General features: G+C 35.1%; 5 protein-coding genes across 5 annotated transcripts in view; 1 reads left to right on the top strand and 4 right to left on the bottom strand.

Annotated features, from left to right (window-relative positions):
• Positions 1-26721: 26721 nt before the first annotated feature.
• Positions 26722-34998, bottom strand: LOC132552956 (endosome-associated-trafficking regulator 1-like). The gene is made up of 6 exons (XM_060217158.1): positions 34812-34998; positions 33143-33759; positions 32486-32671; positions 31411-31473; positions 29216-29352; positions 26722-27752 (listed from the first exon to the last, which is right to left on the bottom strand). The coding sequence occupies exons 1-6, from the start codon at positions 34996-34998 to the stop codon at positions 27485-27487; spliced, it is 1458 nt and encodes a 485-aa protein (XP_060073141.1). The 3' UTR covers positions 26722-27484.
• An 8208-nt stretch (positions 34999-43206) lies between these two features.
• On the bottom strand, positions 43207-74397 carry LOC132553006 (Y+L amino acid transporter 2-like). The gene is made up of 10 exons (XM_060217213.1): positions 73716-74397; positions 68217-68342; positions 66479-66578; positions 56675-56719; positions 52161-52284; positions 51439-51542; positions 49166-49262; positions 47665-47814; positions 45565-45742; positions 43207-44497 (listed from the first exon to the last, which is right to left on the bottom strand). The coding sequence occupies exons 1-10, from the start codon at positions 74170-74172 to the stop codon at positions 44433-44435; spliced, it is 1446 nt and encodes a 481-aa protein (XP_060073196.1). The 5' UTR covers positions 74173-74397; the 3' UTR covers positions 43207-44432.
• Positions 74398-82743: 8346 nt separating this feature from the next.
• On the top strand, positions 82744-122333 carry LOC132552964 (large neutral amino acids transporter small subunit 1-like). Its single transcript, XM_060217169.1, has 12 exons — positions 82744-82941; positions 104218-104376; positions 105720-105855; positions 111262-111387; positions 111627-111735; positions 113359-113403; positions 113826-113949; positions 114411-114514; positions 116584-116680; positions 117809-117958; positions 118466-118643; positions 119149-122333. The coding sequence occupies exons 1-12, from the start codon at positions 82744-82746 to the stop codon at positions 119202-119204; spliced, it is 1482 nt and encodes a 493-aa protein (XP_060073152.1). The 3' UTR covers positions 119205-122333.
• Positions 122334-126482: 4149 nt separating this feature from the next.
• On the bottom strand, positions 126483-140999 carry LOC132552975 (beta-lactamase domain-containing protein 2-like). Its single transcript, XM_060217181.1, has 8 exons — positions 140914-140999; positions 134048-134239; positions 133350-133449; positions 132833-132938; positions 132258-132380; positions 131220-131374; positions 127452-127703; positions 126483-126736 (listed from the first exon to the last, which is right to left on the bottom strand). The coding sequence occupies exons 1-8, from the start codon at positions 140997-140999 to the stop codon at positions 126500-126502; spliced, it is 1251 nt and encodes a 416-aa protein (XP_060073164.1). The 3' UTR covers positions 126483-126499.
• Positions 141000-143402: 2403 nt separating this feature from the next.
• Positions 143403-144179, bottom strand: part of LOC132553457 (beta-lactamase domain-containing protein 2-like) — a 6812-nt gene continuing 6035 nt past the window's right edge. Inside the window, exons 7-8 of the mRNA XM_060217708.1 lie at positions 143915-144166; positions 143403-143648 (exon numbers count right to left, since the gene is read on the bottom strand). Of these exons, the coding sequence (XP_060073691.1) occupies positions 143403-143648; positions 143915-144166 (498 nt within the window). The remainder of the gene's footprint in view (positions 143649-143914; positions 144167-144179) is intronic.

The raw sequence follows: 144179 nt of genomic DNA, 5'->3' as shown, positions 1-144179 counted from the left end.
ACAGCTGTTTCGTCTTTTTAGGACTCGTCAGTGATGCTACATCATCCAGTCGTTTCTTCCTTTTAGGACTCGTCAGAGATGCTACATCATACAGCTGTTTCGTCTTTTTAGGACTCGTCAGTGATGCTACATCATCCAGTCGTTTCTTCCTTTTAGGACTCGTCAGTAATGCTACAACATACAGCTGTTTCGTCTTTTTAGGACTCGTCATTTATACTACATCATATAGCTGTTTCGTCTTTTTAGGACTCGTCATTTATGCTACATCATACAGCTGTTTCTTCTATTTAGGACTCGTCATTTATGCTACATCATATAGCTGTTTCGTCCTTCTAGGACTCGTCAGTGATGCTACATCATACAGCTGTTTCGTCCTTCCAGGATTCGTCAGTGATACTACATAGTACAGTTGTTTCGTCCGTTTAGGACTCGTCAGTGATGCTACATCATACAGCAGTTTCTTCCTTTTAGGACTCATCAGTGATCCTACATCATACAGCTTTTTCGTCCTTTTAGGACTCGTCAGTGATGCCTAAATTGTGAAACCAAAGAGGCGCCTGAATGAAGTCAATATTGAAGAAATGTCAAAATCTAGATAGACAGGTTGAATACCTTAATAATTTACTTTTCGTAATTTTCTGATAATTTCAGAAGAACGTCAAGTACATGTGTACATTCTGAACTGTGCCACTATTCTAATGAAATCAAAAGGGGAATGCAGGTTACGGCAAACCCGCGAGACTAAAAGTCCACCAGCAGTGTCTACCACTTAATACAAAAGACTCATTTCTAAGGGGCTGCTTGATAAATACCACCAAACATGTCATAAAAAGGTGACATTGACTTTGGGGAAAGGGACATACCACCACCAAGCGGACTTAGACACTGATTGGTATCCCTTTGTCACGGACAAGTCCAGGCAAATTCTTAATTAAAAAGAAGAACAATTACAAAAAGGTCTTGTAGAATAGCTAACGGCTGCTAATAGAATGGCTTCGAGGTAATTATCAGCGACAATCTGCCATCTTCTGCTGTCAGATGGTTTTCGGAATTTCAATCATAAGTACTTCCGCATAAAGATTTGTAATGTTGTCATTGGAAATTGTATTTTTTCCTATTTTTTTTCAATCTGAATTGGGTTTGAGGGCTGATGTAGAATTTGATTTTCAGATCACGATTTTTTTGCAAACTAATTTAGCCATATTTCAATTTTCAATTTTTGATTCAAATTTGTCTAAAATAACTGGAGGTTATAAAATTTCAGAATTCGACGGCGATATTCCGTCTTTAGGCAAATATTTGGATTTTTGAATGATTTGCATCTCAAAAGCAATTACTCATTAAGACTTTCGAAGCAGGATGTGATATTAACCAAATCTTAAAGGTACTTCCCCCAAACTTAATGATTAAATGTTGTTTGATCAAGAAATTAAATTGACATTTCACATTTTTTGTGTATAAAGTGCTTGTGTGTGTCACATAATCAGCATTTTAATGAAAATCAGAAATTGAAACATGATTCATACCTCAGCCCCACGCGCTAACAGACGGTGTCAGTCATTCCGTGATCACGCGCTCGCGTGCAGCAACAAGTTCACAAATTGATAGTTAGGCACGGTGTTCCTTAGTCATCAGCTACTGACTACTTTGTTGCACACAGGTAAAACAAAATCATTATTTTTTTTCATTAACGCGAGACTTAACCTGTGAAAGCATACTCAGCTTAACTACACCGTTAAAACTCTATATCTAATCCAGAATCTTTAAAACAAATGATATTTACTCAAGATGTTTAAGACCATTATACAATTACTCAAAGACAAATATATTTATATATTTTTTTAAATCAATATCTTAATCTTATTAAGTTTAAACAATATTTATTCGATAATCAAACTATATTGACCATACACTTATACTTTCAATTGGGATGTAAATTTTCAAAATATTAATATTGAATTTGTCACGCACTTTGTGACTGCTTTAAAACGTGAATATATGCGACATTTACGATTTTTCATGGCAACTTCAGACAATTTTCTGTCAGTATAACAAGGTAATCTGATGAGGACACATGTTATTTATTGCAAGTACTTAAGTCACCCCCTTGTGGACGTCACAACGATATCAATTACATTTCTGTTACAGAGCTGTTTGTCGTTGTTATCGCTCCTAAGTAAGGACTTCTAGGAAACTGTACTGGACAGCAAGCGATCGATGGCCATAAAACACCGACATGTTGTATCATATCTGCTTATATGGTGCCGGAACAAAGGATGGATTCGAATTGTTCGCTTTTATCTAGACAGGAAATGACGTAGTAGGGCGTATAAAGTATATCGTAGCCATCTTTATGTTGTATTGAAAAGCAAGTGTACGGGTTCGTTAAATATTTATAGAAATATTGGAACTTGAGATGAATCAGTGTTATGACTAAACCATGTACGATAGTTTCATACGAGACAGAGTATTATTGTTATCCACATATGGTATGCTACCATATTTGGAATTCATAGTTAGCAAAAAGTTAAAGAGAGTGAAAGTCGGGCTATATTTGGTACCTAGATCAAAGACATGTCTGCGATGAAATCGAGAAAAAAAAATAAAAATTCAATTTATTACTTCAAAATGTATTTTGATTTTTTAGTAACTTTCAGTATTCAAGGGAAAAGTTGTCCATTGTGCGATGATCGGGTATCATATGACGTCATCGCTAGACAAAGGTAAATTGCGTGGATGTTTGCGTTTCGTATACGTCATTATTTCGTAAATTAGCCGGATATCAACTCTCGAAATGACAAACAACGGCTCTTAGATTTTTGAACTTTTATTTTAATCAAGGTTAATTCAAATAAGATTTAAAGATATGTCTGTTTCATTTAAAGTATATCCTGGAAAAAACATTTTTTAAAATGGATTTACCTAATGCTATATTGCAAGAACAACTTTTTTTAGTTGCTCTGAGGAGTTTTGGTGGTGGTGGTTGGCGGCGGTGAAAACATATAATAAGCTAATAAGATAACAAAAGGAATCTTAGAAATTTAATATTTAATATTCAAATGAAATTTAGATGGTTTCATTATTATATCATTTGTGACCGGGGTCAGTCCGGGGTCAGTTTTTCTAATATGTAGCACTAATAGTGTGTTCTGTTCTAGCTGGGATAACAAAAAGTAAAAGTGATTCATATACACTTGTTTCAAACATGTTTGGTCGGTTTATACTATTGCACGTCATCGTATCACAGTTTGTTAAAAACCGCACGTGTGGCGTTAGTCCCATCCCTCACGGATGGGCGGACATTGTAGAACCGTCCACATGTGTCCCCATTATAATAATTGTTCATCTATTTTTAGTTGCCGTTTCTTGGTCTTTAATGATCGAGGCTGTTTCCAGTCGTGTCTGTTTTATCATTCCCCAAGGATGTATGATATAATGTTTGGATAATGATACCATATTTCAGTGATAAATCTTTCCCCTTAATAATTAATGGTAACCGTTAAAGAAGAGTTCTTGTTCCCCTGGGACCCTCCACTACTGCATAAATGTGTGTTCATTTCACCGTTCTGTTACGGTTGATTTGTGTCATAGATAATTGTCAACCACATCAAACGGGTGGGATTGTCAAGGAGAGGGGGCGGGGCGAGCACATGTGTAGGAGAGCGGAGGGGAGGTTTGATACACGATATCTTCACGACTCTCATTAAACATACGGGTCTTAATTAATTATTTTAGTAAAGGAACTTTGTATTCAGCCCCTGTAACAGTATACAACTTCAGAGACAAGCGAGTACCAGAATCGGATTTCAAAACAAAACGCCTAATTTAAGGATATTATCATTAATATAGATATTTTTAGATTGCTGGGATGATTCTGGATATCAATTGGACGCATCCGGTTTATGAAAATAACAGGAAGCTTAATCTTGACATCGAAACCCGAATTATTGTTATGAGTACTTATAGAAGACATCTAAGTAGGAGACCATCTGGAGGAGTTTTGTGTTCCTACTGCAGTGTAAAGGACTCTCAGTGGACATTATTTTAGCGGTGTTGTATAAAGTCCTTTTGTCACTATCTGTAAGAATTTTAATCTGACGTTTCGATGACTTTCAGTGGGCATTATTTTAGCGGTGTTGTATAGAAGTTCTCATTTCACTATTAGTTAGATTTTTGTCCTATCACGTTTCGATGACTTTCAGTGGGCATTATTTCAGCGGTGTTGTATAGAAGTTCTCATTTCACTATCAGTAAGATTTTTTTCCTGATGTTTCGATGACTTTCAGTGGGCATTCATTTAGCGGTGTTGTATATAAGTTCTCATTTCACTATCAGTAAGAATTTTAATCTGACGTTTCGATGACTTTCAGTGGACATTATTTTAGCGATGTTGTATATAAGTTCTCATTTCACTATCAGTAAGATTTTTAATCTGACGTTTCGATGACTTTCAGTGGGCATTATTCTAGCGGTGCTGTGTATAAACTCTTATGTCACTCTCAGCAAGATTTTTTTTACTTACGTTTCGATGTCTACAAAATCACCTTCATCAGAAATCACTACTGGCATCGTCCATTGTCTGATAAATGTGACAGTGAAGTCATCGAAACATCACACATAATTTCTTACTGTTTCTGTATACAAAGTTACCAACCAGAAGAAAATGTTCAGTATTATATCAGCGGTATTAGTGTACTGGTAGAGATATAAATACATTTTTGTGATTTTTATCATGATTATTTCATTGTGTCTGAATATCTTCTCCGTGGATCTTGATAAAATCTTAATGTTTGAAAAATTGTGTAGTCTCCGTGATAATGAAAACAAGGATCCTACGAAAATTGAATGTTTATTGAAAGACGTACATGTATTTATGTTCGATATAAACGTTTGCTTGCTCTCTCTCTCTCTCTCTCTCTCTCTCTCTCTCTCTCTCTCTCTCTCTCTCTCTCTCTCTCTCTCTCTCTCTCTCTCTCTCTCTCTCTCTCTCTCTCTCTCTCTCTCTCTCTCTCTCTCTCTCTCTCTCTCTTTCTTTCAAAGAGACTGACTTGAAATCAAATTGGAAAAATTATTCAATGAATCATATTAAAGAGAAACCTTTATCTTGAGAATGACATTTCACTGGAATGTTTATTAAAAATCTGAATATTTTATAGAATTATCTTTCATTCATTAAAACTAAGTTGAATGCAAGAAATGACAGCTTTTTGGGGTCACGAAAGGACTTAAAGCAACATGTTTTCTCTGAGTAATAAATATGATTAAATTAAAACCATTAATTCAATTAACAACAGATTAAACATGTGAAAATCAGAAACTATGCAGATTTTTAAGTTAATCATGTATATCAACCGCCGAATTATACCATCTGTGACGAATCTACAAGTATTGTAGGAGAGTGCTATGTCTGAAATTATTTATTCAATTTATGAAAGCGATCGGGAGGGGTTTCATTCAATAACCAAATATCAGTGTAAGACGTTTAGTAGTTGGCTTGTTTGGGTTTCGATGTCCTCTCACTAAAGGTCATATGGTTGGAGACGGATTGTGGAGCCACTGTAACACGCTTTGAGAGTGTCATAACACTGATGTGCCATACCTATTTAGGATGGCACGGCACTTCACTAGGTCACATTATATAACAATATAATACCATATCAATATGATAAATGTTAATTTCCTTGTCGCACGTGAGAAACATAAGAGTACATACAAACATTTGACCGATATACGTTTACCTACAAAAGTACAGCAGGATTTCGTTTTTTTTTTTTTTTTCGAAATCGATGGGACAATTGGAAAACTTAAAGATATTCAAGCATTCGATCGAAGTGAAAATGTTTGGTGAAAAATTTGACCGAGACAAACGAAACACTTCGAAGTAAACAAGGTCTTCGAGTTAAACAAGTGCAATATAACGAGGTTCGACTCCACATGAAGGTTTCGTCACTGTTTAGCCCTTTTCACCCTTCTGGCCAATTTTTGTGTTTAATAACCAAAAGGTCCGGAGTACTGATATATCTTTAACATGCTGAAATAAAGAAATGTCAAGTTTGTTCAAATGAATGACCTTGACACATTTTCAAGGACACAGAGGTCAAATGTGTTGAAATCTTCAAAGGGCTTCTTCTCAGTAGCCAAAAGCGACATGGTACTCCTATTGGGTCTGTAGCATAAAGGGATGAAAGGCTAATAAGTGTTTTCAATTGAATGACCTTGACTAACTTTCAAGGTATCACGTGGGAAATTTCTTCAGAATTTTTTATAAAGACATATGCAAATTTCACAAATATAAAATAAAAATGAAATTAATTATAAGTAGAAAAAACAAATTCGTTAATAAAATTGTTAGACAAAACCTATGAATCAACGAATGATTCATTATTCTGTTGGTCCTGATCTGTGCGGATATGTCGAAGATGAAATTATAAACAACTGTCACCTAGTTAGTTACTCTTGTATTGCCGTTTTAGTGGTACGGGCGGCAGTTACAACTGATACAGATAGTATTTCATTGCACTTCCGTTGAATCACTGGACGATGTATTATCATACAACGATGGCCTGCAAGTCTGTTGACTGATGGCCAAATGAAAGATAGGTTTAATGGACAAGTAATGGTAGATTGTTTGTTAAGATTTTAGACAATTTATAGTCTAATTTACAAGGACTTTAACAATATTTCCGACGATTAGATAAATTATAAACAAATGCCTTATTTTGTTCGGAAGGAAATACTGAAATTTCAAACTTTGAATAATCGAATTCTCTGCATTGAAATATTGGTGTAATTTACTTTACAATCAATATTCTAATTATGCGCAAACAAACTAATAGAAATGATTTTATCGCGAAGCAAAACAACAACAAAGAGAATATTTCCAAAATCCCATTAGTCACCCTATTCAGCATATGGTTCCTTTAACTTTAATCTCACAATCACTGTAATAAAAAGTGGTCTGTGTTAAAACGATAGTGTTCCGTCTCAGTCATTTCAGAAAATATAGCAATGAACGAAAAACTGGTGATATCAAGAATCAACTTCAAACCAACAAACCTCAAACAAGGCTCAAAGACAAAGGAAACCGGAGCGAACCTTGCGGAAACGACTATTGGTGATTAGACAGTCATCAAACATTCAGATGACACTGATTGAGGATCCATCACATGCTTGAAAAACACCATTAAACGAAAGGGTAATGATGACGATAATGATAATCCGAGATATTTTGAAGCGTTTCACATGGGATATTATATAATCGACTGCAATCTGCGGCTAAGATTGGGTCAGATTCCAGAGCACAAACCAATTCTTCCCAAGAAAAATGCTCCACATCTCGGACACAGGTTCATTGAATCGCACGATGTATATATGCACTTATCAACGTCGGGTTATGTAATATGTCGTTCAGCGAAAAATGGCCGCTTTGATTCATCACAAGTATAGCCTACATGTGTATGTCTGTCATCTCTTTGTCTTCAGCCATCAGAAATGCTCTTTGGGGACAGATATATAACGGATTTCGAACTAATTTGAGAAATGAAGTCCTAACTATGGCTAACTCAGACATGAAGAGTACATGGTATCGATCTTTTCACAGGAAGTTCCGCAAACAAATGTCAGTTTTTGTATAAAATATGCCTTCTTTACGTCAGGTTTCAAGTGATTAAGATTATTCTGGCGTATTGCTGATAATGCATTTGAAACCCCACATAGTCATATGTCCATTATAACTCTTTAAAAATTATATTTTATATCTAAAAATATGCAACGTCGACGTTTATGACGCTGCAAAACCAAAGTGATTTTTAGTTCGTCTATCACGACAATTTCCACTTCCTTAAAGAGTGAGATCACGTGTCAGGGCGTTGTCACGTGGTTCGTAAATCCTTGACGTGGACACCATGACTTGGCAAGAATTTCCAGCCAACGGTCCATGTAAGTGACAAAAAGGTTGAAACTCTCGAGAAAGGAAAACTAAAATATCTTTTTTTTATTATTTATATTTATTTATTTGTATATCTTGGTGTCGCGCAATTATCTTTCCGACGACAGACTGAGTCAGTTTTGTTTCATAAAGATTTGGAAGACAAATACCGTTTGATATGTTTGTATGTGGGATTGGAATACTACACCCTCGGTGCTGGCTGATTGATGTAGTTGGTTGGTGTAGTTGGTTGGTTGGTGTAGTTGGTTGGTTGGTGTAGGTTGTTGGTTGGTGTAGTTGGTTGGTTGGTGTAGTTGGTTGGTTGGTGTAGTTGGTTGGTTGGTGTAGTTGGTTGGTTGGTTAGTGTATTTCCTTGGGATGGAGTAGTAGGTTAATTGATGAATTGGTGTTTGGTTAATAAATGTACTTGATAAGATTAGTTTATTTTTGTAGTTTAATTAGTTAATTAGTTGTGAGTCAGTTGGTAGGTGAAGTTTATTACTGTGGTTTGGGTGATTGGTTTAGTTAGCTGCCTAGTTAATGTAGTATTTCAGTTGGTTGATTATATGTTTAATTTGTATACTGCTTAGTTGGTTGGTTGATAGTGTAGTTACGTGGTTGATTTTTCTAGATTGTTGGGCAGGTTGGTAGATTGGTGGAGTTGTGATAATTGGAGGAGTTGGTTAGTTGGTTGGGTTAGGTGGTTGATTGTATGGTTGAATGGTTGGTAGATTAATGGTCAGTTGGTTGATTATATGTTTAATTTGTATGGTTGGTTGGTTGGCTGTATTGCTGGTTGTAAGGTTGTGTCAGGTTGGTAGATTGGTGGAGTTGTGTTGATTGGTTGGTTGGTCGGTCGGTCGGTCGGTCGGTCGTAGGGTGGGTCAGTTGGTCGGTTAGTCGGTCGGTTGATTGGTTGGTTTATTTGCTGGTTGTTTGGTTGGTTTGTTTGTTTGTTGGTTGGTTGGTTTGTTTGTTGGGTTGATAGGTTGTTGGTTCGGTTGGTAGGTTGGTTGTTTGTTTGTTTGTTGGTTGGTTGGTTGGTTGGTTGGTTGGTTGGTTGGTTGGTTGGTTGGTTTGTTGGATTTTGTTGAAATAGTTTATTAAGTTAGATTGGTTATTTAGTATATATAGTTGATTTACCAGTTTTAATCCAACTTACTTATTCTACACGAAGATTGATATTAACTGTGGGTAGTGCTCGGTTTACTAGGGGTCAGTGGCAAATATATATCCTATGAAGCTGTTTCCTTCTGCTCCCCTATATAAAGCCTAACAAGCAGTTTCAGACACACTTGTGTGTGGCAACTTTGGTTCATAGACCACGTAAACGTAATAGAAAAATTTGTAAAGTGATACTGTATACCAAAGTAATTGTCATGTAATATTTGTTCTTCACGAACTGTCGCTTCCCAAACGTGTGAACGTAACCTTTAGTACGAGCACATACAATAACCCACAACACAGTTGTTGCCGCAAACTACTTTATGTGACATTTGTGAAATTTGACACACCAGATGAAATGCATTTCGACTTTTTCTAACAAAAGGAATCAATTTGTCGTCAATGATTTATCTTCAAATAGAATTTCGTTTTTTATGATGAAACAATTCACAATAATTTTTTTTCTTCACTTTTTTTCTGAACAGCGCATGACAGATTCCAGTAATAACTGGTATTTTTCTGTATTATGGAGTGGGCGGGGCGGACAGGACACGTGACGTTACGACATTTTGATTAAGCTCAGAATCTAGCCTCATCCAGAAGGCTTAGTCAGACCCGTAATGTACTGTCTATTGAAACAATAAGGGGCCTCTCAAGCTGGTTTAAACATGCTCCGGTAATTAAATTCATACCAAAGATCCACGGGTTTTGAAACATTTTGAGGAAAACTAGCAAATTAGACAATGCCCTCGTGCAGAGTGCTTGTGATTCTGGTAAAATGGAGGTGTCGCTAAGGGAATGACACAGACTGGAACAGGAAGAAAAAGATGGGTTCTGTGATAGCTGATTAAAAACATTTTAAAAAATTTTTGTAACAAAAGTAGTAGAGAAGTGACTGTTCATTCACATCAAATCAAAATAAGGAATATATACGTAGCTTGTTTAAAATTTATACATTAATAAATATTTCTTTAAGTCATTTTCCTATCCTTTTGGAACCTGTCGACTCTGGCACTCGGTTGTGTCTTTAATTCCATCTAATTTTGTTTAGGCGTCATACAGCGAGAGCATGTTCATAATAGAAAACACTGTTGTCAGATTAGCATGCTTTTAAGGCTGTCATACGGATTTAAATTAAAATTGTTTTGGTTATTTTATCAATTTTTATGACAGTATTGTCCAATATCGTAAAAGATTTCCTTAATGAAAAACGTTTCGCACTTAATTAGATAAAAACAATGTCATATCGACATGACACACTATCTTACTAACATACATTCAGGTGGGACTACCGAAATACCATTGTATGATGGACATGACAGTCTAGCCTTTATTCACTAACAACTACGTAACCTTTTACATACATAGTGTATATGAATACCTCAAAATGGCACAGAAATATTATTAGAAGGTCATAATAGCGTGGCGTGTGTCCGAAACAGGTTGGAAAATCCTGACGAAATTTTGAAAAAAAAAATTGAAGTATAATGTCCATCCCTACATTCCGTGATAATAAATCGGTTTCAAGATTATGTACTGAAATAGCATATTAAAGAGCCACAGAGCACAAACACCTGTATCTGGAACGTAAAATCTCTGCCAAAATTCCAGTCCACTATATATAGGTATATGTATAGTGCATAGTGGACCTTTTTCTACTTTTTTTTACACCTGTTCATTGATTAAAAACTTGTTCAGTTCAAGAAACGAGAACGGCCAAGAGCATTCTAGGGACAGATGTTGACCTTCACAAGTAATGATAAAACATCATATCAATATATTTTTGAAAATTATCAAGAAAACCCGACTCTACGCTTTATATCCTCAAAAATACCATGTATCCATCATGTATATGAAAACAAATACAGAACTTGTGTGTACTTGGCTTTAAATATGCGAAACGTCTTACGAATGATTGCCATATGCAATCATTACGCAAACCTAAGGCTTAAAATTTGGTCATGGTGTTACATTGAATTGTTGGATATGTCACAAAGCGCCTTTCCAAATTAGATTTAAACCTTAGCCTAAGAAACATGCTGGTTCATACATGTGTATGACAATACCACGATATAACTCATCATAAAGAACTGTAATTTAAGGTAAGATAAATGCCATCCAGCACGAAAACTGAATGTCGTCGCCATAGTGGTCACTAGAACGGCGACGGCTTCCGGTCAAATGGCTGTTCCTTTTGACGGATCACACAGTCGATAATGAATGATGTGTTTTACTTGTCGGCATAGGCCACAACAACATAGGGGAACCTGCAAGTAGACATCAAACTGTCTTTTGTGACATCCATTCATGTGGAGAAAAAGGCTCGCTTATCTTGAGATAATGACGTATAAATATTTGTGACGTCATCAAAATATGAGATGCGACTAACATGAAAACAGAGGGTAGGAGGAGGGTACAAATAGATTTTTCTTTATTTTCTTACCCCGTATTCAATATTAGACGTGGAGACAAAACAAAACTTAATTTCTTTTTAATTGTAAAATAATATCTATGCAGTTTAATGCACGAGCATGTAAATTTATGTTATTTAATCGACGATTGTTCAGTAGTATTCAAAATAAATTCGTCTGTCATATTTACATTTAAACTGTGTTAGACTTTCTATAACTTCACAAACGCTCATTTTGATGGCCTCTTATACATTAGCGATCAAATTATTATTAAGAAAAACGTTTGTACGGTGACACCGGGTTCAGAATATCTATTAATGATTTTTTTTCATCACACCGTTCCTGCAAATTATAAGTCTGTTTACCCCGTTGCTGGCCCCTTCAAGTTTCGAGCACAAAAGCGATATTAACCATTTCAAATGTCGTAGGAACCTTCAAATCTGCTTCTTCTTTTCGGTATTGTTTCCGGAAACTGAAAATATCGAATCGGTTCTGTATATTACATACGGCGAAACTTGCCGTTCTCGAAGAATACGACCCAGTAATGTCATTCATAGTAATCGAAAACGGTGATACCTTGCCATTTTGTAACATGACGACAAAGATTGTATACCACTTACCGCTCCAGTTGTGTGATTCTCGTGGGAACCGCGAAAAAAATAATATAATTATTATTTCTTTTATATCAATGAATACGAAACGGTGTCAGGTATAATAATTGCCCGGTCCCTTTAATTTAATTTCAAGAAGGCACTAGTTCTCTGTTCTCCTCCAACCCTTTATAGTTAAAAAAAATCAAGATGACGAATATGCAAATTAGGTGTGCGAGCTTAATAAAATGATGATAGTATTCGGAAGACAGATATGAAGCGATCTGTCTGTATGTTATATTTATTTTGTGGTTGACTTATTTAGTGGCATTTGAGTGATCGATGCAACAGTAGATCTTGATCAATGGCAAGTCTATCGATCAATCATCATATTTTGGTTTCGCGGGGAAGTGATTTCGTAAAGGGAGATAATCAATTATCACTGCTACGCGTACGTGTTTGAACACACAAACGCTTTGTGAGCACTTAAAAACCCATCACCAAACGATTTCAGAGTAATTTGAACAGGAAATAATTAAGATGTAGGTCCTTGAGACGACTTGAAAGTTGTTCTTGAGAGTGCTACAAACATTGATGTATATCTCGCCTATAACAGATAAATACTTAAATCCAAATTGACATATTGTGTCAATATCATTAGTGATGTAATTAATTTTGACAAATTGTGAAGAGAGTGTTAATAACTTAAATATTCCCACATTGGCTACACATTTAGCTATCTTAAGATTTTTAGGTCAAAAATACGAACAGAACATTAGCTACATTAAAACAAAATTAAGGTACCGTCTTCATACAGCACATTTTTTGAGACGAAGATTACTCTTTATGGATAGGCGAGACAGCTGATAAGTTTTCACCAGTCAGATGTTAGTAAAAGAAAAATGTGAAGTTTTTATTATTACATTGATTTTTTTGTTATATTCCATGTTTGAGGTGAAGCATGTCAAACAAACCCAATAAAATTTTGAATTCATTTGATTAGCCACACCAATTCTAAATACGACGGCATAATCCAAGAGGAATGCCGGTAACAAGATAGCGATCCAGCGTCTGTCGAGTCAGGCCAATCGGTGCATCACATCTTACGAGGAATCAGACATGGATTTCTGACAAATTCAACAGAAAATAAATAATTCAACCCATCAGCGTACAAACGTCTCGTGCTCCCGAACATTCTCCCCTCACGATCGCCCGGGGACTCACGCGACATTCCGACACGTCACCGCGCGTATTTGCACATCCGTACGACTTCATTCTAAATCTTCTGACACAACATAGATTACACCATTACAATTCAGATTTTTTCCCCATTCTTCATTACACTTGTTAGTTCCACCACACTACGAGGAAATTTATGAAACCATTTTTCCTCTTTGTAAATTACGAAATACGCAGATTGAAAAAAAAAAAAAAAAAAAACTGAGATGATAACGACATGGAGATTTATGCAAATGATAGAAGATCTGTTTCATTATGGTCAAGGGGCCCTGTTACGTGGGATTCTAGCAAAAGAATGTCGCGGGTATTCCACATCCCTGCTGCAATCAATCAATACATTTTCACGAATAATGGTATTTACGATTTTAAACCATTTGTTTAAATTACTTGACCAAGGAAATATATTTTTTACAATGGTCTGGCAAAGTTGGACTAATAACAGGCATCATCAATTAAATGATAAACAGGTGTCATAATCGACAATCAAGTAATTCGGAAAATATCTGGAAAATGTTTACTCTGTGTATTTTTTTCAATTTTTAATAAAAAAAAAAGAATAATAAAATAAAACTGAGAGAATTAAAAAAAAAAAAAAAAAACAGAAACGATAGTGTAACTTCCTGTGTAAGGTCGAGCTGACTTTTCCCCTCTTCTTTCTTGTCCTCGTTTTCATATCAGGTTCAATTAACCGAAGAGCTCATCGGACCGAGACACAAGGTCCTTGCCAAGTCCTGCTATTTCCCTTTTTTGATATATTAATGACGTCTTGTTTTTAATCAGAAAACATTCATTGACAACGTCCATTGTTTTTTTCTCACCTGAATTAGAAATCAAGGACATGGCAGACTGCTTCCTACCACAACGAAACCAACTGTTTCCTACCACAACGAAACCAACTGTTCCCTACCATGACGAAACCAACTGTTTCCTACCACAACGAAACCAACTGTTTCCTACCACAACGAAACCAACTATTCTCTACCATGACGAAACCAACTGTTTCCTACCACAACAAAACCAACTGTTTCCTACCGCAATGAAACCAACTGTTTCCTACCACAACGAAACCAACTCTGCCCTACCACAACGAAACCAACTGTTTCCTACTACAACGAAACCAACTGTTCCCTACCACAACGAAACCAACTGTTTCCTACTACAACGAAACCAACTGTTTCCTACCACAACGAAACCAACTGTTCCCTACCACAACGAAACCAACTGTTTTCTACTTCAACGAAACCAACTGTTCCCTACCATCACGAAACCAACTGTTTCCTACCACAACGAAACCAACTCTTCCCTACCACAAAGAAACCAACTGTTCCCTACCAAAACAAAACCAACTGTTCCCTACCACAACGAAACCAACTGTTTCCTACCACAATGAAACCAACTGTTTCCTACCACAACGAAACCAACTGTTCCCTACCACAACGAAACCAACTGTTTTCTAACTCAACGAAACCAACTGTTTCCTACCACAACGAAACCAACCGTTCCCTACCAAAAAGAAACCAACTGTTCCCTACCACAACGAAACCAACTGTTTCTTACCACAACGAAACCAACTGTTCCCTACCACAACGAAACCAACTGTTCCCTACCATGACGAAACCAACTGTTCCCTACCACAATGAAACCAACTGTTCCCTACCTCAACGAAACCAACTGTTCCCTACCACAACGAAACCAACTGTTCCCTACCACAACGAAACCAACTGTTTCCTACCACAACGAAACCAACTGTTTCCTACCACAACGAAACCATCTCTTCCCTACCACAACAAAACCAACTCTTCCCTACCACAGCAAAACCAACTGTTTCCTACCGCAATGAAACCAACTGTTTCCTACCACAACGAACCAACTGTTTCTTACCACAACAAAACCAACTGTTCCCTACCATGACGAAACCAACTGTTTCCTACCACAACGAAACCAACTGTTTCCTACCGCAATGAAACCAACTGTTTCCTACCACAATCAAACCAACTCTTCCCTACCACAACAAAACCAACTGTTTCCTACCACAACAAAACCAACTCTTCCCTACTACAACGAAACCAACTCTTCCCTACCACAACGAAACCAACTGTTCCCTACCACAACAAAACCAACTGTTTCCTACCACAACGAAACCAACCGTTCCCTACCATGACGAAACCAACTGTTTCCTACCACAACGAAACCAACCGTTCCCTACCATGACGAAACCAACTGTTCCCTACCAGGACGAAACAAACTGTTGCCTACCACAACGAAACCAACCGTTCCCTACCACGACGAAACCAACCGTTCCCTACCATGACGAAACCAACTGTTCCCTACCACAACAAAACCAACTGTTTCCTACCACAACGAAACCAACTCTTCCCTACCACAACGAAACCAACCGTTCCCTACCATGACGAAACCAACTGTTCCCTACCACAACAAAACCATCTGTTTCCTACCACAACGAAACCAACTCTTCCCTACCACAACGAAACCAACTGTTTCCTTGAAGACTTGAAGACAATACCTGCTTTCCCCATCTATGGTGTTTACATGTCGCAGCCAGTCCGTTAGATATTTAAAGACTTGTTTCATTTATCACGATTCCCGCGCAAGATATCGACAATTGGCAGATAAACTCAACAATAATGGGTTTCGAGGGGCACAAGTCGATGGAGACCATGGAAAATTTTTGCGGGTGTCAAAGTGATTTCATAGAAAAATATTCTCGAGATAGGAAGTAGAACACGTTTGTTGCTCTAAAGTATGGCTGATGGTTCCGTTTCTTACCTTCTTGGGAACGTGATATTATGTTACTTGAATAGACAAAGATGCATTATCGGTCCCCAACGGCTATCAAGCTTATCGCTTTACAGAGTGAAACAAAGGGCGGTAACTCTGGGAGACTAGAATGCGCTGAAGCAGAAGAGTTTTTCCAGAAACACTTTCTATAAGAAATGGTTGTTTTGGTTGAATTAAGATGCTTTTGACATTTTCAATCTCTGGCAAAGTTGCCGTGCCGCATAACCAAAATACACTAAGTAGGGCCAAACGTAGACCTATCGCAGTGAAATCTAACAGAGATCGGGAAATTCTGGAACAAATCAGTAGTAAAGATCAAAAAAACTGAGGCGATTTCTACATAAGGAGTAAAGGTTCTACTTATACACCTATCAGAAATAACGCAATATGATACCCCCCCCCCCCAGAAAATTTAAGTTTAGTTTAAACATATTTTATTGCCAAAATATTGCAAGAGGATTGGGCACAAGTTCCAAGAACTTATAATCTCCCGCTCCTAATTATTAAACACATACATATGTATGTACATAAGATGGCAGATAAAATCAGAGGATAACATGATAATTTATATTGAGAGAGAGAGAGAGAGAGAGAGAGAGAGAGAGAGAGAGAGAGAGAGAGAGAGAGAGAGAGAGAGAGAGAGAGAGAGAGAGAGAGAGAGAGAGAGAGAGAGAGAGAGAGCCTGAGAGAGCTAGCTTCATCTCTTTGAATAATAATAATGATAATAAAATAGTTGAAATGATTTGCATACACACATACACACACTAACATCACTAGATCTATATACATGTATGTGACTAGTTGCATACAGTACAGTCAGCACAGTGATACACTGTACGCTATTCATTTCCCTCAGCTGTTCAAATGTCCATCACATCCCATGCTAAAGTGGCGTTCTCCTTTTGTTTTCTTGCATTCTTAGAATTTCCGTTTCCACCGTGCCGACTGAGACTGTATGCAACACATAATTTAATAACTATTTACGAAGGGATCATACATACAAATTCGCTCACATACAAAAACCATTCCAGCAGACGACACTCTACTCAGACTCACTCTACTAAAACATTAAGTAAGAATATAACAAAAACATAATGGTGAAATTTAACAGCTTTGGCAGAAGGGACCAGACTTACTGATGAAGATGAGACACAAGGGCTTTGACTAGTTAAACCTGTGAGAGCTCGAAATAAACTGTTGAGCTTTAAAAAAAACTGAGGCGATTTCTACATAAGGAGTAAAGGTTCGACTTATACGCCTATCAGAAATAACGCAATATGATTACCCCCCCCCCCCCCAGAATAAAATCGGTTCGTGCCATAGATAATTGACTTAACGAGATGACTGTTTAGATGGCAAATGTTGTCGTATACGTCGCAAACGTGTCATTTCCTCCGTAGAGATCTGTCGAACGTGTATATTTTGTACGTCAAGAGTAACTTAACAAATAAATACACCAATCTTAAAGCGAACAAATGACCTGTTCCCTGTGTGTTTAGGAGCGCAGTGACTGAGCTAAAGGCCCCTGTGCTAATAGTGTTGTATTGATTTCGTCTATAGCATGAACTTTTTACACTGAAGGCTTTCATATAGATAATAAAAAAAACTCTTATACAGCTCTTGCCTATTCTGGGAGTAGGACTAGACATTCTCGTCGCTGCACGTGCGAGTCATTTGAATAACGTCATTTGTATGTACACATCTGAATATTTATGAGAGATCTGTGTCTTATTGTGGATCAATGTCTCCCTTAATAGTTCTTATACTTTCAGACAAATGTACGTGTGGTTTCCCCGTCAAAAATGTCCATTTTCCCTTGATTTGTGAAGCTAAGACCTCTATTTATACCGGGTTTTACTATCTAATGCTACATCTGGTGTATTCCGTTCATCATTACCATACCGTAATTCTCCACATAAATAACAGCACCAGCGGGTACACGTGACTGTAATTGCTGCCCGTCCGATATCAATATCTATTTATAGCCTCATTAGAATTCAAAAGTATAAATTAGAATATAACCCAGGGGATCTGCGGGTAGCCGGACGAATTGAGATTAATAATTAATCAACGGGTCATATTACATTCTTGTCAAATTGAACTTTCAGAAATTAAAATAACTTGAAATGGTTTTGATATTTTAAGCGTATTTCATTATTCATAAATTTCGGTCTCACATATACATGTATACAAAGGCTTCATTAATTTCTAAAAATGTTGATTATGAGAGAGAAAATTTGTTTTAAATGTGTACTTAAAATCATTCCGTCTTAGACCATTCTTTGGTCCCTTTGGAATTCCAGGATTTGAAAATATTCACCAAAGCGGGTATTTGTTTGCCATAGTCTTTTGAAAGGGTTCTTCATTGGATGATATTTTATACCAGGGTCGGTAGTGACTGTGTAATACGAAAACGTGACGGTATTACAAAGCAAGCATACTCCCTAGCGTGTCTTTTCTTTATAACGAACACTGTGAAATATGATAATAATAAAGACAGTTTCAAATTATCGACAGTTAATAAATCCGGACGGATTAGGGAACGTTACATGATTAGGGTATTTGATACTCGACGATAGAATGAAAATAAATAAATTATTACAAATTAAAAGAAACAAAAGAAAATAACAAAATGAAATGTTTGTCGTTGCAAAATTTAAAACTACTTTGTGTATGACGAAAATCCAGTGACTGGCTATGTTTCAAAGAGAATAGGTTTTAATTAGCAAACATTTCTCGGAAGAAATAGAGAAATTTATATAAAATGAACGATGTAGTATGCAATAAATTAAAAAAAGAATAATAAAACAGAAGAATATGAAAAGTGAAAGTTGATATGCTTAATTTAATTGTTTTTAACAATTACCAAACTCTACATCATAAAGGCTTGGAATTTCTGTGTGAATGAAGCTAAACATTGTTTGAAGTGCCAATAAAACTTGTGAAACTAATCTCTCTATCTGTTTCTGGATGTTTCAAACATATGTAGACTATTCGTGAGGATGTTACCAAATATTATGTTGAAGTATTATTTTAAATGCACATAATAACCATTTCTGGCAGTTGTGTCTGTCTCTATACTATCTAAAACGCCCGTCTTCCAACTGCACACATAAAACACCATCAGTCAAATTAAAGCGAACTGCCCTGCTCCACCAATTATATTTCCTACTGACTCAGACACGATTGAATTAGAAGAAGTATAAACAGTGGTGTCTGGAGGACATGCTTTGAAATTTAAACACAAATTGACGATAACTTTGTAGAGCGATGAAGTGTCGCGAGTCACACGTCCATGCTCCGTAACGTAATTCACGAAAACCACACAATGAACTCGAGCGACTTTCAATTCACAATATCTCAATTAGTCTCGCTTTCCAATCGTCCAGTCACAATCAGCATCAAATGTTGCACGAATTATTTCCCAAAGTTGATCGCAGTATCCAGAAATTGGATGAACGCGCGTGCTATATATGTTTATTAGCAAGATAATTACTTTTCGTGTGAATGGTGTTTGTGTTACATTGTTAATTGGCATCGTCTTGCAAAGCACTTAAAATCATTAGGTACTGAAACATATTTTGTTAACGTGTTTGATTAAATTATTATATCATTGATAATACAACCATTTATGAAAGATCAGAACCTTAAATGGTACAACTGTCTGTATACCAACAGAGACTATTAGGACGATAGTCCGTGTCTTATTCATCAAGGATACAAATTCTCATTTTCATTAGTTCTGAATAAATTTGTATATGAAGTTAACACTAACTTAAACGTTTCCAGATATATCCACACAAGGTTACACATGGTGTGTCACTGATCCATCCACACAAGGTTATACTTGGTTTATCACTGATCAATCCACACAAGGTTACACTTGATGGTGTATCACTGATCCATTCACACAAGGTTAGACATGATGGTGTATCACTGATCCATCAACACAAGTTTACATTTGGTGGTGTATCACTGATCCATCCACACAAGGCTACACTTAACGGTGTATCACTGATCCATCCACACAAGGTTGCACTTTGTTTATCATTGATCCATCCACACCAGGTTATACTTGCTGGTTTATCACTGATCCATCCACAAAAGGTTACACATGATGGTGTATCACTGATCCATCCACACAAGGTTACACTTGATGGTGTATCACTGATCCATCCACACAAGGTTACATCTGGTTTATCACTGATCCATCCACACAAGGTTAAACATGATGGTGTATCACTGATTCATCCACACAAGGTTACACTTGGTTAATCACTGATCCATCCACACAAGGTTACACTTGATGGTTTATCACTGAGCCATCCACACAAGGTTACACTTAATGGTTTATCACTGATCCATCCACACAAGGTTACATTTGATAGTTTATCACTGATCCATCCACAAAAGGTTACACTTGATGGTTTATCACTTATCCATCCACACAAGGTTACATTTGGTTTATCATTGATCCATCCACACAAGGTTACACTTGGTGTATCATTGATCCATCCACACAAGGTTACACTTTGTTTATCACTGATCCATCCACACAAGGTTATACTAGGTTTATCACTGATCCATCCACACAAGGTTATACTTGATGATTTATCATTGATCCATCCACACAAGGTTACACTTGATGGTTTATCACTGATCCATCCACACAAGGTTACACTTGATGGTTTATCACTGATCCATCCACACAAGGTTACACTTGGTTTATCACTGATCCATCCACACAAGGTTACATTTGGTGGTGTATCACTGATCCATCCACACAAGGTTACACTTGATGGTGTATCACTGATCCATTCACACAAGGTTACACTTGGTTTATCACTGATCCATCCACACAAGGTTATACTTGCTGGTTTATCACTGATCCATCCATACAAGGTTACACTTGATGGTGTATCACTGATCCATCCACACAAGGTTATACTTGCTGGTTTATCACTGTTCCATCCACACAAGGTTACACATGGTTTATCACTGATCCATCCACACAAGGTTACACTTGGTTTATCACTGATCCATCCACACAAGGTTAGATTTGCTGGTTTATCACTGAGCCATCCACACAAGGTTACACTTGGTTTATCACTGATCCATCCACACAAGGTTACACTTGATGGTTTATCACTGATCCATCCACACAAGGTTACACTTGGTTTATCACTGATCCATCCACACAAGGTTACACTTGAAAGTTTATCACTGATCCATCCCCACAAGGTTACACTTGATGGTGTATCACTGATCCATCCACACAAGGTTACACTTGATGGTGTATCACTGATCCATCCACACAAGGTTACACTTGATGGTTCATCACTGATCCATCCACACAAGGTTACACTTGATGGTTTATCACTGATCCATCCACACAAGGTTACACTTGATGGTGTATCACTGATCCATCCACACAAGGTTACACTTGGTGTATCATTGATCCATTCACACAAGGTTAGACTTGGTGTATCCCTGATCCATCCACACCAGGTTATACTAGGTTTATCACTGATCCATCCACACAAGGTTACATTTGGTGGTGTATCACTGATCCATCCACACAAGGTTACACTTGATGGTGGTTTATCACTGATCCATCCACACAAGGTTACACTACACTTGATGGTGTATCACTGATCCATCCACACAAGGTTAGACATGATGGTGTATCACTGAATCATCCACACAAGGTTACATTTGATGGTTTATCACTGATCCATCCACACAAGGTTACACTTGGTTTATCACTGATCCATCCACACAAGGTTACACTTGGTGGTGTATCACTGATCCATCCACACAAGGTTAGACATGGTGGTTTATCACTGATCCATTCACACAAGGTTAGACATGATGGTTTATCACTGATCCATCCACACAAGGTTACACTTGGTTTATCACTGATCCATCCACACAAAGTTACACTTGGTGTATCACTGATCCATCCACACAAGGTTACACTTGATGGTTTATCACTGATCCATCCACACAAGGTTACATTTGGTTTATCACTTATCCATCCACACAAGGTTATACTTGATGGTTTATCACTGATCCATCCACACAAGGTTATACTTGGTTTATCGCTGATCCATCCACACAAGGCTACATTTGGTGGTGTATCACTGATCCATCCACACAAGGTTACACTTGATGGTGTATCACTGATCCATCCACACAAGGTTACATTTGGTTTATCACTGATCCATCCACACAAGGTTACATTTGGTTTATCACTGATCCATCCACACAAGGTTACATTTGGTTTATCACTGATCCATCCACACAAGGTTACACTTTGTTTATCACTGATCCATCCACACAAGGTTATACTTGCTGGTTTATCACTGTTCCATCCACACAAGGTTACACTTGGTTTATCACTGATCCATCCACACAAGGTTACACTTAATGGTGTATCACTGATCCATCCACACAAGGTTACACTTGATGGTTTATCACTGATCCATCCACACAAGGTTACACTTGGTTTATCACTGATCCATCCACACCAGGTTATACTTGGTTTATCACTGATCCATCCACACAAGGTTACACTTGATAGTTTATCACTGATCCATCCACACAAGGTTACACTTGATGGTTTATCACTGATCCATCCACACAAGGTTACACTTGATGGTGTATCACTGATCCATCCACACAAGGTTACACTTAATGGTGTATCACTGATCCATCCACACAAGGTTACACTTGATGGTTTATCACTGATCCATCCACACAAGGTTATACTTGCTGGTTTATCACTGTTCCATCCACACAAGGTTACACTTGGTTTATCACTGATCCATCCACACCAGGTTATACTTGGTTTATCACTGATCCATCCACACAAGGTTACACTTGGTTTATCACTGATCCATCCACACAAGGTTACACTTGGTTTATCACTGATCCATCCACACAAGGTTACACTTGATGGTTTATCACTGATCCATCCACACAAGGTTACACTTGATGGTTTATCACTGAGCCATCCACACAAGGTTACACTTGATGGTTTATCACTGATCCATCCACACAAGGTTACACTTGGTTTATCACTGATCCATCCACACAAGGTTACACTTGATGGTTTATCACTGAGCCATCCACACAAGGTTAGACATGATGGTGTATCACTGATCTATCCACACAAGGTTACACTTGGTTTATCACTGATCCATCCACACAAGGTTACACTTGATAGTTTACCACTGATCCATCCACACAAGGTTACACTTGGTTTATCACTGATCCATCCACACAAGGTTACACTTGGTTTATCACTGATCCATCCACACAAGGTTAGACATGATGGTTTATCACTGATCCATCCACACAAGGCTACACTTGGTTTATCACTGATCCATCAACACATGGTTATACTTGATGGTGTATCTCTGAGCCATCCACACAAGGTTACACTTGGTTTATCACTGGTCCATCCACACAAGCATACACTTGGTTTATCACTGATCCATCCACACAAGGTTATACTTGGTTTATCACTGATCCATCCACACAAGGTTACACGTGGTGGTGTATCACTGATCCATCCACACAAGGTCACACTTGATGGTTCATCAATCCAATGAATACAGTCCCTGTAGGTTCCTGGCGAGTGGGTTCACATAATTCAGAACATTGTTTCATTTTTCACCAAATAAGATTTCTGCAAAATTTCATGAAGATTTGTGGATATTTGTGAAGGTAATGAAAATATGTATGGTTTAGGGACAATAAAAAAAGCCAGTCACTTTAAGCAGCGCTGGTTTTTTTTTTATCTAAAACCTCAAGCAGGGATGAAAAAATCTGAAAACAACAAAATTAATCTTTTGACAACTTTAATTAGAACCAGATCAAGCAAATATCTGTTTTCATATTAAACCAACACTCTCACACCAGTATCTCTCAAAACACTCACCAAATCATTTTTAAAATCAGTCACTCCTATTCATGATAATTGCACAATAATATAAACTGTTTATCATACATGGGCAACTTGAGGGGTAAGCTTCTTAAACCAATGAAATAATCTTATAATGCATACAAAAATAATGTTATCCAGGGGGTCTGTATCGGTATAAACTCAGTAGAATCGGTGGTATTCTTAGCATTTCTTCACAACACTTGGACATTCACTTAACAGTTTCTAGTCATCATTGTCTGTACAGTGTATCACATGGAAGTCTTTCGCTTACGTAAGACTTTGAAGTAAGTTACGTTAAAACAGAATATTTCATTTATTTTTTTAAATCACATTTTTTGGAAAAAATGTTCAGTCAAAGAAACTTCTTTTATCAAACCATAAACGACGTAAACATTTTTTCTTTCTTTTTTTTGAAAATTGATTGAAATATCTATTAGTTTGTGTTCATTTAGAAGTTCATATAAAATGTAGTATTATTTTTTAATTGTTTTACACGTAACAATATGACATGATAATAAACGACAATTTATCTTAATCAATAAATGGTCACAAAGTTCGGATTTAGATATCAAATAACTGGGCAGTATTCAAAAACTATAACTGACTTTTGACAGTGGTCTACAATATATATCAGTTGTCACCATTTCAGCTTTTGATGGTGCTTTGTTTACAAAATGTAGCTTTTAATCATAACACTGTTCAGACCAATTTCAAACTAAAAATCTTCAAATGTAAAGGGAGATTACTGGACATGGGTTTATAGCAAAGGCTATTCTATGAAACAATTCTTGAAACTGACTTCTTGAAAATTTCTAAAAAAAAAATTGAAATATTGAATAAGAGAATTACATTTAACTTACATCTATCACTACAGGATTTTTCCTTCTTTTTTATTTTTTTAAAAAAAAATTCAGGATTATTGATGCCTCTCATAATCTATCAAAGATGGCAGAGTTACTTCCCTGGTAAGGATTCATTCTCTATTTAATGTTGCTGGTCTGACAGTCTGTAAATTTTAGCACTTATATCTGACTTTTCCAGGTCAAGGGGAAACAAACTGAATTGACGATTTTAGGTAAAATTAAAAAAATATATTTCATCAGTAAACTTTCAACTTTGTCAAATGTCCTGGAGAGTTGATTTAAATGTATTTTTTGTTTTCTTTCAGAGGTTTTCTTAAATTAATGTGAGAAAATATCAATAACCATTGTTCTCTAATACTGGTGGGGCTAAAATGGGGCCCTGTACATGGCTAAATTTTTACAGGATACAATCACAGTGTTATACAAACACCATCTTCAGATTTGCAAAACGATACATTTGCCCTTCAATTACTTCCTTTACTTCAAACCATGGTAAGCCTGACAGTGATTGATAAAGACTACACTCAATTTCTATACACCATTGTAAACCAGAAATACAGTTATTAGGTGACACGACTTGTACATCAAATGATCACTATTGTCATGGTAACCAACAGAATATAATGTACATCATGATGAAATACTTTGTCGTATCAACCTGACAAAATCATTACATAACCAGACAAAAAATAATGTATTAACGATAGAATATATCTTAAACAAGTTAAAATTTCCTCCATTACATCAATATATTGATATTCTGAATACACAGGGAATTTACTAAAAATAAAAACAAGTGATAATTTTGGATCAACAATGTAAAGAAAGTTGTACAAATTACTATTTTTTCTATAATAATTTCAGCGTTATTTATACCTTTCATCTGTAAATAATGTCTTGAAAATCTATGCTAATTCCTTTCATACTCATTTACGATATTGTTGAATGACAAATTGATAATGAATTGGTGACCCAACACTTTTTACGTCAAACTCTGCAATAAAGACAGAATAAAAGAATATCAACAATTTACTTTGCCACAAATCTACTTAGTGAGTTGGGTTTTATTAATTTATTCTATTTTCGGGAATGATAAATTATAAAATTCTGTATGATGAATTAAATAACTAGTGTAGATGAAGGTAGCAGAGTTGACCTATAAATTACTATAATAAATTTTACAACTAGAGCCAATCATTAGTCGAGTTGAATTAAAATTCAGGATTACAGAGTTTGCTTTAAGTCAAATGAGGTTTGCTGGGACCAATTGATTTGGTCAGATAGGGCAAAATTCCATATCTGCATGAGGACAGTGAGAGAGAAGAGAGATTTCCCTGTAGTTTTACCTAGAAAAATATAATTCTGATGGTCCGCTATGTATTGCGACCATGGTACTTTGATAAATATTCACTTGAAGATCAGTTTCTTCTTCTGAAATAATTTTTGAGCATTAATACTAACAAACTGATCGTCCAAAACTTATCTACTTCCTGAACAGGAAGCGTTATCTGTGAGAGTGACTAACACTGCCGATAGAATCTATTTATAATCTATAAATACTATGAACAAATATCTGTATCACTAATATGTTCCATCACATAGTTAATTTAAAGTCTAAATTCAGTAGGTTGACTGTATAGCACTTTTTAATATCACAGATTTGAAGAAAAAAAAAATATCATCCGAACTCCCCCAAAAATGAGTTCCCATTGCTCTTTCTATAAATAATGTGCAATATTTACTCCGTCAAAAAAATTAAAAAATTAAACCACATAGTATTTCACAACATAGTACATGTTTGATTTCAAACACGATTTTTTTAAAGGTAATTTGACTTCACTATGCAAATTTAATAGCTTTCAAAATCCCTCAATTTTACCATGTGTTTTCAAGAGGAATTAAAGTTTCATAGATCTAAACTGCATTAATTAGACTTTGTAATTAACAGAGAGATCATTAGATTTTCGATGACTACTTACATAAACTTATTTATCCCCAATAAGTAAATAAACGAATATACAATGATGATGATCAGAAAATTCTGATTAACAAATCTCATATTGGCTTGACAACGGACTTTAATTTGTTACGTATAATTTTGTTCCTTTTGAAACAGTTTTGATGTTACACAATTACATTGAACTGGTAAAACTCCAAAGCTATATTGGTTTGGTGAACATAAGTTGCAGACACGCAACCAATGTTTACTCTACAAGACCAGTTGTCTCCCTTAGTTAATTTTAACAAAAGTTTAATGCAGCACAGTTAATAATCCACAATTTTTCAAAAAAAGCACAGCTTGTATAATCACAGTCACCACTAGGCTCAGCAAATACCTCCTCAAACAGTCCACTTTTCCAATGCTTTTGAAATTGAACTAAATGTTGAATAAGATGACCAAAGATTTCTGACCACAACATCTTGGACTCATCTTGTAAAATAACATCAAATACATGGTTAAATCAACTATTCCAGTAGGTTTTTATGATATAAAAATACACCACCTACACACTGGTAACAAACTGCCATCACAGCCAGAGTCACGTAACTTCTCCATCTCTGTCTTTTTCATGTGTAGATGAATCTTTATGCTGGATGTCATCGTCGTCCGGAGACTTTGCTTTTCTGTGCTGTGATTGGCCACTTTTATTTTTTTCTGATTTGTTGCTTTTGTTTGTTTGACTGTGGCTAGTTTCACTTGGCTGGCTTCCTGGCTCTTGCTGTTCGACTGGTTCTTCGGTGATCTTCTCAACTGATGATAATATTTGTGAGAACTGCCGAAGACTATCCACTCCCTGTAATAGTTGCCTGTCGAAAAGTTAAAAAGAACCACATTAAGTGAAGCAGGTGTAATAAAAAAAAAATTGCTGTACTTTTTCCTTAATTATTTTTCATACCATATCTCAAAGAGCTGCCTTAAGGAATTAAATCTGAAAAAAAGACAATAACTTGTCAGTATATGTAATATACTGTTTAAGTTTTCAAAAATATTTAAAATGTCTTCTAATTCATACAAATTATTCCAAAAATACAGTTTACAAAACAGTCATTCAGTAAACATATTAAATCTTAAAGCTTATCTTTACAATGATAATTTCTAGCTATCAGAGCAGTGCTGGCTAGGTCTTTTGAGGTGTATATTACGGTAAACCTTCTGTCAGTCAGAAAAGAAAAGAAAAGCTATTGTTTAACCTGTTCGAATTATGCAAAATTATGGTTGAGAAAATAAATTAAAGTTCAAACTATCAAAGTCCATATTGCCCAAAATCGTGACGAAGTGTTTGAAAACTTCTTAGCAGGACAGGAAACCAATAATCAATATTGGCATTTCTGAAAATTTTATGTTGATATATAATGAGTTCCTGTCCATGTTAATTGACTGTTCAGAAATCACAGAATTTATTTTGTTCTTCATCACAGTGGATATCACAACGAAGACACTGTGTTAGTTGAAGCCTGAAAAAAATGTCTGTTTGTGTATTGGCAGAAGTCAGTGTTGAGACACATCAGTTCAACGAGGAGTGTGAAATAAGACTTATGACTATGAATTGTTAAAACATCTGTGATTCCGACAATTATTCATTTGACGTAATAAAACGGGATTGTCTTGATGTGATTAACTTATTGAAGTGTGAAGTGAAACACTATTTGCACTTTGACAATACACTTGCCAACATCCCGTGGTCTGTATTCACTGATCGCTTGTAATACAGAGTTAGGGCCTCAAATTGTGTCAGATAGCACAAGCATGGTATGACGGCAAGATGTGAAAGAAATCACACTGACTCAATACTAATTTTGCGACATGTATGAGTATAATTTGGCAGTATCATTTGCTTACGATGGACATTTACAGTCGGATACTCACTGTGTTTACGTTGATGACCATATGGGGTTATTATTGTGATGCCGATATCATTATAAATAGTTATTTGTGCAGTCTAATGATACGTTCGAACAATTTGAAATGTACAAGTAACAAGACGAGAAAGGGTGCCAATTATCATTTGACTGACAACGAAATTTTTATTGAAAAAATCATGTGTTTAAAATACCATTCTATTCGAACTGACGGAAGATTTACCATAGTCTGAAATGTTACATTTAAAATTATGAAAAACTTATTTTTTTCACATGAACAAAAGTGATTCAGATTTACCAAAGTGTTACCAACGCATTCAATTGCTTCCACAATATCTTTTCTGACTTCTCAATCCTGAAAAGGGGATGAGATTACGATATTCAATTATATCGTGTACACTTTCACCAACCTAATGTTTTGTTCAGCAGCTGAGGCTGCTGTAGATAACTGCTGGGATACGTGACATGTTCTCTGTCTTATATCAGCCAAACCCCGGTCTCCAGACCTTAGTATCTCATTCTCTGCACGCATACTGGTCAACCGACCCTGAAAAATAAAATAATTGTGTCTCATTTCAATGAATGTTGACTTAAATGGATTAAGGGAAGTTCTCCAAAAATCATAGTAATTACAGCATTAGATTCTAAACCATTTGTATCACCTGAAGTTAATTGTCAGGCACAAAGGCAATGCTTTTGTCTTTCACTTAGCCATATGTGGTTTGATTCCCAGACAGATGTAAAAAGGTATGGGGTCAACTGCCCGTCCACATGGGTTTTCCCACAGGTACTCCAGTTGCCTCCCACAATAAGAGATAATGTGCGCTAACATTGGAGCCAACAACAGTAATTAGTTTAGGTAGCATTTACAGGTGAATCACTAACAGAGTGTAAGAGTATGGCTGGTGAGCATGAGGTATGTTGAATGTTTGCCAGCAAAATTATCACACCACAGATAAAATATATTCCTGTCCACCTACCAAACCCACGTTTCATTATTTTACTGGCATATTTAATAAAATCTCAGCATATTTAATGTAGTCGCCATGAAATGTATCATCAATGGTTTACTAAATATGTGTTAAAACTGATGGCATTATCTGATTATCATATGATTAAGCTACATAACATGATGATGTGTGAGGCAGAATTATTTCATATCTGTCATAACAGGATCCCCCTCTGTTTAACACCTGTGAAGTGTTGGACAACATGACATTCCTACCTATAATGTTTTGACCTCTGTCTGACACCTGTGAAGTGTTGGACAACATGACATTTCTACCTCCATTGTTTTGACCTCTGTCTGACACCTGTGAAGTGTTGGACAACATGACATTCCTACCTCCATTGTTTTGATCTCAGTCTGACACCTGTGAAGTGTTGGACAACATGACATTCCAACCTCTAATGTTTTGACCTCTGTCTGACACCTGTGAAGTGTTGGACAACATGACATTCCTACCTCCATTGTTTTGATCTCTGTCTGACACCTGTGAAGTGTTGGACAACATGACATTCCTACCTCCATTGTTTTGACCTCAGTCTGACACCTGTGAAGTGTTGGACAACATGACATTCCTACCTCCATTGTTTTGATCTCTATCTGACACCTGTGAAGTGTTGGACAACATGACATTCCTACCTATAATGTTTTGACCTCTGTCTGACACCTGTGAAGTGTTGGACAACATGACATTCCAACCTCCATTGTTTTGATCTCTGTCTGACACCTGTGAAGTGTTGGACAACATGACATTCCTACCTCCATTGTTTTGACCTCAGTCTGACACCTGTGAAGTGTTGGACAACATGACATTCCTACCTCCATTGTTTTGATCTCTGTCTGACGCCTGTGAAGTGTTGGACAACATGACATTCCTACCTCCATTGTTTTGATCTCTGTCTGACACCTGTGAAGTGTTGGACAACATGACATTCCTACCTCCATTGTTTTGACCTCTGTCTGACACCTGTGAAGTGTTGGACAACATGACATTCCTACCTCCATTGTTTTGACCTCTGTCTGACACCTGTGAAGTGTTGGACAACATGACATTCCTACCTGTAATGTTTTGACCTCTGTCTGACACCTGTGAAGTGTTGGACAACATGACATTCCTACCTCCATTGTTTTGATCTCTGTCTGACACCTGTGAAGTGTTGGACAACATGACATTCCTACCTCCATTGTTTTGACCTCAGTCTGACACCTGTGAAGTGTTGGACAACATGACATTCCTACCTATAATGTTTTGACCTCTGTCTGACACCTGTGAAGTGTTGGACAACATGACATTCCTACCTCCATTGTTTTGATCTCTGTCTGACACCTGTGAAGTGTTGGACAACATGACATTCCTACCTCCATTGTTTTGATCTCTATCTGACACCTGTGAAGTGTTGGACAACATGACATTCCTACCTCCATTGTTTTGATCTCTATCTGACACCTGTGAAGTGTTGGACAACATGACATTCCAACCTCTAATGTTTTGACCTCTGTCTGACACCTGTGAAGTGTTGGACAACATGACATTCCTACCTCCATTGTTTTGACCTCTGTCTGACACCTGTGAAGTGTTGGACAACATGACTTTCATACCTGTAATGTTTTGACCTCTGCCTGGAGTCGTGACACTGTATTCTCTGCCTTAACAGCTCTTTGCTGAAAACAAAAATAAAAAATAACCATTACTCCTTCTAACATCACAATATGCATGAATTTACCTTTAAAAAATAGTTTTTAACATTAAATCAAGGGTGATCAACTAGATTACTGTTTGAATTTGTAAAAAGTCATATACACTGATATTACAGCTGTACAATAAAAGAATTCTTGATATTTCACAGAATAAAAACTAGCCCCTTGTCACCAGCCAATTAAAAATTGTTTATTGAAAGAAGAATGATACTTTTATGAAGGATTTGTCAATGTAAGATATGGTTACAAAAAAATACAACTTAGGAAATTTTTCCCTTTCTTAGAGAATTTCCTTTTCAAACATTGTGCAGACACTTTTAGTGTAACACCTGATTGGACCAACATTCAAGATTTGCTGTAATTTTATTTCAGCACCTTAAGCTCCAATCAAACAAGATACAACAAATTAAAAACCCATCCTTGATACTCCAGGGATCATGATCACTTTTGCTCTCTGAATCCCTGGAACATGTTACTGCAAAACTAAAGGTTCAATGTGCGAAACCTTGCAGATAAGAAGAAAAAATAGTTTGATCACTAGATGTACATTAAATGCATCTCGATGTCACAAAACGTTATATTGTAATAGCTTTGAAGTAGGGTGTCACTGTTTTGTAGTCTTCACCCTGTGATTGGTTAGTTTTTTTCTTCTAGAACCAATCAAATAACTTCACTTGTGCCTTCAATTTTGCCATGACATGTTCCATGGGTGCAGAGACCGAAATTAATCGCAGAGCTCTCAATCTGCCAGATTTGAGGCCGACATTCGGCCCCATTCCCAATGCAAAATAGTATCTTTTTTTCCCAATTTAGACCCTAAGTTTTACCAATTCTAAGGAAAACGCAGCTATTTTTCCCAATTCTAAGGGCCCCGGGCCTCAGTCCCAAAATGGGGTGTAAGAGCCCTGAATCGTAACCCCTGGAGTATCGAGGATGTTGCAAATCCAAAGCCAAACTTTGAATTATTTGTTCCTACCGTAGTTGTGATTAGGTTAGCCTCGACTTGTTGCACCATTCTCTCCAGGGCTGCAGTATCTTCTGCCTCCTTTTTCTGTAAAATCTCCATGTCTTTCTTCATTTTATGGCACCTCTGCGTCTCTAACACGGCTTCCTGCCGTGCCTCTGCCAATTGCTGACGTAGTAAGTTGTTCTCTTCTCGATACTGGTGACAAAAATTAGACATCCATACAAGTTTACATTTACATCTGTTCTGTGGATATCAAAGCTTAAAAACCTAACTTAGAACCATCCTGATTCAGAAGAAAGTAGCTTTTATTTTTTTGCTCTTACTAACAGTAAACCAGTTTGCAGAGCTGATGTCATGTGATTTTTCAAACCAGAAAATTCACAAAGTACACAATATTCTAAAAAGTTTTTTTCCAATTAGAAATAGTTGTGCTTGTAAATTTGCTTAATATAATGGATTTAGAATCATATAATGGAGGGTCAAAATATTTTCAAATTGAAGTAGAATGAGAAACGATCAATTAATGAAGACAGATGATAACAAACAAATGCATAAATGCTGTAAACAATTAAAAAAATTATCAATCTATAAACAAATGTAAGTGAGTATATTTTTTAAGAGTTAGAAGCTCAAAGTTTTGCTTCCTGGTAGAAAATGTCAACTTACCCTTCTCAGTTCTAGCTCAAAATCTCCATTTATTTCTAGTGAAGCGACGCCTTCTCGTACCGACGAAATTCCATGACTATTACATGAACTCGGATGGTATGTTGACTCTCCACTATGTGTAATGTCTGAACTGTTAAAAACACCATCTGACAAAAAATCTGGTAAGCTTGTGGGTACTTGTGATGATGTATCTTGCACTAAGTCATTAACTTTGTCCATTCCACTATCCCCTTGTGGGGTCACTCGACCATGACTAGAGGTACGACTTCTACTGCCCCCTCCCAAAAGAAGGGAGGGGGATCCTACATCTCCAAGGCCCTCATTGGAATTCGAAAATTGAGTAAAATCTGGTAGTTCTAGATCCCTGGATCCCAATCTTTCTCTTTCTAAATCACTGAAATGGTCCTGAACAAAATCTGGCAAGTCACTGGCAAAGTCTGGTGTGTTCCTGGACAGACTGGGGCTGCCATCCAAAACATGTCTTGGCACCGGTGGACTAGTGCTTGATCTGTTACTGACAGATTTTGGTCTCGCTCCATTACTGCTTGATTCCAGAAAACGTTTGAATGAAAATGGATTTTCATCTCCTCCCTTTTTTTTCGGTTTGGTATTTGGCTCTAGTTTGGAAAATAAAACAAAAGGTAAGCTAAAGTTTAACAATTTATGCTGCTTTTTTTTTTTTATTAGAATTAGACTTGGGCTGTTCACTCAGTTGTATTCTTCAGCTATTCAAACTATTTGAAACAGTAATAAGCCAGCTGGTAGATATAATCTGAGTAATAAAATAAGTTAAATATAATACATTTTTTTAAAAATCATGTTTTCACTGGATCAATAAATATTTAAACACAAATGAATGCATCTGAAATTTCTTTGAGTTACTATGGGATTCCTTATTGGATTTTTTCATAATATGGCAGAATTCCCAAAACGTATAATTTACTCCTTTAAATTTTCGTTCCACCTGACCAGTTTTCTTATAAAAATCAGATAAAAAAGCCACTTCCCAAATAAGTGGGGAAAAAAGAACTGGGAAGTCACTCGGAAAACTGAGACGGATTTGATTTTGCATGATGTCTTTATTTCTGGCATCAGAAGTTTACATTAGATTTTAATATATTGCTTTACATATCTCTTTTCCACATGCTTATTTGTCACGACTTTCCCAACCTGTTTAGCCAAAGGAATCAGATGTTCCTATTGTTCTATAAATTAAATATAGATATTGTATACAACACAAAATAGCAGGTATCATGTAATTTTTTTTTATACGATTTTCATCTACATTTATCTGTTAATCATCGTCCTTCAACGTAGTCACATACTGATGATTGTATCTATATAAATGGTGAGTGCAATATAAGGGGAAAAGAAGCCAAAATGTCATTTAGAAAAAGTTAGGATGTTGGTATTGAAGCCTCTCAGCATACACATAATTTCATCAGGAATATCAGATTCCTGTAGTTCAACCTGGTCTTCATCAAATGTCAATTACTTGGCTATTTGAGTATCAGATCCTCTGTTATATAGCATAGTTGTCAACAGATTTTATATCAACAACAAATGAAATGAGAATTCAAATAATTTCGAGTCAAATATACAGCTATGATAAGATAGGGATCGGTCCTTTCAGGTGAACAAAGATCGGAGATAGGATAACCCAGCCCACCTTCTTTCACGACGGATGCTTTTTCTTTGATTTGACTCGATAGACTGATATCTGGAAGCAGATCAACATCAAAGTCTTCGTTGCTGTTATCTTTATCTTCGGTTTCCCTTCTTTCCTTTTTCTCTGTTTTAGACATAAACTTCTTGAAAGAAAAAGGGTTTTCCTCTTCCCCTCCACCTTCCGCCATCTTTCGAATTTCGTATGCTCTCTAATTTTATTATTAGGTGAACGTAGTATATCGAGAGATATTCCGAATAAAGGGAGGTCTCATTATTTTAGATGAGACGATATTTAGGAGTATTTTTTAACACTCGAATTAAAAAGTTACCACTTTTTACTTATATGAAACAGACAAATTAATGGTGCACATCTAATAAACGTCCAAATATACAGTACAACATCAATCACAAAGGACTTTTTAAAGTAACTTTAAATCCACAATCTGCATGTAATTCCACGTAACTTTTATGTTCGATTTCTGCAGACGACCCATTACCACAACAAACGCCATCTTTCTATAAGGCGTTGTTTTAATATTTTCTCACAAAATTTGATATCATTAATTCGGTATAATAACATAAATCATCAATTTGATGATATGACTGTTTCGAGTATTAGTGATCTTTTTCGTAAATGAATAATAAATCGATTATCCGTCCCTGCCAACCTTAACGGAGCAGTTACAATACCCTTGGCGCATAGGTTTAGGATCCCTTAACAATCATTTTCGCTAGCTACGCTTTGCCGGTGAACTGCCACCAATCAAACACATAAATGACTTGAAATGTGTTCATATTTAAATATTATTTTAAAATTGACCGGTAAAAGACCAGTATTTTTTTCAATATCCGCGGAAAAGACTTCAAATTCGTTCACCTGAAATGATCGACATATGTATCGGACCTGTGATTGCACTTCCGTTTCTGATGACATCATTAAATCACAGAGACGCTTGAGTTAGTCTAGAGTAACCCAGAAGTACACGTGCTTTACATAAAATCATCATTTGGACGGGAATAACATTTTGATGACAAAAAATTAAAACAATGGTACGAAAATGGTGGACCTATGTGTTTATGTGTGGCTCTATATATTAAAGTTTTTTTCTATCTCAAATAAGCCATAATTGTCGATAAGCTCCTATTTCATAACACAACTGAGAAATTTTAATAAAATTATCTTTTCATCTCTCGGTCTACAACTTGCTACAAATAAGTTAAGAAATGAGTCATCAAACGTGATAGTTTCAAAATCATCATTTTTCATTGTAAGGCATGCATGTTCGGGCTTCCATAGCCAACAATTGCAAAAAAGTAGCCTAATATCCATGGTCGATTTTTATTTACATGGCAGACGACAAAAAATCATTGACATACGAGGATGGACTTGATATATTACTTCATTATATCCGGGAGGATGTTTGACATGTCAAAATGTAAATTAATTAAAAATACACATAATATTTTATGGTGAATGGTTTTAATCACAATTTTTGTTCTTTCTGAAAGCACGATGTGTTAAGCTACCAAATTTATAAGGGCGTGGGTCAATAGTTCATGTGGTACGGCTTGACAAAATGGTCGTTCCGAAATACTTAACGGCCGGGAACCGATGTCCAGACAAAAGATCATTTAAATAACAAATTTATTAATTTTTCATACCAGACTCTCAAAATTATGTTTAAAGACATTTTTTCATCATTTCTTTATCATATCTAACTGTTGTCTTTATGAATTGTATTTCTATCTTTATGAAAGAAATGTTCCGCTTTTTATAAGCGTGGCCGCAATGACATGAAGTTGTTTGTTTTTTTCAGACCACAGTCTGTATAAGGAAGAGTTACTAACCATTGTTTTATTTTACAATCTTTTCCGGAGATCTGCTCTCTCCGTTTTCACCAGTATATCCCACTGATTTTGTGATACTGATAACGGTGCGCTCCGTTATACCAGAACTCATTATCATGACTCTGTAGAGATTGAATACCAAAATTTATTACAATGTTCAACTCAGGTCGAGAGGATTATCATATACACTAAAAACTATATTCGAGCATTAAAATTAAATGTATTAAACTTGTTCAATAATTTGAAGGTTCACAAGCGTTTAGAACGTAACGCATGGATACATTTAACGAGGTTTAATCAGTTACATCACACCGGCACGAGTGTCAAATTCTATTTATCTAACCCATATTTCTGAAGAGGAAGATATATATATATATATATTACCTGACAATTTAAGTTAAGACAAGACTTGTTACGACGCGGATGGCACGTTTGTTACCTATGCTGAATGAGACAATCAGGTGACGTGATCAAGACGAAACTTATTTATGAATAAGAACATTCTAGGCATTATATTTATTGGAATTAATTGAGAGATTATCTAGTAAATTAAAACTGCAAATAACTAATGGTAGTTTAAATGAAGACAAATTGTTCCATCACTCACATCTAATTAAAATTCTGCCCAATTATTATCATTGTCTTTACTCCTATATTAAGTAATAAATACAAAACTCGTTTTGAAATTAAGTCATCATGAGGTAGAGACCACTGTCCTGTTTTAATCAATGTACACTTAAAACCACTATCAAAATACCTTAATTACCTGACGAATATATTCCTCCTGGTAAATTGTGACATCTTGTCAAGACCATATTATTACATTTCAAATAAGTCAAATTCCTTTAGTCTGGATGTAATACGTCCTATCATGAATGAAACGGGAGCTTTTTGCACTGAATTTGACTTACCTCCCCTTAGTCACATGAAATTTTCTCATCTAATTAAAACGTTTTTTTTAACTTCTCTTCAAGATTGCCACCGATGTTGTGGCGCCCACCACTGTTTAGTCTTCACTTGTTCTCTAAAAGTTAGTTTGCCACCGATGTTTTGGCGCCCACCACTGTTCAGTCTTCACTTGTTCTCTAAAAGATAGAGATTTCCACCGAGGTTGTGGCGCCCACCACTGTTCAGTCTTCACTTATTCTCTAAAAGATAGAGATTTCCACCGAGGTTGTGGCGCCCACCACTGTTCAGTCTTCACTTGTTCTCTAAAAGATAGAGATTTCCACCGAGGTTGTGGCAATAACAAACTTCCAAATTTTTTACATACAGATCGCGAAATTTTAATTAGTTGAAAAAATAATTCCCTTGTTTTAAACACTATTACTACATGTAGTACCTATTGTGGTGTTCCATGTTCTCTGTTCGTTTCGACTGTTTATTTTTTTTTCATCATTTTCCATGGATACAACACCACGTCAAGATGGTAGGTGACCCCCGCTGGTACGAATCTTAACTTATTATTATTATTGCATTCTTAACGGCCCGTCAACACATACAAGTTCGTTAGGGCCATCAACCAGTAAAACACACAGCGATCCAAATCTAACTCCACACACTGGAGTTCAGGAAGATTCTCCATACACTGTAAGGAACTGAACAATAGATTGAAAACAAAAGTTGTCTTTTTTAATATTTTAATTGAAATAGTAGTTTCACATTCCTGCATAACCACACATTTCCATTGATCTATCACACACATTTACATACATAATTAAATAAATGTAAGGTGTTTTAGAGACACAGTCATGACAGATGCAAAATTTCTCATTTTGGTAAACTGTTCAAAGTTACAAAAAACAGAAATTGTGTCCTAAAAAGCATTTCTCCTACCAGAATTTAAAATGAATAAAGCATTTACAGAGCTCGGTGCAAAAACACTTAACTAGACTATTTTGTTAGTACTATATAGGAGCAAGTGTTAATTAATAAGTTGAACTGATTAACATGTAATTAAAAATGATATGATCTGACTTGCATCAGTCCATTTTTTATTTGATTCACTGAGCATTTTGTAGATGTCCGACATTTTTTAGTAGAATTACGTACAGGTAACCTATGTTAAAATAACAATTATATAAACCAACACGTATATCAACAAAACTTGTAAGATATGCACGGCAGTGTGTCAAAAACTGCTGGTTTTGTTTCAATAAATATAAATATGCTAACAATTTGTCTCCTGTAAACAATTTCTATACATTGTAGAGCAGTAATAAATAAGTTTACTAACTAAACCATTGTTATTTTGTTACCTGACAAAACTTGAGATGAAATTTCTTCCTCTGGTGGTCTAGTATGAAAATCACAAAAAGAAATTACTCTTTAATCCACACCTCATCGTGACAACTCACGACCTCTAACGTAAATAATAAATGAAGGTCACAGATCTATATTCCTCAAAACAGTCTTGTTAATAGGTGATTTACTTTCAATTGTAAATCACTGGATTTCAAGAAATGACATCCACACAGAAAAGTTATCATGATAAGTTAAATACTTTATATAACACAATATTGATATCTGTTTCTCTTGTACAAGATGTCCAGGTGTCTTGTCAAGTCAGGATTCATTGCAAAGTATTAATCTTTTATCAAACAAGTCATTGATAAATACAGAAATTGGTTCAGCTCTTCCAAAAATATTGCTTGCTACAATATAACTGGTATATGATTATGGAATGTACCAAAGAGGACAAACTTTCCACATTACACATTGATTAAAAACACGAAGCTACTGTAGTATATAACGAGTTCCAACAAACATACACAATACCAAAGTTAAAAAAAAATTAACTTAATATCTTTTGGGCGTGATAAAAGATAGTGTTTACCAATGCTACAATGTTGATACAGATAATGTTACAGAGACATGTCAAAAGATGGCCTAGAACAGATAGAATGTGTTCAGTTCCCTCACACGAAGTCTAACTCCTGAGGTAAACATAAAACAAACTTCAACAAACCTGGCAAGGGGCAACTGGGATCTAGCTATATTCTTAAATCCAACCCCCCCCCCCCCCCCCCCTCCCCCCAAAAAAAACCTAAGAATTTTTTTTTCGATATTTCCAAAAAATTGCATCCAGACTCATTTCAGGTTTAAAGTTACCGTCTATATTTTTGTCTCTATTGTATGATAACTAGGAGAGGCCAATTAAATGCATTTAAAAACAATATAGGATAGGACGTGTATCAATGATGTAATTGGAGCCGAAGTGATGAACTTTAACCTTTGACCCATTACCTTAACCAGTGATATCATGAAACTATGGTGTTGATGTAAATGAATTTGTTGAGAGGTTCACAGAATGCATCTCCTCTTTTAACTAAGGACGGACACAACAATGCAGCTCTATTCTGTGATTTTTATGTACATAATGAATTTCCACAGTTCTTGTACACAGTGTCATTAACACAGTTGTTCGTTAATATACCACTGTGTATTTATAAACAAAACACCCACACTAATTTATTTTTAATGACTTACATTAACACTGCAGTCACTTTGCACTCCGTCTATATTTATATATATACATAATTGACAAGAGCCGTGGTCAGGAAGAACGCATTCAATTACTTAAAAAAAAAAAACGTACAGCAGGAAACACTTGTGAACTACACTTACACAACAATATCGAGTTCTAAAATATAGCGGTGCAAATCGAGAAGGTTGTATTTATAAAAGTAATTCTATATTTCTAACACAGGCATCTTCACTCTGATATTGCGTAATAATTAATAACATTGAAATATGGCTAATAACTGATACAAATTCAAGGCGGTAATTTTTTACTTTTAATTTCAAATAATATCATTGGTCTGTAATATACCCGTTCTTACCTATGTTTAAATATATAATATATATCTAAACTAAGAGGAAAGAGATTATATAAGATAGCGGTGTTAATGTACATATTGCTATTGAAATACAACATGCTAATTCATTACCTTAAAAAACGTCCCTGCAGTTAAGTAACTAAGGAGTACCAATTGTCTATTTTAGTTAAAAATTTTTTAAAAATGTTTGTAAGAGATGAATGCCTGTAATCCCAATATCATTATTCATTTAACTTGCAGTTGTCAAATTAATGGCTACTGAAGTATGCTCAGGTGTAGAACACTTGTTATGAAACAATGGGGTTAGTATGATCTAATTATATTGAATGGTTTTCAAAATATCACAACAGGGTTTTCCATAATTTTGTTAGTAGTAGGCTGTGTAGTGAAAGTAGGAGGCTGGCCTGCCCTGTACGTGTAGTCAGGTACGGAACATTATTACGGAACTGGAATGGTGTAGGCGGCCAAATGATCAAAGTAGCCGGTCAAATTGGCCGGTGACCAGCTTTTATGGAAAACCCTGCACAATATTGTTATATTTACATTTTAACATAATATCACACTGGAAAAAGTGGTACATTCCGATGTCATTTTCTAAATAAAAAAAAAAGACCTGTTTTATTATGAAAGCACAAAATTTCTTATACAATAACCATACCTCATTTTATATCTGTCTTCTTTCACATATTTCAAAATGAAAAAATCTCAGCATTTTTCTCTTTGTTGAGTATCAATAAATGGTTATATTGTAAAATAATATTTTCCAAGATTGATATCTAAGAATAGCATAAAAAAAATATGTAATTGCGTTGGTTGTTTTTCTTGGAATATGAAGTACATATTTTGTACCAATACTACATACGATAAAATGCTAGGCACACAGTGTCACAGTTATCTCCCCTAAAAACACCAAATCTGAACACAATCTAAAACCAGTAACCAAATGTTAAATATGTGTGGCAGTTGCACTTAAAAAAATAAGAAATTTAATGCCTTGTAAATTAGGTTTAAGAAAAAAATATTTGATCAAATCAATATACAGTAGTGTTAACATCCTTCTCTAACATTAAAATGTGTAACGAAAATTCAAATCGGACTAAAAAAAATTATCAGAGAAGTACATCACATTCATGTTAAATATTGCATTTTCAACATACCCAAATACAGGCACCTTTGTAAAGTATCATACACAATATGCAGAATGTTTGATTCCCTGTTAATGAGATTCTTACCAGTACATGTAATAGTGTACTTCATAATAGAAAAATAGCTTTTATATAGATTCAACAATAACTGATAATATTGCAGCAAAAAAGAGATTTTATAACATATTTAAATGTTTTGAGCAAATTGCTTTGAACTTCATGGTATCTACAAACGTAATCTGGTGTATTATGACAATTGTTGGTGTTTTGATTTTTTTCGTTTATACTCTATACACACTTTATGAAAATGATAGGAAAAAATAATGTAAACAAAAATTGTTATATTTTGGTAACAAAGTAAATAAAACACAAAAATTGACAATTTGAAGAAACACTGACTGGTGTTAAACACTAAAACTTTTACACATGTCAAACAAATATGGTAAGACGATCATAATCTTCAATATTTGTCTTAACAGACAAAACTAAATGAATCAAAAGTAGAAGATGACAAATAATTTTTACATTTGACAAATACAGATGAATTTCAGATCCAAATATACATAAATTTATAATGTAGACAGCCAGAGAGTCCCACAATGTAACTAAATATATCTTTATACTGACGTACAAAACGCTCAAGCCTCCAACTATTTGATATAATTGATTTAGTAAGACAAGCATTAGTACCAGTAACTGATCAATCAATCAATAAATCAATAAATCCATCCATCAATCAATCAATCTTGCAAAAGCTGAGAAATCTGCATCAATATAAAAACCGTTCTATTTTTGTGATAAAAGAAACTGAACAGTTTTTAACAAAGACTTGAATAAAATACATCAAAAATACAATGCTAATCAATATCAACATAAACATCACAAAATATGAACAATTCAAAATATTGACAATCTTAGAATTTGTAAATGTAATGACACATTTTATCCTCTACACCCAAAATGCATTATTCCCCTAAAAAATGAAGTTGTACTTTCCACTGTCTGAAAATTGAGTGTGGCAAAACTGCCTGGAGTCGGAAAATAGCAATTCTTTAATCCAGATTACACAAGATCTGTCAAAACTAAATGTAAAATGATGAGAAATCTTTCTATTATATTTACCATAAATACTGACATTTAAAAAAAGTTGTTAATGAACATCAAAACATCAATGCATGTACCTGGTACTGAAAATAACAGATTTGAATATGTAGGTGTTCTACACATCACAAAGCTTAACAGATTTACAAACAATATTTAACAATGATTTTCCATATATATGATATATATATATTATATGCACATATTAAAAAAATAAAAGCTTTATGAAGTTACAGCCAATACTTAATGGATGTTTTCCCTTATAATGGAGTTTTGATCAAATGTAAAACAAATGGAAATAATTAAAAAATGAAGCACTATTCTTGAACTAGAAATATTTCATATGTTGGAGTTTGAAACAAAAAAGTTTATGTTTGAAAAAGTCTCGTTAAATATCTATCAAAAGGACTTTCCATTCCAAAAGTTGGATAAAAGTTAAAAAAAAAAAAAAAAATTAGGGATGTTACAATTTTTTTTACAACAGAATATGTATGAGTTTGTATGAATATGTATGAGTTTGTATGAATATGTATGAGTTTGAAATTATTTAAAACACCGACAGATTTAATCAGAAACTGAGATTCCTTCAACAATCTTACTTAATATCATTAGTTAACCTGACAATATAAGAGTTAGTTGGAAGGTTAAAACTTAAAACTTGGTCCACAGGTCATTAAAAGCAAAAACATTATGACATTAAGTTGAAGATTTTTTGGTTGGTTGTCACTGATAAAATTTCATTTATAGCAAATGTCATTCAAAAGAAAACTAGAATATGTCTGCCTCTCTCCCAGACAAGTAGCATTGTTTGATGAAACTGCAGAAGTTGTTAAATGTAACCTCTGACCCCTTGTTAAATGTAACCTTTGACCCTTGAACCTTGACTGATGACAGCCTTAATAAGGTGTAGGATTTGATGTTAAGATACTTCTGGGTAAACATGAAAAAAATCTGTTGAGAAGTTCTCAAAATATGACATTGATTTGGAATGAAAAATGATGTGACACAATCGGACGGACAGACATGAATAAGATGATAATCCTATCCCTTGATGAAATGGCTGGTACATAAAATAAAATCCAGTGAATACCATTAACCAATTCGACAGGATATACTACGTAGTATTAAGAGCTTTGGAGTGTTTTCTTCATCATCTTTCTCGTGTGAGTAACACTGTTGTGTCAGAAATTGGCCTCGAGCTTTATAAACTTCCAGGAAGACACCGACACTCAAAAACAACTTCATTAGGACTCTATTAAGACAACACAGAAATCTTACATGGCAAAGAACTGGCAGTATTTGACGACAGCCGTTAAACGTGAAGCACAACAGGCTACCTAGCAGCGGTCCATAAGTCAAATTGACGTCTAAATTCATTAAAAAGGTTCCATATTATTTCAACTGGGAAATGTCTATCAGACATAAATGCCTGGTGAGAGACAGCTAGTTCTCAAGATGTGACACTGATTCAGAATGGAACAGGATGGATGAATACGGGGCATACTGTATGACCCCACCCAATAAATGGTGGGGCATAACAAAAACACAGGAGTAATCTACTCTGAAAAGTCCCACCATGTCTTACTGGACACTCCCAAAGTTTTTACATGGCCCGCAGCAGTTAAAATGACAATAAATAGCTAAGACTTGCTGTGTTGTTATGTATCTTCTTTTTGTAGGCTGGCATCTTCAATCTTCTTTCAGTTCTTCCCTCACACACAGGAACATTTTCTGAGTAAATTTTGTGAACTTTTCTGAAAAAATAAAATAACAATAAATAAAATAAAAAATTAAACCCTTAGCCCCCATATTTTTACATCTATCTTACATATTTAATGTTGAAATAATCCGAAATAAAAAAAATATTGTATATCATTTCTGGCTACTATATGACAGAGTTATAGGTAGTAAAAGGATTTAAAGAATTACCCTTTATAGTTTCTACGTACTACGGGTTCAGAAATATACACAAGGCTTAGTGTGTTTTAGTTGAAGGCTGGCAGCAGGTCACATAAACTGTGGAATCCTGTTTTCTAAAGTTTGAATGCCACACGCTGATTGTTGTTCAAAGTCAACAGTAACAGCCAAGTGCATAAAGGTCGTTTACGAGGATCTTTATCGTAAACAGTGGCTTTCATCCAGTTGTAATGTTAGGACTAAAGCTCTATTGTGTACTTCTGGGATCACATGATCAGAGGTAAAGGTCATAGGTCACCTGTAATCTTCTTCATAAAAAAGGACCATATGACAATATAAGTAACATTTTAAGGATAATTGTAAGTGTAAATTGATAAAGGTTCAAGGTCAAATTAATCTAAACCAATCAAATTCTTTCCTGTTAAGTATTTTTGTCAAAAAAGGTCTTTGTTTGCTCAGTGAACACCCAGTGTAAATTTTGGGGTGGGGTCTCCTTGTAGCTGGAGACCACCCAGGGTAAATTTTGGGGTGGGATCTCCTTGAAGCCCATCGCAGGTCATCCAGAGCATTTCGGGTAAAACATCTGGCTCAAAATCATAATCACATTGACACAAATCTGGCCTGTTTCTCAGCTTCCTAAGTAACACAGACCACTTCATGTAAGGAATGTCTAACCGCACAGATGTTGCAAAGACTCATGCTCTATCAACCGAGATGTAACAAAACCGACATCATAAACACATATTATAAAGAAAATAACGACTTTACAATCCTCCTTCTATACTTTATTTAGGAGTCTCATAGACGGAAAACACGGGAAATTATCCCAGGGATTTGTATCTCTATAAAATCTTCACTATGAATTTTATTGCATGACGTATGGATACAGCATTTAAATACAGACCTGTTAAAACTTTGAAGGCCTCTGGTTTGTTTTCCCACATCACTCCTAAGATATACACAGGAATGCCAGTAGCCACCATTAGTAATCCCATAAAACATTCCATAGGACTCGCGGTCAGGGGCATGATGAACAGGAATAGGCAGATGACCATGAAGAAGCAGGGAAAGAATATATGTACCTGAAAAAAAAGTGTGAATATTATATATACAGTCCTATTGAACAAAAAATAAAATTTTAAAAACTCTGAATGCCTAGCATAAATTAAAAAAAAAAAAAAAAAAACACCCATGGAACCACAAAGCTGATGGCGTAAAACCCAAATATAACATATAACAATTTGTGACATCACTCAAAATTATGTACCGCTAAGCGCTAGTGCAAAACTTAATGTCTTCTTTTGTTCAATATAATCTAGTAAGTAATATCAACAGTATGTGCAAAATGTAATGTCTTCCTTTGTCAATTATCAATTAAATTTCCTTGTATCTCCTCAATTTTCTCAATAGAATCTACTATGTATATCCCATGAAACAAACGTTCGTTGAATGCGTATTATTGGAATAGATATATGAGCAATGAACTATTTAGTGTTTTTTTACTATGTTTCCAAGGTAACTAAAAAGCAAAAGACACAACTAGGGCACTAACTTAATATATACAGGAAGTTTTCTTAAGTTCAGTTGAACAGTTTTGAAGTTATAGCCTGGCACAGATGGAAAGATGGATGCTTGGACGGACAGATGGAGCCCAAATCAATATTCCACGCAAATGCATTTCAAAGGGAGAAAAAAATTAGCATTACTGACAGAACGGTATAAAAATCCAAATTTAAAATTTCAAAATGGAAAAATCACAAAATTTGACTCTTTAAATTCTCAAAAATGTAAAAACAGACAAGTTTGTAAAAATAGCATTAATGAAAAAGAGGTCTGATTTATAAACTAGCTTTTTTTTCTTCTAAAAAATGTGTTTCACTAAGAACACTAAGTAAACGTCAGTTCCCAAAATACACAATGCACTGCACTTCTATGAGTGTAAAGAAGATAAATTTTCAATGACGTAAATTCAAAACATTTACTGTGCAGTTGCAACAACACTTCTGTCCTGATCCAACTTTTAGTTTATATATTGAAAGTCACATTGACAACATCACAGTGTCATCACATCCTCTTTAATGAATACTGACAAACTAGGACAAGGTGACAAATTACAGATGGAGTGGGAACAGAGTATTTCATACTGGGGAGTATGTATTACCTAACTTGAAATTCTATCAACTTATTTACAAAATTTAGAAAAAAAAAAATGTATAAACGGCATTGTACTTCAAAGCGGCATGACATTAACGTTTTCAGAAGAAAATACGTGCAAAATATTTGTACCAACAATGACACACAATACTACCAGACATCAAGATAATCTTTATTTTTTTGTAGAATGTTGATATAAACAGGTTAAGTTACATGATGTAAAATGAGGTATTCTCTGACACATGTATAATATATCTTTAGATGAATAATTGAAACAGATTTCAACTACAAATAGGTGTAAATGACTATGTGAAATATGAAAACAAATACAGAGGTATCTGGGGCAGAAGAAAAAAACCAAAAAACTTTTAACACACAAGTAATAATCAGCTATATTAGAAAACAGCTGTTATGATATCTGTAACAGAATTTGCACAAGGTAGTATAGATGGGACAAGATTTTGTATTTCTATCACCTGTTGAAAACCATAGGTACAGTATGTAAACTTAGTGTGCAATCTAACCCGATTGAAAAAAAAAATCCCAATCCCACCAAAATACCGCTCACAGAAATTATTCTATTTTTAGAATCTGGAATTTCATTAATTCATTATCTGTCATACAATAGCTTGATAAAGTTATAATTAGAACAAGCGATTGCAGTAAAGACTCTTGTATACTAGTTTTTTGAATTTTTTATTTTCCATTTTTTTTACACAAATCTCGATAAAATTATATAAGCTTGCACATTCTGAAATTCACACACACACACACACACACACACACACACACACACACACACACACACACACACACACACAAGCATTACATATTTAGGATGTCTTCCTACCTTAATTGGTCGTTCCCAGTCAGGATATTTATATCTCATGTACAGCATACCCGCAATACTGATTCCGATAAAGGAAGACTCCACGAAACTGGCGTAGTTTATTAACGCGTAAATGTCATTCCAACACAGCATGATAAGTGACATTATACACTGTAACAGAAATAAAAAAAATCCTTACTATTGCTAAGAAGGGGGCGTGGTCATTCGCAACAAATTTAGGATCTTCAGTGTGATAACTTTATTAACACGTCTACTGGTTTTGCCCGAACATTTTGGCTTCAGCAGGACCTATACTATTGCTGAATTTATTTTTTTTTTCCATACTTTCTTATGACTGTGATAAATTCATTGCAAATTAATTCAAACATTAGGAATATATTGTTTTAATTTCTGATTATTTCTAAAAATTGATATAACTTGACCAACGACTAAGAAGACTTAACGTTAACTTTTTAAAATCTGATATATCCATGTAACAAGAGGCACAGTGGCTGTGGCGGACACCCGAAATTAGCAATATTGAATATAAAGGTTAAAGAGGAGGTAGCTTTTAAGTGTCATGAAAAAGTAATTGTGACATTTCATGATAGTAAGCCAGTGTCAATCCAGGCATACTATCAAAATTGATGTCCTATATTAGTAAATCTTACAAAGTTATTTCTAGAGGGAAATAAACATTGTTATGCTCAAAAATGCAATTTTTCTATAAAATTTACAATAAAATGAACCTCCTCCCTAGGAAGATATGCGAGACCTATTTCGGTAATGAAAGCACCTTAAGATGCTTCCATCCTTGAAGAGCATTTGATTCGACCATATCTGGGTTTTGAGAAGAAGATTTTAAAAATTTAAGTCAATTTGACACCCTTTGACCCTGCTTAACCCCTGGGGGTCAGTCTGGATAAATCTTTTCAGACCATCTAGCCGTCATCCTTCACTCATAATTCTAACCAATAACCAAGTTTGAAATATTTCTAACAGAAATAAATCTTACCCAAAAATCTATTTTTCCTACATGAACGATGGTAAACTTTATCCCCTCCCCATCCTGGTGCCATCAAATTCACAAGTTTAGTATTTTAAGATGCCTCCATCAATAAAGAGCATTGATTCTTCTATATCTAGGTTTTGAGAAGAAGAATTTTGAAATTTTAGTAAATTTGACTCTTTTTGCCCTGCCCCTCAGGCCCCCATAGGGTGGGAACCATGTAATTCACTGTCTTATTCATCTCAGGCCAGGAAAAGTTTCTGCAAAATTTCGTTGAAATTGGTTAAGGAGTTTTTGAGAAATCGCAAATGTTAAATTGTTTACAGTCGTATGACACATGACGCTGGAGGTGATTGTAATCTTCACCACGAGACTTTATCTCAGGTGACCTAAAAATTTACAATCAGAAGAAATTTCATACTGTAGATAGCAAAATTCATGACTCATATTTGAAATATCATAAAAAATGTCAGGAATTTCACTCTCTGTGTGGGCCGTACTTGCAATACCTACCCCAAACACTAGAGATGGCAGAGGAGTGAAGAATTTGTAGTTTATTGTTGCTAAGAAACCTGGCAAGTGTCCTTGACGAGCACCAACAAAAAATAACCTGTAAGAAATATCTTAAATTAGAAAACTGCATTATGTGAGTCTGGCCCTGCTAATAACAAGGTCCTGTGTAATGTTATAGTATAAGACAGTACAGGCAACAAAGTCCTGTGTAATGTCATAGTATCTGACAGTACATGTAACAAGGTCCTGTGTAATGTCATAGTATCTGACAGTACAGTACAGGTAACAAGGTCCTGTGTAATGTTACAGTATCTGACAGTACAGTACAGGTAACAAGGTCCTGTGTAATGTTATAGTATCTGACAGTACAGTACAGGTAACAAGGTCCTGTGTAATGTTATAGTATCTGACAGTACAGTACAGGTAACAAGGTCCTGTGTAATGTTACAGTATCTGACAGTACAGTACAGGTAACAAGGTCCTGTGTAATGTTATAGTATAAGACAGTACAGGCAACAAAGTCCTGTGTAATGTTATAGTATAAGACAGTACAGAACAAAGTCCAATGTATAGTATAAGACAGTACAGGTAACAAGGTCCTGTGTATCAGACAGTACAAGGTCCTGTGTAATGTTATAGTATCTGACAGTACAGTACAGGTAACAAGGTCCTGTGTATCAGACAGTACAAGGTCCTGTGTAATGGAATCTTCACCCTAATGACTTTCATACTTAATACATTTTCATCAGCTTTCAGCTTATTTTTCTCTGTATACAAATAAAGGCCATTACAAATAGGCTGTTCAATAACCATCCTTGGACTTGATGGATACAAAAATACACCTCACTTATGCTTAGACCATCATAAGATAAAAAAATTCTTTTATGTGTTCCACTAAAAAATAGCCTTTTTTGTAAATATCAAATTACTGTGGATATGAACAAGGTAGAATCAAACATATTTGATCAATAACACTAAATAAGAGTAACAACATTATATCAACTTAAGACTGGATAATATGGGACGGACAGGATGGGATGGGGGAGACAGTGGGATGGGGGCAGACAGGATAGGATAGCGCCAGACAAAGGGAGAAGGGGCAAACAGGGTGGGATGGGGGCAGACAGGATGGGATGGAGGCAGACAGGATGGGATGGGGGAGACGGTGGGATGGGGGCAGACAGGATAGGATAGGGACAGACAATGTGAGATGGGGCAAACAGGGTGGGATGGGGGCAGACAGGATGGGATGGGGGAGACAGGATGAGATGGGGGCAGACAGGATGGGATGGGGGCAGACAGGATGGGATGGGGAGACAGGATGGGATAAGGACAAATTGGTTGATATGGGGGCAGACAGGGTGGGATTGAGGAAGAACAGAAACATAAAATGCCAATTATCACAAAAGTGAAAACGAAATTCGGTCAAGGGAAATACGTTATTCAGAGACACTAAAATAGAATAGGTCTTAAGATTGATGTCATATGTCATCAAAACGATGTAAAGAAATGCAGATTTTGTTAATCAGTTTTCTCTCTGCTGACATTAAATTTGGTGACATAATATGTCAAAATAACTAGCCTCTACATTGTAATTCAGAAATCAACACATACTTACACATATAAGTATTACATATATTTGTGGCCTGTTACTATGATACTACATAGTAACACAAGGAAAGACAACAATTTGTATAATAGTCTTGGAAACTAAAAAACTTAATAGGGATCTAAGTTAAACTTTGTCTTAAAGGCAAAATAATTTCATATATTTTTCTAATTTTTAAATTTTTTTAGTTTCATCAAAGATTTGAAGATCTTATCAAACTAAATGTCAGTCTATCTTGTCATATATTTTGAATATCATCAACTTTAATGTTATGTATGTGATGGGTGTTATCATGCTGTGGTATGTGTATATCAATAATCCCAGATTTGATAAATCTTAACATCTGTTTACCTCAGCTGCTGTCACAGCATTGATCCCTAATCAGATTAGATAGTCTAACTATACAATAACGACAAGCTGTGAAAGTTTCTGACCTTAAATTAACACTTGGTTTCCAGAACATAATACATATATCTACCAAAAAGAATCTTTCAAAATTCCAAGAGTGCAGTCACATGAATCAATTAAATCTCAGTTTACAGCTGAGATCTGATGTCAAAATTGAGGTACAGTAAAGTATGAGATGAATACACCTAAAATATATCACTGACTGTGATATCTGGCAAGACAGATTGGTTGAACCTGACCTAATTAGTTACTGTACCTGGCTGAAGTAAATATAGCTCCATTGAGACCTCCAAATGTTGAGCAGGCCACAAATACAGGCATTGTCCAAGACATTACTCCTAATGTCCGATCCGCAAAAGTCTACGACAAAAAACAACATACATTGTATTTACATAATTTAACTTTTTTTTCTTTATATTTTCGAACTATTTGTTTGTTTTGTAAATGTAGTGTTGAAAATCAATATTTCTGTACTGTTATTCAACCACTTTAACAAATGCCATGGCATTTAAAGATCAACCTTATAAAGATGTCACATAAAGACAGGTATTCAGGAAGTTAAGGCCAAATTCTGGTTTTTATGAAACAAATATCTACATCAACTTGTCAATGTAAATTGTTTTTTTATATCATATAATATTTTAGAAACAAAATGTCTGTTGATCAAAAAAAAAAAGGTTTACATTTAAATTTTAGCAATTGGGAGGCATGTCATTCCAAAAATGGTATCTCTCACAATAATTAAAAAAAAAAAACAATGAAAAATATTGATTGCTTGTGAGGAAATACTGGTAAAATACTTGTGATGAAAAAACTTTTGTTAACAAATGCCCCTGACAATTGTCATGACATTGACATATAACACAATATATATGTCATTAATTTCTTCAGGTCCCATCAGGTTAGGAATTTGACCTTGGAGCAATAGTATGTGACCTTGACCTTGTCTATAAGATGGTCAGCATAAGATTTACTTACCACAGCTATGGCGTCTGACTTCAGCATCTCGACCGGTGTAAGTACAGCGAAGTAGGCAATGTTAGCTAGCACATAAATGATGGTCACCAACGGTAGCGAGATACCAATGGCTCGTGGCAAATTTCTGTATAAAGAAAATAACAAATATATCGTGACAGAGCACTCTTAAATGAAGATAAATATTCTGAAATCAACAATAAATAATGTATATATTTCTTATTCCTTTCATTTTTTATTTATTTTGCAAAAAAAATTATCAGAATGAAATCCGAGGGCTATAATAGCACCATGGAGTAAAAGCCTGGTCGCCAGTAAATTTGACATCATTTTTTGCGAGTGCAGTGCGACTTTTTACCTGGTAAGTCTAGAAATGTCAAACAAGGATTGAAATTTTCAGCTAGAAGCCAGTTTTTTTGTTGAATATAAACACATGGCAGCCTATTACTGGAGGAATTCCATAAAGAAATGACTACAGTGTTGTTTTTCAATGACACACAACAAACAAAAACTCGCGTCAGAAACACGTATGCAGTCACATGATAAAAATTTGATATTGTTGAAGGCGCAGCAGTTGTATAAATGAATATCAACCCCCCACCCCCCAAGAGTCATCTCAACTTACACATCTGAAATGGCATATAACTACGCATAACACAGAAAGAACACCATCGACAGTAATCCAGGTTTTTTGATCAACTTTACAATTTAGAGTGAAATCGAAGTTATACAACTTCATGTTGTACTGCTCATCATTGTCAGCAAAACTTTAACAGGGACAAACGACACACAGCAAATGTTCCTTGTATTTGTGTGACATTTACATACTTATTTTGAATGACCCCCCCCCCCAAAATTTTGTTGCAACAGGGGGCATAGTGTGTCAAAAACACATCCTGTTTTTTCTACATTCAAATGATGATTATGCTCAAAGTTGAAATAATCCATAGTATGTTTATTGAACTTATCTAAAAAAGAAAACCCAGCTAGTGTGCATAAATCCAAAATCTCACGCAAATCAGGGGACAGTGTAGCTTACATGAAAATAAAATATATTGTAAGCTTTTTGTGAATTCTATTGAAAAATAACAGATATATTTCCAGGCATGTTAAATACAGCAATCATTGATTTTGTTTCACAGAATATAGATAAACTTACATATATCAAATTATATATAGTTACAAATACAACTAAATTCATCATGCTAGTCTTCAAACATCACCATACCCAGTTATCACCTTCTGGGCCAAGCTTGGAAATGATGAATCAATTATGATGCGATATTTAGCTTAACGACCCCACTAATTATACAGGTATTAACCTGGATATTCAGATCAATTATAATTACCATATCTTGCTGATAGGTGACCCACTGAGGAAAATAAATATCACCGGGAATTAATGAATAATTAATAAAACACTTGGTAAGCCTGCTTTCTCTTAGAACTTGTCAAAGAGGTCATTTACTTTCGTAAACAACGGAGAATTACTTTTAAGTCATGAACTTCCAGGAATATTACGATGTCTTCTGTCAGTTTCAATTAATAAATACAACCATGATATTTCAAACAAGACTTTGATCAATTGGTTTTACTTTTTTTCAGCTTTTAAACTGAATTATCGTAGCTATTCTGGAGAAGAAAATATGCTGTTTTAATTATTTTTGTAACTGTATTGAAGACAATATTCAAAACCGAAGTTTTCGCTAAATTTAGCCATGCCAGTCACATGATCTGTTTTATGGAATCAATTGTTTGAAGGGAAGAAATTTTGAGTGTCAGTGCATTATTATTCTAGGGACAGATCGACAGATACGATAACCATGGAAATAAAGAGAAAACTAGAAAATGTCTGCAAGACATGAATGCCCCGCCCCCCATGTGAAATAATAGTGAAAGGTCCGAATGAAGTTGTTAGGTGGTATATACTGATTTGGGACGCGACAGGACGGGACGGGACGGGGACGGGACGGGACGGAAATGGGCAACGCTATATGCCCCCGGCCATAAATGGCGGGGGCATAAAAATGTTATCACAAATCGGATGCAAGTTTCTTTTACTTCAAACCCCATGAATGATCACAGGACTGAAAAATCTTGCTCAGTTCCTATTTGTAGTGACCATCACTGTAGGTTCATCCACACAAGAACCAAGATTTTGTTAAAAGCTTTTTAACATGCTCTTCATATAGAGGTATCATATTAAGATGGCTACAAAGAATGATATGAAACAATGTTTGAGACATCACATTACGATTATAATCGTGAAATAATTGAGTTTTACTGATCAAATATGTGTTTACCGAAGACCGAAAGTAATTTTTAAAAGCCTATCAAAATTTCCGCAGGTAGGTACTTATCAGGACACCGGATATAGCTTAATCCGAAGGTAGCTATTGATGAAATTTCACATTTACTCACAATTTTTTTTTAATGGAAATAATCAATTAGAGAAATGATGAAAAATATCTGGGTCAGAGGGTTCAATGCACTTGACAGAAAAACTCCAATAACAACAAAATTAAGTTCATCCTTTCAAACAATTACTAAACATGAAAGAAAAAAATTTTCTTAGAAATTAAATATAACTTATATATATCAAACACAAAAAGTAAAATATGTGAGATTTATCAAAATTTTTCCCTCCAAAACTTGAAATTGTTTAAAGGTTGGTTAAGCTGACAAGACTTTTGATAAAAAAAAGTCCAAATAAATGTGTATTTATGGTATATAAACAGTATCCTGGTATATATTATACCGAAAGAAAAATTGAAACCAGTCAATGAAAAAAAGGCAAAGTCTTCATCATGGGACACTCAAAAATGAAATTAGCCCTTTCCATTTTCCTTTTAATTTCACATAAAATGACCCAATTAAAATTTTACACTGACTTAAAATGGCTGAATTTGTCCGGTAGTCCTCTGCTCCTAGAAATTTCCTAGAAACCTCCATAGTCAAGAAAGTGGCCCTTCATATAATGTGCAATTTCAGTGACTACCACAACACAAGTTTTTTTTAATATTCTACCAATCCGTGTTATGTAACAGTGGAATAAAAAGACGTGACGTGACAGCTGGGTTTTACACTTCAGAAGTGTTAAGTGAAAATAAATTGCCGACAAAACGAATAAAGAAGACGGCCAATTATAGTTAAGTAAGCGGTTTGTATTCTGACTTCGAACTGTTGGAATCTCAAGTACAGTGGCTTAATAGAAAGAAATAGGGGAATTATTTACGCCCGGGAGATTTGTCTTAACAAAAATTAATTTGATCATCTGTTTCTCTCCTATTACTTGCGAGTATGTAATGAAGCTTTCCAGTAAAGCAGGCATCTGTAAAATGGTATTTGTCACATCAATAAACACTAGCAGTCTCCAAATTAAAAAAGTCCAGCTTTGTAACCACAATAACGACAACTTCATGACTTGCAATATATCTTTGTCACAGTAAAACTGTCATGCCATTTCCATTGGCCTTATTTGAACAAAAGTATTAGACGAAGTTTATTTGCTTGGGACAAATTAAATTGTCAATTGGTTCAATCGAAGCAATTACCTCAGGCTATCCTATAAACTACACGCTGACACAGACAAATTTTGGGTGATTTTCGTTTATTTACATACTATCAAATATCTGGTTCATGTATTACTACAACAAATTTCTGTTAATATCATAACAGAGCTAAATTTTGTATTTTTTTTTATTTTCAAGATAACAACACAAAGGACAAAAAAAATGATACATTTGTATATTTGTTAGTTTGATTGGGAAACCATACAGTTTTCAGTAAAGCAGTTTGTAAAGATTGAGTTGTAAGTGTGAGTTTGCCTGATGTACCACCAACAAAAAATAGGGGAAAGGGAGCTAGACAAACACTAAAAAACTATAGAATCTGGTGTTGCCCATAAGTTCTCTCCCTTTATGCTTGGTGCTGCACATAGTTTTCGAGATATGTATCCCTACAGTTACTTTGCTTTATATCTGGTGCTGCCCATAGATTTTGAGATATGTATCCCTACAGTTACCTCCCTTTATATCTGGTGCTGCCCATAATTTTTGAGATATGTATACCGTAAATCTATACATCTAAGTTATCTCCCTTTATGCTTGGTGCTGCCCATAGTCTTTGAAATTTGTATCCCTACAGTTACTTCCCCTTTTATCTGGTGCTGCCCATAGTTTGTGAGATATGCATTCCTTCAGTTACTTCCCTTCATATATGGTGCCAATAGTAACTAATTTACCTTTCTGTTTCCGTAATATTTAAAAATATTAGCCCACTGGTGATTCACAAAAATAATTGCTTGTGATAAATCTTTTTCTTTCGCTTCTCAGAGTAAAATAATTATTTCATTCTAGATACTTCTAAAGTTATTCCAGGAGGCTGGGGTTTTAACTACTAAGTTATGTACCTACATACCCTGAACTACCCAGTGTTTTGAGATGTGTTAATTAGTGATTGTAGAAGGGAGATATCAGTAGATACTAAACATGACATGATCGTAACGGTGAGCTTACCTGTATGGGTCTTTGATTTCTTCCGTGACAAAGTTAAGGTAATTCCTGTAAAAAAGAGATACCAATCAGAATACAACGACACTTTAACGTAAAAATTAAAACAAATGAACAACAGAGATCAATTTCAGGGAAGAATTTGATAGCGTTATGATTTTTGTATTTCTGATCAATCATTATATTTATTTAAAAAAATAGAAAAAAATTCTGAACAAAGTAAGCATGCAATTTTGTTTCAACTTATATGTAGAAATGAACAATTTTAATTCCTGATACATTACAATGAAATAAGATACAACTGTAATGTTAATCTATATATAATTCAATTACTTAATATTTTGAAATCTATAAATTTATAAATGATTCAACTATTGAATACCGGGTACTATCAATGAATCTAAACGTGAAGTCAGGGACATAATTCAACTAAAAAAAAATTTTTTTTTATCAAATTTACTAAAACTACTTATATTATGTGTTATTTTTACACATAAAGATTGTCCCACTAATAATATTATAGTACTCATATATTAACAGTACTTTATGTACTTAAGGATGTGTTACTGATGATCAAACAAACAACGGCCCACACTCCATGACATCCTGTCAATATAATCCAATATGTCCCTGCTACAATATCATCATAATAGCAAATCACTATGCAAGTCAAACACAGCAGGGAGGACCACTCCCACTGGCGAACCCCCCCCCCCTGCCTACCCCACCACATACCCCCCAGGTCCTTATTCCTGGCTACCCAGTGAGCATACCCTATGTTTTATCATCACATACAATTCTTGTATAATACTGACTAACTGACCAATGGAGGAGGTCTACAATTCCTAAATGGACATAATCAGACCAGATGTTGGTCAAGCTGAAAGATTTTCTGTTCATATCTTGTCAGTATTCAACTAATACCTACTACCGTATGGAGAGATATTGTTGATGAGGTCACAGACCTCTAGGGGTTGTAGTTACATCACAGGCATGCTAAGGCAGGACGTAACTATATACGTACCAGAATTAACTTTACCTTGAATGATGACCCTTTGGGCCATTTTCAAACTCAGAGAGACAAATTTATTACAACCTTATGTTCAAGACATCATCTTGTTTAAATCTAATTGAGAAGAACATATACACATCCTGTCTTTAAATATCTCAGATACGAGGAAAACTGAGAGATACTTAACGTTATTCACACTTTTAAATAGATCTAAATTTATTTTGTGTAATTAGTGAACAAAAAAATAACTATAACTTTAAAAGCATCTGGTAGATCATTGGCTAGCATCTAAACACATTTATTTCACTTTTAACTGAGATAAATGACCTCCTGTTTTTGTTTTATAAGATAAGCACTTGAATATGTTTAAATCCACAAATGTTTAGCGTGGTATCATCCTTTTGTGTTACTTGGTATGACATATATCAATTAATTAAAAAGAGGAAATATGTTAATTTCTTATCCAATTCTTTATCAGTCTAGCCACTTATCTCGCAGTTCTCCGAATTAATCTGTGAAAAACTATAACACGATATATGCTGTTTCCTAAAACTGATGTGTGCTGGCAATGACTCCAAAGATTAATCGTCTGTATATTTAAGTAATTTCAGCACAGGTGTCATGAATACTGAGGAGTCGACGTGAACAAATTTCATATCAAACTTTATTTATTTATTATACGATGCAGGTTTAGATAATTGCTAACATTATTCCTAACAGTAACCATCAGTCAGAGGTCACATGATTCCTATAGTAACCATCACTCAGAGGTCACATGATTCCTATAGTAACCATCACTCAGAGGTCACATGATTCCTATAGTAACCATCATTCAGAGGTCACATGATTCCTATAGTAACCATCACTCAGAGGTCACATGATTCATATAGTAACCATCACTCAGGGGTCACATGATTCCTATAGTAACCATCACTTAGAGGTCACATGATTATACGATGCAAGTTTAGATAATTGCTAACATTATTCCTAACAGTAACCATCAGTCAGAGGTCACATGATTCCTATAGTAACCATCACTCAGAGGTCACATGATTCCTATAGTAACCATCATTCAGAGGTCACATGATTCCTATAGTAACCATCACTCAGAGGTCACATGATTCCTATAGTAACCATCACTCAGGGGTCACATGATTCCTATAGTAACCATCACTTAGAGGTCACATGATTATACGATGCAAGTTTAGATAATTGCTAACATTATTCCTAACAGTAACCATCAGTCAGAGGTCACATGATTCCTATAGTAACCATCACTCAGCGGTCACATGATTCCTATAGTAACCATCACTCAGAGGTCATATGATTCCTTTAGTAACCATCACTCAAGTATCACATGATTCCTATAGTATCATGTGACCTTGACACAATCGTAATCTGTAACATTAACATCATCTGAGATGTTTTCTAAAAATATCTACATCTTGCGTTATATTCACATTGTCAGAACAAAATCGTAGGATATTTAATTCATCAATGATGATTATACCCTGTATATCCTCAGGTAAGATATACACAACCTTGTAGAATCCAGCAACATCATCCTGCCCCTAGACAATGTGCTGGATTATAGGACCACTAATCATTCTTGTTTACTAGTCATGAAACACATGTTACCAGTTTTACTAGGTGAGGATAGAGAACAGTACATAATGGAGATGAATATATTGAAAAAGTGGTTCATAATGACAAGGCATTTCCACATCTGTCGGGGTTAAGCTTCTACAGAGCTATCTTTATTGGACTCTCATCAACATCACGTTTCGCATAGTTTCAGAAAGAGTAAAACTGGGTAAAATATGATCCTAAATTCCTTAACTTAAAGGATCTCAAAGGAGGAAGATTCTTTAACTCTTAGCTTTGGATGATCTGAGAGGAGGAAGATCCTATAAGAGGACCTAAAAAGAAGAAGATCCTAAGGTCCTTTGTTAGAGGACCTAAAAGAGGAAGATCCTAAGGTCCTTTGTTAGAGGACCTAAAAGAGGAAGATCCTAAGGTCCTTTGTTAGAGGACCTCAACCGAGGATGATCCCAAGGTCCTTTGTTAGAGGACCTTAAAGGAGGATGATCCTAAGGTCCTTTGTTAGAGGACCTAAAAAGGGGAAGATCCTAAGGTCCTTTGTTAGAGGACCTCAACCGAGGAAGATCCTAAGGTCCTTTGTTAGAGGACCTAAAAAGAGGAAGATCCTAAGGTCCTTTGTTAGAGGACCTAAAAGAGGAAGATCCTAAGGTCCTTTGTTAGAGGACCTAAAAAGGGGAAGATCCTAAGGTCCTTTGTTAGAGGACCTAAAAAGAGTAAGATCCTAAGGTCCTTTGTTAGAGGACCTCAACCGAGGATGATCCTAAGGTCCTTTGTTAGAGGACCTAAAAGAGGAAGATCCTAAGGTCCTTTGTTAGAGGACCTAAAAAGAGTAAGATCCTAAGGTCCTTTGTTAGAGGACCTAAAAAGAGGAAGATCCTAAGGTCCTTTGTTAGAGGACCTCAACCGAAGATGATCCTAAGGTCCTTTGTTAGAGGACCTAAAAGAGGAAGATCCTAAGGTCCTTTGTTAGAGGACCTCAACCGAGGATGATCCTAAGGTCCTTTGTTAGAGGACCTTAAAAGAGGAAGATCCTAAGGTCCTTTGTTAGAGGACCTCAACCGAGGATGATCCTAAGGTCCTTTGTTAGAGGACCTCAACCGAGGATGATCCTAAGGTCCTTTGTTAGAGGACCTCAACCGAGGAAGATCCTAAGGTCCTTTGTTAGAGGACCTAAAAGAGGAAGATCCTAAGGTCCTTCGTTAGAGGACCTCAACCGAGGATGATCCTAAGGTCCTTTGTTAGTGGACCTTAAAAGAGGATGATCCTAAGGTCCTTTGTTAGAGGACCTCAACCGAGGAAGATCCTAAGGTCCTTTGTTAGAGGACCTAAAAGAGGAAGATCCTAAGGTCCTTTGTTAGAGGACCTCAACCGAGGATGATCCTAAGGTCCTTTGTTAGAGGACCTTAAAAGAGGATGATCCTAAGGTCCTTTGTTAGAGGACCTAAAAAGAGGAAGATCCTATGGTCCTTAACTGATGACAAATGGTAATACATAAGTAACAAGGAATGGAAAAAGGCCTTTTCTGAACCCAAACAGATAGGGGGAAAATATATATATAAAAAAAATAGATGAAATTTTATGGTCAGATAACAAGGCAATTAGTCATGTACGCACATCGAGGAAACAACAGACAATTACAATATATTCAAATCACTCTCAAAGCCAGTCATTTCTTCACACATCTAAAACACAATATAATCAAGAAAAGGGTTTCTAAGAAACAAAAGCATAAAATTTTCTACTGTCATAAATATTGATTTATCTGTTCTAAGATTGAGATTTTCTAATTTACAGATTTAGTACACTGTAGTTCTGTATCTTAAAATCAGTCAGGAAATCCCTCCTTCAACCCAGTTTTCTTCAATGATTGGAAAACTTTTGTCATAGTTTAAACATTATACAATAGAGGCTATATATAGACGTCAAAGCTGTTTATCTAAGTATTTAAGAATAAATTTAACACTATGCATAAATATTCAGTTTTAGGCAAGATGAAATATTTGCCCTGCATACAGTAGTCCATGCTTCCCTATGTCTCGGATCCACATCTAGATATCAAGTAACACGTAGATGATGCACTTTGACAATTAAGACCAGCTATTGATTTCAAAAATGCAAATAATTTCCAATTTAGTTATAATTATATACTTACAAAATATACCTATGTATTTATTGTAATGCGTTTCAGTTTTACACACATGCATATGCACATGTTCTCCTTATAAGACTGTAATGATAACATTAGTAGTATGTAGGTGTGCATGTATGTGTGTAAATCTAACCTCTATTCAACTTTTCTGATCACTTACTCCTACTGTGTGAATTTGTTGAAATGAATGAATGAATGAATGAATGAATGAATGAATGAATGAATGAATGAATGAGTAAATGTGATGAAAAAAAAATCAGGAGTGATAGAGACCTCCAGCAAGAGGTTCCAAGATGTACAGGGGATATTGTATTTTTCTGGGTTATAAGCCATTATAAAACCAAATGGCAAGTTATCAAGATCGTCAGTGAAACATTTGATAAAAATGAATTATACACAGATAATTCTTTATTTTATTGATTTCAAAAAACACAAAATAGCAAATATCAAACTTGTTTGGCTTGGGTACCTTCATAGAATGTCCACACACAAATATAGGGCCTGACAATACATCCGTTTACTAAACAATCTCTTTATTGTTGTCTTTACTGTTAAATATTAATGAAGGCCCTTGCATGCTGACCATATTCTTATAGTCCCATATTAGCTTTACTTGTAAGTTAAATGAAACCATTCAAGCATGGTGGTCGTTCTAGAATTTGACCTATAACCCAATGACCTATCGATCCAAGGAAGTAAACGGCTATTGTAAACTTCCTCGATGGCTTTGAAGTGATGGCAAAATCAGGAAGATATTATTGTCATTCATATTTAAAGTTATAATTATTTAAATCCACGAGAATGTTTTGTTTATTTCAATCTTCAAATCATCCTGTATCAGATTGCAAATGATGGTTCTAGATGATCTGTTTCAGTCACAAACATGTTACAGGCAGGTACTCGTTAAAAAACTCAGCACCACCTTGTACTGGTCTACTGGTACGCTTCCTTTTTTTAAAAAAAAAAATCCTTTCAATTTTCTTTCCACATATAAGTTGCACCGGTATATAAGCCGCACCGGTATATAAGCCGTACGCCAGACTCACAAGGAAAAAAGGTGCGGCTTATAATCTGGAAAATATGGTAGTCCAGAGTCCCAACCTTGGCATTCTTCCAAATCATTTGTTTGGAAATAAAGAAAAAAATTTGAAACCGCAAAAGAAAACAAGTTTCAGTCCTTCTATCACAGAGACCTAAACCATGTACCTTTGTTCCTTAATCATAAACACAGAGTTTATCTAGTCATTAATCTGTCACCATACCATATATCAATAAAAAACATAACTGGAAAATTATAAGGAAAAATTTAACAAAGTGTTTAGATTAGTATGAATTTTAAATGTTCCACAACATGAACCTGTAATACATGTATGAAAATGTAATTTATTCGGCAAGTAAACAATATTTATAGAGCATGTGTTGATTGTTGTAACTTGTAAACAACAATAAATAAGGATTTTTTTTTATTTATATACAGATGAATAATTTTTAATGTAAACTGTTTATTTCAGTGAGGAAGTCTTATTCAACAAAGCCTCAGGCCGATGTTGGTGGTGTTTTTATCAAGGGCTAACACATGATATGATTGTTTCCTGACCCTAGTGGTGTTAGATACTAGGTAACTGATACTATTTATCTGAATGTTTTTGTGCAACGAATAATTAATTTGTTGGTCACTACCATTATGTAAACAAGACAGGAAATTTAATACACATAAATACAGGTACGTGTACAATACATGTAAGAAAAATGAGGTTAACTAAGAAAACAAACTACTGCCCCTGGCTTGCATTAACGTATAATCCATTCTCTAGATGAAGGAAAGAACAATTTGTAAATTTTTAAGACCAAGTAAAAATATGGCTTTATCTGTTTAATGCAACAGTGAAAAAATTTACAACAATATCTACTTCACCAGCTAACATAACACTGTCAAATGTCTTCTACGCTGAAGTTGGTTTAAATATTTTAAATTTTGGGCCGTCTTATTAGATAATCAGACTTTGAACCCAAGTATTAGCAGAAAGAACGATGTTAGTGTAGATCTAAACAAGGTATAATAATATTTCCTCTGATCCGTGATACAGCTTAAAACAAGCCAGTCTAACTAAGGAATACTTAAATACTAGTGCTTGCCAAATAAATCGAAATTTTTACCTTACAACTGTAAACCCGAGACTAATCTAGACAAATTTTATTATCGAAAAAATGTGGTTTTTCCAAAGTTGTGTGATTTTTCCCTCGTAATATAAATATAATTCCTCCTCAAGAAAATATACTGAAAACATGAGAACATGCAAATAATTAATGTCATGTTCTCAAAAGAGAACTGGGTGTAAAACAACTGAACCACCAGGCATACTAACATTGACCATAAACCTTCTCTAAAAACCCTGTTGTGCATTTATTTATGCATTGACGATATTTTGCATGGAAACAATGATATTGGGAAATCAAAGTTTTGTTTTGACCAACTTAAAATATTGGGTAACATACAGAGTGGAGCAGTGATTCGAAACGACTGATTAAGGCACCAATTATGCTAGATCAGGTAAAACATCTATGTGTTCATGGCATAGAAACAGATAACTCAATGGGTGTAAATGATTTTAGCTCGACACTAGTCCTCTCTGTTTAACATTACGGCAGACATTCCTCTACTTGACAACCTGCCAGGCAACCATGTTTTTCAACCAATTCAGATTTTAAAGATGGACGATTCAGTGTCGACTACAATGTCAAAGCTACAATTTTTATTTGATTGAAAAGTGCGCCCTTTCTAGTCAGATACAAGGTCCATGCCCAGTAGAGATTGCCGAAGAGCCTACGGAGATACAAGGGTTCTAACGTTTAAGTAAATTATTGTTTCTGCCAACACCTGCAGAATTCAATTTTATTTGGCTTTTAATGGCGGAAACTTCGCCATAATACATACGTTATACATTCCTTCTGAAAGCTTATAACCATAAGTGTAAAGGTATGTCTAACATAAACACACATGGCGGTCTTAATCCACCATTCTATTCAGTTAAGTATCAGTTCAACTCATACGTATTGCATCTGTACTCATCAGGTCAATGCAAGAACTGACATATTTTCGAGTAAGGTTCTGTAACATGTGCCTGCATTAAACCTAACGGAGATAGTCAGTTGCAAAGCATCTTTAACAAGACGGCAACTACATTCTCTTCCTAAAAATTTTCAGGGATCATAAAAAGTAGGGTAAAACTATGTGTATTCTCGATGGACCGTAAAAACAAAAACAAAATTAATGGACCGTAAAACAAACAAAAATTCTATCCAAGTAAGACAACTAGGTCAAAATTGTGATCTACCCTTTTAAAATTTTTAGTTTGTTTACACATGATTAAAAAGAAATCTACATCATCATTGCATGTCAACAGGACACCTACCCTATCAAACTACAACTAGTATATCTAGTTAACCGTATAACTATGTGAAAATTGACTTAATGTTAACAAAACAAACTCAAGGAGAGCAGCAGAGAAGACCTGACCAACATCCATACATCATACTGACAAAGACTGGGGTGAAAATGATACCGATGTGGTCTTAACGTGTGACCATCAAATCATCATGTTACCATTATTTGGGACTGCAGCTAAGCTTTATCATAACAAATTATCAACAGAATTTTCCATCACAGCGAGCAATACCTAAATGTATTGTCCCACGGCTGGTCAACAACTCTGATCCTTTTGGCTGTGAAACATACTTAGTTTAAGTTAATCTAGTGGAAAAGGTGAATTTTTGACCCATTTTGAAAGAGGGAGAAATTTTGGACAGCCCTTGTGGTCTTCAAAATTCAAAAACAAGACAGGACAAAAATAAATGGCACACATGCAGTCACCTGGTGTGTATATATCTATATACCAACTAAATATCATGCCTCTTGGTCTTGTAGTTCAAAGAAGCTGTTTAAAGGTTTTAACATATTTGACCCCAGTGACCTTGAATGTAGGTTAAGTTTATTTCTTTATGCAAATTCTGTCAAACTTCATCCAAGGAACATACCAACCAAATACCACGCCTTTAGATCTTTTAATTCTAAGAATAAGCCATTTAAAGGTTTTAACAAATTTGACTCTATTGACATCGAATGTAAGTCATTTACTGTCAAGGTAATTTATTTTCGTAAACTTTATTGGGCTTCATCCTATGAACATACCAGCCAAATATCAAAACATTTGGTGCATTGGTTATTGAGAAAAAGTTGTTTTAAGAAAAGTTGATGCTGGACACCGCACACGTCATAAGTTCACCCGGCCTTACGGGCCAGGTGAGCAAAAAATTGTTTAAGTAAAAAGATACTTATCAGCTATGTTCCCAGTTTTCAGTATATTATCTTGATGCGGAAATTTGTCCATATTTAGAGGGGAAAACATACCACTTGGGTAACACCACCCTTTTCCGGTATTGATATTTTGTCTAAAATCATTCCCTACTTAGAACAGGTAGACTTTAATATGCCCAGCTCATTAAATTTTTAAATATTAATAATGATTTCATACTTTTGATATTTCCATGTCATACAATAATTTTTGTTACTTTCTCTTCTAGCAGTAATACCAATGGTAAAATTCCCAGTGTGTGCAAAATGCATATTTTAAAATAAAATCAGGGTGCTATGAAACATAATCATAGAACAATTTAAAACACATTTTGTAAATATTGAAACACTTGTCATTATGAACAAGACTGAATTTTATGGTCATTTCCTGTATTATATATTACCAGGTTATCAAAGTTGATAAATTATAACACCAATTACACATGTGTAAAGTTTACCTCCCCTATGCATGGAATCCACTGATAAAGAGAATCTTTCAAACAGTTTACATTGTTAAGTAAAGAAAATTTATGAATTTTGTAAAGTTTTAAAATTTCCTACCTGATAGTACAACTTCATTCTGATATTCTGATTTTAAAAGAAAGGGAGTAAACAACATCAAAGTCACCAGGACTTCAATTAGTAGTTACAGATTTGAGTTTAAATACTAAAAGTTAGTGTTAATGTGTGAATTACCATCCAGCATATGAGAAAAGCCCAGAGTAGAAAGCTAATGCAAAGTTCCCTGGATCAGAGGTAGAGCCCTTAAATGGTTCTTCATAACTTTCTCTGTCACCTGTAAAAAAATCCATTGTGTTATACCATATTATAATTAGTATTGTAAGGTTTTGTTCAATATTAAAATATTAAAACTTTGGTTCCTTTTAGATAGACAGAAATATATAGTGTAGCATGCATATGTAACATTTTCTGATCCGTCATAAAATCAAAAAGAGCACAAATAGAGACCAAAGGAAACCTACATATGAAATTTGAGTATGATCCATCAAATGCTTCTTTAGAAATACCCATTATCGATCTTTCATTGTCCAAATCCAAGATGGCCGCCTGTCAGCCATTTTGTTTTTCTGATAAGTCCCAAAATCAAACAGGCACAACTAAGGACCAAGAGAAAGCTATATATATGAAATATCCATTAAACACATATTAAATTTGAGAAAGAAAGATATGTCCAGTACTTCTTAAGAAACATAGATACCATGTATTTATAGACAGATGACAATAGACCATGGACATAGGGCGATTTTACTAGCCTGCTAACCTGATGAAAGAACCATAAAAACAAAAGATTTTTAAAAAAAATATAAAGACAATGAAACTATTTCAGGTCAAAGACCTGGAAGAAATTTTAAAAAGCGATATTTTAAGATTAATTTGTTTTCAGTATTTTAGAAATATCTGTACCTACACTAAAATTAGGTGCACATCTGACATTTAACATGTCAAATTTAAAGAATCACAGTAACACAAAAAGAATTCATGATTGATATATATTATAACATGAATTCCGTATATATATTTTTTTTATTCCCATCATGCATTATTGCCTGATGTTGATAGATATGACAAACCATAATTTGTTCTAAAAATAACACATCTGTGCTTCTGAACATTACATGATTGACAGATAATGGAACAGTGATATTTCATCATTTTTCTTAATGCAGAAAAAAAAAAAAATCGTAAAAAAACATTTTCCCCGAATAATAAATAACATGCTTATTAAATTAGATATTAGCTTAATACATCTATATATACACCTTTAAATATTCTAATCAATTAATTGACTTTCCGAATATATTTCTATGATTTTTAATGAAGCTTAATTAAGGAAATGATGGTTAGGGTGTCAAAGAGTGAAGGAAAGTTTTGTTTGTGCTATTGCCACGACCATTCGGTTAATTTTGCAACAACAAAAATTCATTTACCAGCCCGAGTATGAGAACAGGCCGGAATAAAATGCCAGGGCTACGCGGCCCACACTCTGTGGTTCAGAGGTGTGGTTCTCGAACGACTTGTCAAATGACTCTCTATCCCCTGTTCATGCAAATAGAAATATTTCATAGCAATTGAAATATGTGTATAGCAACTTGTAATGATATAATTTTAATATCTCAATTGTTATATCACAAATACATCTATTATACTGTTCATATCAAATGTTTAACTGGTCATTTTGTCTCCAGTGAAAGTACAGACAAATTTGAAAAAAAAAAAAAACTCTTAAATATATTAAAATAAAAAGGCCTCCTACAGCTATACAGCATTTCAATATAAAAAAAAAACCATCATCATGAACAATGAGATTTCAAAATCAATTGTGTTCATCAAAAAATCTGTTTGATGATCATGACATGCAATTCTTTATCGAACAGCTAGAGAACCAAGCCAGCTGAGTCTGTGTATAACTCACCTGTAACGAGATAGACCATTCCTGTGATGATAATGATTATGAGAGCTGCTATTTTTGTGACGGTAAAGATGTCTTGAACTCGAGCTGCCCATTTCACATTCACACAATTGATGAATGTCAGAAGCACTGAAAGGGTAACATAAAAATTAAGACTTTTTTTCAAGTATTACAGGCAAAAATACAGTCAACCATATCTAGTTATGTGGAATCGGGTAACAATACAGTCAACCATATCTAGTTATGTGGTATCGGGTAACAATATACCTCCAGAGAAGTGTCACCCCTCCAGAGCAATATCACCCCTCCAGTGCAATATCACCCCTCCAGTGCAGTATCACCCCTCCAGTGCAGTATCACCCCTCCAGTGCAATATCACCCCTCCAGTGCAGTATCACCCCTCCAGTGCAGTATCACCCCTCCAGTGGAATATCACCCCTCCAGTGCAGTGTCACCCCTCCAGAGCAGTGTCACCCCTCCAGGGCAGTGTCACCCCTCCAGTGCAATATCACCCCTCCAAGGCAGTATCACCCCTCCAGTGCAATATCACCCCTCCAGAGCAGTGTCACCCCTCCAGTGCAATATCACCCCTCCAGAGCAGTGTCACCCCTCCAGGGCAGTATCACCCCTCCAGTGCAATATCACCCCTCCAAGGCAGTATCACCCCTCCAGTGGAATATCACCCCTCCAGAGCAGTGTCACCCCTCCAGTGCAATATCACCCCTCCAGAGCAGTATCACCCCTCCAGGGCAGTAACACCCCTCCACAGCAGTATCACCCCTCCTGAGCAGTAATAAAAATGGTAACTAGATATTTTCTGGTATTTCACAAATTCTTCCTATATGACCGTAAACTAGGTCTCAAGTGAATAGAACTGGCCATAAAGATTGTCCAAAAATAATACGCAAAAAAATAAAATACCTCAAATCTATTTCACAGCTGACTCAAATATCCGTACAATTATGTACGCATTCCAGGTTTGATGGTGAACAATACCTATATGTGATAAGTAAGCGAATTACATACGAACTTTTATAGTCAGCTTTTCAACATCCCAAATTTGAGAGTTGCTGGACCATAAAATCTCAAAGATATTTTGTAAATGATGGATGCTGAGGTGTTCACTATGTAATCTGGTCGTATACTTTCAAGCCAAGTGTTCACGATATTGATGCCTCTGGCATCAGAAAAGTAACACTCGAAGTCTTACTTTGATGACTTTTCATCGCAAGCAATTATACAAATAAAATTTATAATAACATTCTGGGTTTTCCATAAGAGCCGGCCGCCAGCCAATTTGACCGGCTATTTTGATCATTTGGCCGCCTACACCAATCCAGTTCCGTAATAATGTTCCGTACACGACTACACGTACACGGCAGGCAAGCCTCCTACTTTCGCTACACAGCCTACTACTAACAAACTTATGGAAAACCCTGAACATTTGCAAAATAAAACAGCATTATACCTTTAATGTAAAACGTAAGTAGTAATATATCTGTAAGGAAATCGATTTCTTGATAAAGACTTGTTGTGATCGCGAGGTATCTAAATTCACATGTACGTTCTTTGTATACAGATTTGAAACAGCATTTTTGTTTCGTAAAAAATCTATCATAAACAATATATAGTCAAACAAATTATTGCTATAGGTATCGAAAATATGCTATTCTGTTACATATTGATATTGATGGGCAAAGCTATTGCAACATGTTGATAAGTCAACCTATCGTTATGTAATGTAATATATTGAATAAATCTATTTATGTGAACAATTTCCATCCACAATGAATATTTGATAAGGTATGACAATAATTTTCTATCCTGGGACACAAAGTTCTAAAGTCTGTTTATAGATCTTTGACAAAATTTACATTAAAAACCATTTTTAAACTTTTAAAATGAAAACTAGACTAGATTAAAATAATTTTACCTTTGTCAAAAAGCTTGAAGTTTGATCAAATTTCTCTTTGTAGAAATCTCAAGTGTCAATAGGTAAATATATATGATAGTTGGAAGGACATTTGAGAATTCGGAAAATTGATCTCTGCATATGGAATATCGATAACATAAAACGACAGAATGACAACTACATTTTTTATAATGTATGTCTAATGTTGTACATCTAAAGTATATGCATGACGAAAATGCAGTTTGTGTAATACCAACTTATCGCATATTCTCTCACATAATAATGGTCTCCAATGATGAATTTGGATTTCAGTTTTTACGTCTCCCGATCTGCCCAACATTTCCCCTATTTCTTGTAAGTATTTAAATCGAAATAAAATCATGCATATCATGAATCACGTATAATGATGTAAGGGATATGTTTAAATCAGTAATATTTTCCTTACAAGTGCTATTTAGTTGTGAATAAAAAGTTTCTGGGTTGCATAGATTTATAATGTAATTTCTAGTGCAAAATATCAAAGTCCAGTCTGTTGTCATAGTCTATAATATAGACCAGCATCTTTCAGATAACCTAGAATTTTATAAACCTCAACAGTTTCAAAAAGGGTCTGAAGACTTGTAAATTTACGATAAAAAATTTCTGAAGTTGACAGAAGGTCAATGCAGTCCAATAAAAAGTGTTTAACGGTGAATGGCTCATCACATCCTATGCATCAGGAATTATCTTTGCCTTTCAACATATATGAAAAAGTTATGTATGGCCCATCCAAGGACGGGCAAGGACAACTTCGTCTCGGTGCTTGTCTCTATAGCATGCAGACCATTCACCTATGATAGGTTATAAGGAGTGCAATTTATTATTGGTATATTGATTCCGTTCCTCCTGCCACTGAGCTGTTAAAAATTGTTTTTATGAATGGTTTAAAACCAGTAAAATGAAGTTTAAAAACAACAGGTGGTAACGATAAAGCTACTTTTGCGGCACAATCTACTTTTTCATAAACATTATTAAGTTAATGTTGATATTTTCAAAATAGAAAAAGAGGACATCACACAAACTCATGTTTCACATCTTAGTTACTCTGTCTGCCAAAGTATATGAGCAAGCGAGACTTTGTACTAGAAATTGTAAATGCACAAAACCGATGACTAATGTGTATTAGAACTCTATGAAAAATAGATGATTGGTTGGTAGGTGTATAGAACTTCTTGACATATTTCTCTGTTAACGTTGGAATTTTCTGGAAGTACATGATAAAGCTGAATGAAATTGATTTACTAGCGGCAATTTCTGTCTTGGTGTCTTGTTCATACAAGTATTATTGAACAGCATATGCATGAATGTATAGTAGAATATTTTTTTTATATCAACATTCAACACCAAAGGCTGGTTATTCAGTTACGGTTCAGGTGAAGTCCGAATCAGTCATCCAGTCGAAATTTTCGCTAACTGTTCTATCAATAAAATTTTCTCACATGTATTTGCAGTAAAAAAAAATTCTAGAGTGTAATATGCCTTGGTGACCGGGAGGTATCTCTCTTTTAACTCACGTAGTCAAAGATCAATTTTTTGATAATCGCTTTCATACAGGTGAGTTTTATGTGAATCGATATATTTCTAGAAAACGTTTGATGACACTGGCACAAAACTTTCACAGATGTTATGTTATATTGGCCTAACAATTTAAACACAACATGTCAAACATATTCATAAACTGAATGTAGATATTTAAGTGCATTATAAAATAAATCAATTAAAAATAACTTGTTCAAATTAAAAATTTAACGAATTTTTTTTTCCGTGTTTTCAAATATTTTGTGTGTTAGGTTAGTCTAACTTGTTGATGGGAGTTTCCTATGAATTTGATAAATTGGGATTACATGGACATTCACATCATAATCAAAGATTTTATGAACTTTGTTAACCTTTCTATAGAAAGTATTAAAATCAAAGCAGACAAATAAGGTTCTTTTAAGAATAAAATAAAAAATAAAATATATTACAGTAAAATCGTCACCGTAAAGGAGTGGACAGGCAATAGAGGCAAATTATAGAAGTATTTTAAAACATTAAACACAGGCAATACTTGATCAAATACAAAGTATAAATTAATCACAATAGGTGCGGGATTAGTAGATTTTTTATAAATAAAGACAAGTCTACCAGTTTTGCCTAAACAGTGGGAATCTTCTGAGGGATATTTTGATAAAATTTGTCCCCTGAAGTACAAAGCATTAAAAATCGGGGAATGTTTATTGTTTTTGTCTGTAATAATTCACAAATGGTAATGTTAATATTTCGATGACCTTCTCTATACATGCCGGTTATCCTGATGTTTTTCATGTGATCATTTAAATTGATAATTAACATTTTGAGATATATTGGATTAAATGCTGTATAATAACTGTCTCTAACATGGCTGCATGTAGGTAGGTTATTGTTTTGAATAGAACATACATTTTTTCTTAAAAAGTTTTCTTGATATTTTTAACAACAAAATGAGAAATTGGCATATACACTTAATAGCTATATTCATAAATAGATATATGACTCAAAAGTCTGCGAGGATAAATTTCATCCTCTGAGTGGACATGTTGAACTTCTAGCACTTCTGTCTGAAATAGGAGGTTGTAATTGTAATCTAGATATGGAATAAACGTAGATGATGTCTTCAGGCATTTTCGTGATTACTGTTGTCAGTAAGTTATAACGATTCATTTATCAAAATTTTAAACTAATTGGTGGGTGTATGACAGATGGGTATAATTTTGGTGAGAAAAAATCTTCAAAATGTCACAAAATATCAAGTTTAATCTTTCTTAGACAGGAGAAATATTTCTACTGTCAAACAAACACAAAATAAAAGCACTAGGCCCATGTCAGGTATCCATATCAGTAGGATAGGCAACATAATGCCACATTGTAAAACACGAATCAAGGTTGGGTCAAATGGAATTGATCACACAGCGTTATTCACTCAACCGTGACCATGTCATTTTAGACACAGACCAAACAACACCTTCAGTTGTTAACTAAAATCATGTTCTTCTTTAATTGTCTAATGGGATAGGAACTGAGCGATATCCATTCATTAAAATTTGTTTAAAGTCAACTTTGGACCAATGATGTATCTGTAAATTAAACTATCATACCATAAATTAATCAATCATGTATACAGAGCTCAGTCAAGAGTGACGTTTCCTGTATCAAACAACTATCGTTAGTCTATACACTACTATATATATATATATAAAGATTTAATCAATATTTCATGACTTAAAATATCATTATTAACATACAATTTTAATCATTTTGGTGTCTTTAAGGGAATCTTTACCGCCGCATACGGTTACACGGTTGTAAACATTTGAACACTGCCTGGTCTGGAGAATGACGAAATCTTGCATCATCAAAATATGGGCCTGCCGGTACCGGCCCACGTGATGATTGAAACGGATTTGTTATCATCACTAACGTAAACGTTTACGCTTGATGAGTAAGCGACTGAAAAACTACGTAAGTAAACAAAGATAATTTCATTCATGTTGTTAGATAAAAAGTGAGTGATTTAAGAAATATCTACTTACGGATACATAGAGCTGCTAGCAACTGAACTGCATATGCTGGCGATTCGCACGGAAACAAGGGCTCCAGTATATATTCAGCAAAAGTCAAAGCCGTTATGGCGTTCCCTGTGGGTAAGATAATGATTATCGCCACCCAGAGGTATAAAAAAGCAGGTAAATTACCAAAAGCTGTTCGTATGTATGCATAGTCGGCGCCTGATTTTAGAATCATCGTACCCAGTTCGGCATAACACATTGCCCCAATCAAAGATATAAGTCCACACAGCACCCATATGATAAGAGAGAGTCCGACTGATCCAGCCTCCTGAAGCACCCCTTTAGGGGATATAAAAATCCCCCCTCCAATTATAACTCCGACAATTAAAGCTACCCCATTGTGAAGTCCAAGTTCTTTCTTTAGTTTCACTGTATCAGAAACATCAGATGAAGAAGCCGATGCTGTTTCTTCTTTCCCCATCTTTTTCCGGTGTCTGTTTGAAAAAAACACGAAAAAATCCCCGTAACACGTGTTATGTCGTTTCGTGAAGGTTTTTTTTTTGTTCTCAATTTACACGTCACTGTTAAGAAAATTTCACTTATAGTTCACTGGGGAAATTGTAGGAAGTTTTAAATGAAGCTCAATGTGGTCAAACGTCCAGTCGGCTGTAAACTATACTCAAATGCTGACCATGTTCATCGCTCCCAAATACAGACTGTGTGTAGATATCTGTGTCACGTTGTGTGTACTTAGCTACAACGCGGGAATGATCACCGTGCTTCCGTTTGTGTTTAGTCTAAATTTAACAACCAATCGAATTGTCACAATATTCTGTGGGGGTACCAACGGGGGTACTGAATGATTTATTTTCTGTGTTTTTACGAAAACTGAAAGACTTCTGTTCATAAAGACATATCGTAAGTAATTTCGAAGACATTTCTGTTGAGATTGACAACATATACACGTTTGAAACTGAATTCAGCGCTGAACCGTGGATTTATGATATTCGTAATTAAAAAAAAGAAAATAGTGCATCACCAAAGTATCAGAATATGTGATTTTTATGAAGTTTCCCGAATAATTAACCCACATCTGAGCCTGGATGATAAGATATCCTTAAGATACATACATGTCCAGTCTTTCAGGCTCTGTGGCGAAAAAAAAAATTCTTACAAATTAACTTTTTCAAGTAAAGACATATTTCATAAATGATGATGAGAGAAAATACTTTTTAAGTGAATATTTAAAAGTGCCCATACAGAAAATGTGACAATTTTCGGTTAGCATTCCTTCTCTTAAATTTTATCGATAAAGGCAAATTTTTTTTTTGCGTTGCCCTTAATATTCTGGCAAAATTTATGTCGCAATCAACCTTGATCTTATTTTACTAGTGCGAAAGGGTAGACGCATCGGCATTCCTATTTGAAAAGGGATTAAGGAAGGATAAAAAGGTAAAGTAAACAGTATTCTTATTTACTTTAAACAACCTTCCTAAGAATTATAATACTTACAGTATGTATACATGTCTAGACTTCTATGCGAGTCCATCCAAATAGGCTCGTACACAAATTTGTACGATTTTTTAAAACCCCTGCATTGCTCCCAAGATAAAAAAAAAAAAAAAAAACAACACAAGATGTGTTTTTGAAAAACTAGGTCCTACTATGATACAAAAGTTATAATCGATTTTTTTTTAAATTTTTAAATGTATGTCAAAGGTCACGGTCAAGGTCATAACATGGTGAAAAAATTGGTACCACTGGAAGGAATTGTCACAGTGAACAAACATGCCAAATATGAAAGTCATACGTCTTATGACACAATAGTTATAATCAATGTAGGTCATAGGTCATGGTCAAGGTCACATGGTAAAAAAATTTGGTACCACTTTAAAGGTCTTGTCACTAGGAAAACACATGCCAAATATGAAAGCCATACGTCTTATGATGCAAAAGTAAAAAGTAAAAGCAAAAAATAATCAATGTTTTTTTTTTCATATGTAGGTCAAAGGTCAAGGCCATATAATCAAAAAATTTAGTGCCACCTGAAAAGTATTGTCACAAGTAATACACATGCCAGATATGAAAGTCCTACCTCTTACGACGTAATGGTTAGGGGCATTGTTAAAGTTGACAATAGGCAAACAGACTGTATAAAAAACAATGGATGTGTGGGGTTTTCTATCGCTAACAACATATCGAACGTTTACATCTAAAATGTTGCAAACACTGATTAATGTCACAACTTGAGATATTGAGAATATGAAAGATTTCTGCTAGATATCGATTTTAAATGCTGAATTATGAATGGTCGGAATTTGGGCCTAGTGTTACTGATAACAATTTAATAAAATTATGAGCTATCACGCCTCAAAAGGTAAAAAGTATATTGAAACCAACATTTACCAACAAAGAGTTTTTAAACATATGTTGGTTCGAGAGTAACTTATCTTATAAACCGTAGGGTAAATTTATATCAAATTTCAGAAATGGCATTTATACATCTCCGAGTGGTATACTTATAGAATCTGGAAACATGCATTTAGTTTAGACAAATACTCACAAGAACTCTCTCCGAACCAACTAAAACTTATCGAATCATAGAACACGTAATACTAAGTTTATCAAATGAAATTTTGGGGTTGTCTTGTGTGCCTAACGTAAAAAAATGTGAATTTATGTATAGAGGTTGGCGACAAATTCCATTATCTGTTTAACTAAGCCCAAACAATACTCAAAAGCAGATAAAAATAGGTATTAATATGGAAGACCAAATAGGTTTAGATTTTACACATGGTTGAATTATGTAACACAACACTAATTGGTATATAATTGGATAATTTTGTTACCGGTAAAAATATACCATATGCGCATTTTACGTGAATGCTATATGAATACAACCAGCACTTAGTAAAAGACATGTCCATTTTATTTTGATTTGTCATCTGTATATAAATTTACGCAAAAGTTTATCAAAATGTATTATTGGAACCGACCGTCGTCTTACAAATTCGTACAATTATTAACAGTAAGTAATAAAAAAGAACTCTTTTATCTGGGTAAATATTTACAATCAAGTTTATTATTACGTTCAACCTTTCAAGTCTTATGTGTGTTGTTTAATTATCATGTATCTTCTGCCAATTACCACCTGTTAGAATTATATTGCCTAGCACTATTCAAATCATGGTTGTGATACTTTTGTACTTTATGTGTATTCAACACTGTCCGTCACTCTGTCTTTTGTCTTCTCGTCTTGTACAATGTAAGTGTTATGATAGCCTTATATTGTATATGTACATTATATTCTTATGTATTTAACTTAATGAACTGTAAGGCTTAAAGTGAACAATACAATACAATACAATGTGATAACCAAATTGTTGTCGTTATCAAATCCCTTGACAAGCTGTCTGTCCAATTATGATATGTAAACAATAAATACAATACAATACACAATACATAATACAACACAATACACAATACAATACACAACACAATATAATATACAACAATAGACAATACTATACACAATACAATACACAATATAATACATAATACAATACACAATATAATATACAACAATACACAATACAATATAATACAATACATAATACACAATACAATACACAATACAATACACAACACAATACACAACACATAATACAACACAATACACAATATAATATACAACAATACACAATACAATACACAACACAATACACAACACAATACACAAAACAATGCACAATACATAATACATAATACATAATACAATACACAATACAATACATAATACAATACACAATACAATACATAATACAATACCATACACTATACATAATACAATACACAATACAATACACAACACAATGCACAAAACAATGCACAATACAACACAATACACAGTACAACACACTATACATAATACAATACACAGTACAATACACAATACACAACACAATACACCATACAATACACAATACAATATACAACAATACACAATACAACACACAATACAATACACAATACAATACACAATACAATACACCATACAACACACAATACAACACACAATACAACACACAATACAATATACAACAATACACAATACAACACACAATACAATATACAATACACAATACAATACACAATACAATACACAATACGATACACAATACGATACACAATACAATATAATACAATACAATACATAATACACAATACAATACAATACACAATACAATACACAATACAAAACAATACACAATACAATACACAATACAATACATAATACACAATACAACACAATACAACACAATACACAATACAATACACAATACAATACACAGTACAATACACAATAAAATACACAATAAAATACAATACACAATATAATACATTACAATGTGATAGCCAAATTGTTGTCGTAATCAACCTGACAAGCTGTCGGTCCCTTACACTTAGTCATAATAACATATTGGTTTAAGTACCAACTGGTTGTTAAAAGGCTATAAATTTATTGAGATGATTTTAAATTACAAATTGGATTTCATTTTTAGAAAAAAAAGATATTTTAAACACAATACAATACATTACAATGTGATAGCCAAATTGTTGTCGTTATCAACCTGACAAGCTGTCGGTCCCTTACACTTAGTTATAATAATATATTGGTTTAAGTACCAACTGGTTGTTAAAAGGCTATAAATTTATTGAGATGATTTTAAATTACAAATTGGATTTCTTTTTTAGAAAAAAAAAAATTTTAAACATATATTCATGTAAACATAATGGGAAAACATTTTCCAACGTACATCAAGCCATATTCCTGTAAATCTCATTAAAACTATGACGACAATTAAAAACCAGTGATGAGATGAAACATCTTAAATAGATAACGTATCTATTGCAGTATACAGTGACGAGTTGACGGTTCGTATACAAATTTTGTCTCAACTGACGGCACTTTATTTTGACTTTTACTTGTAACAGTAGTTCTGTTCATCACTTTGCTCTTCCTTAACAGATTCTGAGGAACATTTCAAAATCGGGAAAAAATCGAATTTCCAAAATCGGAAAATCACGGAGTTTCCAAAATCGGAAAATCCCGGAATTCCGATATCAGAAAACCCGGAATTTCAAAAAGGGGAAAACCAGGAATTACGAAAATGGAGAACTATCATTTGTCCCGTAATAAAATCTATGGAGAGTAATTATATAAAATTCACTGGACAGTCATACACTATTGTTAAATTGTTGTCGCTGAAAACGATATTTTAATTGGAACTTTTTAAACATTCAGTCATTAAAATCAAAAGAAGGTATCGGGAGGGAGTAGGGAAATAAAAAATAGATAAATTACATACGCGGTTTTTTATATCGGCGACAACAAAGAATTCCTGAAACCAAGGGAACTCAATCTTCCGTCCTTATCGCCTTCAACAGTACAACAGCCGTGATATCAGCCGGGCCGCGATACACCTAACTGATCGAAGGGGGGTAAATCTGACAAGCATTAGTAGAAGTTGAAGCAGAGCTACATTTGATCGTGGAAATATCATTGTTGTCATTCTTTCTTTCTTACACATTACAAAGTTTAGTCTTGAAACAACCATGTGCAGTAAAATTGCGACTTACGCAACCATCACCATAGACGCCAACATATAAGGCAATTTCGAGAAACCAGATTAGAATTTTTATATAGTCGAAATCAAAGGTGGGTTGTCAACCAACCTTCTTGAGCCAGAATTACCGTCTTTATATATTTACATTTATTTCGGTTCGCTTTATCAAAGATTTCGTTTTTGATGTTCTGCTTTAAACACAGTCATGCAATTACTTATAATCACTCACATACACCACCACCACACACATACACCACCACCACCACACACACACACACACACACACACACACACACACACACACACACACACACACACACACACACACACACACACACACACACACACCACCACCACCACCACCACACTCACACACGACCACCACTACACACACACTCCACCACTACACACACACACCACCACCACACATACACAACACCACCACCACACACACACACCACCACTACACACACACACCACCACCACACACACACACCACCACACATACACCACCACCACACATACACCACACACACACACCACCACCACCACCACCCACACACACACACCACCACACTCACACACCACCACCCCACACACACACACCACCACACTCACACACCACCACCACACACACACCACCACACACACCACACACACCACACACACACATACACACACCACCACCACACACACACACCACCACCACACATACACAACCACCACACATACACCACACACACACACACACACCACCACCACCACCACACACACACACCACCACACACACACCACCACCACCACACACACACCACCACCACACATACACCACCACCACTCATACACCACCACCACACATACACCACACACACACACCACCACCACCACCACACATATAATTATAATAATGATAATAATAATAATAATAATAATAATAATATGATGTTTAGCCGAACAGTGGCTTGTTAGACACGATAATACTAACCAGAAGCCTGTGAACTAAATGAACACAATGTATCTGACGATAAGCTTTGAAAAAAAAAGAAAGAAAAAAGTACATATATTATACGACTGTGTTAAAAATCCTTATATTCTTTGTACACTAACACGAAATAAATTTCATATCCTATACAGTTTAGTATAAGTATATTACAGGTACGTGTGTTTGTCCATTTCAATGATTACGTCATTTCGATCGTCCCAATTATGTTGCTGTCATTCCTATTTGTTCTGAGTTTGTCACGATTTTGTTGTTTAGGCGAAACTTGTAATTGATGTGAACTTCAAATCTGTAGAACCCAAAACATAGTAAGTAATCATTTCTATCATTACTCTGACTTGTTCTGATAAATAATCCGGAGCCGATTTTCGATACAATAATTCCACACGTTATTAGCTAGGTTGGGGCCACGTTGACCGATTTAGCTTGCTCTCTGGGTCGCGGGTTCGAGACCTACGTGGGGCAGTCGCCAAATAGGTTTTTTTCGGCTTTCCTCCACCACCCAAGTCTGGCACATCCATAATAACTGACGATTTTTTTTTCACGAAAATTGAATTTTTTATTTTCATTGCCGGTGACCTTTAAATGACCCTGTCTGTTGATAGGACGTAAACAAGATAGTAATCCTTACATATGATATATCTATGTATATTTACATTACTGTCATTACTTTCCACATCCAAACTATCTACATGTTTTGCATTGCATTCTTCACGTCTCCTTCTTCTTGTCTAAAATCCACTATTGCAATACCGAAAAAATAGTACATGTTCACAATCTCAATAACAATGTCTTCATAAAAATTTGATTACAACGCAGAAAATTCTGACAATAAAATTAAATTTTTCGTTTGTTATGTCCCGAAATAAAATGACGTCATTTCGCCAGCATGTAAAATGGAATTTGCCACCTTTAAAAATTATTTATACAATAACAAAATTATACATTCCAGTTGGGTCGTTTTTATACTATATCAATGTGTCAGATTAATCATATTTTGAGCGACAAGAAAGTGAACGTGGGCTTATATAAAAAAATATATATATATAAATCCGCCCCATCTCCGTGATCTTTCTATCTTAAAATGATTCACTGACACACACTGTTCATTAGTGTATGTTCCGGCAATTTTTACCATTCGTTATCAAGTATGTACATTACACTTTCTCAAATAATGCTTTAACTTCATATTTAGCACACCGAGTCCATGCGACGGTAGTTTATCATTATTTTGTAAAACTCCTAATTTGTGACAATTTGCTATAACTGTGATAATTTTTCACTGCCGTCTGCTGTTCTCTATGATGATACGTCTTATCTTTACACTCCTGTGTTGTTGTTTTTTTTCATCTTGTTTGTCGAAATGCAGGATCTTTCGAGCTTATATACATTTTTTTATTTTATTTTCCTCGGCAATGATTTCTACGTGATGGAATTATAAATTAGAATGTCGATTTTAATGATGAAAGTATTTCGAAGTTTATAAGATCTGGAAAGCTATAATGTGGTTACCGTTCCCCTGCGTCACGTCACAGTCGAATGATATTTTATGCTTGATTGATTCAGATACCTAAATAGCAGCTTTATGTAGGTCCTTGATTGGGATTCGATGGTATCCCAATTTAAAAAAAATACTTAGAAATAACAGCACAGAACCCAGTTTAAGACCCCGATCAAATTAAATGATCAACTTAGTACATAATGAGACATATGTATCGCTAGAATGATTAGCCTAGAGACTGAATTGTTCCAATTACACAACGACGAAAATGACATAGACATCACGTTTGCGGAGATATTCTTTAAACACAATGTTATTTGTATCAAAAACATATTAATGCTTTTTTTGTTAAAATTATTGTAACAAAAAACGGAACTAAGCTTGCGACCGCTCAAAGGAGAATTGGACTGGTGATGAAAAAATAACTGTAGAAGGGAAAAAAGAGAACTGCGAGATCATGAGATAAATAAAATAACAATGGTTTCCAAGCATCCACACATGTAAACATGTGAGAGTTAAGGGAATGATGCAATACCCACGGCTATTAAATAACATAAGCTAAATATATATTCCAATTTATGTCGAAACTACTCATAAAACTGTTCATCGGTATTGTTTCGAACGCGTTACTTCTATGAAAAACAAATCTTTGAGCGAGCGGAGGTAATTGTCGTTCAAGACATAACATCCTTACTGCATTTGTTTTCATTTCTTTGGCTCATATGTCCCAGTTAGTGAAAATGATGCAATCACGTTGTAAGCGTACAGACTAGTAAAATGGGCGTGACAAGAGCCGAGTAACCAATGAAATGCGCCCTTGATCCTGGATGAATGAACACATCGGTCACGTGACATGCCAACACAATATTTACAAGAGCAGTATCCAATTTCGGCTTGAGTTAGGTCGTTGCATCATCGGAGAAGATGACGAAAGACAATTATGATGTTAAATCGAGAAGTAAACATAATGGAGAGGACGTTGGTTTGACGAAGAAAGATGACGATAAAGTAGAATTAAAGCGGCGAATCACGCTGTTCAATGGCGTCGCGATCATCGTCGGATCGATCGTTGGAAGTGGCATATTTCTGACCCCCAAAGGTGTTCTGGAAGGTGCCGGATCGGTAAGTCGATTATACCAAAATGTTCTTATAAAAGCCTTATTTGTTCAGTTATAAGGATAGTCATCATTTTGTAGGGGTATGTCTAATTTCATGTGAAACATGTTTCATTGTTTACAGTGCGATTCATTGGGTGTGCGAACACGTGTTTCAGTGCGGTGACGGCGGCCTTTCGGTCGGTGTCAATTTCAGCGGCAGCAACGCACGCAAATTTCTTACCTACATGTGAATGATTGCTTAATGTCTGTTGGTAGCAAGATCAGTAGCGTGCATTTGATTCGGATAGTAATCAATGTTAGCTGTCTGGTGTAATCGATTTTGTTGTGACAGTATATATTTAGAACGGTTGACCCATTCAGACGGAGATCCTGTAAAATGACCTATATATCATAAAAATCGAGCCCAAAATTTTCTTTCTATAAAATGTGATAATTTATTGTTGATATTCACATTAAAATTTCTACCGATTATGCTAATTATAAATATAATTATGTAAACGGCATAATTAATGTGAATATTGACGTTAAATTATCGTTTTAGTGACATATATAGAACTGCATTTATACGCCGAAATTACCACCGGAAGTTTCATTATCATCACAGTGAGCTAAAATACGACAGTTGTGCAAAACGTATTTAGTCTTTAAAGTCTCAAAGAAAGTGACTTCCTATGCAATATGGATGAGGTATTTTTTTTAAGAGAGAAGTTGCGCTATTTTGAGTGTTGCTGTACATGTTCAACAGATATTTTTGGCACAATTTTACGTAAACCTTTAAAAAGCAAAAGACGTTTAAGCTAAGTTAATGTACAATACTTTGCATTTGGTACCATATATCTTACTGTCAAGGACACCATTTTCTTTTATCAGTGTATTTGTAAATAAACTCCCAACAAAGAAATAAATTAGACTTTTCACTTCTTCCCAACAAACATTTGGATCATCACATTTCTTTTTTAAAAGAAGTTAATAACTATTTTTCAGTAGTTTATATAATTGGTTGCTTGATCCCTTCTACCAGACCAAGTGAAATGATTTAATATGTCACAGTGAAAATGTCTGCCGTCAAACCTGTCCTTCATTTGTTCGGTCGTACACAAAATTGTCTGGTCATGGTCTTACATATCAAACCTCAGGATGATACACAGTATGTTAGTACGTAGGAACATGTACATGCACACCAAATGTATTTCACAAATCATAGTGATACACAATATTGTCATCCTTAATGTCATGAAATATATGTCACTGTAGCCCTCAGAGTCAGTCATATGTAACATATCTGACCTCTGGGTCAATCCTTGATAATCCAGGGATTTCACTCTCTGAAGGTTCCATGTTTGACACCTTGTGAACAGGACAGAAAGACTAGTTTGATCCTTTGATGTTCATGAAACGAATCTCGAGTTCGAGTTTGGATAACAGTATATTGTAATGGTTTTGAAGTTTGTTGTCCTCCTTTGTAATCTACAAAAGGAGCATAACAGCCTGTGATTGGTCTTTTTTTTCTCTCGGAACCAATCAAATTAGTTTGTGTCTTCAATTTTGCCATGACATGTTCCAGGGGTGCATAGAGTGAAAGTGATCGTAACCACCAGAGTATCGAGTATGCTTTTGGTCATACACAATTGTCCAACCTCTTTTTGCATAAACAGCATTGGCGTCTTCTGGGTTGTACACAAGTCTGAACATGTTTCATACACAACATGTCAATTCTTGATCATACACAACTTATTCAACTCCAGGGTCAACAAAACATGTCTAACCGCAGGATCACACAGTACACAACATGTCCGACCTCTCGGTCATACATAACGTGCCTGGCTTCACGATCATAATTCTTGCCTTACTAGATGCACACGTTTGATTAAATGTGTCTTTCTTTCCTATATCGCTACGTTGTCAGTATTATGGTAACAATTCGTCATCAGATGTATGGGGCTAGAATGTGCATGATAAATATATGATGGTTTTCATAATAAATTATAATTTGTATAAACATAAATGTATATCTTATATGATTATTAGCATGACGGCCAAGTTAAGTACACGAACAGGCAGTCTATGAGGACTTTCACATTGCTAAAGGTTATAAACCATTTCTAAATTCATAAGACTTTGATACAAAATAGATATTTTCAGAAAGGAAATGATGTAAAGCATGCATAGTAGGGGAGAAAACTTGCCGTCGAAACATTCATTAGTAATCTTTTAATCAATTTGCAACATGCTATCTTTTATTCGCACAAAAACAAGTAGAATAATTTTCATATTTCTGGCGATATATTGATATCCTGACAGGATGGAGAAATTTTTGGGCTCCACTTGCAGTAGTGCATTGACCTTAACACGGAAAGCTGTAATCGCACACAGAAGCAATGGCTGGCCAAGGTGATTCTTTTGAGCAGCAATAGAAAGGGATGGGCTTATTACTACAAATACATCCACTGCTCTATTGCTAGATACCTAAGCCCAGAATAAAGAGAAAACCCTGATTATTTTATACTGTAGCTACCTGTAATCCCCGGCCTTTGGAGATTCCTGGTAGAGTATTATTATAATAACCGTGCTAATTGTTGCTATAGCAAAATTAATATTATTCAGAAGACCTTGTATCAACAGCTTGGTTCCTGATTATGAGCTGACCGCAGGACAAAAATGACCAACAAAAGGACCACATCCTTGCCTCGGGCAATAAGTGGTCTTATCATTGTTTCCCAGTCGAAATACATCATGACCCTCTATATATGTGTATTAAGTATATGGTATGTGTAAGGTTAGTAAAAACATGCTTTGTTGTTTAAACAATGAACTATGCTATATATATGATCCGAGGCTATTGGTGTCAGACAAAGGTGAGAATTAAGCAGGGACAATCTATATATAGCCTATGCAAATTGGTTTTGGACTTAAATTGGTAAAATAGGTTTGTACATCACTGAGCCAAGATTGTGAGGATGCATATAAAGTATGTGTATTTTTTCCTGTGGCCAAAAAATTCCGTTGAAAGTGGTGACCTTTTTAATTGGAATTCTGTTACCTTATTACAGCAAATTTATAGCAAATAAAAGTGAAGGTAAAGTGATTTTGAATTCTTTAAGAGAGTGTAGTGTTGTCTGATATATGTTGACACCAAACTAGAATTGGAGCATGTTATAAAAAATTATGTAATTTTGGCCTACTTTATGTCACATTATGCAAATTTTAGACAAATGTATGACATGGTCAGGTCGCATGGGGTTAGATCTTAATTTGTTAACCTAGTTAATTACTTATTTGGTGCAAAAATGTGAAAGAACAACAGGCTTTACTGGTATATCATAGGGGAAGATGCAGATTTCATAAAATTTAAAAACTGAAATAACTTTTTTTGGCCGAAGTAAATATGCTTTAAAATGTTGTCTATCAGACCACATTTCAGCATATAGAGACGATATTCAAAATCTCAGACTAAATGTCTTACTAGATTAAGTCTCGAAACTGACATACCTAGAGTATTTTATTCGGTCAGTTTCTGCTGGTTGTGTTAAATGTCTGTTTTACTGACAGTGGAAAATGTTCAAAAATGATGAGGCATATCATATTTATATAAAGTAACTCTCTTTTAATGAAAAAAAAAAATATATTTACATCCAAAGTTCTCACAGCCTTCTTTTATTTCATTTTTTTTTGAAAAGTCGTTTCCATTTTTCACTTTCATCTCTATAGTCTAGTTTAGCGATCTTCTCACTCTGTTTTAAACCAAAATCTTTTAAACTTTATGTTTATTCTATTGGGGTAACCGGTTTACGAATCCATGTTACATTTTAGACAAAATGTCTAAATATCTTAGTCATCCACTGACTGATTTTGGATTTTCAGTTTTAGAGAAAAGACTATATTCAGTTTTGTTTTACTCTGACTTGCAGTGTTGTAATATATACATCACTGAGAAATTGTCCGTTATTGTAAAGAAATCAAGACCAACCATATGGAAATCCCTTGAGTAAAAGAGCCAGTGGTAATGTATGCGTATGCATGTGCTATTTGCATCACAATTTTTCTATTTGTGAATTAAAGCATTAGGTGAGTGTAGTTCTGTCTGATCCAAAGGGGCCATGAGAGCTCTTTTTTTTTTAACTACATTTATTTTACAACAATTGGGAAGCAAGTTTTACCAACTTATATAAATCACTCTTGTTGGCGCGAATGGAAGCGCGTGAGGGGTCTTGATGTGGGAGGAAACCGGAGTACCCAGGGAAAATGCACGCAGTCGGGCAAGTGACCTCATACCCTTTCACATCCATTCCGGTAATCGAACCCCAGACCGCTTGGTGAAAGGCGAGTGCATTACCACTGTCCCACCTGACCACCCTGTCGGTTACCACAGGCATATGAAATCTCAGGTGAAAAACCAAAGTGGCTGGTTTCAAGTAACATTCCCTGATCTGATGTAGTTGTGTCGTAGGGAAAGACAAATGATCCGAATTGCTTTAGATTGCATGTGATGGACCTGCCATATGTTGTTCAGTTAGGTTGTTAGTACAAGCTACTAAAAAGAGACCCAGCCTCAAAATGATCTTGGCTGTTTAAGGACGATAAAACCCACCAAAAAAATATGCCAGTTTTAAATACATGTACTGGATGTGAGGTATACCTTTCATATATATATATATATGTACCCGGTATACAACAGTCTGTATATCAATTCTACATAGAGCCTTGAAGTCAATGATGTGTGTCATACTTCGTTTCATTTGTAGTTGATTCACATGGTGTATGGGCATACCCTTTGTATTAGTTTTCAGGTGGGTGGTTTTCTGTGGGTGACAGCGTGCCAGTGTTAGGGGTCAGGGGTCAAGGTCTTAGTTACCTGACTTGTCAGACCCACTTAGCATTATCACAGTCATACCTATGTACTCTGTTCAGCCAGTTCAATTTGTAGACACTCACTTACAAGAAGGCCTGAAAAGGGGAATAAATCCAACATTTATAAGCGACCGAATGCCGCGACGGATTACCACAAATGCCATGTTATTATCTAAATCTTTCACACATTCAAATAGCCCTCAAGGCCAACCAGAAGCAACTCTATAAATGGTCAAGAAGAGGGATAAGCCTTTGATACTTCTAGATTTCAATGGAATATTTAAACGTCAGCTTATTATGGAAGGCATTTATTCTTCTGTATAACTAAGAGTTAGAGAGAAATACCTCGTTACCTTTAATAGGAGTTCAATTTCCAATCCCAAGGAAATCTATTTTAAGTAACATTTTTGCCTGTTAAAAGATAGTCTAAGTTGTAGCTCAGACGAAGACTTATAATCACACTACACTCTGTATTTTATTATTTGATTTATATATCTTTTAATCAGTTGACACCCTGCATGTCATGATTTTCTATCTTTCATCCTTGAATGAACATGATGAATTTCTTCGAAGATTAGACTCAGAGCACATGCTTATATCTAATATGATACTTTACCGACTGTAGCCTTGTTTCTGTTTTTCTTAATATTTCTTCCATTTTGTCATACGGACATAGGCCTGATTCAGATTTAGCAGACCTGCTCCAATCTGGTGAGTTATGGTCAACAATCAGATTTTTAATCTGAAACAGACGTTGTCCTCTCTTTGCTTGTATCTTACACATGGTTTCCTGCACGGATCTAATTTGTGGCCACTCCTGCTGGCTAAGCTTCTGTCTCTGGGTCAAGGTTGTTTAGGGGTCATTTACTCTGACCTCTGATACCCCTTGTGCCACTGGTTTCGTATAAATTCCTTGGAGGAACATCCTGTCCACTGTAATTGTCTGGGTAACATTATACTTTAGTTTCTGGTGTAGCTCCAAACACTTAAATCAATTACAAGGTAATTTTCACATGAAACATGAAAATAAATCTTGTTGAGTGTCACAGCTGGGGTAGAAAAACATATTTTTTTCAGTAAACTTTCACTTACTTTTTAATATAAATTTTTGGAATTTGATACTGATATTTTGGAGGTTTCATCTTTTAGAAGTATGGCTTAAGTGAAAATATTAGAAAATCCTCAATTTGAAGGTAACTTTACACTGAACAAACAGCTGAATTGCAGGTAAATGTGCCAGATTAATAAAAAAGAAATTATGTCAAAAAAATATTTCACAAATGTCATTAAAATAAATGCTATGAATATTCATTTATTACATAATCAACTTTTACTTCTGTTATTAACATTGTGTGTGTATATCAAGGTTAAAAACAGCGATAAAAAACATTCATTCACCTTGAAATATGTAATACACATGAAATATATCTCTCTTTTAGCTAGAGTATGAGATTATGAAATTGTCTAACAGAATTTTTTGGCAATCATAATTTTTTTGCCATATTACAATCCATCTAGCAGCAAGAATATTTGGCTCATTATCAAATTTTCTAACCAAAATTTGTAACTCTGTGAAAGCAAGCTGTCAGGCCTTTTTGTGATTTTCCCTTAAAAAATTCTCTAATTGTTATATAATGTGATGTTTTTATATAAATGATGGAGTTTTTATCTGTTTATTCAAGATTAGTACATTTTTCTAAACACTTGCACTTAATCAGAAGTTTTACAGAACACATTGTCTTTCTGCATTTTTTTACTAGGACATCCAATCAGCATGGAATGTCGTCCATGTTAGAATGTTTAGTATTTGGTATGTTATAATGAATTAACAACACTGACACAAAGAACAAAAATATTTGATTTGCTGAACAAGGGGGATGGGAATTGTTTCTTACAATTATTATAAAAATTGAACACATTGTTGATTATCATTGGTTTTGACATTAACTGAAAATAATTTTGAGTTGTGGGTTTCTTGCATTGAAAACATTGTAAATTTTTTCAGTAAATATTTATTTGAAGCCTTAACTATACTAGTATTTGTATTTTCTATCTAATGAATACATCTGACAACAACCAATGAATTCAATTGAAAGCTGCTAGTTATAAATTACTTCTAAATAAAGAACTTCACATCACATTTAATTGTGTCCGAGATCTATCTCAGAGTCGTTCATAAAAGAAAAAATTGTAGAACAATTGATTTTATTTCACCAAATCAATTTCTGATCAATTTGATGATCAGTCCATCACACATAAACAGCACAATAAGACGTTGGGTTAAATTATGTACATCAATGTTACAGTGAAAATTACTGAGATTAATATGAAATTGAAATGAAATCAAATCTTTCGAAAATTATCAGAAATCAATCTTTGATGTATAAATATGGAAGTATTCAGTAATAGGAGGGAGAGAAATTAGTTCTGAAATATTTCCTTTTTTTTTAAAAAAATTAATTCAATTTATAAAGGATTGGTAGTATTGTTAAAATGTTGTCTTGCACAAATTAATTTAAGTTTTATGATACAAAAGTTTGTGTATTTGGCCATTTTTTTTGTAAGAAAATATCATTTTTTAAAAATTATTAAGAGTTCGGACACAAATTGTTTTTAAGGAAAGTTGATAAAGGAATATAATATTTCCAAAGTTACGTTGTACAAGGAAACACATTCTTGTTTTGTTTCTTGGTTTACGACTGTAATGTAGACTGTGATGTATACATGTTGATTATAGGTACATAATTTACCTGTCAACTTCTCACCTGTGTGATAAATGTACAAATTTAATGACTTGTTTATTTCACTGCCTCCTTTAATTGTTTACAAATAATTCATAAGTATTTTGTCATGATTGGTCCAGTATCTAATGTCAAAGTAAGTTTTTGTTTTAAAAACTTTTTTTTCTTTTTTTTTTAAGCAAATTTTCCTTAAAATTCTTAAACAGACAGAAAGGGCATTGACCAAACTGTTAATGTCTCTATGCAATATATGACAATTGTAACAAATTATTTCTGTCAGTTTCAATCAGTCAAAATTACCTGTTAGAATGCTCTTAATAAATCTTTGAATTTCATGATTGATGTCATTCACATCAAACATAAATGCCGTATCCATAAAAAAGTGTTCAAGAAATAGTAATCGTTTCCCCAAAACCTACGCCCAGAACTGAACATTAACGTTCGTAGAGAACAACGATACGTAAAATGAGAGGGAATATGACTTACCTGTACTTTGTTGTTAACGCACAGAAAGTATTACGTAAGATTTATTACAATAGAGGCATGTGTTTATTAATGATAGTTGTCCTTGGTATGTAGACAATTTTATTTTCTGAATAAGTTGTTGCTGGAAAATAACAATGACAAATTATATAATGGATGACTTCACATTATAGTATAACTTAGCAGAATGAATGTCAAGGTCAAGATGACGTCATCATGCTGTAGTTTAAAATGACTAGTTACTTCAAGGTCAAACAGATTATGTCAAGGTCAAGTTATGACATTACTGTAGCGTAAAATGGCACTGAACAATATATGTGTAATTCATTCTAGAATTTTTAATAATGAGTAATAATAAATTTAAGTCCAGAAGAGTTTTTGTTTTCTACATCGGATGACACTCGTAAGATCAACTACCTGATAGGATAAATAAAATGCTTGGTATATATATTATGTAGAACATGAGAATTAGAAGTGCATACAGCAAAGTTTACATGCATATGAGTTGACGTAAATGTATACAAATACATTTATTAGGTCATCTGATACGAAGTTTCAAGTGACCTGTTGTGATTTCTTTTGTACTGTGTCGTCCGTCATAAACAATTTCTGTTTTCGACTTCTTCTCAATAATCAAAATGCCCAGGGTCATGGTATTTGGTCAGTAGCATACTTGGATGAAGGCTACTAAGTTTGTTCAAATGAATGACATTGATATATATTACATATATGTCACAGGGGTCAAATGTGTTAAAATCTTGAAGACTTTTTCTAAATTACAAAATAATCCAGTATCATGATATTTGGCCAGTAGCTTTTAATCAAATTATATTAAGCTTTCAAATTTAGAAACATTGAAGACTTTGTGAGTATGTATTTATCAGTTCTGTCTTCCCTAATGCTGGGACTGATGGACTGGTTCTTAAGGCCTAAAGACCTCAGGTGATTGTTAATTCCCATGTGCCTCTTGCTGTATTCCTTATTTACAATTTAAGTCAAAAATAACATTAAATGTTGAGGGGTGGTTCAGGGCAGATTATGTATGGCTTCCATTTCCATTCATGTGCCACTGGATCATGACAGTCAGTGATACAGTTAATGACAAAAGAGACTTTAAAAATTTACTATAAAAATAAAACAGTTCAACAGGCTTGAAAACATTGCATACATTTCTGGCTGTTCGGAGATCTCTATCACTTTATCATTTACTCTGTCTGACCTTGACTGCTTTGTTGTGATGTTGACTGATTCGCACTTAACTCTGACCTCACACTGAACTCTGACCTCACACTGAACACCCTTACAGTGACCCTATATGACCCCTCCTACTACATGTATGAAATCTACTCTATTGTCTATCATTCTTCAGTTTGTAAATGATACAACCTATATTTACGTTTACATATCTCAGGTAGCATAGACCACAAAATCCAATTCTTTGTACAATGATTTATGGGCAAGTTTTTGTGAGTATAATATGTCTTTTCTGGTCAAATGTATCTGTTTACAGCTGTATACTATTACTGCCAGACAAAAGGCAGATATATATATGATTTAAAACAACCCTGAAATCTGAAATTCTGAAACTGATGGAAGTCAGGAGTTTAAGTAGTTTATAAGTTTACATTTTCAAGTATTACAATATTAAAGAATTTGTGATACACTTTCTGATCAGGAAGTATAGCTTTGTATACAGGAAGTTGCCCTGCCCACAACCAGATTGTAGCATTGTAACACATCGCTATATATGTTCATAATCATATTTGAGGCATCTTATGGGTCATGTTTGCATAGCTTTGAGAAATACATATTTTATAATAAAAGTTTAAAAAAAAGAATGTTTTCACGATCAAAAATAATACATGTTGCAAATGTCGCTGAAGAAAAGCAACTTTAAAACCTGTTTTGTCAAATTTATTGGAATTAAATAATGATTATTGAGGCAAAATAGATTTGTGATTGAAATTAAATTTAATTTTAAATGTACCTATATATTAATGAAATGCTTACCATGTACATACATTGCATATTTAAAAATTATGAGAAAATAAATATGAGTAATTTCTTGAATGTCCCATAAAGTGCCATTGATTGGCAGTCTGATATATTGACAGGTCTGCCTAGCTTCTTTTTAGCTGCACATGCCTTGCTCAACTGTTCAAAAGCCTTTTCATGGAAACAAATTTAAGGAGGAAACAGTGATTAAAGTTGAAGATACCGATGACAGTTATGACATGTGCGATAAAATTCTTCGACAAAAACATGATATATACATGCAGATGTACTTGAGATGCACAGCTTCGGGGCTTGGACATATGTATCTAAGTACGGGTCGTGGTACAGTTTCTGTGCATCATCATGTTTACCTAAACAATTACTGTGATGCAGACATTGTATTTTGAACAAATTTTTAATTATTTAGTTTTCAATAGGATGTTTCTCAAATATTCTGTTAGAACGTCATTTATGATAACAATCACGAAATACGTAAATAAAAGTGGATATCGGACTTAAGTAGAGATAATGGACGCCCAATAGATTTCATCATTAGATCTGTTATATGATACCTTTTAAAATGGTATGACGTATTTTGGTATTGTTCCAGCCCGAACAAACAGCCATGGATTTACTTGTTATTTGATAAACTTACGTAGGCATGTTTAAAAATTGGGGGCATTTTTTAATAGCCAGTTAATTAAAAATTTGTAATTGTCCATCTAAATAAGTTTATTTGTTAACCTTTAAAATAGGAAAGTATGTCTGGACATATCTGTACAAGAATATTATTGTCTCCGATTACAAAATAAAATTCAAACTTTTTAGGAAAATTTTCCTTTGGTAATTTTGTGTGATGTCTAGCCGAGTTAGCCATTAAATACAAATTGTATGAGATGAAAGAATATTCACAATAAATACTTAATAAAATTCAGACAGAATAGCAATGTTTTTCATTTGACAGGCTCGTGCATTTTTATCAAACATTAAAATCCAGTACATTATGTGATACACGTATTGCCTTTTGTAAATGTCATCTCAAATGTAATCACTAATGTGGCTGTTAGAGTGGAAAAAAAAAAGAAATTAAAAGGTCACTGAGGGCATTCTGATGCAATATTATCATGTTCCCGGCAACACTTTGGTTTTCTATTTCCGCTAAATATATTTTTAATCAATAATTTCCTGAAGATTCTATAAAGGGCTACATCATGCATGATCGGCAACAACATAGTAATCCATTAGCTAGTAAGGTTTCACATGTGTACAAGGTCATCGACAAAGGTCACCCTAGGATTTCATCATATCCAAATCAAGCAGGTGTTTTGCATGTGAAACATGAGTTTCTGGTTGACAGTGTTAAAAAGGAAATGTCGAAATGATGTAGGGTGAATCGTGAGAATTACAGTTTGTGGTATTGAATGGTAATTAAATGTCCTGTAAATTCGGAGTGAAACATGAAGGTTTGTGGTTTGTGTCTTTGAAAAGGAAATATCCAGAATTTTAGTTAAGGTGCAAAGTAGGAGTCTGTGATTAGACACAACACAGCACATTAAATACAACATGTAAAGCACAACACAACACAACACATTTAATACAACACCTTAAACACAACACAGCACATTATATACAACACCTTAAACACAACACAGCACATTAAATACAACATGTTCAGCACAACACAACACATTTAATACAACACCTTAAACACAACACAGCACATTAAATACAACATGTTCAGCACAACACAACACATTTAATACAACACCTTAAACACAAAACAGCACATTAAATACAATATGTTAAGCACAACACAACACCTTAAACACAACACAGCACATTTAATACAACACCTATAACACAACACAGCACATTAAATACAACATGTTAAGCACAACACAACACAACACATTTAATACAACACCTTAAACACAACACAGCACATTTAAAACAACACCTTAAACACAACACAGCACATTAAATACAACACCTTAAACACAACACAGCACATTAAATACAACATGTTCAGCACAACACAACACATTTAATACAACACCTTAAACACAACACAGCACATTAAATACAACATGTAAAGCACAACACAACACGTTTAATACAACACCTTAAACACAACACAGCACATTAAATACAACATGTTCAGCACAACACAACACAACACATTTAATACAACACCTTAAACACAACACAGCACATTAAATACAACATGTTAAGCACAACACAACACATTTAATACAACACCTTAAACACAACACAGCACATTTAATACAACACCTATAACACAATGCATTAAATACAACACCTTAAACACAACACATTAAGCACAATACATTAAATACAACATGTTGAACACAACACATTAAATACAACACGTTAAGCACAACACATTAGATACAACACGTTAAGCACAACTCATTAGATACAACACATTAAGTACAATACATTAGATACAACACGTTAAGCACAACACATTAGACACAACACATTAAGCATAATACATTAGATACAACACGTTAAAAGCACAACACATTAGATACAACACATTAAGCACAACACATTAGATACAACACGTTAAGCACAACACATTAGATACAACACGTTAAGCACAACACATTAGATACAACATGTTGAACACAACACATTAGATACAACACGTTAAGCACAACACATTAGATACAACACGTTAAGCACAACACATTAGATACAACACGTTAAGCACAACACATTAGATACAACACGTTAAGCACAACACATTAGATACAACATGTTGAACACAACACTATAAAAAATAATGATAATAGAACACAATCACATATCATAAAGTTCAGTATACATGGCAGATATACAGCTGTATTTGTCTTACGAGACACATTGAGATTCAATTATTTATGAGTATTATTAAAATATCAACAAATTTACCAGGATATAAAAGATCTGTTGATAAATATTCATTAAAATGATTTACGATCTCCTTAAAGTGTACTTTTTTTTACACAGAAGCAATCATATCAACAGCAATATTTTATTTACTTTATGAATACTCACTACAGAAATGAACACCTGTGTCTCATCATAATGATAGTACTTTTCAATAATAAGTATCGAAGTTTAGTAGATTGCTTAATGTACAAAGGTTTGTCTTAACTCACTGGACTTCAGACTGACTTCAAGTTGTATCAGAAACCTGACAGTTTCTTACGTAAAGTTATCGAACACTTGCATGAATTAATCTAGAAAGGAGAAGTACTACCCAATGTGGAAAATGGGATTTTTGGGCCTATTCTGAGAAATGGAGAAGGTCCAGACAACCCCTTTTGGTCTTAATGCAAAGGAGGGATAGGATGAAAATAAATGACAAATATGTAGATTGCATAATTTGAAAAAAATGTCAAGTAAAAATATACTAATTTGCTCCATTTTGGAGAAAATTTATCCTATTTTTGAGAAATTTCCCCATATTTTTTGGTATATTTCCTTGGTGAGGGTTTTGTGTATATTCAGGTTGGTACACATAACACTTGAGAATACTACAATTTTCCCATAGTGAAATTGGTCTAGATTAATCCCTGACTTGGGTACTCTTTTGATTGTAGTGTTAAAATCTCAAGGCCAAACTGGTGGTGTGACAGTCCTATAAATTTGAGACTAATGTTAGGACACCTATAGCTATGCACTGCTGAGTATAAGGACATGGTTAATGCGGTGCTAATTCTATTTTTAGAGTTGATTTGACCATTTCCGGATTACGTTAATTTTTTTTTATCAAATGGCCATGGTTTACGCTTTAAAATACATTTACAATCGAACCTTGTTATCTTGTACTAGTACATTTGAAGAACCTGTTTGATTCAAAACATACTCCCTGCCTAACATTACACAAAATATTCCAACATTTAAATAGAATACTTAGTTATCTCGATATTATCCATGGTCCCCCACCCCTCCACCCCAAGTCAAGATAATGAGGTTTGTCAGTATTTACAATCAGAATGACTGATTGTTCATTAAAGATGACTGATCTACTAAACTCAGATCTTCTCGTCAGGTTACAAAAATTTCAACACACATTATGAGATGTGTATCCTCTCTCCATGCGGATAGTACCAGACCTCGGCATTCCGTTGAGTTCAGATTGGCGACTCTAATTGGGATTTCTTCATTCATCTTGTCCTACGCATTCTAAAAATATAAAAGATTTCCATCCATCTGCTTGTTTACTAAAGGCGCCTTTGTATATTGACACTGATCTGAGAAGCAAACTTTGTAGTAACTTAAACTGCTGTCCTCCTTATGGAGATTGGGCATTATTGAGGTATTATGGTAACCTTCCCACCTCCTCGAAAAAATTAAGAAAAATAAAAAAAAATCTGACGAATATGCATAAATCATTAATTTCATTAAATATGGAATATGTTCCTGTCATATTTGAATTGACTTGCTGTAAAAAAATATGATTTGACAAATATACGTGCAAGCATAAACCAGATGAACTACAATGTATTTATCCTTCATGGAATTATTCCTACACAATCAAGATTTCTGTATCACATTATACATAAAACATTTATACAAAAATACCATGAATGTTGGGGTGGTCCTATCAATGAGGCCCACCTGTATTCGCTTTAGCTTGCATAAGAATTAACAAACGTCGTCCTTTGAACATGTTTTGTAGCTAACGTAAATACACCATCAGCCATGCGGCGGTGTTATTGATTGTAGGATCTCTGATACTCCCTGCAATCATAGACATTTTATTAGGAATATGAAAGAACCAGTAATCCAGGTTGACCCATTTTAAGGATAACGGAATATCTAACTAGACGTCAGATTTTCTTACAAGTTCGAAACATCGCTACAAATTTTCGTTACTGTATCTATATACCTACCGATAACTTCCAATAAAAACCCACTTATATAATGCTGGTTGATGGAAAATCAATGATGTTTAATTGTCCTGCATTAAGTCTTCGATATCGAGTTGGAAGTCCGATGACGTCATAAAATACTTTATATAGAATGAATATGGGTATATTTACATGTATGTGTGGCAATGCGGGGAAATAACTCAATATTCTTGTAATACAATGGCAGAAATCTAGCAAAACAGAATAATGACTTGTTTATGTCTGTTTTGTATGGATATGAGGCAAAAAGAGAGAATTATGAATTAAGCATATGTATGGTTTTAGCTATAGTTTATTTCAAATTGTTGTCAGTTGGCCTATTATTATGGTTGTACAGATGGAGTCATAATGACTTTTTCCAGAATGCAGATCCATGCATGAGTGATTTCAGAATAGCAGCATCTTTTATATTATAATGATAAAGTAGAGACACACAACAGGGGGGTGAATAGGTGCCAAAACAATAGGAAAGACAACATGAGGGTAAAGAGGCATCAAACTATAGGAAAGACAACAGGAGGGTAAAGAGGCATCAAACTATAGGAAAGACAACAGGAGGGTGAAGAGACATCAAACTATAGGAAAGACAACAGGAGGGTGAAGAGGCATCAAACTATAGGAAAGACAACAGGAGGGTGAAGAGGCATCAAACTATAGGAAAGACAACAGGAGGGTGAAGAGACATCAAACTATAGGAAAGACAACATGAGGGTGAAGAGGCATCAAACTATAGGAAAGACAACAGGAGGGTGAAGAGACATCAAACTATAGGAAAGACAACAGGAGGGTGAAGAGACATCAAACTATAGGAAAGACAACATGAGGGTGACGAGGCACCAAAACAATAGGAAAGACAACAGGAGGGTAAAGAGGCATCAAAACAATAGGAAAGACAACAGGAGGGTGAAGAGGCATCAAACTATAGGAAAGACAACAGGAGGGTGAAGAGACATCAAACTATAGGAAAGACAACATGAGGGTGAAGAGGCATCAAACTATAGGAAAGACAACAGGAGGGTGAAGAGACATCAAACTATAGGAAAGACAACATGAGGGTGAAGAGGCATCAAACTATAGGAAAGACAACAGGAGGGTGAAGAGACATCAAACTATAGGAAAGACAACAGGAGGGTGAAGAGACATCAAACTATAGGAAAGACAACAGGAGGGTGAAGAGACATCAAACTATAGGAAAGACAACATGAGGGTGACGAGGCACCAAAACAATAGGAAAGACAACAGGAGGGTAAAGAGGCATCAAAACAATAGGAAAGACAACATGAGGGTGAAGAGGCATCAAACTATAGGAAAGACAACAGGAGGGTGAAGAGACATCAAACTATAGGAAAGACAACATGAGGGTGAAGAGGCATCAAACTATAGGAAAGACAACAGGAGGGTGAAGAGACATCAAACTATAGGAAAGACAACTGGAGGGTGAAGAGGCATCAAACTATAGGAAAGACAACAGGAGGGTGAAGAGACATCAAACTATAGGAAAGACAACAGGAGGGTGAAGAGACATCAAACTATAGGAAAGACAACAGGAGGGTGAAGAGACATCAAACTATAGGAAAGACAACAGGAGGGTGAAGAGACATCAAACTATAGGAAAGACAACAGGAGGGTGAAGAGACATCAAACTATAGGAAAGACAACAGGAGGGTGAAGAGACATCAAACTATAGGAAAGACAACAGGAGGGTGAAGAGGCATCAAAACAATAGGAAAGACAACAGGAGGGTGAAGAGACATCAAACCAATAGGAAAGACAACATGAGGGTGAAGAGGCATCAAAACAATAGAAAAGACAACAGGAGGGTGACGAGGCACCAAAAAATAGGAAAAAACCTAAACAGGGCACAGAAGCACATACAGCCAAGAAAGGAAAAAAAGTAAAATAAAAGAGACATTTAGATGAAGGTGGACTCATCCAAAACTCAATTAAAAATAATGGCACATCCTTAAAGATTAAAAATCCATAAGGCCAGGAGCTCCTGGTTTTGTTATTCTAAAAATCTTAACAGAACATGATTAGAAATCACATTTTACTTGGTAATTTAGGTGTAGTTAGGTCTTAGGTCGTATTTATTTATTAGTTGGGTTGGAATATTGGCAGGGACATAACATCTGTACTTTCTGCAGGAGTTGAAATTGCACATTGGATGATGCAATCTTGCAACGTGTTGAACAAGACGTTTACATCATTAATTACTGACAAGGAGACAGGAGGTTTATATTGTGTAAAAAGTGTAAAAACCTCTTGAGGTGCGGGTCTCTCAAACACCTGACAAATATCCTGTTTTATCGACCTAACATGTCTGTAACATTGTTTCTCAGACAACATTGCCAACCTGTCCTAGACCCACACTAAATTAATTCATCATCATTTTTATTTACACAAATATTAAAAAAAAAAAACCCAACAAAATATGGAAGGATGACATTTATTACCATCAATATTAAACTTAATTTTCTTAATGCTCACCGTTTTTACATGTTTACTTTGAAAAGTGAAAACCTTGCAAATATTTTTTAGTGCAAATTTGGATAGGGACTTTTTAAATGTTGGGTTAAGTTTCCTATAACAATGAAATCACCTGTCTGTGAAGAAATTGCTTGATTTAGGAATTGTCAATCTTTACTACAACCAGGGCTTCTATAACACAGCCAGTAATCTTTCACGCTTCAGTTGTATTATAAAAATTCTGACAAATGCTGAAGATGTGGAGATCTATTCATCACCAAGCTGTCAAACAGTATTTGAGAAACCAGCATTTCGTAAATCTCTGATGTAGGAAATTAAACTTTGATGTTATCATGCCACTTGAAGTCAATGACCGGAAATATTCAGGTCTGTTAGTATACATGTATATAATTAGTTTTCTAACCAAGTCTGGAGAAAGTCATTATTAGCCCTACCTTGTGGGAGCCCCCAGTGGAGGAGGAGACAGTTAAGCGGCTCTCTTTATATTAAGAAACAGAAAATGTTACAAGGTGTTCTAGCGAGCTGTTCACAGATGAACAGTGCATGTTGTAGTTCTGGTGATGTTGTGGTATAATGGGTACTGATGCACTGCTTTGCTGATGTAGGTACAAATGACAGCAGCCTTGCCCTGACACGATCCCATGATCAGATAGCAGTTAAGATTTCTTGTCATAACAACAATGATTATGATATGGGACATTAATTTCTCACAACATTATACATCTACAGTACTTTTTACACATATATTAAAAATTATGCTATTCTTAAGTCCACAGATCGAAAGATTTGAGACATCTTTTCTTTTTTTGTTTTTTTGTGCTATTTGTATGTCTGTTGTCAATTTCAACCTTGCCTATAACTATTGCATCGTAAGAGGTAAGGCTTTCAAATTTTTGATATGTCTGTTCCTGTCGAGAAGACCTTTCTGGTGATATCAAAGTTTTTGCCCATGTGACCTTAACCATGACCTTTGACATACTTATGAAAAAATCATTACCACAATGAGGATGTAGGTTGGAGGGGGTAGGGGGGGGATGGAAATAGTGTTGCTGACATCAAACAGGAAATTTACTGATTAAACTTATATTATACTGTATAAAGTTTTGATTAATTCAAAGATTTCAGATTGTTGTAAAGTTGTCATGGGTATTTAATGACACCTCCTGATACTTATATACATATCAAATACTGACTTAATGAAAAGGTTAACTGATATAGCATCTGTGTAATTAGAGACAGATGAGGCGTTACTGCAACCAAAAGATTGATCAGCAAATCTCGTCGAAATTTGCATGACATCACACTATGGTTGTAAACAATATAATCAGTCCTGTGTCACTGTTAATAGCATTTTATATTACTGTAGCACTTTGAGTTTTAGAACAGAAATCGATAGATTTCACGTCAGGTAATTTGATACGGCCATTTCTGATGTCACTTGTTCGGTAGGTTTTAGTGCTGTCGAATTCCGGGCATTTGAGAATTAAGATACAAGTTGTTTACACTTTGCTGTTTTGTTTCTATATAAAGAACTCTTTTGTGTGAAGGTTTTGTTGCTCTAAATGAGTCTGTATTGATTAATTGATTGTAACAGATGGATATTTTGAAATCACTGTAGAACAAAATCGATATTTCTAGATTGTTTCTCTTAAAGTCGGGACATCAGCATTCATGGAATAATCATGAGGGAGATGGTCTCCTGGTTTTATCGTGCTCACTTCTTCATGTCCTATAAACTTCAGGAGTGACTGGTGTAACGAAAAATCTGCTTTGGCTGGGGTTTGGAAAAGCAATTATGCATAGATCTGTGATTCTAGAATTTGTTGCCATGGAAATGTATTTTGGTGTGAGGGTTATTTTGATCGTGCTTCCTGTGTTTAAGATCAGAAAGGTCGGATTTGTTGTTATAAACAAATTCTTTTGAAGATCAAAATGCTTTGAGTTTTGATATTTTGTTAGAGTTTTCTGTCATGAAATTTTACTTACACAGAATTTTACAACCGTAAAATGACCATGGCCTAAAGCATTATATTTACATATTTATACTCACTTACTAACAACGTTTGTTAAAATGGTGTCCTTGACCTTCTGTAATGGTAAAATGGGATTGTATCTGGGAACATTCATAAGACATCAAAAGGACTAAGATACGTTAAAATCCTAAAGAAATTTAAATATTTTGATTACTTCTGTCCTTAGATTTTTGGACCCAGTCAGTAGTATCTTGGCCATGATCAGTAGTGGAAGGGCGAGGTCAAGTTTGAGTGTGTGTATATAAGGTCCTTTATAATCAGAATCACTAATGTTTTGGATACTGAAAGTCACAATTTTTTTCAGAGATTAAATTCTCCATTAATTTTTTATAATTCTACATTTTTAAGATAGCTAAATTATTTGTCTAATTCTAGATTTTTAAAATAACTTATTTTTTTTTTAATTCTGGATTTATCTATTTTCTCAGAAATATTAAAATGCAAATCAAAATTTCACAAATGGTTTGATTGGTCTGAGTTTAGATGTATATATCAATATACTTTATTGATATTTTTTTTTCTCCAGCATTGATATACAGTCCACCTACGTCTGAAATTAAAGTCAGAAAACCATTATCATGAAAATGTAATCTCAGGCATCAGTAATAACGTTAGAGGTTTTTTATTAGTTTTTATCCGGACAGCTAACCACCTATTTACATCGATTTTACTGCTGTTCGTACTTGTGTGAAATTCGCATTAGCTTAAACTGTTGGTGATTTGTGTATTGAATAGACATTGCATTAACTAGAAGGATGGTGTCTCTTTGCCGTTGGGCTTTGAACCGTTGCTAGAAATAAATAAGCAGAAGATTGCTGACATTTACACAATGAAATCGGCCTCTTACAGATGTTGGACGCAGAGTGCTGTTTAAATACTAAATGGATGTAATCAATAAAATTGAACAAACTGGATAAATGCCGGTGACGTCTTTAGGTTGTCTAAATGCTAAATAATTATTTTCATTCCTGTTAATAAGATAAAAAGGAAGGCATTTTTGTCCTCGCATGATCAAAGGTCAAGGTCACTGTGGATAGATCAAAATATTTTTATTTTCACTGAAAAAAATGCAAAACAGTTTCCATGTATCTGGACAGATTTGTTTGAATTTAAGATTTGACATACCAAGAAATTTTGATGTCTTAAAGATGGTTAGTCGGCCATTTTAAGAAATATTTTTGACTACTGATAACACAGCAAAACAGAATGATGTTATCAACATTTGATATTTGAAGAACACATACCTAGTTATTGTTTACAATTTGTTTACTCCTAATAGCTAGACTATAATATAAATTTCAGTGCACTGTTTAGTTCTGAGGACGAAATATTACTGTACTGTAATGTTGTTCAACCCTTAGTGCAAATTTCTTACCTATCTATTTTGTGTTTATTTGTTAAGTTGTTTCAAAGCAATTAAAAAAAGATGGTTTAAAAACTGCGAAAATGCTAAAGTAGAAATACTCGCCACTACACAAAATAGATATATTTATGAATAGTAGACTGGAACAAAGGTGTTGCAATGCTCGAACGGTTAAGATGTTTTGCAGTCTTTATCACTTACCTGTGGGTCACTGTTTCGAGACCTACGTGTGGGAATTGCCAGGTACTAGACAAGGGTTGGTGAATTTTCTCAGTCTTGAAAAAGACTGACGTGAGTTTGAGATTTAGTCACTCAATCTTTGAATTCTTTTGAAATAATGTTTAATTTACCTTGTTCTCAAAAGGTTTAGACATACATGATGAAATTTGTTTTTTGAATTTTCAGGTTGGCTTGTCAATTCTAGTTTGGGCTGGATGTGGTGTTATCTCCCTTGTTGGAGCTCTTTGTTATGCAGAACTTGGTACCACCATCACACGATCTGGAGGTGACTATGCTTACATGTTGGAAGCCTTTGGGCCTTGTATGGCTTTCCTACAACTATGGGTAAGTTTACTGTTTTCTTTAAAGATCAATTTGTCAAAAAAAAAAAAAAAAAAAGAAAACTGCTGAGGTGGTTACTTTAAATTTGTTATATTTTGTGTTGGATTTATTTTCATGTTAATATGCGGGGATAGTCAATCGCGAATTGAAATCCCTCGCAATTATTTGTACTTTTTGATGACATCCATGCTGATTTAGTTAATGATATTGGATTATCTAATAGCTTATCATTCGTGAATTCAAAGCTGTGTATATGTATTCACAAATACGTCAGAAGAGGTTATTTTTGCGAAAATAAAATATTCACAAAATCAAAGTGATTTACAGGAATTTCGTCCTATTATTGAACTGGTTATCGTTTACTACAGGTTAGCCCTACCTTCTGTGCCATGTTAGTAGCTTAAAAGGATACGTTGGAGGCTTGATAAACATCTTCCATTTGGATAGTGTCAAGTCATGATCTGTAAATACCAAACACCTAAATATCACATGCTCTCTGTTTGGGGTCAGTAGGCAATTAGCAAGAAATATACAGAGTCAGGTGACAGTAGAATTGAAAATGCAATACATATTTCAACTGCTTCATTGAATGGTGTTAGTTTTTTTTGTTCTACTTCGTTACATAAGATTCTGGTCTTGTGACAACATTGAAACAATATCTGTATTTTCATGAGTCTTGTATAAACTTTTGATGTTACAGGAATGAGGAAGTTATTATTGAGGTATAAAATTCTCAAGCTATGAGATCAAATCAGCAATAAAGAATTAGAAAATAAATTTTTATATTTCATCACAGATTTTGTATAGAATTGGAACATGTCGCTTTCTGGACATTTAACCGAATTTTATGTTCTCGGAACATCATGCATATTCGCCTGTCTCGCTTGAATAAACAAACACAATCGTTCATATGATTGCATCACTCCCTGATATCTATACTTTTGGGTGCAATATGACACCTTGATGAAGGCTATTATCTTCCTTAATTAGTGTGGAGGTTCTATTGCAAATAGAATATACCGAAAATTTCAACGATGAGAAAAAAACGTGTCTTAAGGAAAATACTTTATATTGAAGATTCAGTACCAATCCTTACATTTAGAGAATTGTTTCTGCAGATGTTTATACTTTCAACTTGCATTCCACATGTTCATCTGTGATAATTAAAAGTAATTTGTTCAAATCCGGAAATCATTGCTTTTGACGGCTTTCATTTTTACTGTATGTTTTGTAAAGCCATTGGAGAAAGGCTTGATTGAAAGCTCTTCTGTTGTGTTGAATTGATACAGAAATGAAAAATCATTCTTTTGGAATATTGTAATATTTTAAGGATATTTTCTTTTTAGGCTAACCTTATCATCATACGACCTACAGCACAGGCCCTAGTGGCGTTGACCTTCGCTTACTATGTACTGCAACCAAGCTTTTCGACGTGTGACCCCCCTCTCATGGCTCTGAAGTTGCTGGCTGCCTTATGTATCAGTAAGTTTTTCTCATCAATTTTTAAATTTGGTTAGTCTTGTACTCGCATGCTAGCAAGTTTCCTTGAGCAAATCTTACTCACTGTGATATAGGGACATCAGACTCCATAAAAGATAGGTAAAACTTAAGAAGAAGGGGTGTCACATGTACCCTGAAATGAGGTCACGTTGACCTTTACTTGAACTTGACTTAAGATACAAAAAGCAGCATAAGTCAGATTTCTTGAGCATATTTCAGCTGCCGGTTCATGTGTGACAGATGTACCCATGAAGCCCTAGCCCAAGTTTCTTAAATCTTGTTATCTAAGGGAAATATTGATGTTTTTGAAGCAATTTTCCATATATTGCTCAAGCATGTTTGACAGCATGGCATTGAAAAAATAAGAAAAATAATAGAAAAATTACAAAGTTGAAAGTACATCAATTTTGTCCTCATATAATGTCACTACACTGAACAAGAAGAAAAAATACAATTTTGAATTAGCCACTATACACAATATTGTACAGTTTTGTTTTGTTATTTGTTAATCATAATTGGGTCAAAAACTGCGAATATAAATTGAAATCAAAACTGCCATCTGTCACTATTTCATTCTTCAGTCCATTTGAATCCAAATAGAAAAATCTGACAATTTTAATGCAGTATATGGAAATCTCCATTCTGATTGGTTAGAATTAAGAAGATTAATATTTTGATATCAAATGGTGATGATACATTTTAATCAGATTGATAATATGCAGATATTTTTGTGGTAGAAAATCTGATACATTATATCAGATGTCAGAAATTGAAGTGACAGAATTTTTCAAAAATCATATCATAAAGATGGAAATGTGACAATTTCTGATATTTATGCGATAGAAAATCGTTTAAGTTATATCAGAAAGAGGGAAATATCCTTTTATTACACATATAATTATGAAAGTTGTTTGTAATTGTACAATAAATGTTAAAAGTATGAAAAGTTGTAAAGGATATGGAGCTCTCGAGTCAGAATTCTGTATTAAACAGGGTACATTTACCGGGTTGGTAAACTACTATCAAGAACAATGGCATCTATTGTTTTTGTATACACAGGTAAATTGCAAAAAATGCCCAAGTGAAATCAATTTAGGTTTAAGATTACTAGTTACCAACTGTATACTGGGGGTATATATGGTCACGGTCTGGTAAAGATATGGAGATGTAGGTCACTTGTGGTGCTTCAACTTGAATTATTGTAAATATGTGTAAATATGTAGGTTGTGTTATGTGTAGTCTTTGTGATTATTCACTAGAAAACACAGATATTTCTAATAGTTAAATGGTTATACACAGCTTTCTTAAAGACAAACTCAGTAGTTCAAGGTCGTCTGACCACATACCACTATACCTGTTTGCATTTGAAGGGGTTCTCACTGTGAGTGTGTCGACATAGACATACTTTGTCATGGCATATGAAAATAAAGTAAGTAGGCATTTCTGTAATTGATCAGTTTGAGGGAGTGTAATTTTCAAAATTATTTTTTAGAAATACTTCATATAGATGTTTTAGTGTTAACCTTATTTTAGGTTTGTACAGGAAATGTGCTAAAAATAATTCAGCTAATTGCAATTTCTGATTTTTTTTTATATAGCAATCATAATGGATGTGCTAATTCATAATAATTTTTTTATTGTTTTTTATAATAAAATCACAACTTATTTTAAATCTATTAATGTGCCCCAATATGTCAAGCAAAGAGCCCTTAATTACCTTTTTAATAACATCAAACCATATATAGTGTTGTTTTGTTGCAATGACCAGCAAAGGGCCTTCCATATGTTGTTCATTGAGGTAGTCACCAGGTGTCGAACCCCTGACATATACTTGTAGCAGGATGTTTGTATTATATATTCTATTGGTGTAATGTTATTTGTATGTAAATGTGAAACAAATAAAGATTTCTAATTTGTTTTTATCTTTTTGCTTAATGCTTAAAAAACCTGTAACCCAATTAGAGTTTTGTCATCTACAGTCAATGTTAACTTGTCAAAGGTCACGTTTGACTACTTTTGTTAAATGAAAAAGATGAGGGGATAGGACCTCGGGTGTTATGTCTATATATATTTGAGCCCATACTATCTTCCTTTTGGTTTTATTCTGAATGAATTGTGTGCAAATTCTAAAATTTATGAAAATGGATTCATGATAATGCTGTAAAAAGTTCACTTTGAAGTAGAGAATTTCTACCGAGCTAAATAAAGATTCTCTCTGAGTCATAATTAATGCAAATATTTTGCTGAACAAACAAAAATACCTTTGAAAAGCAAAACTTAAGAATGAATGATATATTGGGCCTGCGATAATATCTGTTTAGTTCTAATTTTTTTTATAATGTATCAGTTGGTCAACTTTTTCTATAAATACGCAGTGCCACTAATTTTATGTCTCATATTTCTGACATGACAGACATGTCATTAGCACGTGTCCTGTATATTTTAACTGGTATTAGTTTCACACAAAGAAAATAGATATTGACATATCTAAGATCTCCTGTAAATTATTCAAAATTCAACTGTTTTCTATAGAGCATATTGAGATTGAATCTAAATTTCTGTTTCCTTAATTTGTTACATGTTCAGAGTCAGTTGTTTTTTTAGTATTTATCATTTTATCAAAATCTGTTATAAAAATTGTTATGGCGCTGCTCGCACTCTCTGAATACCAAAATAGAAAACAACGGAATGATTTGGGATTTTGAAACAGAAAGAAAGATAGGTCCAGGCCTCGAAAAATGCCATTTGTCACATTTTATATTCTGATGTATGTGTGACACATTGATTGATAAAACAAATGTATAAAAATTCAATTTTATGATACAAATTTAACTTTCATGACAGAACTATGAAATATTTAAAATTTACCTACATTAAGCACCATTAAGATAAGACTGACATAAAAATAGTAACTTGTACTATCGACATTTTATTGTCTACTCAGTTTAGATTTATGCGTTCTCAGAACTTTTAGAAAACTAATGCCTTATTGTGTAAACTCTTTCATGACAGAATATTATTAAACAGGTACCCATAAAAATGACAACCTAACCACATCCATTTTGTATAACGATATTTTAAGTTATCTTACCTCACCACCACGTGAAATGACCTGTTACCAAATATACTTAGCGTTTAAACTCACATGATATCGCCTGTCAAAATCAGACATTGTTGTCAAGTAATGACCACCCACAAAAAAAAATGTATCCACATGACCAAATCTTCCTCGAGTTTTTGTCAAAAAATCTGGGTCTGTTATTTTTTACTGACACGTGTCTCGTGTGTACCATTTTTTCTGTCACATGACTTATATTACAAATTAACTTTTCTGCCCATTTGTACAATAAAATTTTGCAAGTCTTAAAACCAACGATGACAGAAAAATTATCCGAGTATATTTATCGTATGTTTGTATGAAGATAGGGTTTCTCGTGGGACCAAGTAGATCAGGAATGCTTAGAGGTACTTGTATAAAGTTTATTCAAGACTGAAATCTTGATTTGTATAAAGATGTAAATTGGGGTGTAATGTACCCACGGAAAAGTTCATTGGAACCGGGAAAATTGATTATATAAGGAACTTAGCGTTATGAGCACATCGGCGAATTATTGATACATCTTCATGTACTGTTAACTACTGTTACAGACGATTTTAACATAATATCTTAAAAAAAAATTTATATTATAGCTTTTGAAAGCTCATAAAATTACGATGATGAACATATTATGACGGTATATCTCATTACCTCGTTCAAGTCTTACAAGGTCGCCGATACTAAATTTAGAAGGTTTTTGTCTGGACTCTAGCATGTGGTATCAATCCTTGAGTGATTTTACCAAACTTTACACCACTTGGTAGCTACTTTTCAGATTTATTGTGCTTAAGTCAAGGTGGAACTGTGTGAGGATTGATATCATTTGCGAAACCTTGTTAGAATTGTAATGAAGCTTTAGAAGAGGTTTTGATAACATCATATGTGTTAAAACTGAAATGAACGTAGCACTCTAATAAAAAAGTCAAGAAAAATAATTGTGATGATGTGAACATAGATATTTAGAAAATCCCACCATATGATCAGAATATACAACTTGGCAAACAAACAAAAAATCACACCTTATTAGTAAAAGATGAAACTTAGCGTAAAAGAAAAGAATAAAAAAAAATCACACCATATTATTAATATGCCACTAGACAGACAGTAAAACCCTATTATTTACGACAGATCTCATTTATTTATGGTTGATGTAGAAAAAAAAAAAGATATAAATCACAGCAAAATAAGTATAACCCATACTACAGGTACAACACCTGTTATATGTGTCAGCAGTTTACTGTCCTGGTTTTAACCCAGATTTTGAATGATTAGTCTGACACACTGACACACTTAAATACATAGGACATCTATAAAGTGATATGATAATCTTGTATGATAGAAAGATGGAGGTTTATAGACAGGTTACAAATTATATTTAACATTGTCTCATTTTTTTTTTTTTTAAAGATTTCTGCCTCGTGATTCTGCATGCATGACAAGAGATCTATAAAATATCAAATATGTTACAAAACGTGGGCTCTTTCATATAGTAAATATATTTCACATATGAACTTCGTAGTTAAGTGTCTGAATTGCTTTTCCCGCAAAAGAAATATTGTCTCTTGTCTGGTTGATTTACAAAGGGAGGGATTATACCATGTAAAATCCAAAATCCAACATTACAGATTTTTATCCAAATCTATAAAAATATCTATATTAATTTATATTAGAAGTCTCGCATAGGTGACAAATTGATTGAGTAAACAGTTAACAATATTGTTTAATCTTCAAACGATATCGTGTTTTGTGATAATCCTCAGGTAATTTTGACTCTCATGAATTTAAATAATATTTTGACGTGTTTGAATGTCCTTGACATTTATGAATATTGTTACAGATATTTTGATATTGTAAATTTCATTAAATATAAACTTTATTTTACAACAATTATTCAATTATTCCAACAACTTATACTAGTCATGCCTGTTGGCTCAAATGTAAGCATGCCAGGTTACGTCTACTATGGGAAGAAACTTGAGTATTTAGGGAAAACCGTCATGATTGTAGAGCTGATAAATTACCTTTTTGTGTCTCCATTTGGGGAATTGGACCCCGTAAAGCTAGGTGAAAGCAAGTGCTACCACTGTGCTACCAAACAGACCAATTGTGAAATTCACTGTTACAAGTATTGTGACATTTGTGAATTTCGTTGTTACAAGTATTTTGATGTTTTGTGAATTTCTTTGTTACAGGTATTCTGACATTCGTAAATTTCTTTGTTACAGGTATTCTGACATTCATGAATTTCTTTGTTACAGATTTTTTGATGTTCCTGAATTTCTTTGTTACAGGTATTCTGACGTTCGTGAATGTTTACAGTGTTCGAGCAGCAACTCGTATTCAGGACATCTTCACTGTTGCGAAGATTTTGTCTCTTATCATCATAATCATCACGGGTTTTGTTCTTATTGGACAAGGTAAGTAACTCGGGCCAACAAAATATGATCTTGTTAAAACACACACCCTACGATGTATCTTATTTAATCACAACTCCTTTTTGCTTTTCTCTTGTTATTTTTTCGAAGGAAACTCAATATTTTGTGACCATATTATACCAATCTTCATGTAATATTGAGATAGATGAATATGTCTCTTGTTTTTAATTAGTTAGAACGAGGAGAGATAATTTGAACCTGTCTTAATGACACTGTTACAGGTGAGACGGAGTACTTTGAGAATCTGTGGGAAAATACAGCTGGAAAAGGTGGTGATGTTTCGGGGATATCGCTAGCTCTGTACAATGGCTTGTTTGCCTATGCTGGATGGTAAGTGTTGTAATTAACTGATTTTATACCAGATGTACTGGTGCTGAATAACTGCATGTAACGCCAAAAGTAGCCGGAGTCTGTTTTCTATATAACGCCATTAATACTCAACAAGAGTAGATAATGTCAGTGTTCTATATAACGCCATCAACACCTGGCAACAGTAGTTTATATATGTATTCTGTATAACGCCATCAGTCCCTGACAACAGTAGAATGTGTCTGTGTCTGTATTCTGTATAACACCATCAGTCCCTGAAAACAGTAGTCTGTGTCTGTATTCTATATAATGCCATCAGTCCCTGACAACAGTAGTCTGTGTCTGTATTCTATATAATGCTATCAGTCCCTGACAACAGTAGTCTGTGTCTGTATTCTGTATAATGCCATCAGTCCCTGACAACAGTAGTCTGTGTCTGTATTCTATATAATGCCATCAGTCCCTGACAACAGTAGTCTGTAGTCTGTGTCTGTATTCTATATAATGCCATCCGTCCCTGACAACAGTAGTCTGTGTCTGTATTCTATATAATGCCATCCATCCCTGACAACAGTAGTCTGTTGTCTGTGTCTGTATTCTGTATAACACCATCAGTCCCTGACAACAGTAGTCTGTTGTCTGTATCTGTATTCTGTATAACACCATCAGTCCCTGACAACAGTAGTCTGTGTCTGTATTCTTTATAACACCATCAGTCCCTGACAACAGTAGTCTGTGTCTGTATTCTGTATAACTCCATCAGTCCCTGAAAACAGTAGTCTGTGTCTGTATTCTTTATAATGCCATCAGTCCCTGACAACAGTAGTCTGTAGTCTGTGTCTGTATTCTGTATAACTCCATCAGTCCCTGACAACAGTAGTCTGTGTCTGTATTCTGTATAACTCCATCAGTCCCTGAAAACAGAAGTCAGAAAACAAATTATTATAATCAATTGTCATGGCTTTTCAAACAGTCTTCACAACAGATGTTTCAATGTGATAACAGACATGTTTTGCTGATGATAGATGTTTCAATGTGATAACAGACATGTTTTGCTGATGATACACATATCACTAATGGTATGAGACTGTTGTACTCTGTGTGTCTATACTAAAGAAATCATGACCTTCTATTGAGTTTGTCGTGTTTTGTTATAGCATTGAAAATAAAAAGGAATAAATCAGATATTGTTGACACAAGGATTTGAGAATAACTGAAAAATTTGAAATAAATAACTTATGTTTACAAACAAACCCCTAATTTTTTTTATTATCTCTTTAATGAAACTGTCGATGCCTTATTTTAACATACTGTAAATCACTTTGATTTTGTGAATACTTTATTTCGCAAACTACTCTCTCCAGATGTATTGGCCAATACATGATTTCACAAACACTTATCTAGAAATTACTTTAAATTCACAATTGATGAGCTGTTAGATATCGGGACTCTGCAAGACTCCGATATTGGTAACGGAATTGACTTAAATGCCATCCAGAATTATTTTCGTATTTGAATTCATGATTGTCTCTCCTGGCATATTAACACGTAAATAACTACGACCCAAAACATTAGTGGTTTACGGAATATATATATCTTGATGACAAGTACATATTTTGAAATATTTTTTTCCTGTCTCAATAGGAACTTCCTGAATTTTGTCACAGAAGAAATGATAGATCCTTTCAAGTAAGTTTTTTCCGAGGATTGATTCAACTACATGACGTGTAAATGCGAGATTTTACTTATGTACACAAAAAAAAATGACTTATCATCTCTCAAATGAGTTCATGAAGGATGACTTTGTATTAAAAAGATGATTATAGGCTTAATCAGTCCTATCAACAGGTGTTTGTAAGAGATAACATTGAAGGCTTAGTTTGTGAAATTTAGCATCCATTTCATGTAGTTAATGGAAGATAATGGTATTGATTTTGTATCATAATATCATTTTTTTTTTTTTTGTACAAATTTGATTTTTGTCATAATATGTCAGTTTAGCAGCTGTAGTGTTTTGTTGTAGTGTAGATTTGAAATCCTAAAAACAAAGCATTGTCGGTATAGACAAGAGTATTATGGAAGTAATTATGAGTGATCTTCATTTGTTTCAGAAACCTACCAAGGGCTATCTACATTTCTATCCCTATAGTAACAGCTGTGTATATCCTTACCAATATCGCCTACCTCACGATCATTTCACCCTATGAGATGTTAAACTCCAATGCTGTCGCTGTGGTGGGTACCTCTCAAACATCTCTACTTATAGACTTTGAGCTGTTTTTTTTCCCAGATATTTAATAAAAAAGATACAAGTTAAATAATATTAAGGTGATATTGAAAAACAAGTCTTTATGCCTCTGTGTTTCGTCTTCATTGGAGCCCATATTTTAACAAATTTTATAGATATATAAATATGGTTTTTTTTTTGGCAAATGTATAATTTTTACATAAAGTAGATTACACTAAAATGAGTGTCAGGGAGTTAAAGTGTCAAAACCTACGAAATCCGACGTTTGTTTAACTAAACTTCTGTTGATTAATGACAATAGAAGGAAACATGTTTGTTGTCTTACTTCAGATGTCACTGGAAAGATTTTTTTGTTGTCTGTTTTTCAAGAAACATTTGCAATTAAGGTTATTTTTTACCCATAAATTACAATCGTACTTAAGAGAAAAGTGTTCTTTATCTGTTGTAGACATTCGGTTACAAAGTGTTCAGTGTGATGGCTTGGATTGTACCTGTGTTTGTATCACTCTCTACATTTGGAGGTGTGAATGGTCTACTCTTCACATCAGGAAGGTAATGTTTCTGTTTTTGTTTACCTTGTGTTTAGTGTGATGTACAAGTTCATTGTCATCAGAATAAGTTTTTGTATTACCTTTTTAAATAGACGAAACTTTGATCACTAGCTGTAGAGATTTTTTTTTTTTTATTCAGAAAATCAATTACATTTGAAAAAGTTCATGGGATCCAAATATCCTTGTATGAATATAAGTAGTCACATCGCTGCAGAATTTCTGTTTGGATGGTCTTGTAGTCTGTTCACATGATTTTTTAGGAGGGTAATTGATGAATTAATCATTTTAGTACTGCTAAAACAAGGCTTCTTATTAAAGTATAAAGATCCTTTAGTTAGTGCAGCCCGTTGGAAATTATCACATGCACTGAAAAATCAAAGATTGTCGTAGGAATCTCTGTGTGGTGCATTGGATGTTAATTAATGAGGTTGGCAGTTGGATGCACATGTCGGATGAAAGGGGAGATGTAGTAGGGGGACGTTATAAAAGACAGACAAACTCATATGATAGACATTAGCTCACTAGTGCAAAACATGTCTACCTTCCTTTGATAAGCTAATAACACTGCATGTCACCTGTCCTCATCACAGTTCCAACATGAACTCAAAGACCTAGGTAGACACACTAACTACCGTACATGTTTACCCCCTCTCTCCCTTAAAGAAACTCTTTTATTACCCATAATGCTTTTAATGCACATTTACTTTAAAGATCTAACAAATTTGATGTGCAATTAATTGTGCCGAAACATTTCCTGTACATTTCTGATGAGATGGTCATGTCTGAACTGCCTGCCTCCAATCTACAAAGTGGAAAATGTCTTGATTTCATAAAATATTGCCTTTGTGTTATGGACAGGGTGTAATTAAGACATAACATTTATCTTTGATTAAGACATATCTCCCTGGTACATCTTTTCACACGTCTAGACACCATTAAGGAGGAAGCAGTATTATTAAGTCAGTGACATGTTGTACACCATCCACTCTGACATACAAGTCACAGATCTTTATTAAAAATTCAGTTTAAATTTTACTTTTATTATATAAATTTATGACTCATTGTAATGTAAAATATTTAATTATAGATTTTAATAATTGTTATTAGTAAACCAAATTTTTTTTGACAAAACATAATTTTTTTAAACAAACTTTAAAAGAAATTGACATACACTTGTTGATAAAACATAATTTTTAAACAAACTTTAAAAGAAATTGACATATACCATGTTTAAATTAACTTTTTTTTTTGCTCAAAGACCAAGTCAAATGCAGCATTAGGTAATTCAAAATTAGACACAACATTAAAATCTTTATACATATTTGTGCTTATAAATGATTATAATTATAATATAATTATATATATGTGGAGAAGTGGGTATTCTCACCACGTAGCTGGCTCCTATCAGTTTCCCATTTGTCATTATTTTGTTGATATAACAAGAATCACTTTGATGTGTACTGATGCTGCCCTCTAGTCAGTACAGCATGAAACGTTTACAGAATACAGAGCTTTGCTGTAGGTATGATAGAGAACATGGAGACACAATGATATTATAGTGTGAAATTTTTCATAATTTGAAAAAATATCATTAGTGTAGTTTTGATAATATCTGATAAGAAAATTACTCATTAAATGGATTGAGTTGACGACCATGTTATCATGCGTATAAATATATCAGAAGTACAGGAAAAGGGTAGTTATGATGAAAAAAAAAGTGACCCTATTTAAGAAGGTCAAAGGGTACCTGGTACTTAGTCTTACTCTGATACTACAGGAGTGTCAGTCCCTTACAAGTGCATGCACTACACGATAAGAAAGGATTTTTTTTGGTGATAATCATTTTTCCCTTACTGGAAATACTAAAAGCGGCTGTAGGTTTGTAATAAGCCCGCCATTGAACCAGTAGATATGGAACTAAGTTTATCTGTTTTACAAGCTGTTCTTCGTGGGAATATTGAAATGCCCTTCCAAAAAAAATTTTTTTTTTTTTTTTTTTTATTTTGCAGATTTCTCTTTGTGATGGAGTTTAATGTACATTTATAAAGAAAACATTTCTTTATATTACAGATTGTTCTTCGTGGGGGCAAGGGAGGGCCACCTTCCTGATTTCCTGTCTATGATTCATCATCGTAGATTCACACCCATGCCTGCCATGTTGTTCACTGTAAGTTTGTATATTCCTAGCTTTGAAATTCATATTTCAGAAAACTCAACAATGATTTAAAGCAAGTATAAAAAGTCATAGAGTGGCTATGGTTTTCACAAGTCTTTAAAAATAAGGGAGGTGAAATAGAATTGAATTCTAGAAGAAGAAAAAATGGAAATAAAAATTGATTTCCAATTAGTCTATTTCTTTCATGTGTAGAACACATTTTGCTCATTGTCTTAAAATCATTCTTTGGAAAGATTTCAAGTTGAGGGAGAATACTGTGTGAAAATTTAAATGTGTCTCGTCAGATAAATTTCATGGTTGGTTGAAGAAGAAGATATCAAAACCGCCTGATTGATTAGATCCAGGACTTTTTTCAAAATCAATATTACATTTGAAGACACGGTGATTTCAGGGCATCTATGTCCCTAACACACAGAGTCGATTACCAGACAGCTTTGAGTGAATTGTACCGGAAACACCTCATACACAAACATGTCAAGTTAAACTTACTTGTTTTAATGGGGACATTACTGTTGTATTTTATTGGTGACGGCTCAGTGGAATGCTTTGTGTTTATCTAGTGGTCAGTCATTTGTAAAATGATACGTTAACTGATCAAAGGCATCTAGTATGTAATATCTGATGTTATTTCTCTTTTGGGTGGCCTTGTGGCCTTTTGTATGAAATGTCTGATGTTTCCTTATAGGGTGGCCATGTGGCCTCTTGTATGTAATATCCAACGATATTTCTCTACAGAGTGGCCTTGTGACCACTTGTATGTAATATCAGATGATATTTCTTTACAGAGTGGCCTTGTGGCCTCTTGTTTGTAATATCTGACAATATTTCTCTACAGAGTGGCCTTGTGGCCTCTTGTATATAATATCTAACGATATTTCTCTACAGAGTGGCCTTGTGACCACTTGTATGTAATTTCCGACGATATTTCTCTACAGAGTGGCCTTGTGACCTCTTGTATGTAATATCCTATGATATTTCCTTATAGAGTGGCCTTGTGGCCTCTTGTATGCTATATATGATAGGTGCCTTATATATGATAGGTGCCTTATATATGATAGATGCCTTTTATATGATAGATGCCTTATATATATGTAATATGTGATGTAATTTTCCCTACAGGGTGGACTTTCACTGATCATGTTGATTGCGGACGATGTTTCCTCCCTCATTAACTATATGAGCTTTGTACAATGGCTTTCTGTAGGAATGTCAATTGTCAATCTCATCTACTTACGGTTCAAACAACCTGACCGAGAGCGACCAATCAAGGTAACATCCCTTTCATAAACATTTTCATCTATTTCTTCCCTATATAAACTGGTGCTAAACATGTAATAAAATCATGTTTCTTGTAAATGTGATAAGTCTCATAATAACCCCCAGAACACAAACGTTTGTCGGGGAGACGATAAAATTTGTCAACCAGCCAACCAACCAATAACCTCTCGTTCATATTCACTTGTTGAATGTGTCTGTTTGCCATAAACATTGGATAAATAGCCTTGGATAATTACCTCCCGTTCATATAATTTGGTAGTGTATTAGCTGTTTAACCTGACTGGAAATGAAACGCCTGAAACAATTCAGTTTGATCGGAAAGGTTTCAAATGATCAAAATAATATGATGTAAGTCCAGATGAATTTTCTTTATTTGATGTGTAAGGAGGAAAATGAATTATGAAAGAACGTTCATTTTTATGATATTTATCTTCTTAATGTTGATGTCAAAATCGTGATGTTTAGAAAAGTAAACATGTTTTCTTCTTATCTTCGCAGTTCCCGTTGTTTGTGCCGTTCCTGTTCTTGGTGTTTGTTTTGTTTCTTTTGATTGTACCCCTTTATGCTGCTCCCTACGACACTGGGATGGCCGTAGTGATAATCTTGTCAGGAATACCTGTCTACATCCTTGGTGTTGTCTGGAAGAGCAAGCCGAAGGTCATCATAGAATTTATAGGTATGTTGTCCTTACTGAATATTAAACGTCCGCTGAAAGACGAGAGGCTGTAATAGTGGATGTAAAACCTGTTTAATTCAATGAAATAAAATCGAAAATAATAGTTGTTTCATTGAAATGAAGGAAAAATTTAAATCACTCAAAATGAAATGAGTATAAGTGTTTGAGAAGTATGCAAAGGGAGATAACTTCCTTTATTAACGTAAAAATTTGGGAAGAAAAATAATTGTTGAATGGATGTGATATGTTATTAAACTTTTCTCATAAGAAAAGATAAGTAATTTTCTTTGTGATCTTTAAGTTTGAAACGACGGGTAAATATTCATTCAGGGAGGTTTATTATAACACTTGTAGAAGCTTTTTCAGGAAATAGAGAAACATTTTCAGGAAATAAACATTTTCAGGAAAAAGAGAAACATTTTCAGGGAACGATGTGCTTTATGATTATTATACAAGCATCATTTTATAACCATAATTCATTTTTTTTTTCTTCTTTATTTTTCAGAGAGTTGTACAAGACTTGGACAGAAAGTATGTGAAGTAACAAAACAAGAACAATAGTAATTCTTAATAGGCAAATTTCAGTGGTAATCTTATTTTTATGGTTCAACTCCGCTCTCGCTTGTCCTAAGCCCACGTTGAGAAAGGGGGAAGTTGCTATTGTCCATTACACATCATACTGACTAGTCAACTTACCAGTAGCCTAGAACAGAAGCATGTCCTAACCAAAGCTGGATAGGGAAGTGTAATTTTAAATTGACTACACAAATACATGATGGAAAATGTTAAAAAGTTGAATATGAGATGTATTTGGTTGCTGTCGTGCAAAATGTCAGAAGGTATTCAAAATTTTCGTGTTTCATAAATTTACTTTATTCATTTATATACTCCATGAGATTTGCAGAATCGTGGTTAAAATATCATGATATTTGGCTCTATAATGGAAATATGATACCATTGATAAAGCCTGGTATTGTAACATACATTTATTTATAGATATATATAAACTTTATCTATTTACAACAAATAGGAAACAAGCTTTAAGCTTATATTAATCAATCTTGTTTCCCCGTATGGAAGTAAGCGAGTCTTATTATGGGAGGAAACTGGAGTGCCCTGCGAAAACTCATGTGGTCGGATAGGTGGCGCAATACCTTTTCACGTCTGTGCCGGGAATCGAAACCCCGGACACTGAGGTGGAAGGCGATTGTGTTAACATCGTGTCACCTGACCACCCATATACAGTATTTAACTACCCAGAACACTTAGAAATAAGGTTGCACTGATTTGTGTTTGTGAACAGTTATCCAATGTGTTCAAAACTTCTAGAAACAATTTCTGTCATGGGCGATTTCATTATTTGTTCATGACTGGTCATAGAGGGGTAAACACTCGCTGTATATATGTCTATTTATTTCAAGTATTATCATATCTCCATCTTGTGATATCATACCCATATACTTATCAACTATCTGGGTTTCTTTGAAAGGGGAAGGGGTGGAGGGGGTTATTGTGCATATCAATTGCGGAGCCTGATAAAAATCTTTTTACAGCTGAACCTCGTTATCTTGAACTCAGGGGAACCATGGGAAATCTTTCAGATAAGCTAGTACTCGATTTATGTGAGTTCAAACTTCAGGTTATACGAGTTAGAGATATTGATGTTCGACGGTAAAGAATTCCATTGAAAAGCTATGAAATAACTTATACTAAGCTGTTGCATCGGATAAAATAAATCGATTTTCAAAATTGTGAAAACTTACTAAGTTAATTTAAAAATTGGCTGAAATTTGTTTAAAATGTTAAAGAGAAAATGGTAAAAGTCACTTCAAGGAGGAACGAGGGGTAAAAAGATATTAATGAAGTTTCACATGTTCGGGGAATGCCTGAATATCAGTGCCACAGCTTTCATGCTTTTGGCTTGGAGGTGATAGTCTGACTAACCTTGTTGGTAGTTTATCCTGTGTAATATTTATAAGTGATATTGTTCAGGAAATATTTACTTGTTTTCGAAAAATTACGAGTTTCAGCTTCTAGATTGAAGTCTTGATCATTCAGACTCTTTTTTTCATATTATCAGTTAAAAGTGACGGTGTGCGTGTGCTTGAGTGTGCAATGATAGGATGTGTTTGGTATAATGTGATACCAATTTCCAGTAAGTCTATTTTTTATCGGTACACTGACGAGATTTTTGTGTGAATGCTGCATGTCTTTGTTTTAATATTTATTATCAGCTATAAGGTTTTTGAATGTGGTAACATTATGCAGTGAAAATGATAGAGAGTTGCGGTTTTTGTATAAGAACGTCGTACCTTTTTAGCGAATTGATCCTAAATATCAAATCTTATGATATTACAAGCAGAGCCACAACCGATATTCTGGTAAGTTTATGAAACAACCTCATTTATTCCACAGAAACATATTGGTTCCCTGACCAAAGATGATACCAGCACACAATAACGGTGACTTTGCACTTAAGTCTTAATTGCATTTTGTTCCTGGTGTCAGTCAGGTTATGTGAAAAATGCATAATAATATTTTTTTCCGTTTAAAATTTTTTTTGTGAATACCTGTTTTTTACCACCTTTTTTTTATTAGGAAAAAAAATCTTAAGAATATGGTATTAGCAACATTTTGTCTTAAGATTGAAGTTTTTTGTGATTCATTGAAATTGTTTTATGAAATGAATATTTTGCATTGAGTAAGAACGGATGAGTTATGCCACTTGCGGTAAACAGAGTACCCCACATCTAGTCATTATACATTTCACTGCAATATTTATTTAAACAATATCATTGCGTTGCGGCAAAGAAGGTTAAGATGATACACACGTTGAACAGCTTGGATGTTTACTCTTTGTATATTCTGTAATCGCAAAGTATGTGTCAGGGGATGTATTTTTATTTAAGTGCAAATAAACATGTATTATATTGTATCAAATGGAAAAAAAAACATAATGAATCTCACGAATTATTTTGATATTTAACTTGCATTTGTAATCAAAAACCACCTCTGTTGAAGACATTCCTGTCTAGACCTACTCATTACATGCGTCACTGTTGGCTTCCATAATAATTGTCTTAGTGTAAGTAGTCTCATAAATTTATGACGTTGAATTTCCATTATGTCCATGTACTAAGTGTTACATCCTCTTCATATTTATTTTGTTAAAAAAGTTACAGTTACGAAAAAATAGGAACAACTGAGAAGCAAGGTAACGAAATATATCATTTTAATATTGTTTGTTTGTACGAGCAGTAAACTTAAGAACAAATCTATTGTTGGTAGATCTAGTTAACATTTTTTTAAAAAAAAATATTGTTCACTTTTATATGGTTGAAAAGAATTGCCTTCATTCCACCCTCATGAGAATATTATTAAATATACAAATTGGCATTACCTTGTGTACTGAGATTTCTATATAAAACTTTTACTTGATAATATCAACACACATAGTATTAGGTGCTATAAAGGGTTATTTCCTAGTACAGGTGAAAATTAGGGTAAAAATTTAACTATTTCTCAGTATAATTTACCACTGCCATGATAATCTATACAGAGCAATGTTAGACATTTGCCAAGTAATTTTTTTTAATAAAATTTATTTTTATTGTACTGATATTAGCCCTATACATATTTTTACTACTGATTTTTATGCACATTATTGCAAGCGATGTTTTTTTCTTTACTCTCTACATACATTGCCTTCATGTAATGATCAATGTATTTTTCATCAATTTTTAAAAGAAACAGGTTTTCTTATTTTTTGTTATAAGTGTATAAAGTAATTCGGAGGTCAAATATTTTTATGACCTAAAAATTTGAATTGAAAGAATGAAAATGGAAGACTTTGTTTCTGAGCTACCAGTTCATGCATGACCACATGATTACTTTAATTCAAAAAAAAAAATCACAAAATATGTATTGTTATTTTATCAGGTAACCCTTCTCTTATTGATCTCAAATGTTTCACTTGTAAGTTGACAAAACAGACTTGTATTTTTGTAACTGAATATATATTTAATTGATTCAAGTCACCTCAGTGTTTCACTTGGAAGGATCAAGTCACATGGCCGTTTAATGTGTATAGATCCAGGTCACTTTGATGTTTTATTTGTTATTATGTCCAGTTATAGAATTGTGTACGACTGAACCCAAAACATGGGGTATAAAAATATGAAGACCAAGATTAAATCTGTGATTTTGATAACTAATTTAAAAAAATAAATAAATAAATAAACAGCTGAATAATATAAGGAAAAAGGAGAAAGGACATTTTAGGGGATAAAGAGTGAAAGGAGATGATGAATGAGAGACAGTTGAAGGAGGTAATGATGAACAAAGGGAGGAAAAAATTGATTAAAAAATGTGGGAATAGGTAGAATAAAGGACAGAAAGAGGAGAAAAAAAAAGAGAAACAGAGTGAAGGGAAAGGTACTAGCTATCACTGTGGTGTTAGTGAATCTCATTTATGCACTCGTACTGTGATATACCAGACACGTTTACATGAGTTACGGTTCCTCTGATACGTGTAATGTAAATGTGCTTAATTTGGCACAGTCAAATTTTATCCCGTCATCGCTTTGTGGTAGGTTAGCAAAACACTGAATTAGCTCATCCTCTATAGTTGCTATATTTAATTAGCATAATCATATTTTAGCACAATAATTTCTGTGCAAAAAGTGCTAAAATAAGATTAATGCGAAAATATATGTTGACAGTATAATGAAGTGTGTTTTATTTGTTGTTGAAAATCATTTGATATTAATGTATCGGGCATTTGTGAGGTGATGTTTGTTATGTTTAAATATCGATATCAGTGTGGTCCCTATTCTCATCATTTTGTTTACGCTATATACTTTGTTTGCTATTTCACCCATATATAAAGGTATGCACTTTGAGTTTGAATTTTCTTATTTGTTTCTGTGCTGCTTCAGAATTTCTCAGAAATAACAGTATTCTCAATGGATTTTTTTTTTCATCTTCAAAAATGACAGCCATGTGAATATTCCGGGAGTTTTTATTGATTTATAGATATACATTGAGAAAATTTTTACATTTGTGAATTCTGATGTCATGTGGATGACAGCGAATCCGTTTTCATCTATGAAACATATGGACTGTAGAAACCTGTCCAATCTGAATTTAGATTTTATGGAAAGTATTCATCAGGAATTTTATTTCATTTTAATCATGGTAATGAAAGTAAAAATGAAATTAAGTACAAACCAAATGTTTTTATTGTTGATTGAAAAGTCACAAATTATATATAATTAAGCTCTACTGGTATTGCTTTAGGGATTGTGAGCTACGTGAAGTATATTCTTATAAATCAGCCCAGTTAGGAAAAATTGGGTAAATATAAGCCCCAGGTAATGTAACAATCCTACAATACAGAGCTTAGAGGTAAATATATTTTTGAGTGTAATGTTTCACTTACTGGTGTTACAAAATCAGAAATAAAAATGATAAACTGCCAAAAATATATATATATATATATGAAGCACTGCCATGGACGTAAATGCAAGACCCTAGTTTTACCTGTGTTATTTCAGGGATCACTAAGCCCCACGGAATAGCCAAAAAAAACCAGCTACATATAATTATTTTGTATTTTCATTTTTTATACAAAAGTTCAGTTCAACAAAAATTGTATTTACATAATCTATTATTTTTTTAAGTCTGGTCCATTCACAATATTTAGAATTATGATACAAGACCCGATGACTGTGTAATTGGCCCGATTTTTTTCCTTTGTGCTCATTTTTCAAATGTCATTGGGGACCATCTCAAAATATTAGTAAATTTTCAATTTTGAAATGGTCCCCTATTGTGATGTTGCGTTGAACCTTGCCATTCCATGACAAAATGTAGAAACAGCCAGCAATTTGTATGACTGAAATCGGTCAAACTGCATTAAATGTGTGTAAATAAAAAGACTAGTTTTTATCAATTGTGTCTTATGTTGTTGTTCAATCACAGGAACATGGCTGCAGAGTTTTAATCAGCTCAAGTTGCAGAATTTTCTATGAAACGTATTGTTTTAGGATATATTTTAAGACACACAGTCTTGCGTACCTTAAATTTAGTGTTGTTCAGTACTTTCATAAAAAAGACCATTGCATTTTCTGAATGTTACATAGTTAAAAACATTTTCAAAGAATAATGAAAAAGTGGAGAACGTAGAGGTCACACCTAATTGTGCATAATAGACATGCAACTAGTCCGAAGGGTACAGACTCTCTATCCACAATTTCATTTTTAGCTTGATCGTGGTGTTCCGGAAGAGTGAGAATCTTCTGCATCGGCTACTCTTGTCACGTATTGATCTAGAAATTTGAAATTTTATATGTACATGTTAGGAAGTTATCCCTGTTGGTTAGTTGTAAGGAAAGATGAAGCAACCTACTTACGTAGGTTCTTTAATGTCCAGTTCCTGGGGAGTACGTCCAATTGACATTATCAATAAATCTGCTGTTATATATATAAACTGGACATCACCATTTTACAAATTCTTCAATTATTTCAGATTGGTATGAAACAAAGACACATCAATCAAAAGAGTACCTTATTTAGTTTCAATAATCAGTTGGATGATCTTATCGTTGGGCAAAAACTAAAACATTCTTCATATGTCGCCTCCAATTTGGCTTTAGACATATTGTTGCGAAACTTTTTCTCCTATAGTCCATAACCGTGTACCAAATACACGAGAAGCTGTCTGGAAGTGAGCATCACGAAAAAGCATGTTACCGGAAAATAAATTTTTCAAGAGCTGATGGTCTTTGGAACTAAATTCTACGTCATGGTGTACAGTATCACAGAATACTTCTGCCTTGGTTGCATAATACTGAAAATATCGGAAGCTTAGATTACAAATTGGTTAGAGAAGATAAGGAGCCAGCAATTTTTAACACTGTTTTATGGTTTCTTGTGAATTATGTTGATTTTTATAAATGTAGATATATTTATATTTGTATCCAAAATTTTGATTGAAACTATTTTAAATATCTGAAAGAATCCATTAAAAAAAACAACAGTTGCCTGAAGCAAAGATCTGCCCTCAATTCCTAAATCATATTTCTTATCATTTCACGAGGAGAACAATATTGCTTTATGAATGAATAAAAACTTGCAAATGTGAAAATGTTGTGTATTACCAGCTCATGAACTGCCAACAGCTTAGTAATATTGCAAGTAAGGTAAACAGATTGAGTTTTTTTTTTTATTTATAGAATGAACGTAAGCCTTGAAGTGCTTTTAATTGGCATTTATGGAGGTATGAATGCAACAGGGTAATGAAAAATTCAACTATGTAACACGCTTCATTAAATTTTGTCTTATCGTGTTGGCATATGAAAGCCAACTGAAATCAGTTAAAGACTTATTTTCTTATAGAAATTATAAAATAAATATAAATGAATATGAATAAATTAATAAATATAAATAAATAACTAATAGATTAACTTCTCATCCCTTCATCCAGTCATACCTGTACCAGATAACAGAACTCAGGTGCGTTTTTCCTCCAGAAAATCTCCGTTTCGAAAATTTATCTATCTGTAAATCTATAAACTGCATCTTCCATATCGGTCGGACCTTGCTAGTAAACTTCAGCTAGACAAAGTATTATTATCATCACATAAATGTAAGTAAAACGTGGCAGATATATCTAGGATACGTTTTTTGAAGACACAGTTTCGTATGGCAAATACATATTCAAATTGTTCATGTGACATGGAGAAATAACACAGAGGGATTTTTTTCTTTGATGAAAATTGAAATAAAATAAAGGTTATCAACACAATACAAAATTTATTAAATGTTTATTTCGTAATTCAAGAGTGCGACATACACTATGCTTTTTGATGCTCTTTGAGTTTGTCGTAATTTTCCAAGAGCGTCCGTTTGGCTGGTATGTTTTTTATTTTATAAACACACTCGTACAGCGCGTCATACAGATCCTTCCAACGTTTCTCCTTGATCATGTCCAAATTCAAGTGATTGGTCGCGTATGCAAAGCCAATTTTGTGCGTAGGATCTGCAATGACCATCTGACCTCCTAATCCACCATGTCCAAAGGAAAATTCGGGCTAAAAGGTAAGAATATCATTTTTTTAAACAGAGGTATGTATGGTTTGGTGATGTGATTTAGTTTTCAAATACACTCTACCTAAGTCATATTGTCCAATATTTCTTTCGGTCTGCTTCGCTTAAAACTCACTGAGATTGACAATGTTGGAAGACAGCCTTTTGCCACCAACAAACAAATTTTCATAAAGTGAGTGAATGAAAAATAAAAAAAGTTGAAGAGGAAATGACACTTGTTCCCAAGACGAACAAGATTAACAAACAAAGGTAGATAACTCTTCCTGTAGTTGGACACGAAATTTACATCATGACTCCGTTTCTCATTGTTGGATAAACCAAACCATCACATTTCAACACAATTTTACAGACATTTTGTACTTCAAGGGTTCGTCAGTGAGACTAGAATAAAAAGAATGAAAGTCAAGAAGTGGGGTTAGAGAAATCGTTTATCTATTTAATTATTCAGTTTAGGAAATCTTTTTTCATTCCTTTTTACCTTGTTTGTTTGATTTCTGTTTTGTTTTTGGTCATTCTTTTACTTTTAAATATTGCTAAATTGATATTAACATAATTCTCAAAAAAAATCAGACGTGTCATGCAATATCACCATGGGCGTTGTTTTACATCAAACGAATTCGAGCTGATTTTGAACAGAAATTCATGATCGAGAAATATGTAAGATGTTATGGGTATGAAAACAAAGCGAAGAATACTTACTGGCTTGTCATCATCTACCGAGGCAATTACCATGGTTCCTAGACTGAACATTAAGTCCAATCCATATACCACCTCTTTGCCGTAGGACTTTAGGACAAGCTGTCGTTGGATAGCTTTCTCGGACAGGAGCGTCTTGCCATTGTGAACTCCTCCGTTAGCTAATATCCCATGGAATTTAGCGAGGGAGGCTGCAGTCCCGTGCCCCAGGGCTGACCCCGCAGGGATTTCTCTTATGTATGGATTGTTCATACTCTGTAAAAGAATTGATTCGTAATCTGCAGTGATCGTTTATGGGTTATATCTAATCTCTTGCAAAATGAAAAAGAAAAACTTTGATACGTAGCTATAGCCAGATGTAGATCATGTTACTTTAACTACAGGAACCCGTGCTTTAACTTTTCTTGCACCACAAGTTACGCTCCTTAAGAGAGAAAAAAATGGTAAAAGCATAGACAACGATCAATTATGAAAGTAGCGAAATAAACAAAATAAGTCCACGGAGTAAGCACTTTCAGTCAATAGAAGTTACTCATTGGTTGATAAAAGTTACATAAAAAGCTGAGAAATATTGGCCGGTCATTGAAGAAAGTCGATTTCATCGTTTCCCGTGCACATTGCTAATTTCAGAGTTCCTCTAGCTGACCAGAATCACAAATCACAACTTTTTCTGATGTTTTTCCACTATCTGATCCGACCGCTTCTATTGCCTTCACAACATCCATCCCTTCTACAACAGATCCAAATACCACATGCTTTCCATCCAGCCAACCCGATTTCGCAGTGCGCCAAAAGAACTGAGAGCCGTTGGTGTTCGGACCGACATTACCCATCGACAAAATTCCGGGGACAGTATGTTTTAGCTGGAAGTTTTCGTCGTCAAACTTTTCTCCGTAAATACTTCCCCCCCACCGGTCCCATTCCCACGAGTGAAGTCTCCGCCTTGGCACACGAAGTCGGGGATAGCACGATGAAACGGCGACCATTTGAATCCAAAGCCTTTCTCGCCAGTACATAGCGCTGGAAAGTTTTCAGCTGTTTTGGGAACATCTGCTCTTAACTCCATGACAACGCCTTTAGTTATGTCGAAAAATGCTCTCGGATTTGCCATGGTAACTGTTACCGGCAGAGTTCCGTCTGATGATAATGGCGTCTGAATACTTGTAATGTAAACCGGAACAACACAGAGAAGATGTATTCATGTACGTGACTTAGGCCTGATTTTAAGCGATACACTTTGCATCGTAAGGAACAGATATGAATTTTCGCCCAGGACGAGTAGTCATGATACAGTCAGAAGTCAGGAGAACAGAAGAGAACAGAAGGCAGGCTAGAGCGGTGGAGATGGGGGCACAAGGAACATGGGCCACATGGGATACCATTAACAGAAAGCTGACCTGTGAGGACATCTGGAAATACGAACCGTTGAGGCTGTCCTTCCTCCTCAGGTCAGTCCACGATCACCTACCTTAAGATATATCAACTATATCAAGCAACGAGGAATTGAGCCGAATATAGAGAGAAAAATAAGCGGAAATGCAGTTTAATGTATTTTAGCAGTGAAACTTTCTGAATTGTTTAGGTGATCGGGGACGATTAACAACAACTGAAGTATTATTAAGATATAAGTTGCTTCGCCATCTATTTTTATCCGCCTTATTCTCTCGAAAATAATAAGTACAAAAGGATTTGGAACACATATACAAGTAGATAATAGGTTACCCTTCCTTCAGTCAATATGTGCAATATTTCAAAATCTGCTTGTGAGTGCAAGAAGACACTAATCCGATAATTATACACGAAATCAATGTTAATTATACAGCACCATGCTCCGGCCAAGCTCAGAAGAAGGATTACACTACATAGCACTAGATGTATAATTATGACATAAATTCTATTTAGTCAAACTTTGAATGGTTACAACTATTTCCAGGTATTGTGTATTCTCTGTCAAACTGAATGGTTACAACAGCCAAGACGAGACTGGTCCTCACCCTGAGAGATTCCCCTGATGAGCAAATCTGTGAAGCAGAGATTGTTACCCGTACAGGCAGGAAGTGGCCAACGACAGAGACTGTTAGCCAGGCGGGAGCGTACTCAAGCACAAGGACATTGTGGGAATAATCGCTGTCGGACGACAAGGGATTGGTGAAACCAAGACACTTCTGTGGAGCTGGGCAGCCCAGGACGAGTAGTCATGATACAGTCAGAAGTCAGGAGAACAGAAGAGAACAGAAGGCAGGCTAGAGCGGTGGAGATGGGGGCACAAGGAACATGGGCCACATGGGATACCATTAACAGAAAGCTGACCTGTGAGGACATCTGGAAATACGAATCGTTGAGGCTGTCCTTCCTCCTCAGGTCAGTCCACGATCACCTACCATCCCCAGCTAATCTCTGGCTTTGGGGGCTGACAACAGACCCATCATGTAAGCTCTGTAATCGCCCTGGAACTCTAGAACAAGTTCTGTCTTCCTGTTCCACCGCACTGACAAAAGGACGATACAGATGGTGTCATGACAAAGTGCTAAGAGAGGTGGCTGACTGGCTGGAAGTAGAAAGGAAGAAGGAGCGGAGGAGCAACCCACAACAGCGTCACATCAACTTTGTAAAGCCGGGTGAAACAGCCAAGTCACAGCCAAAACAGAAGTCATCGATCCTAGATGGCACCACAGGTTGGGAAATGGAGGTGGATCTAGGAAATAAGCTTGTGTTTCCTGGCATTGTCCAGACAAACCTCATCGTGCTGTGGTCTGGAACGGGAAAGAAGCTCATCATGATCGAGCTATCAGTGCCCTGGGAAAAAAATGTGCAGAGGCCTACGAGAGGAAGAATGCCAAGTACACAGAGCTCCTCAACGAATGCAGGAGTAGGGGTTGGCGTACGAGGCTGTTCCCCATCGAAGTAGGCGTCAGGGGATTCTGTTCCAAGTCTGTGTGCCTACTGATGGCAGAAATTGGGACCACTGGCAGGGAAAGGCGCAGGACGATCCAAAGACTGAGCCAAGCTGCAGAGCATGCGTCTAGCTGGTTGTGGCTACGACGCGAGGAGAAGAGCTGGAAGCTCCACACGGTGGGGCCACTCGCTATCAGATATACATGGATAAGGCCTGAAATATGTATGACGGCGAGCACCATGCTGATGATGGAGGGCGATGAACAGACTACTGACGACAACCCACGAAGAATCCAGGGGATTTACACTGCCTTTCTATAAGAGGATGCTTAACAAGAAACTCCACCTGACAGACATTGAAACAATAGACCCAGAGTTCTTTAACTCCATAACTTGGCCGGCGGTACCCTGGGGCACGCTCAACGGGCCTGGGGAAACTGGTTAGAGACAGAAGAGACGTCACAGACTCAGTAGCATGTTTCTCACTTAACCAATAACACCAAAATGAATAAATAAAAATTAATCCGTATAATTTAATCATAGCTCGTCATATTTATGTCATTAATTAACGACTATTTTTTTTGATAATTTGTTACACCATCGCATTGGCCAATCAAATGAGACGTTACAAAATGACGTCGATTACTTTCTGTTAGGCCAATGGGATTATAACATGAAAAGGCCAATGAAAATGCTTGTTTCATCAATAATTGACTGATTATGATTGTAATAAAAATCCATGGTGTATACTAACGTGAAAATTTGTGAACGTTCTGTCGTCCGATCGTTCAAATGATCAAAGTTTCACCAAATCTTCAAACAAGGGTGCGCAAAATTTCAACCAGTCCGAATATAAACCCCTTTAATAGTGCTTACTTGCATATCAGTGAAGGTTGCATTGACGATATTCATTATTTCTGGTTCGCCCTGTATTTGCTTCATGATCTCCTCGACATTGAAAATTGCCATCATGGAAGTACGCGGGGCTCTGTAGTAAAGCTCCTTTGGTAGGCCTATATAGAACTCAATATCTGCAAAACATTGTGACAGTTGTCATAAAATTCAAATGTTGAGTCGACATGATTTCTAATACAAAATTATTTCCAGTCTAAATTGCTGTACATAACATGCGACGGGCCTCCCGTATCTTGTTCAGTGAGGCAATCAGCAGCTTCTACAAGGAGATGTCTCCCCGAAATGACCCTTGGCGATAAACCACACAAACTTAATTCCAAAATGACGGATAAATTTGATTATTAAAGATTCACGTGTAATTCTGGATCTAAATAGCCTCAGAGAATAACGAACAACGATGTTTCTGTAAACTGAGAGCGAAACACACGTATCAAACAACTACTTACCGGAATATATGTATTAAAAAAATGTGTATTCAGTGAGCATTGATATTAATATGATACATAATTACTCCAATCTTTCAAATATTAGAAAGCACGCATAATACAATATCTAGTGTTCTACGATCAACTGATGGAAAGTGACGAAGTTTGTAATAAAAATTATTTGTATGAAAATATTCTGTATTTTATTTATAATTAATGGAATCAACGAAAAATAGAAACAAAATCGCCAAGTCTAACTACAGTCGAACCTCGTTATCTCGAAGTCGGCGGGACCGAAGTAAAACCTCGAGTTATCCAAGTATTCGATTTAAATGGGTTCGAATGTTTGGTGTGAAATTTGACCGGGATCGGCGAAATACTTCGAAATAAACGGGATCTTCGAGTTACATGCGTTCGAGTTTAATGAATTATTTGGCTCATATTTATCTTGTTAATTTGTATCGAAATATGTTTCTCTTTTCTGTGTCTGACGTATAATCTTGATAAACCGAACTTGTTTATTATAGAAGATATATTTATCAAAATACTTCATTTCTAACAACTCAACCCTCACCGAACGGTTTGGCCATCTCGTCATGGAAATACTGAGAGAGACTTCGGCCCTCCGGATCCACCCTCCGTACAATTTGGTCCAGGTACAAGGCAAATGTTAAAGGATGGTAGCCATGTTTAGTTCCTGTTGAAAATACAATCACAACAACGTTACATTGACGATCAATTACACTCACAAAATATCAGCAAACATCTCCCTTCCTCCCTCCCTCCCCCTCTCTCCTTCTCTCTCTCCCCCTCTCTCTTTCCCTCACTCCCTCCCTTCCTCCCTCCCTCCCCCTCTCTCCCTCACTCTCTTCCTCCCTCCCTCCCCCTCTCTCTCTCCCTCCCTCCCTCTCTCTCCCCCTTCTCTCTCCCTTACTCCCTCCCTTCCTCCCTCCTTCTCTCTCTCTCTCTGTCTGTCTGTCACTGTCTCTGTCTCTCTTTCCCTCTCCCTTCCCCTCTTTCTCTTTATTTATCTATTTATTAATTTCATTTATCTATTTTTATTTATCTGTTTTAGTTATTTCTTAATTTATACAAGTACTAATTTTTCCTACATAAATACATAAAAGTTTGTATGAGTGACGAACATACCTGGTTCCCACAGTGGCCTTTGTTTTGCTAAAATGTCTCCAAATTTTTTAGGGTCATCTAACATGAGTCTTAATGGTAATGGTTCTTCGTTCCCACTAAGTCCAGCCTTAATGCAAACAAATATATGACGTCTTGAAAGATGACATCAAAGTTGTATTTTGATGACCAGGCTTCTTTTCAAATGCCTTTGTGAGTTATTTCAGGCATAGAAATGATTTTTGCATTGTCTCCAAATTTCACATACAATTATCACTGGGTTACTTACTGCTAAATTCATAATTTTCGTGTACGACTTATTTTCTTCGATTTCGTTAATCCACGAGTTATCAAAATAACATTTTTAGAACTATATTTACAACCGAATTCATATGTCCAGGAAATAGTGATTTTTTGAGATTAGATTTGTGCAGTTTGCATTATCAGTAATACGATATAATTAAAGCGCATTAAACCTGGTAATCAACATCTAATATTTCGACGTCTTTGTTGTCTTTGTACGTTAGTTATGGTAACCTACCTTGTTAGAGATGTACGTTTCAAGAGTAATGTTCTCTTTGCCGTTCTGTGCAAACTCGGGCCAGTACTTTGCTATTTTTTCATTGTAGTCGAGGAGACCTCTACAACATAACAGGTTAGGTTATAAAATATCTGAATTTCTGGAGATTGTGTCCCCAAATATCAATACAATAAAGGGTTTGAACCCGTCGTCATTTTGGAGACATCTTCTGTGAATGGTTCCATTTCAAGGTTTCGGTAAAAATATTTGAAGACGTTTGAAAATTTCTGTAACTGTTTGGCTGTGACATCTCGAGTAACTTCATGCAGACCGAAAATATCTGTCTCTAAAATGATAATTTAATCCCGATACTCACATTTATTATGGTGTTACTGATATTTACATTTTTATGAAATAAACATAATTATAATAGATATCGATATCTGTGAAATAAATGTGAATATTGACACTAAATTATTATTTCCGGTCTAATTATCTTGTGAATTGTTGTGTCAGTGACATATCCTGCTAACTCTTAATTGTTTGACTGTACTCCAAATGGCCTCGGACATATTAACGATATTACCTTGAATGCAAGTGACACGGCTTGTCACCAGAAAATAGTATTGCGCTCGCGATGGAAACACGTGACATATGACACAGGTGATCCAGTGAAATCTTATTGCTTATATCGTAACTCTAGATGTCTATATACCTACCTGTCGACAAGGTGAGCTATCACAAGGGCTGAAGGACTTTTTGTTGAGGAGTAGAAACACGGCATGGTGTCCTCTCGCCATTTCATTCCAGCCTCCTTCTCCACCCAGCCTCCCCATAGATTCACGACCAACTCTCCTTCATAGTAAACCGCTACGGAACTCCCTTCATCAGAACCATTCTCCAAATTGGCCCTGAAGAAAAAACAAAAATGTATGACTTCGGGTATAATTTAATATCTTGCAAGCGATAATTCACTCCGCACTTTTAACCCAGTGCCCTTAACACAAATTTACTATTTTTGCAATTCTGTCGTTAGAAATACACTTCACAGTTACTATTAACACACAGAGGTACAACAAAACCACAGGAAGATTTGGAGTTGTAATTTAATTTCGTATTAGTTTCTGTTACTTCATCTCAATTAAAAAAACCATATCTTAAGCAGATTAAGTTTGCAGATTCTGCAAAGTCTATATAGAGATCGTTTCTCAGAAATATTGTCGAGTCCTGTTTTCAGTATTGAATTATAGTGTTTCCCACCCTCTTAGTCCATTCAAATGACCATGGATGTTGAAAGGACGTGAACTGTCACTTTAATCACTTTTGAACTGTCGCCTAATCAATATTATCATTCTGGACACAGATATCGATGCCAATATGAAGGTAACAGATGATGTCTGCAGGTGTCTGTGTACTTGATCATCTTTAATCAGATCAGATGTGATTTGAAAAGAAAAAAAAATACGGATGGCTTAGTATTTCTCACCAACGGAGGTTGGAAAATTGGAATATAGAAACGTAAGGTTCCGTCAGGCATCGATTCCTCATTGCGACTAAGACCGAGTTGGACATGATGTCTACAACTGGCGATTAGTTCGTTCACAAGGGTAAATCAGAGTCCATGCGATACAGTCTTATTGTAGCCGTGATTAAAATTTAAAAAAAAACAACAAACAAAAGGTTTATTCATCATGGCTAGTTGTTTGTTCAGTGCGTAAGTTCTTGACAAGGCAACAATTTTGCGGTCAGAACACTAAAGTTTCAGCGCACTCCTGTGTAGTACAAGAATTGTTATGTAACTGTTATAGTGCCCTCCTCTGTGATACTAGAATTGCTAGGTTACGGTTATAGTGCCCTCCTCTGTGATACTAGAATAGTCAGGTTACGTTTATAGTGCCCTCCTCTGTGATACTAGAATTGTCAGGTTACGGTTAAAGTGCCCTCCTCTGTGATACAAGAATTGTCAGGTTAGCTTATAGTGCCCTCCTCTGTGAAACTAGAACTGTCAGGTTACGGTTATAGTGCCCTCCTCTGTGATACTAGAATTGTTATGTTACGGTAATAGTGCCCTCCTCTGTGATACTAGAATTGTCAGCTTAGCTTATAGTGCCCTCCTCTGTGAGACTAGAACTGTCAGGTTACGGTTAAAGTGCCCTCCTCTGTGATACTAGAATTGTCAGGTTAGCTTATAGTGCCCTCCTCTGTGAAACTAGAACTGTCAGGTTACGGTTATAGTGCCCTCCTCTGTAATGCTAGAATTGTTAGGTTACGGTAATAGTGCCCTCCTCTGTGATACTAGAACAGTTAGGCTACGATGATAGTGCCCCCCTCTGTGATGCTAGAATTGTCAGGTTACGGTTAAAGTGCCCTCCTCTGTGATACAAGAATTGTCAGGTTAGCTTATAGTGTCCTCCTCTGTGAAACTAGAACTGTCAGGTTACGGTTATAGTGCCCTCCTCTGTGAGTGCCCTCCTCTGTGATACAAGAATTGTCAGGTTAGCTTATAGGCCCTCCTCTGTGAAACTAGAACTGTCAGGTTACGGTTATAGTGCCCTCCTCTGTGAAACTACTGTCAGAATTGTCAGGTTAGGTTACGGTAATAGCAGGTTAGCTTATAGTGCCCTCCTCTGTGAAACTAGAACTGTCAGGTTACGGTAATAGTGCCCTCTTCTGTGATACTAGAATTGTTAGGTTACGGTAATAGTGCCCTCCTCTGTGATACTAGAACAGTCAGGCTAGAATTGTCAGGTTATAAAGTGCCCTCCTCTGTGATACTAGAATTGTCAGGTTAGCTTATAGTGCCCTCCTCTGTGAAACTAGAACTGTCAGGTTACGGTTATAGTGCCCTCCTCTGTGATACTAGAATTGTTAGGTTACGGTAATAGAGCCCTCCTCTGTGATACTAGAATTGTCAGGTTAGCTTATAGTGCCCTCCTCTGTGAAACTAGAACTGTCAGGTTACGGTTATAGTGCCCTCCTCTGTGATACTAGAATAGTCAGGTTACGGTTAAAGTGCCCTCCTTTGTGATATTAGAATTGTCAGGTTAGCTTATAGTGCCCTCCTCTGTGATACTAGAACAGTTAGGCTACGGTAATAGTGCCCTCTAGAATAGTCAGGTTACTCCTTTGTGATATTAGAATTGTCAGGTTAGCTTATAGTGCCCTCCTCTGTGATACTAGAATAGTCAGGTTACGTTGATAGTGCCCTCCTCTGTGATACTAGAACAGTTAGGCTACGGTAATAGTGCCCTCCTCTGTGATACTAGAACTGTCAGGTTACGGTTAAAGTGCCCTCCTCTGTGATACTAGAATAGTCAGGTTACGGTTATAGTGCCCACCTCTGTGATACTAGAATAGTCAGTTTACGGTTATAGTGCCCTCCTCTGTGATACTAGAATTGTCAGGTTACGGTTAAAGTGCCCTCCTCTGTGATACAAGAATTGTCAGGTTAGCTTATAGTGTCCTCCTCTGTGAAACTAGAACTGTCAGGTTACGGTTATAGTGCCCTCCTCTGTGATACTAGAATAGTCAGGTTACGGTTAAAGTGCCCTCCTCTGTGATACTAGAATAGTCAGGTTACGTTGATAGTGCCCTCCTCTGTGATACTAGAACAGTTAGGCTACGGTAATAGTGCCCCCCTCTGTGATACTAGAATAGTCAGGTTACGGTTAAAGTGCCCTCCTTTGTGATATTAGAATTGTCAGGTTAGCTTATAGTGCCCTCCTCTGTGATACTAGAATAGTCAGGTTACGTTGATAGTGCCCTCCTCTGTGATACTAGAACAGTTAGGCTACGGTAATAGTGCCCTCCTCTGTGATACTAGAACTGTCAGGTTACGGTTAAAGTGCCCTCCTCTGTGATACTAGAATAGTCAGGTTACGGTTATAGTGCCCTCCTCTGTGATACTAGAATAGTCAGGTTACGGTTAAAGTGCCCTCCTCTGTGATACAAGAATTGTCAGGTTAGCTTATAGTGTCCTCCTCTGTGAAACTAGAACTGTCAGGTTACGGTTATAGTGCCCTCCTCTGTGATACTAGAACTGTCAGGTTACGGTTATAGTGTCCTCCTCTGTGATACTAGAATTGTCAGGTTACGGTTAAAGTGCCCTCCTCTGTGATACAAGAATTGTCAGGTTAGCTTATAGTGCCCTCCTCTGTGAAACTAGAACTGTCAGGTTACGGTTATAGTGCCCTCCTCTGTGATACTAGAACTGTCAGGTTACGGTTATAGTGTCCTCCTCTGTGATACTAGAATTGTCAGGTTACGGTTAAAGTGCCCTCCTCTGTGATACTAGAACTGTCAGGTTACGGTTAAAGTGCCCTCCTCTGTGATACTAGAATTGTCAGGTTACGTTTATAGTGCCCTCCTCTGTGAAACTAGAATTGTCAGGTTACGGTTATAGTGCCCTCCTCTGTGATACTAGAATTGTCAGGTTACGTTTATAGTGCCCTCCTCTGTGATACTAGAATTGTCAGGTTACGTTTATAGTGCCCTCCTCTGTGATACTAGAATTGTCAGGTTACGTTTATAGTGCCCTCCTCTGTGATTCTAGAATTGTCAGGTTACGTTTATAGTGCCCTCCTCTGTGAAACTAGAATAGTCAGGTTACGTTTATAGTGCCCTCCTCTGTGATACTAGAATTGTCAGGTTACGTTTATAGTGCCCTCCTCTGTGATACTAGAATTGTCAGGTTACGTTTATAGTGCCCTCCTCTGTGAAACTAGAATAGTCAGGTTACGTTTATAGTGCCCTCCTCTGTGATACTAGAATTGTCAGGTTACGTTTATAGTGCGCTCCTCTGTGATACTAGAATTGTCAGGTTACGTTTATAGTGCCCTCCTCTGTGATACTAGAATTGTCAGGTTACGTTTATAGTGCCCTCCTCTGTGATACTAGAATTGTCAGGTTACGTTTATAGTGCCCTCCTTTGTGATACTAGAATTGTCAGGTTACGTTTATAGTGCCCTCCTCTGTGATACTAGAATTGTCAGGTTACGTTTATAGTGCCCTCCTCTGTGATACTAGAATTGTCAGGTTACGTTTATAGTGCCCTCCTCTGTGATACTAGAATTGTCAGGTTACGTTTATAGTGCCCTCCTGTGTGATACTAGAATAGTCAGGTTACGTTTATAGTGCCCTCCTCTGTGATATTAGAATTGTCAGGTTACGGTTATAGTGCCCTCCTCTGTGATACTAGAATTGTCAGGTTACGTTTATAGTGCCCTCCTCTGTGATACTAGAATTGTCAGGTTACGTTTATAGTGCCCTCCTCTGTGATACTAGAATTGTCAGGTTACGTTTATAGTGCCCTCCTCTGTGATACTAGAACTGTCAGGTTACGGTTATAGTGTCCTCCTCTGTGATACAAGAATTGTCAGGTTACGGTTATAGTGCCCTCCTCTGTGATACAAGAATTGTCAGGTTACGTTTATAGTGCCCTCCTCTGTGATACTAGAATTGTCAGGTTACGTTTATAGTGCCCTCCTCTGTGATACTAGAATAGTCAGGTTACGTTTATAGTGCCCTCCTTTGTGATACTAGAATAGTCAGGCTACGGTTATAGTGCCCTCCTTTGTGATACTAGAATTGTCAGGTTACGGTTAAAGTGCCCTCCTCTGTGATACTAGAATTGTCAGGTTACGTTTATAGTGCCCTCCTCTGTGATACTAGAATTGTCAGGTTACGTTTATAGTGCCCTCCTCTGTGATACTAGAACTGTCAGGTTACGTTTATAGTGCCCTCCTCTGTGATACTAGAATTGTCAGGTTACGTTTATAGTGCCCTCCTCTGTGAAACTAGAACTGTCAGGTTACGTTTATAGTGCCCTCCTCTGTGATACTAGAATTGTCAGGTTACGTTTATAGTGCCCTCCTCTGTGATACTAGAACTGTCAGGTTACGTTTATAGTGCCCTCCTCTGTGATACTAGAATAGTCAGGTTACGTTTATAGTGCCCTCCTCTGTGATACTAGAATAGTCAGGTTACGTTTATAGTGCCCTCCTCTGTGTTACGTTTATAGTGCCCTCCTCTGTGATACTAGAACTGTCAGGTTACGTTTATAGTGCCCTCCTCTGTGATACTAGAACTGTCAGGTTACGGTTATAGTGCCCTCCTCTGTGATACTAGAATAGTCAGGTTACGTTTATAGTGCCCTCCTCTGTGATACTAGAACTGTCAGGTTACGTTTATAGTGCCCTCCTCTGTGATACTAGAATGTCATACGTTTATAGTGCCCTCCTCTGTGAACTAGAACTGTCAGGTTACGTTTATAGTGCCCTCCTCTGTGATACTAGAATAGTCAGGTTACGTTTATAGTGCCCTCCTCTGTGATACTAGAATAGTCAGGTTACGTTTATAGTGCCCTCCTCTGTGATACTAGAACTGTCAGGTTACGTTTATAGTGCCCTCCTCTGTGATACTAGAATAGTCAGGTTACGTTTATAGTGCCCTCCTCTGTGATACTAGAATAGTCAGGTTACGTTTATAGTGCCCTCCTCTGTGATACTAGAATAGTCAGGTTACGGTTATAGTGCCCTCCTCTGTGATACTAGAATAGTCAGGTTACGTTTATAGTGCCCTCCTCTGTGATACTAGAACTGTCAGGTTACGTTTATAGTGCCCTCCTCTGTGATACTAGAATAGTCAGGTTACGTTTATAGTGCCCTCCTCTGTGATACTAGAATAGTCAGGTTACGTTTATAGTGCCCTCCTCTGTGATACAAGAATTGTCAGGTTACGGTTATAGTGCCCTCCTCTGTGATACTAGAATTGTCAGGTTACGTTTATAGTGCCCTCCTCTGTGATACTAGGATTGACAATGTTTGTATATGGGATTAACTGAATTGTTATGACTCTACCAAATTTATAATGGGTTGTTTGCTATGTTTACTCTTCATGTGGTGTCATATAATTGTTCACATACGCACAAATGCCACAGTTGGTAAGATCTAGACAGAAGCGGGGATCGGAGGAAGAGGTCAATATATAGAACGACGTCACAAATTTAATTGTTCCAGAAGTAAGTTAGATATCTTTCTGGTGCAACTTTTTAGAAGTCTTTCTCGTAGCATTCTCTGGTCTCTAGCATCACTGACGAAGCATTGAAACAACTGTATGCTGTATTTTAATTCAACATTTGTAATATATGAATAATCTTTTAACTATCTATATGATAGGTACTTATCATTTATGCATAATTTTTAAAATGGTATGCGAGCACGGGTTATAGGGAAGGCAGTATACACAGCTTATCAGTTTAAAAGACATCTTTCCTCAATTGTTGTCTTTTTATAGGAATAGTGATGCTCGGGAGGTTGCCTAATATGAAAACAACGTTACAAATTTCATCAAAACTCATATAAATCATGAACGAATTATCTGAGCAATTTTTGGGAAAATCCCCACTGATTTTTTATATTAATATTGTCTACCGAACAAGTTAAGTCAGAATATGACAGATACATTAATGTTTAACAGTAAAAATAAATTAACCACATATACCCGCCCAAACAAATTATTTGCTTGTGGGTAACCTTAATCAGGGTTACATCCACACATTCGTCATAAAACCTCGGTTTTTTATTACCTGAACACATCTCTGACTTTCTCAAACCCGTCCTTGACAAATCCGTCAACGTAGGGTGTTTCTTTGGTCTCTGTCCCGTCAGCCATCGTGAATGATCGGTTGATTGTGTGAACTCCGCTCTCTTGTCATACACAATCTTCCCTGTCCACACCGCTTTGGACTATGTACATGTTATCACAATTATTCGTAGTACAGACATGTACTCTAACCTGATGGCGCATAAAGCTTTTATTTACTTTAAAACAAAGGTGGGGAAAATGAATGTTCATTTCTCGGTTTACCTATTCAAAATTTATACATGAATTCTAAAGTGTCTTGTTACCGGTCTGTAGTCTCAATGGCGGGTACTCAAGAATACAATACTAATTTTCGACAGGCGATATCACCATTGGGATGATGTGTGTTGTATTTCCTTGGCGGATGTTAAAAAAACATGTGGAAATACCGACATGTAATCAGAATTTAAATTTAAATTTAAATTGGAATTGGAAACTAGTGCAAATATGAAAAAAAATATGATAATAATAACCTTTATTCATTTTACAACAATTGCGAAGCAAGTTTTTCCAACTTATATAAATCACTCCTGTTGGCGCGGATGGAAGCGTTAGAGGGGTCTCAGTGTGGGAGGAAACCGGAGAACCCGGCGAAAACCCACGTGGTCGGGCAGGTGACCCTATACATTTTCACATCCATTCTGGGAATCGAACCCCGGACGGCTAGGTGAAAGGTGGGTGCGTTACGACTGCGCCACCCGACCAGGTTTTCGGGAACTTCTGCTTCATCATCGAAGACACCCGGCATGTAAATCTTGGTAAATCCAAGTAAGTAATGTCACGTTCTCAAAAAAGAATAGGAAAAAAACAAAAACAAAAAAACGCTATCACTAGTCTAACCACAAACTTAAGATCAACCTGGCAAAAGCACAAGAAACACCATTATGAAGGATGATGTCATGATAAGATTTTTCACATATGAAACAAAAATAAGATATGACACTGATTTCCTTAATGTCATTTTTAAACTAATATGCATTTTTGTGTCTAATTCTCTTTTTCTTATACTATACTGCTCTGTTAGGAAACTGACGTCACCCCAGACTCTTCTAAACCAGTGGCTTTTCTCAATCACTAACTGCAATATAATTATCAGGGACAAAAACACTGACTTGTATAATTAGCTTAATGATTGAAATTTCCTCTTTAATCTCGCTATTCCATTTTACATTAATTTGGTCAGCATTTTCTGTCTTTCTTTATCCCAATATCACTACATCTACCAGAAAAAATAGGTTTGGGTGTAAAATTGTGATTTTCATTAAAATGCGTTTTCATAAGTTTGTGCTAAAAGAGTGATATTATCAAAACGTTTTAATGATGTTACTGCTTGCGTAGTGACTTAGCGTTTGAAATCCAAACACGAACAGTATTCAGACGAAAATGTTGAATTTGTGTTTTTCAGCAATCGATATGTCGACGGTGTATAGCAACGAAGGACAAAAATTATATGAATTCATGTGTAAAAACTATACCAGTCTGTCTATTGTTTGACACAGACTGATCAGCATTGTGTACTTAGTTTTATCCCTCCTCACTGATTGCATGTTCGGTATTCTGCATTATTGAGAACCCATCTTATTTATCATACAGTCGACTTTTCTTTACATAAACGTTTATTATTTAATTGTTAACGTTATACCTGTGTCCTTGTCCAAATTACTTCACTACAGGTCAACTACTCTCAATGATCTTCTAGTTAGTTTGTTTCAAAGTCCACCAAAGTTTTCTAGTACCAAACACCATATCACGACATGTTTAATAAAAACTTACATTTGTTCTTGTATTTTGTATCCCAACCACATTCAATACTGCATATTTCCACTTAAATTTTTGGGTTCATCTGACCTTATTTCATCAATTCTATGAATCAGTTTCGTGACGTTAAAAACACCGTTTATTCTTCCAGGTCTCATGTTAAAACAGTCTGTTATTTAAACCCCCAGTAGATGCACAAGACAAGCATATTATCCCCATTTGAATTTTGTAGCTTAAAGTGATTAAATATTGAAATATAACAAAAATCAACGAAGACCAATTTCGGAAAATTTCTGTACGAAACTACCCCTCATCTTCCATAGGCCATTACAACCGGAAGTTGATTGCACTTCACAGTGCTGTCGATCAATGTGTCATCAAACATCAGACGTCATCAAACAAGAACAATCACAACATAACAAAATTATCTAACTTAAAATATTTTACTGCATACATGAATTTGAAACAATATGTTGCACAACATTATTCACACGTATAAATCCATAATATTATAACATTGAAAATACAGCAAAGACAGGACCTCAGATAAGTTTCAATAATGATGAGATAGATAATAGAATTCTTTTCATTTCACTGAGTCTCTGTGAAGTTGAAAAACAATGAAAATAATTCATTTGATTGAAGTTGAATATAATTTCTATAAAAAAAAGTAATCTATGAATTCTGCTTGTCCTGTGCAGCCTTTAGTTGGTCGGAGTTTTCTAAAATTCTCCGTTTGGCAGATATGTTTTTTATCTTATACACACACTCGTACAGTGCGTCATAAAGATCTTTCCAACGTTTCTCCTCGTCCATGTCTGGATTTACGTGATTTGATCCGAATGCAAAACCAATTTTATGGGTAGGGTCTGCAATGGCCATCTGACCTCCAAATCCTGCATGTCCAAAGGACATCTGAGGCTAGAAACGGAAGAAAATGGTATTGAATGAAACTAATGGGTTTTTTGTGCATTCTTTTTGGTGTAAACTTAATTTTTGGAATTTAACGATATTTTTGATAACTTAAATATAAAGATAAAGAAAATAAAATGATTCACATTTTAAACGTCTTGTAGGTGTTTGAATTTTAAACGGCTTTGTCGAATCAAATTTTCAAGTGATCATGGGGATTTCCTTTAAGCCGTTCAATAGTTTGATAAGTTTCTGCATAAAACGGGCGTACGTACCGGCTGATCATCGTCCACTGCAGCAAATACCATGGTCCCAAGGCTAAAGAGTGTCTCTATACCATACACTAGGTCTTTCCCAGTGGTCCTGGGTACCTGCTGCCGTTTAATTGCCTCTTCTGACAACAACCTTTTACCGTTGTGAACCCCGCCATTAGCCAAAATGCTGTGGAATTTAGCCAGGGAAGCGGCGGTGCCATGTCCCATGGATGACCCCACGGGGACTTCTCTTATATAAGGACTGTTAACAAACTGAATTTATAGA

The sequence above is a fragment of the Ylistrum balloti genome, unplaced genomic scaffold (genome assembly GCF_031769215.1).
Source record: "Ylistrum balloti isolate Yb309-2 unplaced genomic scaffold, AGI_CSIRO_Ybal_v1 Utg369636, whole genome shotgun sequence".
In the NCBI taxonomy this organism is placed as follows: Eukaryota; Metazoa; Mollusca; class Bivalvia; order Pectinida; family Pectinidae; genus Ylistrum; species Ylistrum balloti.
Note: the sequence above shows the minus strand (reverse complement) of the source record. Positions and strands in the feature narration are given on the sequence as shown.

What these genes read in the sequence shown, in the direction of transcription:
- LOC132552956 (XM_060217158.1), bottom strand. Translation starts at nt 34,998, where the DNA reads ATGGCGGAAGGTGGAGGGGAAGAGGAAAACCCTTTTTCTTTCAAGAAG. An exon ending in AGCATCCGTCGTGAAAGAAG is followed by an intron (nt 33,760 to 34,811) that starts GTGGGCTGGGTT and finishes TTTCCAAACTAG; the next exon opens with AGCCAAATACCAAACCGAAA. An exon ending in GCTGCTGAACAAAACATTAG is followed by an intron (nt 27,753 to 29,215) that starts GTTGGTGAAAGT and finishes ACTTTTCGACAG; the next exon opens with GCAACTATTACAGGGAGTGG.
- LOC132553006 (XM_060217213.1), bottom strand. Translation starts at nt 74,172, where the DNA reads ATGGGGAAAGAAGAAACAGCATCGGCTTCTTCATCTGATGTTTCTGAT. An exon ending in GAAATCAAAGACCCATACAG is followed by an intron (nt 52,285 to 56,674) that starts GTAAGCTCACCG and finishes TTCTTTATACAG; the next exon opens with AAATTTGCCACGAGCCATTG. An exon ending in ACTGGGAACGACCAATTAAG is followed by an intron (nt 45,743 to 47,664) that starts GTAGGAAGACAT and finishes CTTTTTTTTCAG; the next exon opens with GTACATATATTCTTTCCCTG.
- LOC132552964 (XM_060217169.1), top strand. Translation starts at nt 82,744, where the DNA reads ATGACGAAAGACAATTATGATGTTAAATCGAGAAGTAAACATAATGGA. An exon ending in TGGCTTTCCTACAACTATGG is followed by an intron (nt 104,377 to 105,719) that starts GTAAGTTTACTG and finishes TTTTCTTTTTAG; the next exon opens with GCTAACCTTATCATCATACG. An exon ending in TTTTGTTCTTATTGGACAAG is followed by an intron (nt 111,388 to 111,626) that starts GTAAGTAACTCG and finishes ACACTGTTACAG; the next exon opens with GTGAGACGGAGTACTTTGAG.
- LOC132552975 (XM_060217181.1), bottom strand. Translation starts at nt 140,999, where the DNA reads ATGGCTGACGGGACAGAGACCAAAGAAACACCCTACGTTGACGGATTT. An exon ending in ATAGCTCACCTTGTCGACAG is followed by an intron (nt 133,450 to 134,047) that starts GTAGGTATATAG and finishes GTTATGTTGTAG; the next exon opens with AGGTCTCCTCGACTACAATG. An exon ending in CGGTAGATGATGACAAGCCA is followed by an intron (nt 126,737 to 127,451) that starts GTAAGTATTCTT and finishes CTTACCTTTTAG; the next exon opens with CCCGAATTTTCCTTTGGACA.